Source organism: Lacerta agilis, chromosome 4, assembly GCF_009819535.1.
Source record: "Lacerta agilis isolate rLacAgi1 chromosome 4, rLacAgi1.pri, whole genome shotgun sequence".
In the NCBI taxonomy this organism is placed as follows: domain Eukaryota; kingdom Metazoa; phylum Chordata; class Lepidosauria; order Squamata; family Lacertidae; genus Lacerta; species Lacerta agilis.
The window spans coordinates 87,536,959-87,681,137 of record NC_046315.1 but is presented as its reverse complement, the minus strand read 5'-3'; positions in this window follow the sequence as shown (position 1 = coordinate 87,681,137).

Genomic DNA, 144,179 nt, shown 5'->3' with positions numbered 1-144,179 from the left:
AATTTCTGGGAAACACAGACTTTTGGCTGTGAATATCCAGCTGCCAAGTTGTCATGCCTATATGCTGCCTCATGCAAATGCAAACATTTATATTCTCACATGCATCTATATCACTCAAAGTCTCATCACTTGATCACTTGAAACTGTGCCCCAAATCCATAAGTTACTGGAAGAGACTATGAGATGATTTTTCCATTCTTGTTTCATTCCAGTAGCATCTGGCTGATGGAAGCATGTGTTCAGGGCAAGTGACATGGCTTCTCTCTTGGCAACCATCTTCCAACCTTCAGCCTCGGGCATGAATTGCACAATTATGCACCGATAATTGACAGAACCATTACAGAAATTATCAACCACCTTGCAAATTAGGACAGCATTAAGCAGGATACACAATTAATAGTTATAATGACCTGCTTAAATGGTAATAAATTAATGATGTAGTTAGCTTCAGAATGAATACATTCATTAACTGAGCATTGAGAAATTGTGCAAAGCAACACACATTGGCTTACAAAACATCTGTCAAAATAAAAGTGCTGATCATTAACATCAAGAGATATTGCATTGATGAGGCAAATGTTTTCTCCGTAGACATATATTCAGCTGCATAACCCAGTCCATGTTTAAAATATGGAGGTTATAGAGCTAAGGTTGCCTTATTTAAATTTTGGGCCATCTTGAGGATCAGAACACACCAAGTGACAATGAAATATGGAAGGAAAACAGTTTCTAAGCCCAACTGAATGAACTGCACGACCCATAAAATTCTACAGTAATATACGTTTCAGCTAAATAATAGTTGTTGCTGGTCTGCCTGCAGGAAAGAACCTAAGTGATCTGGGTGTAAATATATTCCAGGAAAAAAATACTTATTTTCCACTATGAATATGAATTATCTATGGCTGTCTCTTGTTGGTACATCTCGTTTTATTCTGCAGTACCAAACCAGAAACCTGTGAAAGATGTACATGGAAAAAGAAAGTCTCACATAGCATGGGGGTTTACTGAGATGTCAAACTGAAGAAAACACACACACACACAGACACACTTGGAGGTACAGTACTAAGAATATTACTTAACATGAAATATCAGTCAAAATAATTCAACAAGAACTAATATCATTAAAACAGTAATAATAACCCATGAAGCTTTTGAGCCTCATATTTGTCCATGGTTGACACTCAAAGATGTACTAGTGAAATAAATTATGGCAGTGACACTATTCCATGTACATTTTGTCCATGGGCTTGTGGAAGGCATTCTGTGATTGTGTGCAAGATCTTATGTGCCTGAATCCTTGTGCAAGAGATGGTGCAACGCCCCATGCATCTTGAAATGCTGTGCAAGAGAACATAAACAAGACCTTCTGGATCAGGTCAATGTCCCTTCCAGTCCAGCATCCTGTTCTCACGATGGTCAGCCAAATGCCCATGGCAAGTTCACAAGCAGGACCTGAGTGCAGTAGCACACTCTCCACTGTAATCTCCAGTAACTGGTAACAGAAGCATATGGTCTCCAACCGTGATGGGAGAACATAATTGCCATGATGAGTATTCATTGAGTTATCTTGGCCACAAAATTAATGCAAGAAACGTGAACCTGACCTGGTAACATGGGCAGCCACAGGGCAAGCTTTTAAGCATCAGAATTATGTGCTGACAGTAGTCAGTTGCCACCAACCGTCTAGCTGAAGCTGATGTAGGCTGCATCAACAGTAGCGTCCAGATAAAGGGAAGTAATAGTAGCATTTTATTCTGCCTTGGTCAGACCACACTTGGAATACTGTGTCCAATTCTGGGCACCACAATTTAAGAAGGATGTTGACAAGCTGGAACGTGTGCAGAGGAGGTCAACCAAAATGATAAATGGTCTGGAAATGAAGCCTTACGAGGAATAGTTGAGAGAGTTGGATAAGTTTAGCCTGGAAAAGAGGAGACTAAGAGGAGTTATGACAGACATCTTCAAATCTCTGAAGGGCTATGCTATCATATGGAAAAGGGAACAAGCTTGCTTTCTCCTGCTCCAGAGGGTAGGACTCAAACCAGTGGCTTCAAGTTACAAGAAAGGAGATTCCGACTAAATATCAGGAAGAACTTTCTGACGGTAAGAGCTGTGTCCAATTCTGGGCACCACAATTTGAGGATGTTGACAAGCGGGAAGGTGTGCAGAGGAGGTCAAACAAAATGATAAAGGGTCTGGAAACCAAGTCTTATGAGGAATGGTTGAAGGAGCTGGGTATATTTAGCCTGGAAAAGAGGAGACTGAGAGAAGATATGATAGCCATCTTCAAATATCGAAAGGACTGTCACATAGAAGAGGGGAAAACATCGTTTCTCCTGCTTTAGAGAGTAAGAGGTGAACCAATGGCTTCAAGTTAGAAGAAAGAAGATTCCAATTAAACATCAGGGAAAACTTTCTGACAATAAGAGCTGTTTGACAGTGAAACAGTCTCCTTTGGGAGTTTGTGGACTCTAGAGGTTGGATGGCCATCTCTCATGGATGCTTTAGTTGAGATTTCTGCATTGAGGGGGTTGGATTAGATGATACTCGGGATCCCATCCAACACTACAATTCTATGATTCTATGATCTACCTCATTTACTTGTACAATCCATCAATCTGTTTCCCTTAGATACCAATGAAGGGACATGAGGATAATAGGTTTCTCCCACTGTTGTTGTTGTTGTTCCACAGCAACTGCTGCTGTTGAGAGAGCTGTTGCCTCTGATCCTAGAGGTAGAATGCAGCCTCCAGGAATTTGTCTAATCCTCTTTTCAAACCATCCAAGTTGGTGGCCATCACTACAATGATTATGAAGTGCCTGGGGAAAGTGAACACCTTTGGATTTCAGTTCTCATTTCAAGACCAAAAAGGGCCTTCTGTAAACGGAAAAAGGCCAACACACAATGTTGTTTGAGCCCCACACAATTTTCAGGGGAAATAGTTTCCCTTCTTTGTCCAGGCATCTGAATGCAGATAGCTGACAACACTATGAACAAAACCGACTCATTTTGGCAGTGCTATCCATACTGATGCACTGGCACATTGAAAAAGAAGGGATCAGCTCTTGGTATATCACAGTCCCCCGCTGGCCAGTGGGTGTCAGGCAGCTGAACTGGATTTTAGATCCAACACATAAAATCCCTCCATCTGGAAGCATCTAACTGGTACCGCAGTTAAAATTTTCCCAGATCATCTAAATCAGTGTTCCCCAAACTTTGGTCTCAAGCTGTTTTAGGACTACAACTCCTATCATTCCTAGCTAGCAGGACCAGTGGTGAGGAATAATGGAAATTGTAGTCCAAAAACAGCTGGAGACCCAAGTTTGGGAAACACTGATCTAAATTATCTTTGATATTTTACTTGGCTGGTTTTGATTTTTATCCTGGCTACTATTTCCACTCTTACTGCATAATTTTATTGTACTGTGGTTTTATTGTTTAGTTTTCGCTTTCTTTTTTTGTATGCCACCTAGAAAATTATTTTTAGGTGGAGTCTCATAAGTGCAAGTGATAAATAACTGAATACCTTTTTTGAGACCCTTTAGCTTTTTCACATGACTGCCATTTTTCTGTACATTTCCTGAATTCCCTGTCTCCTTTGACTGGCCATTGTTCCTATCTGCTTACTCTTTCAGCAGAATCCTGTATTCCAGTCCACTGGTCATTTGCCACATGCTACTCCTCAGCTTCTCCAACAACCAGAACCTGTTCTTGCTTAGCTTGCCTTTCTTGCTACACAACTTATCCTAGTTCTCTAGCCACTGTGACATTTACTTCTAACCCAGTGAATTGTGTGCTTGTTTATTGCATTGCATGTCTCCTAACATTCAGTGTCATTCATTCTTGAGCACCTGAAATGTTTGTGAATATTCTAAGGCATCACATTAGCTCAGCTGGTAGAAGCTTCATTGCCAACAGAGCAATTGAAACAAAATCCTTAATGCAGTACAATATAGCAGTAGGTACAATTTTGTGGAAGCACCAATGTCCATTATACAACATAGGCATGTGTGCAAAACAAAATAAGCAATGCACTCTGTTTCCAAAATACCATAGTAATTTACGTTAATATTTTATTGAAAGTAGGGCAGTCTTGACAGCTATTAATCTGTTCAGTAATTAACACTAGCCTTGCAAATGGAAGATAATGTAAGAGGTTATGCCATACTAATAAATTGTTTCAATGGAATGTAATTCATGAATAACTTTATAGTTCATCTTTCAGTTATTGTTCATCCTTCTTTTGTTTTTATTATTTTAGGAACTGCATCTAATTATTCCAAATAAATATAAATTTATGATACATTGGACTATAGACCAGATCCTTTGAGATTGTCAAATATTTTTTACACTGGTGTATTTTTGAGGCAAGCATTCTTATTTCATGGATGATGGAACAGTTATGATGATGTATTTTTATAACTCTACATGATCTTAAATATTAGATAACTGAATGAGGAATAGGCTACTTTAGGTATTACTTACTGCAAACATTGTGCCTTAGCTTCCACCAGTCTATGCAGTCTTTCTTTAACACTGTACTGTGAAATCCCCCATTATATACTTGTAAAGAAGCTGGTAAAATGTGGACTGGATAGGGTAACAACTAGGTGGATCTGTAGCTGTAGCTGGTTGACTGACCAAACCCAAAGAAAGCTCACTAACAGTTCCTTGTCATCCTAAAAAAATGTGGGAAGTGGGGTGCTGCAGGGTCAGAACCCATGGTTGTTCAACATTTTTATAAACAACTTGGATGAAAGAATTGAGGGGATGCTTATCAAATTTGCAGATGACACCAAAGTGGGAGGGGTGGCTAATGTTGCAGAAGACAGACTCAGGATTCAAGATGACTTTAACAGATTGGAGAAGTGGGCTAAAACTAACAAAATCAATGTGAACAGAGACAAATGTAAGGTCCTACACATAGGCAGGAAGAACCAACTGCACAAATATAGGATGGGGGACACCTGGATTGTCAGTAGTATATGTGAAAAGGATATCGGGGTCTTAGTAGACAACAAGCTTAACATGAGTCAACAGTATAGTGCAGCAACAGAAAAAGCCAATGCTATTCTAGGTTGCATCAACAGAAGTATAGCATCCCAATCAAGGGAGGTCATAGCCTATCAAGGGAGGTCTATTTTGTACTGTGTCCAGTTCTGGGCACCACAATTTAAGTAGGATATTGGCAAGATGGAACATATGCAGAGGTGGGCAACCAAGATGATAAAGGGTCTGGAAACAAAGCCTTATGGGGAATTGAGGGTATTTAGCCTTGATGGCAGAAAGTGAGGAGGAATTAAAGAACCTTTTAATGAGGGTGAAAGAGGAGAGTGCAAAATATGGTCTGAAGCTCAACATTAAAAAAAGGAAGATCATGGCCACTGGTCCCATCACCTCCTGGCAAATAGAAGGGGAAGAAATGGAGGCAGTGAGAGATTTCACTTTCTTGGGTTCCATGATCACTGCGAATGGTGACAGCAGTCACAAAATTAAAATATGCCTGTTTCTTGGGAGAAGAGCAATGACAACCTAGACAGCATCTTAAAAGCAGAGACATCACCTTGCCGACAAAGGTCCGTATAGTTAAAGCTATGGTTTTCCCAGTAGTGATGTATGGAAGTGAGAGCTGGACCATAAAGAAGGCTGATCGCCAAAGAATTGATGCTTTTGAATTATGGTGCTGCAGGAGACTCTTGAGAGTCCCATGGACTGCAGGAAGATCAATCCTATCCATTCTGAAGGAAATCAGCCCTGAGTGCTCACTGGAAGGACAGATCCTGAAGCTGAGGCTCCAATACTTTGGCCACCTCATGAGAAGAGAAGACTCCCTGAAAAAGACCCTGATGTTGGGAAAGATGGAGGGCACAAGGAGAAGGGGACAGCAGAGGACGAGATGGTTGGACAGTGTTCTTGAAGCTACCAACATGAGTCTGACCAAACTGCAGGATGCAGTGGATGACAGGAGTGCCTAGTGTGCTCTGGTCCATGGGGTTATGAAGAGTCGGAAACGACTAAATGACTAAACAATAAGAAGCATGGAAAAGAGGAGTTATGATTGCTATCTTCAAATATCTAAAGGGCTGTCACACGGAGGATGGAAGAAGCTTATTTTCTCCTTCTCTGGAGGCTAGGACCAGAACCAATTGATCCAAGTTACAAGAAAGGAGATTCCAACTAGACAGCATGATGAACGTTCAACAGTGGAACAGACATCCACGACAGGTGGTGGAATCATCTCCTTTGGAGGTTCTGAAGCAGAGGTTGAATGGTCATCTGTCATGTATGATTTAATTGAGATTCTTGCACTGCGGGGAGTGGGACTAGATACCCCTTTTGGGTCCCTTCTACTGCCACTGCTGGGAAGATTAGCGAAGTCCCGCTCTGCTTCCCCTCCCCCTTTGGGGCCTTCACTTCTTCTTTGCCACTCCTGGCTGATGCCAAAGTATGGAAAACACTCCCTCACCCCCTTGCACTATCTCTCTCTGTAGACCAAATTAGGGGTCTTCTCTAATGCCCGTCCCCACTCCTATAAGGAAGACATTGCTGACTTGATTGAAGAAATCACCTCTCACTCCTCTTTTATCCCTTTCTCCTCCATCATCCCTTCTCTCTTCTCATCCCACTGCTGAGGAAGATTCTCAGCCACAGCTGGGATGAGTGGCCTATGGTCATTGCGAGCAAAGCAAGGAAAGGCTTTCATATTGTTGCTTCCAGTTCCCTGCCACTTTGGTACTTAGCAAGGGCTGCTGGAAAAGGCTTTGATGACCGCATGTTGCTTTGATGACCACATGCTGGACCACCCCGCTTTAGATTGTGGCCATTCTCTCTGAAGAAGTCCTCCAGAGGGCTCTACTGATCTCTTTCATGCAAATATTATTTCTGTTAAAAGAATATATCCAAAAATAAGGCTTAGCCCCTGCTGCAACATTAAAAGCTGTCAAGGAAATATACATTGTCAAATGGAAGACTGTAATTTACACAGTAGGGGTGCTGACTACCCTTCTTTATGATGTCTCTCAGCTTTCAGACCAAAGATAGAGAAGCTGGCTATTTTTTACCTTCCTCCATTACCACAATAAAATAAAACCATCTTCATCTCTGAGGGTAAACACTGTTCTTTCCATGGAGTAATGAAACCAGAAGGATATTTTTGGGTGGATTGGGGGGGGGGGATCACACTGGAAGTGTTAGTCTTCTATTCAGAATCAATGTGGCCACTCTCATTGTAGTTCCCCAAACCAAAATCTCTATCAATTTATTATATACTTTGACCCTATTTCTTTTTCTTTAAAAAATTGCAGCAAATCACAGAACCGTAAAATTCCTGTTATGTCAAGTACCACTCCTCCTCAATATTCTCAGTTGTTCAGTTTGCGCATAACTGTAAGCCAAACTATGGCCTAGAATGAAGGATCCAATATGCTCGTGCACATTTATAATTTTCTCCCACTTTGCCCCCCCCCCTACTGTTGTGTTCCTGGGAGCTAAGCCATGGTTTGTCTTAGTGTTCTGTGTGAATGGCTTGCATGTAAAGCTAAATGAAACCATGACTTTGCTCCCTGTCATGTCTTGCCAGCAGGAATGGGGGATTTTGAAATGTGCATTAGCACATTTCTTTGCTCATAATAATAAATAATAAATTATTATTATTATGTATACCCTGCCCATCTGGCTGAGTTTCCCCAGCCACTCTGGCGGCTCCAACAGACTATAAAAACACAATAAACCACCAAACATTAAAAAGCTTCCCTAAATAGAACTGCCTTCAGATGTCCTCTAAAGTCAGATAGTTGTTTATTTCCTTGACATCTGATAGGGCATTCCATAGGCAGGCGCCACTACCGAAAAGGCCCTCTGCCTGGTTCCCTGTAATTTCACTTCTCGCAGTGAGGGAACCACTAGAAGCCCTCGAGCTGGACCTCAGTATCCGGGCTGAACTATGGGGGTGCAGACGCTCCCTTCAGGTATACTGGGCTGAGGCCGTTATGCTATAGTTGGGTTTTGTGTTATGTGTAAACCAAGCCATTAACCCACATGAGCTCTATTCATCTCATGTTGCGCCCATGTAGGGGTACTGTATGGAGAAGCATGAGATAGACCTCACCACTTTCTGCACACTGACTCTCATTGTCCCAGTTGGTGAGGTTAAGCCAGGCATCCCCAAACTGCAGTCCTCCAGATGTTTTTGGCCTACAACTACCATGATCCCTAGCTAACAGGACCAGTGGTCAGGGATGATGGAATTGTAGTCCAAAACATCTGGAGGGCTGAAGATTGGGGATGCCTGGTTAAGCCTTTGTGACCTCTGTGCAGTTGGATGCATCAATTACATGGAATGCCTCTGCATCCAGATGCTAGAGTTCACTGTGTGAGCATACAACACAGAGCTAGCAGAATGTGTGATGTCAGAGACAGGATGTGCAACTTATCGATCTTCCATGTATTAGCCCTGTGCATGGAAGAATGTGCGAAAAGGATTGCGATGTTTAGTTTTCCAGTCTGTTCCTTAAGAAGTTGTGGTGAAACACCCTAGTCTGGATCTTTGGGACTTAGAGGTTCCAGTGCAGAAATCTGGCAAGAGAGGTAGACACATTCTAATCATATACTGGTATTTGTGTTAATTAGCCACCATCATGTTGCCAATAAGCACGGGGGGAACTCATGGCAAATCTACTATTTTAGCCAAAGTTAAGATGCCTGATTGTTGAATAAGAGGCAGTCATTTGCTAAATAATAACCTTACCATGCATGTAAAACCTCTTAACAAATTTTACTTCTGCGACTTCCTCCAATTTCTGAGAAGTGGAAGGAGAAAAACACATGAAAGCTTAGTGGGGTTTGCGTTGAAATGTTTTGGAATAACAAATGTTTTGGAGCTGCCATAAACCTTACTCAGGAAACAGACAGAAGTATAAAACTCCTCCATGTAACACAATTCTAAGCACCATGAAATCAAGCTGAACAAATTGTTGTGTAAGACCCATTTGATTCTTTGTCTTAGCTGTTAATAATTTATGCCAAGCTACATTCTTTATTTATGAATTGTTCATAAGTGATGGGATTTTATCTTTGTTTGCACTTTGTTTTTGTTATAGCCTATGGTTATCCAAATGGATTTGTGTGTGTGGTGTTGTATCTCTGCAAAATTGTGGCACTAATAATTATTGCCAAGATCACTCTTCCAGAATATGAGATTTCTCCTTTTAAACACCAGTGCTACTGATGTCTTGTTACTATCTTCTACTCTCTGTTTTATAGGCTTTTGGCCCTTATTAGTTATAACACTCAGTAACCCATTTGTAAGCAATTTTTCTTAATTGCTTCTTTTCGAAGGGCTAAAGTTAACAGTTATGCAAAAGGTCAGAAATGAAAATTATTTTCAAACTTGAGCAACTGAAATATACAGAGAGGCAATTAAGACAAGACCTTAAGCTTTGTAATGAGTTACTCTGCTGGGAAAGTGTCTAAAACCATAATTGCATCTTGATGATATGTAATCGGTTATATGGAGTCTGATGGAGTGTGAATTCATGCACGTAGATAATCGGGAGAAGCCTATTGCTTAGCCTTTTGTGGTGGGGGGGTGTTATTAAATAAGCACACTAATTGTCTGAGCGCAAATCACACCTTGGTCTTTAACCGGGCAATTCCATGCCATTATGCTTCCATGCTCTGAGTGGGTGTTATAAAAGCAACTGCCGAGTTGCGAATGCCGTGATTGTGTTTGAAAGATGTTTTGTGTCCTGGAATCATACTATCTGCATCCAGATGTAACAGTGACAGTGTGAGAAGGTCAGTCACAGGGCCCCTTTAAATCCAGGGAGTGGACCCCAAAGAAGCCAGCGGTCCCAGCCAAGCCCACCCCTGGGTGTGGCCCACCCCAAGCCTGCCTGCGATTGGCCAATTGTACAAGCAATCTGAATCCACTTCCTGGATGGTAAGCTTGGTCCTGGAACATCCTTTGCTGCCTGGGAAGTGGCCAGAGGCAGGTCTCTGCCACCAGGAACACGATGGCAGGACTGCTGGCCTGCAATGGCACCCAACTAAGAAGTTGAGTGGACTCCTATGGCAATATAGGAAGCTTCCTTTTTTTTTTTTTTGGTAACATCTTTTTTATTCAGTTTCACACTCTACATTTAAATTCAAACATTGATCACAATCATCGATATTTAGGATCCCCCAAATCCCTACACTTCTCACCACCCCTCTGGTTTCCATTATCAAACTTTTTATTTCTACTGCATCACATAATTTCTCTATTTTTCTTAAAGTAATCCATTTTTTCTTAGTTTTTAATATATTACAAACGCTACTCAAATCCTGCCAATGTTTTTACTTGTTTACAGTGTTCTCGTAAGTAAATTGTAAAGTTTTCTCATTCCTTCTTAAAGTTTTTTCTTCCTGGTTTCTGATTTTCCCTTTCAATTTCGCCATTTCCGCGTAGTCCATTATCTTCATCAGCCATTCGTCTCTTGTCGGGACTTTATCTTCTTTCCATCTCTGAGCCAGTAGTATCCGCGCTTCTGTTGTCGCATAAATAAATAATCATTTCTGCTCCTTTGGTATCTCTATGTCTATACCTAGTAAAAAGCTTCTGTTTTCCCCACAAACGTTTTTTAAACATTTTATCAACTCATTATATCATTTCCCAGAATGCTTTTGTTATCTTGCACGTCCACCACATGTGCTAGAATGTGCCTTCCTTCTCCTTACACTTCCAACATACATTTGAAGCCGTTCTATACATCTTTGCTAGTCTTATAAGTGTTAAGTACCAACGATACATCATAGGAAACTTCCTTATACTGACTTAGACCAATTGGATTATTCTAGCTCAATATGTCTACTTTGACTGGCAGCAGCTTTCCAGGGTTTCAGGCAGGAATCTTTCCCAGCTATACCTGGAGTGCTGCTGGGGTTGAACTTGGGACCTTTTGTATTCAGAGTATGTGTTCTGGCACTGAGCTTCCCATTATCTTGTCTTTTGGGAGGGGCCCTTAATTAATATAGGTTTTGCAGATGGACATTTTGAAGACATAGGCATCAAACTGCACTCAAGAAACCACATTGCTTCCTCTAGCAGGGAGATGAGGGAAGACTCCAAAGATGTGTGTATTACTGTTGCAAATACTGTAGGTTATTAAAATAATGTACCTGACTAGTAGGTAGTATCATTCTTGGTTCCAATACCTACCTGCTGTTTATTCCCCATGCTATGGGGAAAAAAAACATTTATGGGAAACCAATGAATTAAGCAGCAACTCAGGTTTTCCACTTAATAAAGTAACATCCTAATTTCCTACCTCCTAAAGCAGCAGGCTTTCAGACAAAATATGCACAACAATCACTGCGGTCATTTCCCATAGGCGTGCTGCATGACACACCATGTTCATTGGACTTTCTCTTCAGACCATTGCCATCACAGCCTCATTGTATTCCATGGGCTTCACATAATGGGGAACATCATTGTGTGACCTTAATGGTCACACCTAATAGGCCATGGAAATTGAGTGATAGGAACACATTGTGAACTCATCTCTTTTCGATTGTTGGTGCATAATGGACTATCCATAATTTGCATTAGGAAGGGTAGGGTAGAAGACACTGAGGTTATTGTCAGGTCTAACAGTCTTTTTGGGGGGTGGGCTGGGAGGAGATTTGCTCTTTGGCAGCACAGCCACTTTTCGAAGTTTGTTTTTCCAGTGTCTCTCACCGTGGCAACCTATTTGTCTTTCTCACTGATACTGATGTGGTTTTGAGTCACTTACCCTGCAGTCCTATGCATGTTTACTGAAAAGTCCCACATAGTACAATGAGCCTTACTACCCGTTGGGTGGAGCAAAACTATAGGTAGATCTGCTGGATCCTAACCTGCTCATCCAGTTGGATCTCTGACTGACCTGGGAGGTTCTGCTTCCATTGTTGGAGGCAGTAATGCTTCTGAAGATCTGCAGCTGGTACCCGAAGGACGGAGAGTGCTGTTATGCTCAGGTGCTGTTTCTGGGCATCTATTGAGAACAGGTTGCTGGAGTAGATGGGCTACTGGCCTGATCCTGCAGGCTATTCTTTTGTTCTGAAGTGTGTATGCAACTGCAGCCCGAGCATTCCAGGAGCTTCTCTCCCGCTCCCTTCCAAAGATTGTGTCAAGCATCAGCTCTCTCAACAGAGAACAATTTTGGAAAAAAGTTATTATATTTACAGGAAGCACATGGCCTCATTTTAACTGCTTTAGTTTGCTTCCAGGCATGTGCAATGACAGTTGTGGATGTTCATTTCATATCGTTCCTCTGTGTAACCATTATGCTGTAACGGATAGGAAAAATTACCAGGGTACAACTTCATCCTTGATTATGTATCCATTCCTTAGGCTTCAAATTTCTCTTCCAGTTATTTTGTGTGTGTGTGTGTGTGTGTGTGTGTGTGTGTGTGAGTGCAATCACCTCAGGTATGGAAACTGCCCTGCTCTCTCAGTGCAGGGATGGAAGTTAATATAGACATATACGATATTTGCTTGCAGCTAAGTACAATATACATTCTCAATGGAGCTGGGAAACTGAAGTTGACGGCATTAATCAAAGCCTTAAACTATCCTTGCTCTTTACATAACGTGTTTTGAAGTTCTCAAGTTTGATAAATGCTGAAGAGGTTGCAGAATGACAAGTAAATACTATTCCGCCTGCCACATTGTGAAATTGTCTTGGTGCCTCCAAACTAATGGTTGTGTTTGGAGCTGCAAGACAGTCACATTTGTTTAAGGAGATGAAGAATCTCCCCTGGCTTTCTTGTTCTAACAAATATAAATTGCCTGAATGACTTTGATGAGACAGAAAAAAAGGGTTATAGAAAAGAAGGGGGGGAACAAGCCTAGCATGTGGCTCTCAATTACCAAACATTAAAAAAATTAAAATAATCAGTAATGAAGCATGGTGTACTATAAAAGTAACTAGTGCCCACCTACAGTGCATTTTGTGTGTGAATCCATTTCATATCAGGTAATCAAGACTGGATTATTGCAATGTGCTCCAAGTTTATTCATTTATTTCATTTAAACGGTGCTTTTTCCTGGGGGGTATGCAGGGGTACGCATACCCCTAAACATTTTGTGAACCTTTGTACTTTTGCCCATTTACCGGTACTGTATTTATTTTCCCCAATTTTAACTATAAAATGGCGATTTTCTTGAGTCAAATGAGAGTACCCCCAAGGGACCTTGATAGATGTGGATAGGCTCCCCACACCAGGTTTTTAGAGATGCAATCTCTTCCTACACCCCTCAGTGGAGACAACAGGCAGCTATAGCAGATAACAAAACTGCTTTGGCTCCTCTGAAATGTTTCTGTAGCCTCATTTCCACTGCTTGCCCTGAACTTATCTTCTGATCTTTGGTGCCCCCGAAACAATCCACTGTTGCAAAATGTTACATCCTATTTTTTGAGTTTTTTTTTTTTTTTTTTTTTTTTTTTTTTTGTGACAGAAACACTGATTTTTGTCGGGATAACCAGTTTCTGGGATAACCAGTCGTCTGAGAGCCTGCTCCGGCTGGTTATGAAGGTCCGCTGGTTATGAGGTTCTTGAAGGTCGTGAGGAGTTTTCGGAAGTTGCAAAGGTCAGAATAGGATAGGCAGCAAAAGCAAAGCAAAGGTGTGGCTGAAGAAGCAGGAAGGAGGCCAAATAAAAAGACTGCAGTCGGTGGTTTCAAGTGCACTCAATGCGAGTGAGCTCTCTGTCTCTCTGCTCGTCTCGTCGCCGAGCCAACAGCAGCAGGGCTATTTATTAGCAAATTATACAGCGTCAGCAAATAAGCATTAACCAATAATAATACAGCAATAGCGAGTGTTTCCGGGCGGGAAACCAGCCTTGTGACCGTTACCAGGAGGCTTCCTGGCGCGCTTTCGGGGAGGTGCGGAGGGATCCAGGCTCCAATCTCCGGCCGGATCTTCTTTCCTTCTGCGCAGTAGCGCGGAAGGATTTGTAAAGCGGCTATCGCGCGGAAAACCTAAAAACGTATTCCCACAGATTTTCTATCTACCATCCTACCAACATGCATTGATCATCTGCTTTTTTAAATATCTGAAGATAGTCAAAGTGGTGATCAATCATCAAAAATAATTCGAAGAAGCTGCTTATTCTGGATATTTCCCAACAAACCTCCAACGAAAGTCATTTCTATTTTTCAGAAACTTTCTAGCTTGTCTACGGTCATGTAGTGAAAGAGGAATCAAGTGTTTCAGTAAAGATTGGCTAAGCGGAGATGAAAATCACTCTTACTATGGCTGTAGCCCTTAAATAAACCCTTGCATGGGCCAGAGAGGTCAAGGTAGGAATTTAGGAATCTCTCTTATATCTGTACACTGTACTGCCATCTACTCTATCTGGCAGAGACTTTCCATGGTCTCAGGAAGAAAATGTTTTTCATCATTTGCTATGTGATCCTTTCCAAAGTGCAGATGCTTCTTGTTGTTCTTGGGACCTTCTACATGCAAACCACGTGCTCTTGCAGTTGAGCTATGATTCCCGCCAGTCACTGATGCTGCTTGCACATATCTCCAATGCAAGTCCCCCGGCTAGACATGATAAGGGGATCACAGAAAATGGAGATCACTATTGATTCCATTTGTCAGCTGGAGCTGCTCTGAATCCATGGGGAATATGGAAGACGAAACTAGACAGACCAGCTCAAGGTCTTCATACAATGCAGCTTTCAGCATTTCCTCCTCTTTCCTATAACATTAATATTACATTAGCTACATTTATTGTTTGAAATAAATGCTTGTAAATGGCTTTATTGCTAAAAACAATTGCTTCCTGTTACCCTAAGGTACACAAAAGACAAATCCTGATCAATATTAAAGATCTCTTCTCTTGTTCTGGCCCATTATCAGCTAAATCATTAGATTTCTGAGTAATCACAAAACAGTGACCATTTATTAAATTTGCCCAGATAGTAGCAATAATAGAGATATTTAAATTCCTAAACAAGCAGAGCAAAATGAACTGAAATGGTAATAGCCAAGGGAAAATAAAGCACATTTTACTAATGTAAAAGAGGAAGACGACTGCTTTAGCATCTTCCATAATGAATAATAAAAAAGCGAGACTATTAAGCCAGCCATTAAGCATCTAAACCAATTAGTCAAATAAACATTTAAGTACTTACAGGCAAAAGTGTTGTTCTCATATAATGTATAAAACCCGAAGTGCACAGCAGTGGCCAACAGCTTTGCCAAGTGTGCCCCAAGTCGAGCTCAAAGAGCAAAGTTTTGCTACTCTAGTGCCACTTAAATACAGCAATTTATTTGAGTCAATTACATGTGGAAGGCCACAAGTTCTCCATCCCAGCCATAAAGTCTCATGTGCGCTAGTTATTTGTGCAAAACTGAACATGTGATGCGAAACTGAACATTAGTTTTATTTCCCCCTCCCTTCTAATGACTCTGGTGTTTATAGAGCTAATACTCCAAAAATGCTCTCAAGAAATCAGTTGACTACAGTGGTACCTCGGGTTAAGAACTTAATTCGTTCTGGAGGTCTGTTCTTAACCTGAAACTTTTCTTAACCTGAAGCACCACTTTAGCTAATGGGGCCTCCCGCTGCCGCTGCGCCGCTACCATGTGATTTCTGTTCTCACCCTGAAGCAAAGTTCTTAACCTGAAGTGTTATTTCTGGGTTAGCTGAGTCTGTAACCTGAAGCATTTGTAAGCTGAAGTGTCTGTAACCTGAGGTACCACTGTATTTGCAAGTCTCAGCTGCAGTGTATATGTAGATTTATCCCACAGACTGGTATGGGTTTGGCTATAGCCTACTAAGCTTGAAAAGAGACATATCCTTCTCCATATACAACAGTGACTCAGCCAGAGGGAGGTCAGTGCATCACCAATGCCTTCTCCTCTTCAGGTGTGCCATTGCTACATCACCTTTCATATCTGTGCCACACACTGACCAGCCATGTTCCAAAAGTAGGTTGTTGTTTAGTCATTTCCGACTCTTTGTGACCCCATGGACCAGAGCATGCCAGGCACTCCTATCTTCCACTGCTCCCGCAGTTTGGTCAAACTCATGTTGGTAGCTTCAAGTAGGTAAAGGTAAAGGTAAAGGACCCCTAACCATTAGGTCCAGTCACGAACAACTCTGGGGTTGTGGCACTCATCTTGCTTTACTGGCCAAGGGAGCCAGTGTACAGCTTCTGGGTCATGTGGCCAGCATGACTAAGGCGCTTCTGGCGAACCAGAGCAGCGCACATAAACGCCATTTACCTTCCCACCGGAGAGGTACCTATTTATCTACTTGCACTTTGTTGTGCTTTCGAACTGCTAGGTTGGCAGGAGCTGGGACCAAGCAACGGGAGCTCACCCCATCGTGGGGATTCGAACCCGTCGACCTTCTGATCGGCAAGCCCTAGGCTCTGTGGTTTAGACCACAGCGCCACCCACCAAATCATGGACTGAAGCCATATGAGGCCACATGGTTCTGGAAAGTAGTTAGATGTGGGTCTAGTCAGAGCCTGGATGAGAAATTGCTTGTATATCACAGAGTGCCAATGTGGTTAGGGTCTTAGATTAGAACTGAGGAAAGCTGTCCTGCTCTGGCCCATGGAAAACCCCAATGGCAAGTTTGCCAAACAGGTTGGTTGCCACAGTGCTAGGAAGGCACTTCTAGTGAGCAACTTTCTCTGACAAGGGTTGGAAGTAAACCAAGGCCTTTTGAGTCTCCTCCTTCAGTGCACCTCTCAGAAGCTCCTCCTACATTTGGAGAACGAGTGTGGTAGTCGTACTCAGAGTAGACCCACTGAAATTGTGACACAAGATTAACCTAGGTCCATTAATTCCGGTGGGTCTATTTTGAGAGGACTTGGGTGAATACAGCCATCTCTGGTCTGACAACAGGCACTTCTCCTGAACTCCATGGCCTGGTGAGCCTTCTGTGCCATTGGAAGCACTTAGGTCCAGGAAAAGGTGCTCACAAGAATCTAACTCTGGTTCTAGAGGCCATGGAGCTGAGGGATCTGATTCCCTGGCCTCCTGAGCACCAGCGTTGGGTTAAATAACCTCCTGATCACCAGCATGTGACACTGTAGCCTCTGACTCATGTTCCGGTCACTGCTGGATCATGATAAAATCCAAGTTCAAATTCCCATTCAGACATGAAACTCACTGGGTGACCTTGGGTCAGTCACTCTCCACTTTCTCTACCTCATAGGATTGATCTGTTTTACTAATCTATTTACTACATTTAAAATGGATCACTGAAGACCTGGGATAGCTCCATTGGCAGAGCATGAAACTCTTAATCTCAGGGTCGTGGGTTCAAGCACCTCATTGGAAAAAAAGATTTTTGCATTGCAGGGGGTTGGACTACATGATGCTTGTGGTCCCTTCCAATTCTATGATTCTATGATCACAGCCAACCTCTCCTCCAAGAAGTTCAAAGCACCCTATATGATGCTTCCTCGCTTCCTCCATTTTGTCTTCACAATATTGTCGGTTAGGTTGAGAGAAAGTGACTGGCCCAAGGTTGCTCAGTGAGTTTCATTGCTGAGTGGAAATTTGAAACCTGGATTGTTGTGAGCAGTGCTATTTTACTAGAAACAGAGGTGGTGGAACGCACCATGAACACCTCCCTTGTTCCCTTAGAATGGCAATAGCGCCCACCTGACAGGTGCCGAATTGAGTTCCGGTGTGTTCCAGCTGAAAAAAGCCCTGGTTGTGAGGATAATGCGGAAAGAAGGTAATCCTTGAAGGAAAGTTTGTTCCAACTTGTTTAAATATGTAATAATAATAATTGTTATTGTTGTTATTGTTACTTTAATTAGTTATACCCCGCCCATCTGGCTGGGTTTCCCCAGCTACTCTGAGTAGCTTACAGCATATCTAAAAACTTAACAAAAACATCAAGCATTAAAAACTTCCCGATACAGGGCAGCCTTCAGATGTTTTCTAAAAGTTGTGTAATTCTTTATCTCCTTGACATCTAAAGGGGAGGGCGTTCCACAGGGAGAGTGCCACTACTGAGAAGGCCCTCTGCCTGGTTCCCTGTAACTTTGCTTCTCACAGTGAGGGAATCAGCAGAAGACCCTTGGAGGAGGGCTGAACGATGGGAGTGGAGAGGCTCCTTCAGGTATACTGGACCGAGGCCATTATAGGGCTTTAAAGGTCACACCAACACTTTGAATTGTGCTTGGAAACATACTGGGAGCCATTGAAGAATTTTGTTTACTATAAGCTTAGTTAGCAATGCCCCTTCGTGGGGACTGAGATAGCCTTTAGATGTTATCCTCATAGGCATTAGGATTCACAGGGAGACATTAAATATAGCTTCCCCCCTCTTCATATTTGTGATAACCCAAAAGTATTCCCATATCAAATCATGTGCTAAGCTATTCCTAGATGCTGAACTTTTCTTAAATGTTAACTGATGCTTTATTGAAGATCTAACCCAGATAACTGGATTGTACAACTTAGGAATTCACAAAATATTTCCCTGGTGATGGAAGCTAAACAAGACTGTTAAATATCAGATGGGTCAATTGAGAATCCCATGGTTCCAAACATAGATGTAAAAAAATTAAATAATCAATCTCTTTTCTTTACTCTAAATTATATTGCATCTATAAAAAAAACATCACATTTCCTTACAAAGGAAATACAGATTTGCTGAGTGCAAAGAGAATTCAAAATACACAGAAGATGGTTTCTGAGGCAGCAAGAGCTAAGAGCTCTGAATACTGTTGACACTGAAATTTTCGAAACACTATTTTGTCAAGTGAAGTAATTGCCAGCTTTTGTTCAGCTTGATTATATCACTAATGAGTGCTATCTGTCGTCCACACTCACTACATTATTGTCAGCTGATGTTTCTGGAGAGCTAGCTTCGGATGTTTGTTCAGTGGCTTTTGATGGAGAGAGATTTCTTCCATGATCACCAGTAGATGGTTCCTACTGAAATAAAGCTTAGATGCTTAGGTAGGGACTGCAACAGCCCTAGCCGACAGCTGTCTGGAAGTAACAGCCTTAGATGAATGCCATTTGGCTTTGTATAATGCTTTGCAAATGCCTTTGTGTGCTTGCTTCCTGTATCATGTCCAATGTCTATTTATAGATCAATAGCTATGAAAGCAATGACAAGTCTCCTATGGAATTAACATGCTTCCTATGGAGATTGCTTAGGGAAGTAGTGAAGCCACACTTAAGGTGGAACCTGGATTTCACCTAAAAGAGGGTGGAGGGATTGAGAGAGAGGGAAGAGATTTGAGAGTAATTTCACAAAAATAATAAGGGATATATCTATGTTTACATGTGTCCTTGACTATTCTAGCCCATATGCTCCCGGATGACTAGTTGTGCTAGGAAGGCACTATAACAACTTTTTATTCTTAAAAATGTTCATTTAACTACTGGAACAATTTCAGACTATGAAAGTTCAGTCTATTTTTGCTGCAAGCCTTTGAACTCAGTGAGACTTACCTTTGACTTTTATTTTTTAGTGATTCAATTGTATGCAATAATTATTTTTGCATAACTTACCTTTATATTACATGATTCAAAATTTAATAATGAAGTTACATTTCTTAAAAACTTGCTGCCAATAGAATAGATTGGTTCAAAGTTGGGAAAGGAGTACGACAAGGCAGTATATTGTCTCCCTGCTTATTTAACTTATATGCAGAATTCATCATGCAAAAGGCTGGACTGGATGAATCCCAAACCGGAATTAAGATTGCCGGAAGAAATATCAGCAACCTCAGATATGCAGATGATGCAACCTTGATGGCAGAGGAGGAATTAAAGAACCTCTTAATGAGGGTGAAAGAGGAGAGTGCAAAATATGGTCTGAAGCTCAACTAAGATCATGGCCACTGGTCCCATCACCTCTTGGCAAATAGAAGGGAAAGAAATGGAGGCAGTGAGAAATTTTACTTTCTTGGGTTCCATGATCACTGCAGATGGTGACAGCAGTGGTCACGAAATTAAAAGACACCTGCTTCTTGGGCGAAAAGCAATGACAAACCTAGACAGCATCTTAAAAAGCAGAGACACCACCTTGCTGACAAAGGTCCGTATAGTTAAAGCTATGGTTTCCCCAGTAGTAATGTATGGAAGTGAGAGCTGGACCATAAAGAAGACTGATCACCGAAGAATTGGTGCTTTTGAATTATGGTGCTGGAGGAGACTCTTGAGAATCCCATGGACTGCAAGAAGATCAAACCTATCCACTCTTAAGGAAATCAGGCCTGAGTGCTCACTGGAAGGACAGATCCTGAAGTTGAGGCTCCAATACTTTGGTTACCTCATGAGAAGAGAAGACTTCCTGGAAAAGACCCTGATGTTGGGAAAGATGGAGGGCACAAGGAGAAGGGGATGACAGAGGACGAGATGGTTGGACAGTGTTCTCGAAGCTACCAACATGAGTCTGACCAAACTGCGGGAGGCAGTGGAAGACAGGAGTGCTGGCGTACTCTGTTCCATAGGGTCACGAAGAGTCGGACACGACTAAATGACTAACAACAGCAACCAATAGAACACGGATGTGTATGTTCTGAAGTGTGTTCTGTGCAAGTAGATAAATAGGTACTGCTGCGGTGGGAAGGTAAATGGCATTTCCGTGTGCTCTGGCAGAAGAAAATTGTTTTCATATTTTGGTTGTAGCCAACTAAAGTTACGCACTTTTAATTCATATTGAATTAAAATGAAAAGTTATTCATGAACTTCAGTCTCCCTCACTTATTTCAACAGTATGTAAACATGCTTAACTTTGGCTGGTTCTTGCGCAGTTAAATCAATGATGAAATTATTCATTGAATGGGCTTTTGAAATATATTGATAGCTAGAATATGCATTAGCATTGTACTCCTTTTTAAATAGCTTGCTACCTCTTCTCAGTGTTCAGTTCTATGTGCATTCAATTACCAAATCTCTTATTATGCCTGCCCCCTAGAACTTTTAACATTTCAGCAAATTTCCATTTAAAAGCATAGAACTTCAGAAATGCAAGACAAGGAAGAATTTGACAATGTTCTAATTTCACCTACAGCGATAAATCAGACTAATCGACATATATCAGCTGATAAAACTTTTCACTTGTATCTAAAATTGGCACACCTATCAGTTCTTTTTCTATGATAGGCAGTCCAGATATGTTGATGGGAAGTTCACATCACACTTCATTGTAAAAGCTGAAGGTCACAGCAAGTAGGAGAAGGAATGAAATGTGCAGGCATCAAGCCCTTGTCTGATAATGTCCTGGAGAGACAAGAAGTCTACATTTCTTCTTTAGAATCCATAAATGTTGCATCTATCAGTTGTTTTGTTTAAGCAGCACTTTAGCACTGATCTCTACTCCTGCACATTTACTAGTTTGTCTTCCTCCCAATTTCTTTATACGTGCTCATTAACCACCCACCCCAATGATTTCCTTGTCTGTAAGAGCAATCTTATACACAAGAAGCTGGTAGAAGTGAAGCCTGGCTAAAGTTACATCTTTGTAAACAACTTGGATGAAGGAATTGAGGGGATGCTCATGAAATTTGCAGAAGACAGAATCTGTATTCAAGATGACTTTAACTGATGGGAGAACTCGGCCAAAGTTAACAAAATAAATCTGAATTTGTATCTTGTACTCAAATAGAAGTGTTTTCTATCCGCTTACTGTAACTCTGTAGAACAAGTTACTCAGATTGGGGAACCAAGCAAATGTATGCAGCTAGCTAGGCTCCAATACTTTGGCCACCTCATGAGAAGAGAAGACTCCCTGGAAAGACCCTGATGCTGGGAAAGATGGAGGGCACAAGGAGAAGGGGACAACAGAAGACAAGATGGTTGGATGGTGTTCTCCAGGCTACCAACATGAGTCTGACCAAACTGCGGGAGGCAGTGAAAGACAGGCGTGCCTGGCGTGCTCTGGTCCATGGGGTCACGAAGAGTCGGACACGACTGCAACAACAAACAACAACAACAAGCAAGGCTTCTATTGGTTCCTTAAGTCACCTGGTCTGGCTAGGGTGATGAGCCATAGTACATACACAAGTGGTGCTTCAGTGTAGAAAATACCATATGAAGGATTCCTTTAGTCTGAGAGGTGTTCCAGTGGTGTAAGGAATAAGGCAACTGAGTCCTGCTCCCAGTATCCTTGGTGCAATCCCCTAGTGTCCTGTAATATTATACATATAACCTACTCTTCCTCTGAATATATGGTCCACAGGCAACAGACAAGATCACATCTGCTAGCTTCAGCACATATACATCCTGGATCTTAACTGCTATTAATCCTATGCAGCAGGTATTCAGAATGAGGTCAAGAAAAATGTGGCTGAGTGTTGTTCCAGATCTCATGATTTAGGGTTGCAATACGTCGAGGATTTGGCCGTCGGAAACTGTTGGGCAGAAATCTCTGGAAAAGCTCAAGAACTTTGCCCCCCCCCCAAGCTGAACAACTCCCCCCCCCCTCCAAAAAGCTAAGCAACTTTTAAAATATGGCAATGCTGCATTATCTTTACATTATTTTTTTATCATTTACCAAAAGCATGGTGCAAGAGTCAGCTGGTGAGACTAGACATGCCTTCCATCAGTGAGCCAGCACGCACAGCATTCTTGAAAGTTGTGTTAAACTGCAGATTGGCCTAGCATACAGAACAACTGGAGCTCTGTGGCCTTCAGCAACATCTTATGGGAGATCTAGTACATTTGTTTCTGTTATGCACCAGACTGTTATATTATTAAGACGGTTGTTTCCTGTGTATTTGTTTGCGATTCAATTCTGGTAAATTCAGTGGATCTTACTTACAAGTAAGCAGTTTAAAGATCTGGATGCAAGGTATATTTAATACGCAAATATAGAATGCCTAGGGACCCAGGTGGCACTGTGGGTTAAACCACAGAGCCTAGGGCTTGCTGATCAGAAGGTCGGCGGTTCGAATCCCTGCGATGGGGTGAGCTCCCGTTGTTCGGTCCCAGCTCCTGCCCACCTAGCAGTTCGAAAGCACGTCAAAGTGCAAGTAGATAAATAGCCGCTCTGGCGGAAAGGTAAACGGCATTTCCGTGCGCTGCTCTGGTTTGCCAGAAGCGGCTTTGTCATGCTGGCCACATGACCCGGAAGCTGTACGCCGGCTCCCTCGCCAGTAACGCGAGATGAGCACCGCAGCCCCAGACTCAGACATGACTGGACCTAATGGTCAGGGTCCCTTTACCTTTAAAGAATGCCTGGAGGGAGATTTTCCTTTTGCTGTGACTTTTGTTGTTGTTCTTCAATAACAGTGGGTAGCCGTGTTGGTCTGCCATAGTCAAAACAAAATCGAAAATTCTTTCTAGTAGCACCTTAGAGACCAACTGAGTTTGTTCCTGGTATGAGCTTTCGTGTGCATGCACACTTCTTCAGATACCAAGAAGTGTGCATGCACACGAAAGCTCATACCAGGAACAACTCAGTTGGTCTCTAAGGTGCTACTAGAAAGAATTTCCGATTTTGTTCTTCAATAAAACTTTGATGATAGAAAAAGGGCCTTTGGATGAATTATGTTTTTTAAAACAACAACAACAAAACAGAATTTTAAGTACTCTGGAATGGCAATTTGGCATGTGGTAAAACCATCTTTCCCTCTTTTTCCAGTTCGTTTCAACATTCTGGGAAAGTATCGTTTCCAATATTTGCTTGTTTTTCTATCTGTGACAAAGAGAAATGGTTTGTTCGTTTGCTTTAAACAGAAGCTGTAATGTTTTGTGTCTGCACAATCAATCTCATTATAAAGAAGCACAGCAGCCTTAAAGCATAGTGTAACAACCTGGGAATAAATGTCTTTCGAATTATATGCCTTTCCCATTGGATTAGATTTTGCACTGTACTGATTGCATTTCCCTCTCCTCCACCCCGTTTCCCCCACCATGAAACAGAATATATACATATTTGAAAAGTAATCATGAAGTTTTATTTTTTTAGGAGGGGGCGGGAAATGGGGGTGCTGAACAGGCAGATAAAGAAGAAAATGTAAATGGATGCCTATATCTCAGTTTCCTCAGAGGCCACACATGCTATGGCATGCACACATTGATTCCACTGTATTATGGATGATGCAGTTCCCATGCTACAGTGTGACTTATTTGAAAGTTTATGCACATACATTTCTAGGGCTGGGTCTTACACTCAAGCAATAAGGAAGGGGAAACTTCCAAACCTGCAGATGTCTTGAACCATGTAAACAACTTTTCCTGGCAAAATAACAGGTCTGCCTAACTTGAAACCTAATGTCCATGGTTACCACTGTATGATATAATGACCTGCTACGTCACTAATGTTGGGTATCCTTCATCATCTTTGAGCATACCTTTTCACAAGGCTTTCCCTGATGGTTAAAGCTGAATCCTCTCTTCTGTATGTAAAGGCTTTAGTGCTGTGATTTTTATTGCCATTTTTAGTCATTTGTGTTGGTGGTTTTATTGTATAATTTTGCAATATCTGTGGCTTTTAAATTTTCTCTTGTATATTAACTGGCAAGAAATTGTCTTAAATAGCCCTGAAAATGGTAGTATGTATGTATGTATGTATGTATGTATGTATGTATGTATGTATGTGTGTATGTATGTATACATACCCCACCCATCTTGCTGGGTTTCCCCAGCCACTCTGGGTGGCTTCCAACCAAATATTAAAATACAATAGTCCTTCAGATATTAAAAGCTTTCCTAAACAGGGCTGTCTTCAGATGTCTCCTAAAAGTCTGGTAGTTGTTTCCCCCCCTTTGACATCTGGTGGGAGGGTGTCCACAGGGTGGTGCCACTACTGAGAAGGCCCTCTCCTGGTTCCCGTAACTTTGCTTCTCACAGTGAGGGAACCACCAGAAGGCCTCGGTGCTGGACCTCAGTGTCCGGGCAGAACAATGGGGGTGGAGACGCTCCTTCAGGTACAAGCCTTTCCCAAATTGTACCTGTTTGGCTAAGCCCTAGATTGAAAACATATTGCATTCTACCGTCTTCCTTTGCAATTTAAGCTTGATAAGTATTTCTCAAGCCTTTCAAACTCTGAAGAAGAGGCTGAAATGTTTCAATACATTATATCTGTGGGGTTTGGCTTGTTTCCTTTGATTTTTTCTAACTAAAGTTCACAAAAATATACAGAATTTCAAAAAGCATGTAGGAGCATCTATTCTACCTGTAGACTCTGGAAGGGCAAATAAGATTCCTTGCCACAATCTAGAGCCTTTAACAATGCAGAGATAAGATCGCAGTTGAAGCTGGGGGGCTTCTTGGAACTTATGAGCCCTCCTTATCCTAGCAATAAGAAAACTTCCTTAGGACAGACCAACAGTGGCGATGAGAGCCTGGTGTCACACGTTGCAGGTCAAATCTTTGAAAAGATCACAAGTATTTCCATGGGCTACTGATGTCATCAGCCAGGACCAGTGTTTGAGGAATCTTGCGTAGGTTTATCATGAGCAGAGACAAAAAAAATTGAAGCAGATACCAGGAAGCGCCCACAAAATGCATCAAGGCAGAACCCCAAATTCACTCCATTTCTGAGTAGGTTGCAACAATGACCGCTCCCCACATCAAATGGGGGGCGCCTTTTGCGTGGTCATGCACAGCCCTCCGGATCCCAGTTTGGCTCCTGGTAGTTTGGCTGGCCTTCATCCTCCCCAGGCTGCATACCTGGAGGTCTCCGTCTACCTTATACAATCCCCAATCCTGCCTGGGGAGGTGTTGCCAGGGGATCGGCCAGGTAAGGGGAGGGACCACTCTGCCCACACAACAGAAGGTGAATCTTACCTATGAAGCAGCAGTTGGCTCCAGAGCTTCTCCCACCATGCCCTCCCTCAGTTAGTCTTCTTTTGCAGGTTAACCTATTCTCCACAGGTACACAGGGTGCTGCTACATCAGGGTCGCTGCTGAAGGGCTGGAAAGGAATTTTCCTGCATTGGCAGGTTTTGCCTTTCCCGTAGCAAAACGTCACAACTTTGGTGGTTTCAGGCCTTGGGCGGAATCCTTTAGTCTATCTTCCTAAATGGGGGGGGGGAGAGACCCACCTCCCTTGAGGTGGGGATCCCAGGGTTCCCCGTTAAAGGGGTCTTGAGGGGAGGCATTGCCATATGCCGAGAGGTTGTCATTGCTCTCCCCTCCAACAGCGGCGAAATGGGGGGAGAGGTCTCTGCTTGAACATATTATCCAGAGCCAGCCCAATCCCTACACATTCTGGATAACCCTGAAGTCTCCCAGATCCCCGGCTGGGGACTGGGAAGGATAAATGCCCAAGGTTTCCCTACATCTGAAACTGAATAAAGTTGTGGCCAATTTTAATCCCATAGCACATTGTCTTGAGTCATTACTCCGCTCGGGGGGTCGCCTGGGGTTGGCACTCTGAATTAAATTCAGCAATTTCAACAAGGCTTCACAGTGTTTAAGCAAAGCACCCCAAGACTTATATTAGGTTCTATTAATAAAACTTAACAATGTTCTCTTCTGCAAGTTCTCTAGGTCTGAATGAGTTCAGCTGGTTTGACTTCCCAGAAGGTTACAAGGAGCCAAACATCACCTTTTCTAAAAATAGTTAAATCCAAATGAGGTGTAGAAAAGAGCAATCTTTTCCTCTCTTTTTTAAAAGCAAATTTGGAGGTTTTTCAAAATAATAAATAAGTGGTGCTTAACAACAAACACCCCCCCATCATTACTTAAAGGTTTCTGGAACCTCCAAATGTAGCAAACTAAACATGAATGTTGCCTGTAGAAGTAAAAGAGTCAATTGTCAGGCCAATTAATATATATCTTACATTCCAAAGCCAATTAAAGCATGCATGTTTTAAAAATGAAGGGCCACAGTTCGACAGTGAACTTGATCATGCTGGTATGTCAACTGAATCCTATCCTGTATCTTATAATTGGCAATAGGAGAAAGAGCTGTACTTTAATTACAGTGAACTAAATGCTTTGTGTTTTTTTTTTTGGTTTTTTTTTTAAGTCATTTAAATCAGTGGGTGAATTTAAATATCCTTTGTTAAAACTGGCTATTAACTTTCCTCCTAGTCCAATCATGACAAGGGCAGTTGCGTGCTATTTTAAATTCCATGGGGAATGCAACTTGGACTTCGGTGTGATCGTTTACCCACCTGAGATTGGAATGCCTGGCTTACTTTAAAAGGCACAAGCTAAATGTCTTCCTTTAATCATATTACTGAGGTGCCCTCTCTTGTTATATTCAATTCAGAGTGATATCACATGACATGAGGGGGGTAGAACCTCAGCTGTCGGATTCTTTTATGGTGCCTGACAGGCTATAAATCCAATATCGTTCTGTCCTTGATGATACCAATGTCATCCCTTGCTAGACATTCTTTCCAACAGAATATTCATGTCTTTAGACATGGTATGCTTCAACTCCACTATAACTGCATAATGAAGGCAGAGCTGAGATATGGTTCTGGAGTTATTATCCTAAGCTGTGGCAGATGACTCCTTGTTCATATTTAATTATATAAATTAAGATCTAGGAATAGAAGACCCCCAACATCAACAATTTATTAGAAGAGCTTTTTTATAAGGCCCATAGACCCTTGTGTGCCATGTACTGAGTTTCAGTAGGAACACAGCTGGGGATGAAAGAGTTAATTACCCATGCCCCACATGCTGTAGGTCCAATGAAAATGTTTGGTATGAAACTCAAAGAATCATAGAATTGTAGAGTTGGAAGGGACTCTGAGGGCCATCTAGCTAAACAGACCAACTCTCTCAACCATTCCTCGTAAGGCTTCGTTTCCAGACCCTTTATCATTTTGTTTGCCCTCCTCTGAACATGTTCCAGCTTGTCAACATCCTTCTTAAATTGTGGTGTCCAGAATTGGACACAGTGCTCCAGTTGTGGTCTGTCCAGAGCAGAATAAAGTGGTACTATTACCCTTGATCTGGACATTATACTGAATCCTGACATAATATCCAGTGATCTGTTTAGCATCACAATTAGGGTGTCTTAGAGACCTTCAGCTACTTGTGGAGCTAGAAGGTCTCTAAGACACTGCAAAACTCAGAAGCATGATGGTAACATAGTCACAAAACCACAGTGGGGCATCCTATAGCATCAGAACTAGCATCCTCTGTTACATTCTCTCCAATCTATACAGAGGAATATTCTGTTCTAATATTAGTCAACTATTCACTTTAATCTTTTTGCCTTAATGCATCCAAGCAAATTGATGAACTTTCAGTGGTTAATCATTTGGAAGCAGTAAACATACAAATGAACCTGAGCGCTGAAAGGTATAGAGATCAGTACAGGGTTTATTTTAAGCTGAACTTGCTTTTACTACAATTTAGATCTGGGTAAGAGATTTAAGGCAATGATTACTTGTTCTGTCTGAGATCTTCCTCATATACTGAAATGTTCTCTCATAAGCTTTGTTCTGGATTCTTTGGGCAGCATATTAGGGTAGAGAGGATTATGTTACCTATATTTATTCCAAGCCTATTAGCATGAGGATCAATATCTATTTTCAAAAAATGTAGGAAAGGCTTTCTGAGTGTGTCCTGTGAGACTTCAGCTAAAATTCCCCCCATTTTTTTATATATATTCCTGATTTTGCAACTGTTTCCCCATTTTAAGTGTTGCTTTTTTTTCAACTTGTGGAGTACATATTATTTTCCCATGTCTCTGAATCTACAAATTTCAACTTTTATCCTAAGTATGAATCATGCACAACCATGCCAAAATATTTCTGTAAATCCATATAAATGATTACTGGTCTTGCTTATAAGCCCTGAAGAAATGTGGGGTGGGGAATAGATAGAAGAATTTCTATGTTTGGAATCCCTTCCAGCTAGAGCAGATTATCATTCAGACATACTTTGTTTTTCCCTATGGAATATCTGGGCCTCCAACAAGGTACTTCATAGTTTTTTAATTAACCCAGAGTCTGCTTCCCTTTCTATTCCTTTGTCAGTTCATGAAGCATTCTGCTTGCTTTCTTATCCACATATTTTATTTAATATACCCTAAATGCAACCTGGACGCGGGTGGCGCTGTGGTCTAAACCACTGAGCCTCTTGGGCTTGCTGATCAGATGGTTGGCGGTTCAAATCCCAATGACGGGGTGAACTCCCGTTGCTCAGTCCCAGCTCCTGCCAACCTAGCAGTTCAAAAGCACGGCAAAAGTGCAAGTAGATAAATAGGTGCCACTCCGGCAGGAAGGTAAATGGCGTTTCCGTGCGCTGCTCTCGTTCCCCAGAAGCGGCTTAGTCATGCTGGCCACATGACCCGGAAAAACTGTGGACAAACACCGGCTCCCTCGGCCTGTAAAGCGAGATGAGCGCCACAACCCCAGAGTCGTCTGCGACTGGACTTAACTGTTGGGGTACCTTTACATTTACTTTTTTAAATGCAGCCTAAGTCTTTAAGGAGAGTATAACCTCATCTAAGACAGTCTGAATCCTAATTTTCTGATCTGCACTTCTACTGACCAGGAGGACCTCTGTCCTGACTTGATTAAGGATAAATCTATTGGCCCTCCTCCAGTTTACTGTTTACATCTGATACTGCTTCAGAACTTGAACAGTTTCTTTGTATTTAGAGGTGAATAAGGCAAATATTTGGGTGTCAGTGTCAGCAGCATATTGGCACCACACCCAAATCTTGGATTAATAATAATAATAATAATAATAATAATAATAATAATACCCAGGTTTATAGCCAGGTTTCTCCAGCCACTCTGGGCACAATACAGCAATTATAAAACACAGTGGGTGATCTCATGCAGTGGTTTATTGTACTGTAGCTGTTAAATGACATAGTGGTCATATTCCTCACCCAGGAACAGCTTTTTAAATATATGTAAACAGCCAACAACTGTATCACAAACGAAGTGCAAAATGCTCTAGATAACTCAATTCCAACCTGCATTAATCTGACAGGCAATTTTACATAGGAATTCACAAAGATCAAATTTCGCAAACATTTCTATATGTACTGGAATAATAATTGTGAAATGTTCTCAACGAGGGCTTAACTCTCAGGATGCATCTGGAGCCACCCAGTCAGATGGGCATCATATAAATAATAAAATTATTACTATTATAGGATACAGTTGCATCAGGAAAAAAAACAGTGCCAGTCTTGCTAAATTTGAGAAGCCACTGTGGTTGTATGAAAGAGCATCTCTAGCTGTTATCATTGCTGGCATGTTATCTCCCTAGCCATCATTCAGTGTCCATTTTCTGTTCTTACTCATAGAAATGGAGCATCAGAAATAGAGCTCACCACAAATTATTGGGTAAATATGAGAGGTTTCTCTGCTAGATTCCACAGTGAGAAATGTGAATCATAGGCTCAGGTAGTAGCTGATAGTGATGCTTTTGAAGTGTGTAATTAGTTAGCCGATTGAGTTATGAATTTGCCCTGCTTGTAGTGTTTGGTTGTGATATGAAAAAAAAACACTGTTTCTTCATCTTTTAGAATGTTGAGTGAGATTTTGTTACAGGTAGGTAGCCGTGTTGGTCTGCCATAGTCAAAACAAATAAAATCAAAAAATCCTTCCAGTAGCACCTTAGAGACCAACTAAGTTTGTTCAGATTGGTATGAGCTTTCGTGTGCATGCACACTTCTTCAGAAGTGAGATTTTGCACATGCTTGATCAGTGTTCAACAGATCAAGTCCCCAAATACACACAGAAGTCCTTTAATTAGAATACCATATGTGCAGTGCTCTGAAAATATTTTTGTAAGCATGCTTGCTTCCAGTCTCATAATGGACAATATGTTTCTGCGGCTTGTCACCTGGCATTGAATTGTCATCCTCTGGGCGCTCATCCCCTTTGGCCACCAATCTTATTATTCACCGCCACAATCAGCCATTCAAAATTTCCTGGCTCTTGTGTACAATATAACATGTGATGCAAAGTTGTGCATGTTGCTTCATACTGTAGCAAACTAGATAACAACCACACTTCAAAAGAATGCTATAGCTTCTAGAAATGAGTCTGGCTATTTTTAATTTTTAATTTAGAAATGAAACCAACCAGGTGTTGTTGCGTCTTCCCCGATAAAGGACAGCTTTGAGATAGCTTATTTTCATAGTTGAGTTGTTTCATGCTTCACCGAATGGAATTAATAGCCCACAGGTTTATAGCACCCTCAATGGTTGTTACCTAACAGAGAGAGAGAGAGAGAGAGAGAGAGAGAGAGAGAGAGAGAGAGAGAGAAACCATGCCATACCAAACAAGGTCAGTTTGAACAAACCCAACATGTCGAGTTGTTTCAAGTTTAATTTCGAAAGTATCTAAATGTGTCACCTGCACAATCAGTTTTCATCTTGAAATACATGTGCCTCCTCCTTCTTACACCCCAACCCTAAATTTTATCATGCTTCATCACCATGAACTGTTCAAAATCCATTTTACTTGCTGTAGCTGTCATTTCCTTAATACTATGATTGCCTATGTTTTTCATATGACTTTGAAAGCCCTTCCCACTGACTTGGTTCCTTGAAAAATCCATTTCGGTTTTAATGCTGGTTTAAACTGTATTGGAAAAACCTGATGAGAGTGTCACCCTGAATTATCTTAAAAGTACTACTTATGGGCACGAGACCAGGCTCGTTTTTCTTGGTACAAATTAAAGCACATATACTGATTTCTAGGTATTAAAGGGGGGGATCAGAAATGCCTTACATCTTCACAGAGGCATAGGAAGGTCAGGTGGTACCTGGTGCGAAAAATTTCTTGTCACCCCCCCCCCAATCGATTCCCCCCCCTGCAAAAAATGGTTTTACGTTATTTCATATTTTCTTACAAAGGATAATAACAAATAATAATACATAATAATAATAATAATAATAATAATAATAATAAATAATAAACTTTATTTAGATCTCGTCCTCCCCGCCGAAGTCGGGCTCAGGTTGGCTAACATCAGATACATAACATTGGTATGAAATCAAACAATAATTAAATTACCTCCAAAAAACATCTCAAAATCAAATTAAAGTCTAATTAGATGGCTTTCCACAGGGTTAGGGTTGGGAACAGTAAGTGCTCCACTGAACTGAAATTTCAGCCTTCACGACATAGGAAAACATCCAAGTATTTCGGTGGAGGAGGGTCAAGATATTAACCGATATGCATGAAATTTCATATATAGCTATATAATCCCTAGTATAGTAAGATAAGACCTTTGGAGCAGGCATTTTTTAAAAAAAGGTTTTTAATGAACCATCCTAGTAGGGCAAGTAATTGTTCCTTGATAATTTGTCACCCCCTCCATTATGGAACGTGGGGGGTTCATAACAGTGAAATCATTTGCATGCCTATTTAGAAGGAAATTCCACTGTCTTTACTAAAGCTTCCTCCCTAGTAAGTATGGAAAACTCAACACATGTTCACAGTGGTTATAATCCAGAGATTTCTTCCTTTTCTTACTGATTTTGGTTTTTTTTTTAACCCTGCTTCTTCAGGCAGTCATTTCCTAGACAAGCTAACAAAAAATTAAAATGTAAACACAATAGCAATAATCCGTCGTTTTGATTCATCATTACAGATGTGTATGAATTTCATGGGACTTAGTTATTTTTATTTTAAAAATCCTCAAATTTCAACATGTCCTCCTGCTTTAGCACAAACTGAAGCCTCCCTTCAGACCAACTCTCTTCCTGGGAATTTTACCAAACCCCCAAGCTTGTATGCTTCTTAACACATTGTGCTGAACACATGCATAAGTTGTGAATGGTGTAAATTTATTGATTTGGACATCTCAACTGTTCTATACATAGGTACACACAGACTGCACTGATTGAATGTAACATTTGAACCCACTTGTACCCATAAATCAGGGGTAGTCAACATGGGGTTTTCCAGATGTTGGACTCCCATCACCCCTGATCATTGGACATGCTGGCTGGGGATGATTGGATCTGGAGATCAACAGCATCTGGAGAGTGTTACTGAACTCAGTTTGGGGGACAAATCTGTCTGCATGGTTACCCCCAAAAACTGTGGAGTAGAATGGAAGAAAATTTTGGTAGTGTACACCTGGATTCTGTCTTGAAATCTGAGAAGCAGAGATGCTAATAAGTCCATAGTCAGTGTGAAGTGTGAAGATGGTACAATATTTGTTACTCCGTGCGACTGGAAGGGCTGTGTGAAATTCCCTATACCCCGATAATGTCAAACCCTAAAACAATGGAAAACTGTTTCTTTGGGTGTCACTCCCATGACCTTCCACTTACTAATACAGAACTGATTTTTTTGTGTGTGTGCAAGAAAAAGTGGGGCAAGGGGGAAAAATGACAAACCAGAATGCAGAAAAAACGGGGGTGTCATTGGAGATAAAAAAATAGACTGTGTTCAGTGTTAAAGCTCACTTCTTTCCTTTTTTTTTGCTTAATTTTTTTTTTTTACTTAGCTCATTTTTTTCTATTTCTGCTTGTTCTGTTTCTCTGGAGCCCAGCTTTCTTTTCTTTCATTGCTTTGAGCATGTCCATTCTTCAGTTTTTGAAGCTGCTCTTCACTATTTTCTTTGAGCCAGCCTTTTGACGCCTGGATATTTGCTTCGTGAACAGTTTCAGACACGTGCAGTTTTTATAGGTTTTTATTTCCCCTAAAACCCTTTCGTTTTCACTTTACTTTCTCTTTATTCCCTTCTGACACTTAGACTGCACCATTTCAACATTTCCCCCTCTGCATGCTTTAGTACTATTTCCCATTTGGATCATTCTGGACCTATACACAGGATTCTGCATTCGTCTCTCTTAACTCCCCACTTTAGCTCACAGAGGTTAGTTCCTTAGAACCCTGTTTGTCTTGGTAGCTATAAACCAGTGGAGGTAGAGCACAGCTATCATGACCAGCTATCAGGGCTTAGCATGGATTGCCAAACACCCGGGGCCACATGGAGTGGGGTGGGTGGGAGGGAAATAGATGGTATGTATGCACATTGGACTGCCTAACAGTGTCTGCATCTCCCAAGAGATTGCAGCTGCAGAGATAATGAACGTGTGATTGGCCAATTCCGGACTGCTCCTGTAGGCCAATCAGGTTGCGGATTCACTTCCTCCAGAAGCCTGATTGGCTGCTCCTGCAGGCCAATCAGGTTGCTGATTCACTTCGTCCAGGAGTCTGATTGATTGGCTGCTCCTGCAGCCAATCAGGTCACTGATTCACTTGGGTGGCTCCTTCGGAACAATCAGACTGCTGCATTCTGGATCCTATTGTTCTAGATTCAGCTCAGTACATAACAGATAAGGAAAGAAGAGTCGTTTCGTTGTCTGGAGAGGTCACTTCCTGGTTCGCATGAAACCCAGCAACAGAAGCACACAGCTGTATTGAGGCAGCACCGAGTGTTGAAATTTGCACCCCCAACCATTTTTAACCTGGGGCAACTGCCCCTCCCCTGTGCCCTCCCTCCACACTATGCCACTGATAATGGCTAGCAGAAACTGATAGACTTGACTGCCACAAATTTGTCTAATCCTCTTTCAAAAGCCATCCAAGGTGGTGGCCATCTCTGGCTCCTGTTGGAGCGAGCTCCATATTTTATCTATGAGTCACATGAAGAGCTGCTTTCTTCTATCTGCCCTGAATCTTCCAACCAACATTCAGCTTCATTAAATGTCCATGAGTTTTAATGTTATGAGAGAGGCACCAGCCTCCTATACCAGAATATATCCTCACATTTTGTCTTCTGGTATTTCATGTGGAAAACAACCAAACGTTGAATGCATTTCCTTTTCTGATATATTTCACATATAATGAGCTCTAATTGTTCCTTCTACCTGTTTTCTGCCTCTGCTTCATTTATAAATGGCATTACCCAATTTTACTGAGGCATATGCCCCTAACATTGTTCTGATAACACAATACATAATAGATAAGAACAAAACAACCATTTGTATTAGCTTTGCTGGAGGGAGGGAAATAGCTTCGAAAACACATAATCATGATATTTATTTTGCTGGTAAGGTGTTATTTGGTCATATTAAATGCATCCTGCCTCTCATGAAAGTTAATTCTACCTCCAGTTTTCTCATAAGCAAGAAGAGCCAAAATGTAATTAGGGAAAAAAGAGAGAGAAGTCATAAAGCAGTTGGAACATCTGCATTTAGTTTCTACTTCTTTAGTATATATCCATTTTATTCTCCTAATTCGTTCTGTATGTGTTTTGAAAATAAAGCCATAATGCATCCTCTCCCATGCTTACATCTTAGAAAGGGGCCATTCAATCTACTTATAGGAGGCACAGAGGGCCATTCTATTGAAAATGATAGCCAGGGACATTATGATGCACTGAGAATGCAGCAGTTAGACTAGTGACTGGGAGCAGCCGCCGAGACCACATAACACCGGTCCTGAGAGATCTACATTGGCTCCCAGTACATTTCCAAGCACAATTCAAAGTGTTGGTGCTGACCTTTGAAGCCCTAAACAGCCTCGGCCCAGTATACCTGAAGGAGCGTCTCCACCCCCATTGTTCAGGCCCAGACACCGAGGTCCAGCTCCGAGGGCCTTCTGGTGGTTCCCTCCCTGCGAGAAGTGAGGTTACAGGGCCTTCTCGATAGTGGCGCCCGCCCTGTGGAACGTCCTCCCATCAGATGTCAAGGAAATAAACAACTACCTGGCTTTTAGAATATATCTGAAGGCAGACCTGTTAAGAAGAAGAAGAAGAAGAAGAAGAAGAAGAAGAAGAAGAAGAAGAGGAGGAGGAGTTTGGATTGATATCCCGCTTTTAGCTAACCGAAGGAGTCTCAAAGCGGCTAACATTCTCCTTTCCCTTTCCCTTCCTCCCCCACAACAAACACTCTGTGAGGTGAGTGGGGCTTGAGAGACTTCAGAGAAGTGTGACTAGCCCAAGGTCACCCAGCAGCTGCATGTGGAGGAGCGGAGACACGAACCCGGTTCCCCAGATTACGAGTCTACCACTCTTAACCACTACATCACACTGGCTCACACTGGTTTAGAGAAGTTTTTAACGTTTGATTTTTTTAAAAAAGATTTTTTATTATTTTCCAATAAAACAAAGAAAAAACACAACATAAACATAAACATAAACACAATAAAACACAATATATAAACACAATAAAAAAATAACAATATCACATAAAGAAAACCATACTAACCTTAACAAACACCTATCTTTGTATTTTTCTTATTTCTAACTTCTCTACTAGGGGACTTCCCCTGTTCCCTCCACTGCCTTCAAAATCATATATACGTTATAGGTAACTTTATATCTTTTTCCCTTAACATTTACCGTATTTCTTAATACTCTTAAGTATACTTAATCCAATATAAATCATAACTTAAACACAATATCTTAAAATATTCTTTAACAATTGAATCATTCACAAAAAGTTTCTTCTAAGCAATTTTATCTAACATTAGCCTACTAAAGCCAATCTTTTGCTTAATTCTGCTCAAATGTTCAATTTTTCAGATTTAACTAAATAGTCCTTAAATTTTTTCCAGTCCTGCGACACCTTCTCCTCCCTCTGGTCTCGGATTCTAGCGGTCAGTTCTGCGAGTTCCATGTAATCCATTAACTTCATCTGCCATTCTTCCACTGTTGGGATCTCTTCACCTTTCCAAGTTCTTGCCAGTAGAATTCTAGCGGCTGTCGTGGCATACATAAAAAATACTCTGTCCTGACTGGGTATCTCTTCATTGGTCATGCTCAAGAGAAATGCCTCTGGTTTCTTATTAAAGGTAATTTTCATTACCTTTTTAAGCTCATTATAAATCTTATCCCAGAAAGCCTTTACCCCTGAACACGACCACCACATATGAAAAAGGTACCTTTCGAAGACTTACATTTCCAACACACATCTGACATTTTCGAATTCATCTTAGCTATCTTAACTGGTGTCAGATACCATCTATACATCATTTTCATTATATTTTCTCTTAAGCTATTACATGCAATAAAATTGATACCTTTCTGCCACAATCTCTCCCAGTCATCCATCATAATATTATGACCCACATCTTTTGCCCAATCTATCATTGTCGATTTAACCAATTCGTCTTTCGTATGCCACTCTAGCAACAAGTTATACATCTTGGAAAGGTTTTTAGAGTTCGATTCGATCAGTTCTGTTTCCAGTTTTGATTTTTCCATTTGAAAACCAATTTTCTTGTCTAATTTAAATGTTTCATGAACCTGGTGATATTGCAGCCAGTCGGGGACTTGGCTTTTTACTTGATCATAGCTTTTCAGCTTAAATGAGTCTCCTTCTCGCTGCAATATGTCCATATATCTTAACCAACTTGCAGACATATTCGGTCTCTTATAGGCCTTGGCCTCGACTGGTGAAATCCATCTAGGAGTCTTTCTCTCCAATAAGTCTTTATATCTTATCCAACCTGATACAAAGCTTTCCTAATTATATGATTCTTAAAAGTTTTGTGGATTTTAACCTTGTCGTACCAAGGTATGCGTGCCAACCAAACATATTATCATATCCTTCCAAGTCCAACACATCCACATTCTCCAGTTTAAACCAATCTTTCAACCAGCAAAAGGCCGCTGCTTCGAAATAAATCTTTAAGTCCGGCAGGGCAAAGCCTCCTCTCTCTTTAGAGTCTGTCAAAATCTTGAACTTAATTCTAGGCTTTTTGCCCTGCCATATAAACTTCGATAGGTCCCTTTGCCATATCTTAAAACAATCCAATTTGTCCAAAATTGGTATGGCTTGGAATAAAAACAGCATCCTTGGTAGGACGTTCATTTTGATTGCTGCTATTCTTCCCATTAACGACAATTTCAATCTCGTCCATATCTCCAGATCTTTCTTTATCTCTATCCACAGTTTTTCATAATTGTCCTTGTACAGGTTCAAATTTTTTGCTGTGAGATTGATACCTAGATATTTTACAGATTTAACAAAATTGAGACCTGTGCCAACTTGTAATCTTTGTATCTGTTCTGCACACATGTTTTACTTAAAACTTTGGTTTTCTGTTTATTTAGTTTGAAGCCAGCTACACGTCCAAATTGTTCAATTAGTTCCAAGGCTTTGGGGACACTGCTTTCCGGTTCCTGTAGGGATAGCATCAAATCATCTGCAAAGGCGCGTAATTTATATTCTTTCTCTCCCACCCTAATTCCTTTATCTGTTTCTCTTTTCGTAACATATTTAAAAGGACCTCCAGGACCGTAATGAATAATAAAGGGGAGATAGGGCACCCTTGTCTTGTTCCTTTCTCAACTTCAATTTCCTCCGATATCACACTGTTTACTATTATTTTGCTCTTTGTTCTGTATAAATGGCCTTGATGCCATTTAGGAATCTTTCTCCAACTCCCATCTTTTCCAAATTCTTTTTCATAAATGTCCAAGATACCTTATCAAAGGCTTTCTCTGCATCAATGAACATTAGTGCTGCATCCGTATTTATGTTTCTTTCCAGCTTTTCTAAAATGTCCACAATAATTCTCGTGTTGTTATTTATTTGTCTTCCTGGTAAGAAACCTGCTTGATCTTTATGTATATAATCTTTCAACACTCTTTTCAATCTTGTAGCCAAAACATTTGCAAAAATTTTATAATCCACATTCAGGAGGGAAATTGGACGATAATTTTTCATTAAAGTTTTATCTGTATCTGGTTTTGGAATCAGTGTGATAAAGGCTTCTTTCCACGTCTCTGGTGCCCTATCTCCTTCTAGTATTTTATTGCAAATTTCTTTCAAAGGCTGCGATAGCCAATCTTTCAAAGTCTTATAATACTTTGCTGTTAGTCCGTCTGGTCCTGGGGCCTTTCCTAATTGCATGTTCTTAATTGCATCCTCTATCTCTTGGATCGATATTGGGTGGTTGAGGGTTACTAATTTTTCCTCTGGGACTTTTTGCAAACCATTTTTTTCCAGAAATCGGTCTATCTCTGCTTCTTCTATCTTCTCCTCCTTGTACAGTTGCTTGTAAAATTTTTGGAAACACCATCTGATTTCCTCCGGGTTCTCCACAATTCTTTCATTTACTACCAAATTACTGATGACATTTGCCTTCTGTCTTTTCTTTAACTGCCAAGCTAATAGTTTTCCACATTTATTCGCAGATTCAAATGTTCTTTGCTTCATCATTTTCACTTTCCATTCAATGTCTTGATTCACAATTTTTGCATACTGGGACTGCAAGTATTTAATTTCCTTTTGTATTTTTAAGCATTTGGGATGTCCTCTTAATTCTTTTTCTTTCATTTTAATTAGTTTCAGCAACCTTTCCATTTCCGCATTTTGTAGTTTTTTCTTTTTTGCTTTTTCACTTGTGAGGAATCCTCTCATTACCGCTTTACTTGCATCCCAAGCAATCCTCTTTTCAACTTCCGAATTCCAGTTAATTTGAAAATACTCCTTCATCTTTTTTACAGCTCTTTCTACCAGCTTAGTGTCTCTCATCAAGGCGTCATCCATTCTCCACCTAAAAGAATCCTTGGAAACCATTTTTAGAGTTAGCTGTACCGGATTATGGTCCGAATAAGTCTTTGGGCCGATTTCTGCTTTTTGAATTTTTGGTGCCAATTCATTCGATATCCAAATGTAATCTATCCTCGACCATGACTTCTGAGATTCACTTAAATAAGTTGCCTCTGTTTCGGTGGGATTTTTTAACCTCCAAGAGTCCACCAAATTCAAATTGTCCACCATTTCAAAAAGAGTAGTTTCCCATCGTTTGTTAATTTAGTTCTTTGGGATCTATCCATTAATGTGGAAACTGCACCATTAAATCTCCAAGGCAAACTAATTTGTAATCCATATAGTCCAACAGCAGATCATGTATCTTCTTATAAAAAATTGACTTTCCATCATTTGGTGCATAAAGTCCCAGAATCAAAAAATTTTCGCCTTGTACTTTAATTTCAATTGCGATGTATCTCCCTTCTTCATCTTTAAATAGCTGTCTTGGGCTATATTTCTCCTTTGCATATATTACTACTCCTCTCTTCTTGACTTTATCCGATGATATGAATTCTTGGCCTAGTTTTTTATTCTGTAATAATCTTCTATGTCGTCGAACTATGTGGGTCTCCTGTAAACATATTATGTCAAAATTTTTCTTTTCCAAACTATAAAACACTCTGCGTCTCTTCGGTCTCTGGTTCAATCCCCGAACATTCCATGTCATTAATTTGAGCGCCATTTTCCTTTGTTTTAGTCTCCTCCTCCAGATGCCTCTGCTTTCTTACCTTCTTCTGGGTCCTTTTCACGTTTGATGTTTTATTGTATTTTTAATACTTTGCTGGAAGCTGCCCAGAGGCTTCTGAAAGACATAATATCGGCCTGTATAGTAGGAAACTGGCATATTATTGAGGTTACATAGCGGAAAGGAGCCTGGTGGTCTGGAAGGTAGGGGAAATGTTGTGGACTGCATTTGAGTTTTCTTCCATAATCAAGGGATGTACAGTACATGCATATGTGACCCACTACTCCTTCCCAAGTTTTTTTTCTAAAAAAAAACATTATTAATTAATTCTTTACATATCTATATCCTGCCCTGTGGAACGCCCTCCCATCAGATGTTAAGGAAATAAACAACTATCTGACTTTTAGAAGACATCTGAAGGCAGATGGGCGGGGAATGAATGAATGAATGAATGAATAAATAAATAATAATTATTATTACACTGCTCCCATTTTGTAAATTTCTTCATCTCCCTGGAAAACGGAGTTCATTTTTGTGCTCCTTACATTGGGGAGGGGGGAGTCAAATAAATAAGCATAGGGAAGGAGGTCGACTTGTGAGGAAGCACTCCATTCTTCCTTAGGGACATTCATTCCTACGTGCAGACTTGCAGATGCAGGAAGGGGTAGATTGGGTCATATATGTTGGGGGGGGGGGAAATAAACAATTTAATAAATAAATTGTTATCATTTCAATGACCATTAAAGTTGGAGATATCGCAGACTTGTAGGAGATTTTGTCCATATCTGGTGACCATAGTTTGTGGTATTTTTTTTTCCCCTTGCAGAAAGCAGGATCTAGAATCAATCTGGGTTGAAAGCAGTGAATTGAGGATGATCGAGAACAATTCTGGATTCAGGAGAATTACATTTTTGTGCTACAGATGGGCTACCATGTTTGCAGCCTCAACCAAAGATGGCAGGAACAGTGTACTTCTGCTCCCTGTCAATTTCACACTGCCCATATTCAAAAACATTGGAGCACAATATGCTATAATGTTGCATCCCAGTTTTCCTGAATATCAATTGAATATACTCCCCCCCCCAAGAAAGGATTTGTTGTTGTTGTGAAAGTAAAGCAAAAGATAATTTGTGGCTTAACTGAAGTCTGTCCCAGAGTCAGGGAGAAATAGGAAGCAAATGAGAGACGAGACAGTTTCAAACCAAAGGATGCTTCAGCATTCAGAGGAGAATGATGGATAGAAATTGAAAAAAAAGACAGCCTTCACTGGCAGGGGCTGATGGGAGTTGTAATCCAAAATGTCAAGAGGGCAACCGGCTGGTGAAGGCTGTAGGTAGAAGATGAAGAATTGTATTGCAAACTTTGGAGAAGTGCAAATTCTGAAGGGTAATTCAGTTCTGATTATGTATTAGCCTTAGTTAAGAATTTGGTTGACTTCCGGTTTGGTGCCGGTTAATGGCGGCCAGGAGCTGAGAGCTCCGTCCTTCTAGGGGTTATAGGGACTACTGTGTCTGCGCCACAGGTCCCTTAAAGCCACGGGAAGAGCGTCCCGTGGACCTTGGTCTTGTGGGTCCCAGACGTGCCGTCCTCGCCTCCGATTGACCTTCGTAAGGGGGAAAATCGGAGCCAGGCTCCGACACGGGACTGAAGAGACAGCTGCCCCTAAGAGGACAAAGAAGCGATACCGCCAGACTTGAGCGCCAAGCATTTCCTGTCAATTTAAAGAAGAAAGAAAAAACCCCGGCTGCTGTAAGTACGGGACTAATTGGATTAGCAATTTAACAATTGGCAACCGGGAGGGATGTTAAAAGGAAGCCCGTCCCTCTCTTTTGTTGTGCAGAGAAGGCAACTCAGTTACAAGCGGCTGCAGCTGCACTGTTAGACGTCGCTTTGAAGTATTTTGACGGAGGAGATGGATTAAATCCCTGTGAGGGGTTGAAGATTTTGGAAATATCTTTTTTGTGGTTTATTGGACTGTTCTTGGCACCCTGCCTCAGGGGAAAATGGCGCTGGGAAACTTGCACTTAAAGATGGAAAATTACTGACACTTGACACCCTTTGTCCTCTCCAACCATGTTTGCTTTCGTTTTTAAACTGATCTTAGACCCGGACATTACCCAGGAAGAAAGGACAACCCTTTTACAATTTGAACTGATAAATCAAAAAATGGACTGGATGAGCCGTAATCTTAAAGAAATTTTTCATGGAACAAGAAAAACCAGTCAGATTTGGGAGAAATTTGACAAATTGGAATTAAACTTTACCAGGGAGCTGCAGGAAATACTGGAGAAATGTAACAAAGAGATTGAGCAATTCCAAGGACATGAAAAACTCTGGAGTGAGAGTCGCAGGGTTGTTGCTTTGGCTGATAGAACAACATCCTGGAGTGGGAGTCCAGTGATGAAGGCGAGAACAATTTTGAAGATACAAGTGCAAGATAATCCAAAATATGGAATGGAAAAGCTGGAAGATGAGAGTTGGTGTTTCCAGAGGCTCCCAGGGGGGAGGTTTATAAACTGTGAGCTGACATCGAATAAGGATGATAGAGGGAGATGCAAAGAGGAATGGTGGGTGAGCCTGGGAGAGGGTAGGAAAATGGTGAGAAGGGGGATAGGGTGAAAAAGATAGTAATTTAACTAGGACGGCTCCAAGGTACCCTGAAGACAGTGTGTTAAGACTATAGGATTCTGAGCTAGTAAAGAGATATGTGATAGATTATTAGCAGCAGTCTAAATAAGAAGAATTATAAAATGGTTTTAAGAATTGTTATGTGGTATTGTAAGAGGTTAAGTATTCATGATTTAGATTCAAAGATATTTGAAGGACTATTAAGGTAAAGAGATATATTGGAATAGTTCAATAAAAGTGGATTTGGATAATGAATTTTAAAGCTAAAATTAGATGTTACCAAAGTATACTAGTATTGAAGACAAAGGAGGGAAAGCGGGGGAAGTCAACCTTTTTTTTGTAAGAAGATCCGGACAAGAATTTCTTTCATATGTTAAAGTAAAGGGATGTAGGTGTTTTGTTATGGATGTATGGATGTTTAGATTGTTTAAAAAAAAAAAAAGATGTATGTTGTATTTGTGTATTGTATTGTTTTTGTGTTTTTGTCTATATGGAAATTAATAAAATCTTATTTAAAAAAAAAAAGAATTTGGTTGGTTGGTTTAAAAATGCAGATAAAACAAATTCTTTGCCAGCAAGGCTGCTGTCTTGAAATCACACAGCTTATGGGATTTCAGGGAGTCTCGGTAAGTTCAGGCATCTAAAACCAGTTACCCAGGAAGGCACATTATGTGACCCTTGAGAGTAGCGAAATAACCAATGGTGATAGCAGCAAGCAGGTTGAGGGTTGGCATGGCATTGAGGCCACAATCAGTTCATCATTCCACAACCCCCATGTTGATGGAATGGGTCCACCAGACTTGGACCACCCCAAACCCGTTCCATGGGAGTTGGCCGGTGTTGAATCTTGTGGTGATAAATATAATTATAATGTGTTATGTTATACAGCAGTACCTTGGTTTAAGAACAGCCCTGTTTATGAACTATTCAGTTTATGAACTCCGCCAAAACCGGGAAGTCATGTCCTGGTTTGCTAACTTTACCTCAGTCTAAGAAGGGAATCCAAATGGTGGAAGGGCACCAGCGGCAGGAGGCCTCATTACGGAAAGCGTGCCTCGGTTTAAGAATGGTTTCGGTTTAGAGCAGAATTCTGGAATGGATTAAGTTCGTAAACCGAGGGTACCACTGTATTCTAGAGTTCTCTGAGAATTTGTAATAGTATTGCTTGCAAGACTTATTGTAAAACCACATAGAGTATTCAATTTAAAATAGAGAAAACCTGCCCAAGTTATGCTAAGGAATCTTAAAGAACATATTTTTCTCTTGTCTACCTTGTTTCACATTCTTGTTCCCCTTGAAAATTCAGTAGTAAGTGCTTAAACATTGCAAGCCTTCCCTCATTTTTAACATCATTTCTGTGCTTGCTTTATGAGATGTCTTAACAACAGCCAGCTTTTATGTAAATTGTAAGATTAGAAGTTAATGTCTTGTGCAAAAGCTAAATGATGAAGAGGACCTTTTTATTAAAAGGGATACAAATTCAGTTGAAATGGAATAAAACAGACTTCCTTGACACCTTCAGAATATTAAACAAATTTTACATCCACCTGCTTCAGCCTTCAACAGTTACTTTTGTAGGAACTAAGGAAAATGAGGACTCGGTGCTAATCTTTGCACGTTTATATTTATGTCATATATGCTTCCATCATTGTCAAGTCTTAAGCTTATGTGCAGAATTAATGAAGCTGATACTTTTACAGTCCTTGCAGTTTACATTTAAAATCCTATTTGACTGTCGCACGAGTTTGGTGAAGAAGGCAGTTTGGCATGTGAAATAGATTCCAGAACCTTGCACGGGATGTTGAGTCAAAAATGGGATTCCATATCTATTCATTATTTTCTTTGGTCACTACATTTTATTGGTTATGGCACTGCAATTCCATGACTCGTGCAAAACTTATTGTGAGGTTATTCTAATACGAACAAAAAGAAAAGAATGGATTATTCTGTAAAATATTGAAATGGTTAACACTGATTTTTCATTACTTTACTAGCAAATGCCCATTCAGATGGGTGGATGTGGATGGAAGCCATGCATACCAAGCCAGTTTTTCCCTGATTGACCACCATCTTGGAGAATGTATCTTAGAACTAGATTTAATTTATAACTAGAAATGGATGGAACCACTGAGTTTTGTTACAGAAATATTTGGGTACAAAGGAACTTTCAGACATGATTATGCTTGAACTTCTGGTAATGTATTCCATAGATGGTTTCATACTCTGCAGGAATAGTTTTACTTCCAAACTTATCATAGTCTGAAACTCTGAAATTTTAGGCCACACCACATTTCCGGAGAAGCTAACTTTCCATCCTAACATAGGTAAAGCTAAAAGGACCCCTGACCATTAGGTCCAGTAGCGGATGACTCTGAGGTTGCGGCACTCATCTCGCTTTATTGGCCGAGGGAGCCGGCGTACAGCTTCTGGGTCATGTGGCTAGCATGACTAAGCCACTTCTGGCGAACCAGAGCAGCCTGCGGAAACACTGTTTACCTTCCCGCCGGAGCGGGTACCTATTTATCTACTTTTACTTTGACGTGCTTTTGAACTGCTAGGTTGGCAGGAGTAGGGAGCGAGCAATGGGAGCTCACCCTGCAGCGGGGATTCAACCGCCGACCTTCTGATCAGCAAGCCCTAGGCTCTGTGGTTTAACCCACAGCGCCACCCGCCACAGCACCACCATGCCGTCCTAACATAGAGACATCAATATACAGGTGAAACTCGAAAAATTAGAATATCGTGGGAAAAGTCCATTTATGTAAGCAATTGTTTTCATTCGCTACTGGAGTTTAATATATGAGATGGACTCATGACATGCAAAGCAAGATATATCAAGCCTTTGCTTGTTATAATGTGATGATTATGGCGTACGGCTGATGAGAACCCCAAAGTTGAAATTGTTAATTTGGGGTTCTCATCAGCTGTACGCCATAATCATCACAAATATAACAAATAAAGGCTTGACATATCTCGCTTTGCGTGTCATGAGTCTATCTCATATATTAGTTTCACCTTTTAAGTTGAATTACTGAAAGAAATGAACCTTTCCACGATATTCTAATTTTTCGAGTTCACCTGTACAATGTCACCAAGAAGGTCCCTACATGCAATAGTTGGATTTATTATATTATCTATGAAAAAGCTGTGTTTGTGGTTTTGTGTAGTTTCATTGTAACAAACGATTATAAATATTATATTTTTAATATTTTTCTAAAAAATATAAATTATTATTATTATTTTTTGAAAAGAAATGGCTTTTTAAAAAGAAAAAGCAGAAACAACACAATACTTTGTTTTAAAGATAAATTCTGGTCCTATGCTAGCAATTTGGATCAATTCTCAGGCAATTCAGATCCACCTCACTTTTTGCCTTGGAGGTCAGGTATATTTAATGGGCAAAAGCTGCACTATTGTATGGTGGCAATCTGCCCCTATTTAATATTTTTTGAAAAAGTTATGGTTTCTTCTCCCACGTATTCTTAAAGACGGCTATACAAAGCTGTTTCCACTTTAGGAATAATATTTTTAAAGCCCCTCGTGTTCTTAATATCCATTGGATAAAGCCTATCAACATGAAGATAATAAAGGATTTGCAGTCCAGTGAATAGTACAAACCACACGCAGATTACATCCATTTTCTCATATCCTCAGCTAGGCCATACAAATAATAAAGGTATTAATGGAGATCAAGGTATATAAACCAGGGCAGCATTTAAATCTTTCAGAATGAGAACAAACGCTCTCTTCAGCGGTCCTGGGGATGGAGCTACTGTCTGGCAGCAATGTACCAAACATTTAAAATACCCTGACCCTGGACGAAACCATTTACATGAATGAAACCATTACCTATATTGTTTATAGTGAAGATGCTATAAGCCGCCTTCCTAACACATACAAGCATACACACAATATACAGTGTGTTTCTCCCCGCAAAAATTCTTTAAAAATATTTTTCATTTTCAACTTTTACAAACATTTTAGCCAGAAAATAGTCTTTACGAATCCACATTTGCCATTTATGGGTGTGAGTTATGACTGCAGAATTTTAAGGGATCGACTTATATTTGGGTATTTTCTCTCTTCCCCCCACCCCAAATCTTAAAGGTGTGGCTTCTTTGCAGGTGCGGCTTATATTTGGACCAGTAACGGTACTTGCCAACCGAACCCCATTTTTGCAGCAGCCCAAACCTTCACATAGCAATACACACACACACGAAACCAAGATCACCAGAAGCCAACCACAAATGAACAATCACACCCTACGCCAATCCCGACCTCTCACCGCCAAGAAACACAAGCAAACAACAGAGAACCAACACAACGACGCTGACACCAAATCCTACATATATTAAGGAAAATAGAAACATCGTCTCCCCACCCCACCCCTCCCCCATCCCACCCACCTCCTTCCCCCTTCTCTCCCTAATGTCTCAACAACCAAATTGATCTGTAAAAATGTTATATGGAAAAAATACGAGAGACATTGCACACGCCTTCGTAAACCAAGAAAATCTTTAATAAAAAAATACAATAGTGCTGAAAAGCTTCTGTATAAACATTGCTTGGTCTTAATGATGTTTAATACAACCATGACATTTTGAAAGGACTTTCCCTTGGCTTCTGTTCAAGTTGTCAAAACCAAAATAAAAATTGATAAGGTGCCATATGGAGCAATTTATTCTGGGAGAAATATATAAATTTAATCATACTGTAGATGACAGCGATGCTAATTAGCATAGATTTGCCTCCGTTCCCATTTTTTAATCAAACAAAACTTCCTGCAATCCACAGGAGTAGCTGATTCTATAATATATAACTTATTTGAATTCCAGGAAATCATGGCTGCTTTCTTTTATACGGACACTCTAGGAACTTGCCGTAATCTCTTAGCATTAACCTGTAAATAATAATCATTAGAGAGTTGCACCAGGAGTGGGGAGACTCAGTTTCCAATCCCTACTCAGTAGTAAAAACTTGCTAGGGGGAAGCTTATCACATCTCTTAGCCTGCCATGTAAGGATAAAGGGGGGGGGGTGAGTGATGCACAATGTCTTTTTTATATGGTCTCCAACTCTGTGGAGAATAATTGTTACTACTACTGTATTTGGCTGTTGTTATGATTTTTTCTCTGGAGACACAATATAATAATGTCAGATGATTGGCAGGTGGACAGCCTGACCCACCTATCAAACGTGGGCCTGTTGGGGATCAGAAAGAAAAGGATTCATGATGCGGAATTCAGATATAAAATTTACAGCATGCTATGTTTAAGAGAAAATTATATGAAAACAATATATCGTTGCTATCTAACACCGAGTTAATTGGCAAAAAAATGTATAATTCTAAATCAAACAAATGTTGGAAATGTAAAGAGAAAGAAGTTTATTTTGATCATACGTGGTGGTCTTGAAAAGGGTGTTCAAAATATCTCTTATTTAAAAAAAACCAGAAGCTTTTCTTTTGGAATTATAGGGACAGAACTACCTAAATTGTATAGAAATTTATGTATATATGCTACTACAGTGGCAAGAATGTTACTTGCCCCAAATTGGAAAGAAGCAGAAGTCCCAGTAAAGGAAGAATGGATACAAAAACATATGGAATATGCAGAAATGGAGAAACTTACCGGAAGAATAAGAAATCAAGATGACATTTTTTTTTATTATAAAGAATGGAAATGGTTTATTGAATACTTACAGATAAATTGTAAACAGATAAAGATTAGCAGGATTATTGCAATAACCTGCAGTTTTATAAGAGTACATATTTATAGTAGGTAACTAAATGAGCAAGTTAATTAATTTGGATATGCAGAAGATATTAAACCGCAGAAAGAGGAGGAAGGAAGTCAAATTTCGAAATGATAAATGGATTGTAAAATAATGAAATGTATAAATTTGAAAAGTATAAATAAAAAACTTCAGAAAGAAAGGAAGAAGGATTCAGCCCACTAGCCAGATAACTTGCCCTTTGCCTCTTTGGATTTGGCGAATTGGGAAACTAGCTTGGCCTTTAAATTGGCCATGGCAAAATAGCTGCAGTTAATTCAGTGAAAATCAAACTCTTTTGAGTCCAGAGTTTTGTGAAACCTGAGAATCCTGTTTCTCTCTCCTCTCCCTGCCCCCACAACATGAGCACCAGCAATATTGCCATCTACAGTCATTATATTTATATTTATAATTTTGACAATATTCTCCTAGCTTTTCATTTGTTTTTCTGTCAGAGTGAGACTTCATGTAACATACCGGTACTTGTAAATACCTGCATGTATGCTGATTTGAACATTTCCTAAAGTGGAGGGGGGAAGAAAAGAAGACATTGACAGTGGCAATATACTTTGGCTACTAGTAAAGCAAACACTATGAGACAGGTGAAAGAGAAATATTAAAATAGGGCTATATAATTTCCACCTGAACTTAGAGGGCTGTTGATACTAACATTGCCCTAATCACTCATTCATCAAGATAAAAAGTTGATGTATCAAGAATTGCTAGAAAGTAGATAACTGATTTATTGATGTTAAATTCATAATTATTTGTTTTCCTCTGACTTTCACATTTTGACCATTGACAACAACTAAAACCAGTTGGTTCCTGAGCTCTTTGCAGTTTAACACATTGTATGAGGTGAAAACTTGCCCCTTATTGTCAGGGCAAGTGATTATGGCATTGGTAGAACCTCTTGAATCCCAAAAGAAAAAAAGAAAAAAAAACTTACCTCATGGAAGGCATTGCAAACCTATCCTTTGTGTATTTTCATCCCCAGATTAAATCTTAAATCTAGCACTGCTTGTCTATGCTTGAAGCACCAGTATAAACTGTAAAGTTAGATTTTTCTTTTCAAAGTGAAGTCTAAAACTTAAGATGATTCTCTTTTTTTCTTTTCCTTTGAAGACCATGTCCCTGGACCTTCTTACCTCTTCCATCAGAGTTGGATGATATAAGAGAAACAAGTTTAACTGAACCAGAATGTACACCTTCTGAAACTTTAGGTTTCTTTCTTCAAATGTTTTAAATTCTCAAGTTTGTTAATTTCTTTTATTTTTATTAACCAGTTTTGTACTCCACCCTTCATAACATGCTGGTCACAAAGCAGCTTGCAACATCATATCTAAAAAGAAAACAAAGATACAATACAATACAAATAAGAAAGTAGCCAATATAAAACCACTAAAAATGGACAACATCATATCAAGGAAAGCTAAGAACATGAACATCTGCTGGAACCAAAATAACAGCATACATTCTTCAAATGTGAGAGAACATGTTGTTAGGTATATAAAGGTAAAGGTAAAAGGGACCCCTGACCATTAGGTCCAGGTCGTGGACGACTCTGGGGTTGCGGCGCTCATCTCGTATTACTGGCCGAGGGAGCCGGCGTACAGCTTCAGGGTCATGTGGCCAGCAGACTAAGCCGCTTCTAGTGAACCAGAGCAAGCACACGCAAACGCTGTTTACCTTCCCACCGGAGCTGGTACCTATTTATCTACTTGCCACTTTGATGTGCTTTCGAACTGCTAGGTGGGCAGGAGCTGGGACTGAGCAACAGGAACTCACCCAGTTGCAGGGATTTGAACCGCCGACCTTCTGATCAGCAAGCCCTAGGCTCTGTGGTTTAACCCACAGCACCACCTGCGCTGTGTATATAAATAAGTTCAAATGAACTATAGAAGAAGAGAAGAATGATGCTGATCAGATCAAAGACATCTCTCATCTTAGCATCCTGTTTCCCACAGCACCCAACTAATGCATATGAGAAACCCACAAGTAGACAGTAGGTCAATAGTCCCTTCACACTGTTGGTTTCCATATGCCTGGTATTCCAAGGCATGCTGCATCTAATCTTGGAAGGCAATACAGTATATAGCAGGGCTGGAAGCTTTTCTTGCTGGTGTCCTCTGGACGTTCCGGGAATACACTTTCCATCATCTTGACCATCAAACATGTTTGCTGGGGTTGATAGGAAGCTATTGTACTACCAACCTTACTGTACACTTGTGAAATATGGACTACTTATAAACAACATCTCCAGCTCCTCAAAGATTCCATCAACAGTCTCCCAAACAATGTACACATCACTTGGGAAGACAGTGCGAACTAATGACAGTGTCCTGGAAGAAGCAACGATCATCAGTGTCAAAGCAATGATTCTTCACATCAACTTCGTTGGACATGGTCATGTTGCTTGGATGCCTGATTATCGTCTCCAAAGCAACTACTCTATTCCAAACTTAAAAATGAAAAGTGTAATGCTGGTGGTCAACAAAAGAGGTTCAAAGACTCTCCCAAGGCAATCTAAAAAAAAAAAAAGCAGTATAAACACCGACAATTGGGAAACACTGGCCTGCGAGCTCTTCCAACTGGAGAACAGCCTTTATCAATGTTGTCAGGACTTTGAAGACACTTGAACCTGCCTAAGAGGAAGGCATGCTTGGCAAACCCTCACCATGATCAACTCCCGCCCGGAAACCTATGTCCCCACTGTGGAAGGACGTGTGGATCCAGAATTGGCTTCCACAGTCACTTACAGATCCACTGTTAAAACTGTGTTTATGGAACACAATCTTACTCTGCTACAAGTGATAGCTGAAGAAGAAGTAGTCTAAAATATCTGAAGGGTGCCTGTTTGGGGAAGTTGTGCTATACAAATCTATGCTGCAACTACACTTGAAATACTATGTTCAGTTCTGGTCAAGTTCAGAACTCTCCCTACTCTTATTCCACCAAGTGGTTTCACAGACTAGGATGGATTTGCCTACCATACTTTGAAACTTGAATGATATACAACCAAGCCAGAGTAGACATATTGAAATTAATGTGCTTTTCCATCAATAGATATACTCTTGAGTATGACTAACATTGGGTTATCACCCTTGAATAACTGACCATCACTACCAAGATCTGGAGAAAGGACCAGAATGTCTCCGCTGAATTCAGTGAACAAAATCAAACTAGATAATTTCATTTTATTTTTAGTTTGAAAAGGCTTCCTCTTCTTACTGCAGCTAGTTGACTTTTCTAACCTGTGAAGCGATGCCTAAGAGGGTAGCACAGAAGAAACAGACGCCTTCAGCTCACTGTTTGTGGCTTCAAAGCATCGCCTGAGGGCTGCATTGGTCTTTCTTCCTCTTGTAATCCCATAAGATCACTATCCTCTTTGGAAAGAATGCATTCCAGTTGGTTAAGTGTGCCTGTGTCCGGACTTCAGATTGCTAAGAAAACACATTTTAGGAAAGCTTATCACATGCTTAATCAAGTCTAAAGGGTTTACTGGGTAATGCATTTATTTTCCACCAACTCAAGGATGGCTGAGGAAGTCTGCAGAACACAGTTTTTACTAAATTATTTAAGGTTCTCACCAGTACAGCATATATCAGTCTGAACACATTGCTCCTGCAGGGTAAAAAGAGAAATAGAGGGCAGAAGTAGAGAGAGAGAAATGATTATTTACCAGAAAAGAAAGGTACTGAGAAGGGATATTTCTCTCCCCACCCCTGGACAAAGGTTGATTATGAGGACAGTTTACATAGGGGAAAATTAAAACAATAAAGGTGTTTCCAATTTTCTTGACAAGGGGTCACCATCACGGCACCCATAGGTGACAGATGTGGTCACCAAGTACTTTATTGAAAGAAGTATGATATTGTAGCCTATACTACAGCTTTTAAAGTATATGTTTGGTGCCCCCAAGGTTTATCCATGAGTCCAAAAAGGTTGGTGGTCCCTGTTCAAGACTGTGAATGTGGCACCCATTTTGTGTTGGAAACATCTTTGTTCATAAAGCTCAGTTGTTTCCCATGAGGCCCTGCTCACCTCTTCCACCTGTCATCCCACCACTAGATGAAAAGGTAGCGGGGAAATGCCTCTTTTGCAGTTGCCAGCTGTTCATAATTTAAATGGGTCTTGTTTGTATTGAATGGATGTAAGCTAAGATGCATTCACTGAACTGAGCAGCTTGAGTCCAGCAGATCTGTACCTCAACTGGCTACTTCCTGGCTCAGCAGTGAGTTTAGCAAAAAACATAAGAAGTGGAGACATGGGCTGTTTAAGCCAACTCTGCTTTCTAACACTTCTTCTTTCAGTCTTTGTGTGAAGGGAAGGGGACCCACAGGATTGCAGCGATTGTTGGCTTTGAGTGACCTGTTTTTCAGGCTCCAAAATTACTAATTGAATGGCATCACAAGGTACCAACAATGCCCAGAGGGCTGGACTCAGCTGCTTCAGTTTGTACTCCACTGATGTTGCAAATAGGTGGACAGTTAGTAAATTCACAGGTTAAAAAGTGACGACTCTCAAGCCTTTCATGCCTCTTAGGGTAGAAACAGAGTTATTTTGCTCAGGCATTTGAAAGTTATATGATGGGACCAGGGGTGTAGCAAGGGGGGGCGAGGGGGCGGGCCGGCCCAGGTTCCATAATGGAGGGGGTGACAAATCATCAAGGAATTATTTTTTTTGGAAAAAAAAATTATTGAAAAAAAATTGTTTTTTTAAATGCCTGCTCCGAAGATCTTATCTTACTTTACTAGGGATTATATAGCTATATATGAAATTTCATGCATATTGGTTAATATCTTGACCCTCCTCCACCAAAATAGCTGTTCACTTGGCTGTTTTCCTATGTCATGAAGGCTGAAATTTCAGTTCAGAGAACACTTACTGTTGTTCCCAACCCTAACCCTGTGGAAAGCCATCTAATTAGACTTTAATTTGATTTTTGGGGGGGAGTCAAGACAGGGTGTATGGGGTGCTCTGAATGCTTGTGATGGGAACTTAGGGCTGCTATTTAATCTCAATAAAACATAGGGGAAGAGGAGGGGTTCCATCTCTGTGGAGCCCTGGGTGCCCAGAATTTTTTAATGAGGGGGTAGGGCCACCTCAGTATTCTGCAGCCAGGTAGGCTCTGGTGGGCCCTCCCACTGCAGCAGCTGGCTCCGTCAGAGTCCGGCACAGCAGCAAGCACTATGCCACATCTTTCAAAGGCCCGGCAGGTGTCAGGGACCATGCTGAGGAAGGCTGCACTGAGGAAGAATGGTGGGAGCCACCCTCCCCCTGATCCTGATCCTGAATCTTCCCAGGAGCAGGAGGACAGTATAGATTTAGAACAGTGGTTTGCAGAGGGACATAGTCCAGAAGGCAGATGCTGGGAAATACTGAATGGGGAACAGCGAGAAGAAATACTGGAAGAGAGAGGGTTAACAGATTCACAGTCTCTGGATAGTATTCACCCGCCTTCTCCAAAGTCAAGGAGAGCTCAGAAAGTGTCAGAACAGAAAGTGCAGAGGCTACAAACTCAGATTACAAAATGCAGGAGTGACGTAGATTAATAGGGATGGAGGGAGGAATGACCCTTAATTGGGAGCATGCCATTCTAGGAGATGTGCTCTTTGTTCTCTCATTGTGATTATTAAAAATTCTAACTGGTAAGATGTTTCTTTTGTTTGATCCTTTGTTTATGGCCACGGGGGAGGAAGCCAATTCCCCAAAGCCTGGCAGCAGGGCCTCCTGTGGCTGTGATGGGCTCTGATTAGAATTGGAAGGTACAGATTCCCAAATGTATGGTGTATGGCAGGCATGGCCAAACTTGGCCCTCCAGCTGTTTTGGGACTACAATTCCCATCATCCCTGGCCACTGGTCCTGTTAGCTAGGGATGATGGGAGTTTTAGCTGGATGGCCAAGTTTGGCCATGCCTGGTGTATGGTGAATGTTGCACTGAAATATTATTCAAGTGCTGGGACATGAGACAATCTCAGGGAATTGGGTTCGAGACCCACATTGGGCAAAAGATTCCTGCATTGCAGGGGATTGGACTAGATGATCTTTGTGGTTGCTTCAGTTTTTACAGTGCTATGATTCTATGGTTCCTAATCTTCTTATATTATTATTTATTATTATTATTATTATTATAATATATAATACCCCGTCCATCTGGCTGGGTTTCCCCAGATGCAGCAATAAAATAGTGGTGCAGCAATAAAATTGCCAGCAAATTTGCAAAAGCTAGCAGGTTCTGGCATGGTTTCAAATTGGATGGCTACTATTCATCACGGTCCTGGAGGTACTCCTAAGTAGGATCAGAGCAGAGAAGCAAATAAAAGGAATTAGGGTAGGAGAGAAGGAATACAAATTGAGGGCCTTTGCGGATGATTTAGTATTATCTTTACAAGATCCTGAAACCAGTGTGCCTAAAGCTTTAGAGACAATTGAACTGTTTGGACAAGTAGCAGGATTCAAACTAAATAAAACAAAAACGAAGGTTCTGAAAAAATATGACATCTATGCAGGTGCAAAAATTACAAGAAAAGACTGGATTAAGTTTTGTTAAAAAGGTAAAATATTTAGGAGTGAATTTGACGCCGAGAAATCTGAACTTGTTTAAGGACAATTATGAGAAATTGTGGAATGAGATTAAAAGAGACTTGGAGAGCTGGACAAGATTAAAATTGTCTTTGATGGGAAGGATAGCAGCCATAAAGATGAATGTCCTACCCAAGATGTTGTTCTTATTTCAAACACTTCCGATTATAGATAAGGTGGATTGCTTTAAAAAGTGGCAGAAAATTTATCAAAATTTATTTGGCAGGGGAAAAAACCCAGAATTAAATACAAGATTCTAACAGACTCTAAAGAAAGAGGGGGATTCTCCCTGCCAGATTTAAGGATTTATTTTGAGGCCGCTGCATTTTGTTGGTTGAAAGACTGGATTAAGTTAGAGGATACAGACGTCTTGGATTTGGAAGGACATGACAATGTATTTGGTTGGCATGCTTACCTTGGTATGATAAAGTTAAAGCACATAAAGCGTTTAAAAACCATATAATAAGAAACTCTCTGTATCAGGTTTGCATGCGGAATAAAGATTTATTGGAGAGAAAGACTCCGAGATGGCTGTCTCCAGTGGAAGCCAAAGCTTACAAAAGACCTAACATGTCTGCAAGGTGGTTGAAATATTCCGATATTTTGGAACAAGAAGGTCAGAACTTTAAGTTGAAAAGCTATGAGCAGTTGAAGGAAGGTGTTACTGATTGGTTACAGTATTATCAGATAAATGAGGTTTTTAAATTGGATAAAAAACAAGGTTTTCAAACTGAGAAATCTAAGTTGGAAACTGAACTAATTGAACCAAATACAAAGAATCTTTCTAGAATGTACAAACTGTTATTGGAGTGGCATACAAAAGATGAAATGGTTAAGTCAGTGATGATTGATTGGGCCAAAGATGTGGGTCATAACATAATGTTGGAAGATTGGGAAAAACTGTGGCGGGAAGGTACCAATTTTACTGCATGTAATGTATTGAGAGAGAATATAATGAAAATGATCTATAGATGGTATTTAACACCAGTCAAATTAGCTAAGAGATCATAATGTGAGTAATCAATGTTGGAAATGTAAACAGATTGAAGGTACCTTCTATCACATGTGGTGGACATGCCCAAAGGTAAGGGACTTCTGGGAGACAATTTATAATGAGATTAAAAGAGTGTTAAAACACACCTTCTCTAAGAAACCAGAGGCCTTTCTGCTGGGCATGACCAATCATGAGATACCCAGTAAGGATAGAACTTTCTTTATGTATGCCACAACAGCAGCTAGAATTTTGATTGCAAAAAATTGGAAAACTGAAGAATTACCAACTGTTGAAGATTGGCAGATCAAGATGATTGAATATATGGATCTCGCAGAACTGACAGCGAAACTCCGTGACCAGAGGGAGGAAAAGGTGCAAGATGAATGGAAGAAATTCAAGGACTATTTAAAGAAACGTGAAAAGATAGAGATTTGATGGAATCAAAGGACAATCGAGGCGATAGCAATAATAGGTTAAGTTAAAATAGGAGTTCTAGGGTAGATGTAAGAATTAAGGTTTTTGTATTGTTAAAATAAGTTTAGAGATATAGAGATTGATAATGAGGTAGATAAGTTTTTAAAGAAGATTTAAAGGGGTTATAAAGTTACTAAAGTATATTTGAAATGAACACTGAAGAGAGGGCTTGGGGAAGTCCATTAAGTAAGATTTGAATAAGTTTAGAGTATTTGGAATTGGTTTTTATTTTTGTGTAATTAGATGTAATTTTTATGTTGTATTTTTTCTGTTTTGTAGTGGTTTGTAGTTATAAGTTGTAGGTTTTTAATGTTTGTGTCTTTTTCTTTCTTTTTTTGTCTTTTATGTTTTTATCTGAAAATTTTAATAAATTCTTAATAATAATAATAATTAAAAAAAAAACAAATTGGATGGTGGGCCACTTTTTAAGACCCGTGCATTGCAGGGGGTTGGATTACAATTCTATGATTATATGATAACAGCTTTCAAGGTGACTAAACAAAGGGAAATGTTCACAGTGATATACTGAACCAAACTTGCATAGGTAATGAATATTGTAAATAAATCATTTTCTTAGCTACTCTGATATGGTAATGCTTGCATTCCTTCATTTGTGTTGGAACATTTCCCTCTGCCAAAGACAATTCCCTCACCTTGTGAAAATAAATGCATAAAACTGGCTTTGAGTTGTTGCTTACATTTTCCTTTCTCTGTAAAGCAGCAACAATGTCTTTGATCACGTATCAAAGCCAACAGACTCTTTCTTGGATGCTGGCTTTCTACAAAACTTTTTGAAGAAGAATGAAACAAACACATCCACCCATGCGCTGACCAAACACATCCACCCATGCGCTGACTTCCATACCAGCTCTTCCCTAATGCTGCCTGCACCATTGGGAGCATGTTAGCAGTGGAGCAGAATGCTGAATGAGCCTAGGGTTCCAACTCATGGGGCAGCTACAAAGCTTGCCTTTTCATTGTTCATATTTTCTTGCTCTGCAAATGAGGATTTTTTTCTGCCTCACTTGAGAAATTCGTTACCATTTTGGCAGGGGTTGGTTGTAGGATAGCCAAGGGTGATATGCGTTATTATATTATTATTATTATTATATTATTATTATTATTATTATTATATATTATTATTATCCAGTGCCCTGCAGCTTACTTACTGTAGCTGCCCATGCTTTCTGATCTGAAAACAATCCACAAGAGAAGTTAGAACAAGCTGCCTGGACTGAAGTATGGGGAGACAGAGGAGCTGGCTACTGAGCGCCTGTGAAAAATGTGATCAATTTTGTTTTTCAGGGAAGTCTTCCCTTTCAATTCTCTTTCTCACTCACACACAGTGATTTTCTTAAAAGTAAAAATACTTCACTGTTTTGAAAAATAACACATAGGTGTAAGAAACATGATGCACAGAGTGTGTTTTTCTATTCCTATTAATTGATGGAACATGGTTTTTTTTAAGGGGGGACTAGGGGGACTAATATGGATAATCTTGGGAAAGGGGTGGTGCAGATGGAGCTGTAGGCATAGGATGTGTTTTGTGTGGACAGGCGGAGTCCCCCAACCCCCAGGCGACCCCCGAGCGGAATAAGGACACAAGACAACGTGCTATGGGATTAAAATTGGCCACAACTTTATTAAGATTCAGATGTAGGGAGACCTTGGCTCAGGCATTGGGCATTTATCCTTCCCAGCCCCCAGCTGGGGATCTGGGAAACTGCAGTGTTATCCAGAATGTGTGGGGATTGGGCTAGCTCTGGAGAACATATGTTCAAGCAGATAGCCCGCCCCTGTTTGCTGCCACTGGTGGGGGGAGCAATGACAACCTCTCAGTGTATGGTCAATGCAATACCCCTTTAAGGGAACCCTGGTATTGCCGCCGCACTGGGGGTGTGGAGTCACACCCCACACCCCATTTAGGAAGATGACTAAAGGATTCCGCCCAAGGCCTGAAACTGCCAAAGTTGTGACAAATTGCTACGGGAAAGGCGAAACCTGCCAATGCAGGGAAATTCCTTTCTGGCCCTTTAACAGTGGCTTTGACATACCTGTGGAGAAGAGGTTAACCTGCAAAATAAGTTAATTGAGGGAGTGGAGGGTGGGATAAGCTCTGGGGCCCGACTGCTGCTTCCTGGTAAGCTACACCTTCTATTGTGTGGGCTAGGTATTCCCTCCCCTTACCTGGCCAATCCCCTGGCAACGCCTCTCCCAGGCAGGATTGGGTGCTTAATTGGGGTAGGCGGAGACCCCAGGTATCCCTCCTGGCGGAAGGCGCAGCCAGTCCGAACTACCAGGTGTTGCATAGGAGCCCAAGGGGCTGCGTGCGACCACGCAAACGTCGCCCCCCATTTAATGTGGGGAGCGATCATTGCACCCAAACCCTCTTGCCTCACAGGGTTATCAATGATGCATTGAATGCCCACATAGGACTTTAGTTTCAGACTTAAATGTGTATGTGTAAAACAGGAGTGAATGCCTTTGGGGGGGGCGCTGGTATTTCTTCGTTCACAACATAAACTGCAGAAGAGCTGTATGCAGAAGGTTCCAGGTTGAAGCTTCTCCAGGTAGGGCAGAGAAAGACCCCTAACTCTGAAATCACTGTATACCACACTGTGCTAATTGGACTAAGGATCTGACTCAGTTTAAGGCATCTTAAAATGTTCCTCAACTCTTCTCCACCCCAGTTTTTCACCTCAAATAGCACACAGTATAGCCTGGGAACTGAATGCAAATTGCCTGTACCTCTTGGCCTCTCTCTTCTTGTGTTTTTTTCTTCTTCTTCAAGCACACTGAATATTCATCCGATCAAGGTTTATTTAGCATTTTATTTCAAAGTATTTTTTATTTCATTTTTTTTTGCATCCAATAAGCTGCTCCGAGAAGAGCAGTGTGGGTGTGGTGCTTCATGGTTTATTTACTTATTTGTTTATTTGTTTATTTATTTATTTTGTTTTAAAGTGTGCTGTTTTTGTTGCTCTAACCCACTCTGGGACCTTCTGGTGGAGAGCAAGTATGAAATCATCAGCATCAGTAACAGACTTAAAAGGTCAGAAGAACTATAAAGCAAAGAACAGGTTTTCCCTCCTCTCAATCTAGGGTAGGGGTGGGGGTAAAGTTGTACTTCTGCCTCAAACATGGTACCTTTGTGCTTCCACACTCATGTTCTGTAATAAAATACAACATCTCTGAACTGCTATTAACCGGGAGGGGGGATTATTCCCATTAAACAAGACAGCAGAAAAGTCACACTGGCTACACCTTTGCACAATCTGAGCCTATTAGTTACCCACTCCTCTCTGAAGGGAGCCTTATTCATTTTTGTATCTGACATTTATCTCAGCTTGCTATCTCATATAGCAGGCAAATCCAACATTGTTTTTTTTCTCTCTCTCTCAGACTCAGAATGATTTTGAATAACCACCAGAAATTGCCCCCAGTAGGTGGAAGAAGAACTTGAATACATGAACTTTGATTAAATTGGGCACAAATTTATTGAGAAACATACCATTAAAAACCACAAAGGCATGAGCCTGCACAGAAACAGACCTTCACCTATGGTGGGATTATTCAGCTGTAGTATTCCTTCACCCCTTTCGGACAGTGGCTGGCTATATACCAGAGCTCAGTCTATGAATAAAAGCCAGACAGATATGGGAGTCATTGCTGCAATATCTTCTTTGCTACTGCCAACAGCAGCAACCCTGAAGCGCTATCCCACTTTCTGCTCTGGAACTCAGCATGGTCCTCCGTACACCAGAAGCGGTTTAGTCATGCTGGCCACATGACCTGGAAGTTGTCTGTGGACAAATGCCGGCTCCCTCAGCCGGAAAAGCGAGATGAGCCCCGCACCCCATAGTCGCCTTTGACTGGACTTAACTGTCCAGGGGTCCTTTACCTTTACCTTTTTACTTATTCCAGCTCTTGAGTGTCCTCTCATCCTCATATCAGAGATGCCAGTTTCTCCTCCTACTTCAGACTGGTTTGTTCCCTGCATTCCCCGTGATGTTTGCCGTGCTTGCGTTAAATCTTTAGGCAATTTCAAAATATGAAATCAAAAGTGGTACAGCAGAAAGTGTGGTGCCAATGAAGTATATGGTATCTCCTCATAGCTAATTGGATTAGTTTATGGGGTGTTAGGGTAAAAAGCTTTAGTTAGTTAGATGATGATAATACACCACGAGATTTATTAAAGAACATAAACCATCACACTCCAATGCATGAGCCAATTTCTAATTAGAAACGTCTCCAATGTGGAGTTCTATAATTTGTTCTCAACAAGGTTTTGTTCCTCTTCCACTGAAGCGGCTGGTGCAGTCTTTATCTATCATGCATATAGCTTTCCTAACCAGATATGTGCAAGTGCCATTTTCAACAAAAACTGAAACATCTTGGTAGTAGATCAATGCTATAAATTAGGTTCATATGGCTAGAGTACAAAGCAGCTGTGGAACTCCTCTACCAGGTACATCACTTGGTTTCTGAGAGCAGCTGAGCTGATTAAACACTACCTGATACTGACAATACTGAAGTCTATAATCCATCCTTAGGAGTAGTGCTAAGGCACGGATGAGAACCTGTGGCCCTCTAGATGGACCCTGAATGGGTCCTGAATTCCACAGGTTCCAAGGATGGAACATAAGATGCTGCCTTAAATACATCCCCAGCAATACTAACTGCCCTTCATCCCTGGACATACTGGCTTCTCCTTCTGCAATGGTGTCCATTATGATTCCAACTAAGTGAACTGATAGGTCCAGAAAACAATCTGTGACCCAACAAGCTGAATGCAACCCAACAGGGTAAGTGTTTGGCACTCCCCTCCCCAGGTTTGTTGCCCTGAAGGGAGTCAAACTCAGGAGATATATTGAGGCCTTAGTGGGTGACCACCATGGTTCAGTTTTGCCTTATTGGATTATACCATTGCAACAGGCCTGATCTGATCCAAATAGACATATGAGATAGGGGTAGCATCCATAATATTCCTTCAAGATGTAGTTTCCAAGTTATTTATCTTGACGTGCACAAATTGGATATGGGCTTACAATCTGTTACAGATTTTATAGCTGAGTGTCTGGGCAATGCTATGCATCATCATCTAATAGATAAAACAGTATTTCTTCCCCTTAAACTCGTAATTGTTCTTCTGGGAAGTTGTCCTTATTAAACAGCTGAGAGTGCCAAAGAAGCAATCCATTTGACAATAACTCACTAGGTGGAAGAGTGTATTGAAATGGTGAATAGTTTCTGGAAGTATAGAGAAGAGAATTGCCCGTTGCATTCATCGCCCAAACAAAAACACAGAACATTATAATGGGACTAAATTAAGTCTGCAGCTTTGTTAAATAGCTTACCTGCAGCCTATGTCTTGGTGATTTGAGGCACCAAGCTCCTAGGCATGGTAAAGAGATGTGAGGCTTTGGAAACGACTGCCTCCAGTTGACTCTTTGATCTGGACAACTTCAACCTGGTTCAAAGCATAAGGACAGTGGCCTCTATCCACTTTCACTTTCACCCCTCCCTCCTTAATGCTGTGCTCATTACCCACCACCCAGTCACCTTGGATCCAGAGAGGTGGGCAGGCTCCATGGGACTTTCACACTGATGAGTCCTAAGGCCCTCAGGCTGAGGGTCCCAAGTCCTCTCAGGCTGATGAACCATGAAAGGTTGATTAAGGCAAGTTTCTATTCACTATTGCAGTATACACAGTTTCTCTCGCAGTAAATCTATATTCTGACACATATTTAGGACCTAACCAGAAAAAAAATAGTCTTACCAGGCTGAAAAGAACCTTCACTTCCATGGCTGATGAAGAAGTTTCTACAAAGTTTTCTCTTCAGACCCAGAAGATCCCAATTGCAACCTCACTTTGTTGGCAGGCGGAAGGGAACCTTGGATGTGGTGGTAGTTTAGCAGGTGGCTAGATGAGAGCATGAATGCCTCAAATAGTCCTCTTTAGTCCTATGAGGTGTTCTTTTTAAGAGGATGGAGACTGAAGTTGGGACAAACTCATAGGTTGTTTATGTTTTTTTAAAAAATATTCTCATACCTGTATATACTGTATTTATAGAACACAGATAATTCTCTGCCTTTAAAAAAATTGAGCTACACACAATCATGAGTCTAATATTCTAGATCATCATCCATCAAACCTTTATTGGCATCACATACAACATTTACAGTGGTACCTCTGGTTACGTACTTAATTCGTTCCGGAGGTCCGTTCTTAACCTGAAATTCTCCACCCCCATCATTCAGCCCAGACACTGAGATCCAGTGCCGAGGGCCTTCTGGCGGTTCCCTCACTGCGAGAAGCAAAACTACAGGGAACCAGGCAGAGGGCCTTCTCGGTAGTGGCGCCCTCCCATCACAGGTCAAGGAGATGAATAACTACCTGACATTCAGAAAATACCTGAAGGCAGCCCTTTTCAGGGAAGTTTTAATGTGTAATATTTTTGTATCTGATTTTTGTTGGAAGCCGCCCAGAGTGGCTGGGGAAATCCAGCCAGATGGGCGGGGTACAAATAAAATGTTGTTGTTGTTGTTGTTGTTGTTCACTCCTTAAGGGGAGTGAAAGGTGGGTTATCAAGTCCAAACTCTTCTTCTTCTTTCTTCTTCTCTTCTTCTTCTTCTTCTTCTTCTTCTTCTTCTTCTTCTTCTTCTTCTTAACCTGAAGCACCACTTTAGCTAATGGGACCTCCCACTGCGCCGCCAGAGCATGATTTCTGTTCTTATGCTGAAGCAAAGTTCTCAACCTGAAGTGTTATTTCTGGGTTAGTGGAGTATGTAACCTGAAGCGTATGTAACCCAAGGTACCACTGTATAACAAATCGATACATAGTTACCACCTCCCCAGTGGCACAATATATTTACTAAAAGATGAGGGCACAGCAGTCTATTGTCACGTCTCTGGGTCTCAAGGAAGAACAGATGTCTGCAATGTATTTCAACGACAGAAAACTAGATAAAGATATTTAGCCACTAGCTTGGTGAGCTCCTGATCATTCCCCAATAATAGAAAATGTATCACCTCCAACTCTGGTTTCCATTTGGGAATGCAGAGTTGATCAAGGAATTGCTGGCTGAGATCTACATATAGTTTGCATTTAAGAACCATATATATGAGAGTTTCCACCTGGTGGTCTTCACATGGGCAAATTCTTCCTCTTTCCACCATGCCCAAGAACCCTTCCCCAAAGGACATTTGATAGATTTGAGTTAAACCTGGCCAGCGAAAATGCCCTTCTTTCTTGGGGGGTTAAGCAAAAATTCAAGATAATTGTGATTATTTTCATGTGCCCAAGAGAGTTGAAAGTAAAGAGGGGAACATGTTTTCTCTGCTGCTGGTGTTAGTTCCTGGCGTTCAATATCCCACAACCTAGTTTTATTATAGCCTTGGCAGCTGGAAAGGACATCGAACGCAAAAGTTCCATTGACAGAGAATGGATAGAACTTTGCTTCATTCCATTTACTTGTTACTTTCTACTCTACAAGAACAATTAAAAACTAGCCCCCAGATTCCTACCTTTGCTGTCTTTTTGTTTGTTTGTTTTTAAAAAAACAGAGCAAGTTGTTTTATATTAATAAGTGTAAACTTAAATGAAAAGAAAAAAACCTGGTCATATAGTACATAGAGTATACATATGAACAAGAATATAATAAAAATCATCTGAGTTTCACAAGTACGTTGCTACCGAATTACATTGGGTTAACTGCGCTGAGTGAGTTTTGAAATATTTTTCAAGTCTGCAAAATATCTTAGGAAGAAGGGCTTTAGTAAAATTGTTACCTGGCTTTGGGCAAATGTGATCATAATACAAATCCACTTCTCATCAAGTTTTCCAAAACTAAAGCTTTTAAACTGGATTTATTAAACTTCCCTTTGCCTCCAGTCATCTCTGGTACATTGCAGCCTTCATACACAAGATTGGCTATAATCTGAATCACATTGGGCTAATCCAGGGTCGTCCAACTCCTATTAGACTGCGATCTACTCACAGTATATATATATATAAAACTGGGAGTGATCTACCCATTATCGTTGGATGACCAAAAGTTGTTGAGCTTTTTTAGGAAACCAAAGTTGTTGAGCATATATTGTAAAGGCAAAGCTGTGTAGAGCATTTTTTTTTTTTGTAAAGGCAAAGTTGTCAGCTATTTTTAGGAAGCCAAAGTTTTTGAGGGGTTTTTTTGCGGGGGGGGGGGGGGGAGAGGAGATTGCTGAGGTGCCAGAGGTCTACCAGCAACGGCCGGTGATCTACCAGTAGATCACAATCTACCTGTTGGACATGCCTGCAGTAATCTAAAGGGGGGGGGTTGATATGCAAGGCAATTTGAGAGATCTACATTCCAGATTTATTCATTTATTTTATTCAGCAAATTTTCATACCATATAATCATCTGCATATATATACTTACGCAGTGTATAATTAAAATAAAATAAAAATCAAGAACAGGAATTATAATAAAATGCAGCATGTTCACATAGTTTCATGGTAGTTAATATGGGTCACCTTCAAGAGGAGGTTTGTTGGGACAATTGAGTTTAAGATGGTGTCCAAAATGCATGATTAGGCATCCCACAGCATGGAAGCCTCATTATTTGTATTTATTTATAGAAGTATTTACGTATGAATTGCTGCCTTGCAAAATATCAGGCCAGTGCACACCAAGAAAAAAAAAGACATTTAAAAGCACTACAAAACAATAAAAGACTGGCTAATCAAGAAATTACAGGTAGTGCCTGAATTTAATGGGCAAAGAGTTCAATAGTCTCCAAGTGCATTCATTAATGAGTGCACTATTTCTAGCTGATGGTATCACGATTTTGCATGAATTATCAGTCGTAGCTCAGTTGCTTTTGGAGGAGAAGCGTGGTTGTGATTCTCTCTGTCCTCCACCACACAGTGCTCCAGTAACAATAGAATGGGGAAGATCTCAAGGGAAGAGATGTTGATGTGCTGGTCTCTCATCTTCTGCATTCCAAGGGTCGACATCCACAACATAACATTTTAAAGCACATTGAGACCACATTAACATTTGCAGCTCCCCCCCAAAAAAAAAAAATCCTGGAAGGTTCAGTAGCCCTCACAGAGCTACAATTGACTGGCCACACTTCACAAACTACAGTTCCAGGGATTCTTAGGGGGGAAAGCCCTGACTCTTAAGCGTGCTTTCAAAGTCTGGTATGATATCCTGAGAGGCATCCTGAGAGATATACGGAGAGGCATTCTGTAATCCAGGGCAGCTGTCTACCAGCTCCATCTGGTATGGAAACTGAGGTCCTATCTGCCTGTGGACTGTCTCACCAGAGTGGTGCATGCTCTGGTCATCTCTCGCTTGAACTACTGCAATTGCGCTCTATGTGAGGCTACCTTTGAAGGTGACCCAGAAACTACAACTAATCCAGAATGCGGCAACTAGACTGGTGAATGGGAGCAGCCGCCGAGACCACATAACACCGGTCCTAAAAGACCTACATTGGCTCCCAGTACGTTTCTGAGCAAAAATCAAAGTGTTGGTGCTGACCTTTAAGCCCTAAATGGCCTCGCCCAGTATACCTGAAGCAGTGTCTCCACCCCCATTGTTCAGTGCGGACACAGAGGTCCCAGCTCCGAGGGTCTTCTGGCAGTTCCTTCACTGCAAGAAGAAAAGCTACAGGGAACCAGGCAGAGGGCCTTCTCGGTAGTGGCGCCCCACCATGTGGAACACCCTCCCATCAGATGTCAAAGAGACAAACAACTACCTGAAATTTAGAAGACATCTGAAGGCAGCCCTGTTTAGGGAAATTTTTAATGTGTGACATTTTAATGTATTTTTAATCTTTGTTGGAAGCCACCAGAGTGGCTGTGGAGACCCAGCCAGATGGGCGAACTACAAACAAACAAACGAACATATTATTATTATTATTATTATTATTATTATTATTATTATTATATTCCCTATCAGAATAGGATTTGTTTATGTTCCCAGGACGTCGATTGTATGAAGCATATCCTACTGTATGTGGGGCAATATGAGCAAGCACGGCGGAATCAACTGATCAAACCTTTGCTGGGAAATTTGCTGGGAAAATCTGAAGCCTCCCATATTAATACCATTTGGAAGACAGGTCAAATGATATTACACTGGCCGTGGAAAAGTTTCTTTCGGAGGTTATAAGAAACAAAGATCATTATGCCCTAGATAAAACAAAATGACCACCATGGTTTCTTCCATCTGTCCTGTCTGGTCGTTTAAACTGCATCGAGTTTTGAAATTGTTTTGTGTGTCTTTGGACCGCAATAAAGTTTATATATATATATATATATATATATATATATATATATATCTATATATATATATATATATATATATATATATATATCCTTTTGTACGGAAGTGAGAGCTGGACCATAAATAAGACTGATCGCTGAAGAATTGATGTTTTGAATTATGGTGCTGGAGGAGACTCTTGAGAGTCCCATGGACTGCAAAAAGATCAAACTTATCAATCCTTAAAGAAATCAGCCCTGAGTCCTCACTGGAAGACAGATCCTGAAGTTGAGGCTCCAGTACCTTGGCCACCTCATGAGAAGTGAAGACTCCCTAGAAAAGACCCTGATGTTGGGAAAGATGGAGTGCACAAGGAGAAGGGGACGACAGAGGACGAGATGGCTGGACAGTGTTCTCAAAGTGACTAGCATGAGTGTGGCCAAACTGTGGGAGGCAGTGAAAGAAAGGCGTGCCTGGCATGCTCTGGTCCATGGGGTCATGAAGAGTCGGACACGACTGAATGACTGAACAACAAACATATATCCTTTCCTGCTCAAGCACTGCCAGAGTAATGCTGGAAGGAACAGTGATGAAGCTCACCAGAGGACCTTTTGTGTAATGTAGGAGCCAGTGCCTACTCCCATCACAACTGTGCTTCTCAAAGGATTGCCTCTTCAGCCATTCTTGGAAGGAAGCTTTTTTTTAAGACCGTAAGTCATAGATGGGGAACCTATGACCCCTCCACATGTTGTCGGACTCCAGCCCCCACCAACCCTAGCCAGCGTGATGAATGATCAGGGATGATGGAAGTTACAGTCCAACATCTGGAAGTTCACAAGTTCCCCATCCCAGGCATAGCTAAGATATACCTTGGGGTTGCCAGCTTCCTTCAATTTCCCTGTACTTTGAACAACATACAAACCTTTCCATTATGCTGTTCATGTCATTGCTGCTTAGTTCTAACCCCAGCATGGGAGCCTAATTTCATGATGCATGCAACAATATTACACCATGTTGGTAGGTTTCACCAAAATGAATACAACGCTGCCTGAAATTGTGCACCCCTATTATACCCCCCTATCTTTGATCTTTCCAATTTCCCAATCTCATTTCCCCCCCTGTGAGATGGGATTAGTTTATCTGATGTGTCAGTAAATAGGCTACATTTGTATTCATGCTGTAGATGCTGACAGACAAGATTTTATTTTATTTTTTTTAAGAATCACTAGCCTTAGCTTCTGAGTACCCATTTATTTTTTTTTCTCTTTTTACCTTGACATAAGAGATAATCTTGCCATGGAGAGACTAAAAAATAAGCGGAGGGAACCAAACATATCTGATTGTGAGATTTCATTTTATTTCATTTCATTGCTCTCATCTGCATAACATGCACAATAGGGTGTAATAAAATGCTTTGGTGGAACTGAGAGCCTTTCCTTGACCTTTTCTGGGCTAGCCAACTTATTTGGAATGCTTTCAAATTTTCAGACATATGCGCTCACAACTTTACAATGTCAGAGGCACAGACTGTTGTAGAGTTCAAAATCTTTCTCGCTGTCATGCAAAAGTTTAATATGCCAACTAAAACAATAAATCAGGGTTGCATCCGACTGAGCCATAGATTAGGCACATTGAAAGCAAGTGACTTAAGATGATTTCAGTGGGTCTCTTCTTGGTATGACTTAGGCAGCAGTTCTAAATCCATACTTCTCAGTAGACATAGCTAGAATATGCTGTTAGTTAGTTAGAACTCCAACACTCTGACCAATTGTGGAGATACCATGCCACAGAAACCTTACAAATGTGGTGGTAAATGATGCCAACAGTGTGCTGTGAAAAGGGATGAATCATAGAATTCAACACAGGGGTCATGTAGTCCAAACCCTTGCAATGTAATAATATTTTTGCCCAACATGGGGCTTGAACCCATGGGCCAGAGATTAAGAGTATCTTGCTCTGCATTACTTTCTATGGGAAAGAACGCTTTGGTTTTGGAACGGACTTCCGGAATGGATTAAGTTTGAGAACAATTGTGGGTTTCATTTTCATTAGGATGACTATTGCTTTCTAGGATGCAATCTGCTCTCGACTTCTAGGAACTATAGAGGGCAAAAATGTCAATGATTACCATAAAGAAAAACATAGTTCAGGACTGTCCATTAAAAAAAGCTACAGGTAGTCTTGGAAATCCTGGTATTTTCTGACAGTATTCAATAGAGGTGCTGATGGTTCTGTAGTTTTCCTGCCATTTTGTCATCCATGCTGCCCTAGGGACAGTTTGCTTTTCTTTTTTAAAGCAATTCCTTTTGGTACAAAATGAATATTTTGTCTCTTTTGTGATGCCTCCACAATTGCTAGTTTAAGGCATACCAGGTGCTGAAATATGTGGTTACCAAGAAGACTGTGTGCTAAAATGACCTGTTTGGAAGAAGAAGTTTGTACTACATCATAACAATTTAGAAGGGAAGAACATTTTGAGAGACTATAACACATACTAATCCATTTGAGTTGTGCTTTTGATCTCTGAGCTGATAGGCATTCAGTTAATCTCCCCTTTTTCTATGTAAATCTCATTGTTTCTGGATGTATTTTTTATCCATTTTGGAATGAATGAATGAATATAATTTTCTAGTATGGAATGATTATTAGCATCTCAGATACAAAGTATTATTCATTTAAACAGATATCCCAGCTCCCGCATCCCAACAATTGTTTTATTTAACATCTGTTAATTGGCACTACGTCCCTCACAGCGCAATCCTATATCATTTGGGTTAAATGGGTCTTAATCCCAGTTAAATGTGTGATGTAGAATCACAGCTGCCGTTTGGAATGAGAGGCTGAAAGCAGCAAGGGAATATAGGACCACAGTAATTATGTGACAATGTGATGCTGCTATGACTGGATGATGGGGTACAGTTGCAGGCCTCCCTGAATGTCCTCACTCCATCAATGGCAGTCAGCTGCAGGGTCTTCCCCTTGGTGTTTTTTTTTGTTTTTTTTGTGTTTTTTTTTGTTTAACAAAGTGGGCACACTGAGGAAGAAACTTGCAGTCACTCTGGCCATCTTTGCTTCCCCAAGTGCTGTGACTCTGTCCCAAACAAGATTCTGAGACATGAAGATGGCTGACAGAAGTATCTCAAGCTCTGCAGTTTACCTATTCTGTCTGAAAATGAAAGGCATAGCAGCCACAACTTCTCTGCCATGCCACCTGCTAATGAGGAACAATAACTGGTATGTGGTGAGGAAGAAGAAGGAGTTCCCTGCTATTCCCCCCCCCAAAAAAAAATATTTATACAGGATTTTGGGTGTGCTGGCGCCTGACAACCTTGAAGAAAGCAACAAGAATTATTCCTTCCTTCCTACAAACCACCTCCCCACCTTGCTGAAACTGAAGAAAAAAGGACCCACTCAGGTTCCTCAATCTGCTGCTGTGGGAAGGAAATGATTGGATTCCCTTTCCTTTCTCTCCCCCCCCCCCCAAAAAAAAAAGAAATGTAAAAGGGGGCTTAGTCTTCTACCATTACTTGTGGCAGGAATGAAGAAGCTGGGGTGGCAGTGGGTGGGGGAATGCAAGTGATCCAGGGGTGGGGCCTCCAGAAGGCATCTGACAGGAGCGAGCCATCAATAAATCACACCAAGCAAGTTGAAGTTAACTCTTACTAAAAATAATAATAATAATATCTGCATAGGAGTGTCAGGCCTAATGAGCACAGCAACTCATCTCCAGCAGGTCTTGCCCCCATGAAGCAGGTGCCAAGACAGAAGGTCCCTGCCTCCCCACAGCTGCCTAAGTCCCCTGCTCTCCAGGGCTTTTCTCAAGCAATATGAGACTGTGCCTGTGTGAAGCTCACTTCTCCTCTGCTCTCTTCATGCCTCTCCTGACACTGATGGAGTCACTTGCCCAGTGGCTTGGTCTGCCATACTCATGAAACAATACTTCTGCCATACTTCAAAATACAGCATGGAGATGGAGGAGAAATTAAATTTTGTTTGTCATGAGATGCTCCTTAACACACACTTCTCAAAGCAATGTGCAAAACACTGCTTTCTTCTGTATGTTAAAAGAAATTTACATTAAAATGTGGGGAAATGCTCATGAGGTTTTTTTTTTTAACTTGTTGCAGAAATGTGGAGAACTGAATTTAAGATTTTTTTAAAAAAATGAGAAACGTAGAGAAATAAAAAATGACAGAGTCATATATCCCTAACACTTGCCACTGCTTCATCATGAAGCTGTGATTAAAGAGAAATCGTTGGTAGCTGGTTGAAAAGTTGGCAATCCCTGTGTGAACTGCAACTGTAAACTTAGAGCAGAAGGACTTGGGTTTTTTAAGTGCCTAATGCTTTTAGAAAAGTAGTCAATGCATAAATAACATCACATCTGTGATCTTCACCCCTGGCTGCCTTATCACATTTTTATGGAATTTGCAAGCACCTGAAAGTGCCTTGTTTGAATGTCTGCTAGCCCCTCCCACAATCCATTGTAAAACATATTGGAGGCAGACATGGAAGACTTGATGAACTCGAGAAGCATTTTTCTCTCCCTCTGCTCTGCTTTTTATCTTTCAAAATTATTTTTATTGAACTTTACATTGCAAATTTAAATTCAAACATCAACATCATCATTTAGGATCCCCTGAATCCTTTGACTTCCCTCCACCCTTCCATGGTTACCACTGTCAATCTTTTTCCCCCCCTCAACTGCTTCCCTTAATTTTCTCTACTTTTTTTAAAAAAGAATCAATTTCTACCATAGTTTTTATACTTTACAAGCATTACTCAAATCCTGCAAAAGTTTTTAGTTGTTTACAGTGTTCTCTTAAGTATGTTGTACATTTTCCCTGTTTCTTCTTAAAGTTCTTCTCTTCCTGGTTTCTGATTTCCCCGGTCCATTTCAGTGTAGTCCATCATCTTCATCAACCGTTCGTCTCTGGTCAGGACTTTGTCTTCTTTCCATCTCTGAGCCAGTAGTATCCGTGCTGCTGTCATTGCACACTCAAAAGTCTCTGGTTTTTTCACAAACGTTATTTTAAACATTTTTTTCAACTCATTATAAATCATTTCCCAGAATGCTTTTGTTATCTTATGTCCACCACATGTGGTAGACTGTGCCTTCCTTCTCCTTATATTTCCAACAAACTTTTGAAGCAGTTCTGTACATCTTGCTAATTTTACAGGAGTTAAATACCACTGATACATCATATTCATATAGTTCTCCTTCAACATACAGGATGCTGTAAATTTAAGTCCTCCCTCCATAACATTTCCCAAGATGAGAATTGGATATTGTGCCCAATATCATGTGCCCATTGTATCATTCTGCTCTGCTTTTTAACATCTAGACTGATGAAGTGTTTTGGGGAACTTGAAAGGTGGCACCTTATATTATGACATTTTGTTTGACCTAATGAGGGTATTAGCTCTTATATGGACTTCTTGTAGCCAATCACCATATCTCTCTTATGTGGATGACCACATGCAAATCAGTGTCTTGTAGCTTCAACTGTGTAGAGAAAGGCATTTTTTATGCAGTATGTCATCTCTGTGTCTAAAAACTTTAGAACTGTAGTCCGAAACGGTGAAAATGGTTGATGTAGAGTTTAGGAAACATTCAATACGTACTATAGATAAACTTTCTCCTTCTTATCCAGCTTCTGTTTGCCCTTTAGGTCTCATGTTGAAGTAAGACTGGTGATGTAAGAAGGCATCATTACCTGTTTCAACCTGTATTCATCACGTGACACTGTTTCTGTTCCGCTGCAGTTCATCTTCCACCAAAAACCATGTTATTCATCTCGCTGTCTGCTGTGGCAAAAATATATGCAACTTAATTACATAATTTGTATTGTCTTTCATTACTTCCACCCCATTCATTTCAATGCAAAGGAAATGCAATACAAATGGGGAGGGTGGGGGGGGAGTAAACAAGGAAGAATCATTTGTGGGCAGAAAATCACAACAACAGTGACTATTGATAATATTCACTGGATTGATTTCCGTTCCGGACATGGGACAGAAAAGGGGACAATGGCAATTTTTATACCTGCTCCAATTTTCTTCAGGCTTCTCTGACATCCCTAAATAGGACTAGAGGCAGCTGTGGTCCTCATCAACATTCCCTCCACAGTTTTCTTATCTACCCTTTCCCTCCCCTAGTGTATGGCTTGCCTCACAGTGGGCCAAGCTAGATGTGAGCTTAAATATACAGTATATAACAGCTATGTATCTTGGAGCACCTCCAGTCACATACTGGCAAATTCAGGTTGCACAATTAAAGATGATTTGGATTCCTTGCACAATAACCCCACTTTCTCCAAAAGATTGGACTTTGGATTGGACAAGGAAATGCATCAAAAAGTGTTCCTTGAAGGAATGGTTAATAGGAAGATGTGCAAATTAGGATAAATATAGGATGAATGCTCACTGTTGTATAACCTCCCTACAAACAAATCAGAATGAATGCTCAATAAAGCCTGGATATAATTTAAGCTCCATGTAAGCTTTGTTCAAACAGTTTTGCCTGGAGGAGCCTTTTGTAACTATATTGGATATATATATGATCTTACATGTCCTATATTTCCTTTCTGTCAATGCCAAAGCTGTGGATTATCGTAAATAAACAAATAACATTAAAACATGTGCATGTAGCAGCCATTAATTATTCCTATAGCACTTCAACTTGTAGCGTCTTTTGCAGTTTTTAGCTTGTCCTTCCCACAAACATGTATAGCAGTGTAATACTATTTTTTACTTGAGGGACTTAGCATTGAGAGATGGCACAGATACAGATGTACCCTGCATGCTGCTAGCTAAACAGGGACCTGAGCCCAGTTCTGCCATGTCCAGGTTCAAGACTACAATCGTTAAACCGCCCAAAATATTATGAGGAGGGGAAAAAGGGCTTCTGAGAACAACCCCAGACTCTCCATAAACTCATAACATATAAAGAAACTCCCCAACACTGCCACTGACTTGTTCTGCTTCATGTTTAAAAAATGGGATTAGACTTCCTTGCTTGAATTCCAAAGCAGTTCAAAAGGTCTTGATGAAGCTCAGCTTTAGGTTGCATAGAATTTGAATTATGGAACTATTTCAAAAGGCATTAAGGACAGAATATACAGAAGAACATTTCATTCTGAACGCGGAGAGAGGCTTCAGATGAGACAGGAAGATATTGCCCAAAAGAACATCTGTACTTTTGTCAGCCTCTACTTTATGAAAAAAGGGGGGGGAGGAGAAAGAACAACTCCACTAACTATCCTTTATTTAGCAGCTCAGCATTTTTTATCTTCCCTGCCGTGAGCCAGTGGTGACCCCTTGCAACTATAAGTAATTAAATCTCACAGATGCAATAAGGGCCTATGACATTCTCAAAAGGAGAATTAAAAATTAGAGCTCTGGCAATCTCACCTCAGAAAAAGAAGCTTGTGAAAGAACCAGTTTCCCCTTGACTTTTTAACTCTTAGCTCAGTTTTTGGTAGAGAGGCCAAAAAAAGAAAAAGAAAAGAAAAAGTTGCATAAAAGTATGAAAGGGGGTTGCTTTTGGGTTTTTTTTTTTCCAAAGCCATCATCATCATGGCTGTCCTTAAATGTAATTCGTATATATTGCATGTAACAGAAGCATGAGTTGGTAAGTAGAGACTTGATTTTAACAGACTGAAGCCACTGTCTCCATCTTTCATAACGCTAGAAATCAGGGACATGCAATAGAGCTGAAAGTGGGAAGATTTAGAATGAGAGACAAAAGTACAGTGGTAGAAGAAGAAGAAGAGTTTGGATTTGATATCCCGCTTTTTACTACCCGAACGAGTCTCAAAGCGGCTAACAATCTCCTTTCCCTTCCTCCCCCACAACAAACACTCTGTGAGGTGAGTGGGGCTGAGAGACTTCAGAGAAGTGTGACTAGCCCAAGGTCACCCAGCAGCTGCATGTGGAGGAGCGGAGACGCGAACCCGGTTCCCCAGATTACGAGTCTACCACTCTTAACCACTACACCACACTGGCTCCACAGTGGTACCTCTGGCTGCGAACGGGATCCATTCCAGGGGCCCGTTTGCAACATGAAAAGAGTGCAACCTGAAGTGCCGAATCCGCGCATGTGCAAAGTGCGATTTAGCGCTTCTCGCATGCGCACGCACCGAAACCCAGAAATAACCCCTTCCAGGTTCGGCGTGTTCGTAACCTGTAGCGAACGCAACCTGCAGCGAACGCAACCAGAGGTATGACTGTACCGTATTTTTCCGTGTATAAGATGTTCCCATCTGTAAGACAACCCCTATTTTTTTTTAACCCAAAATTAAGAAATCAATATTCTTGATTTCTTGAGTTGTTGACCTTTTTTGGGGGGGTCACCACCACCAATCGCTCACCAGCTCACCAATGCCAGTCGCCCACCCCCTTTTGTCTTATTCACTATCCATTTCAAAAGACACCCCCCCCCATTTTTGCTTAACATTATTTAGCAAAAAGAAAAAAAAAATCATCTTATAAATGGAAAAATACAGTAACTTTTTCAAACAGCACATAGTTAAATTATGGAATTTGCTTCCCCAAGGAGCAGTGATGGTCACTATCTTGGAGGGCTTTTCAAAAGAGAATTAGATTCGGGGAGGATCAAATAGTCCATGGCAACTAACCCTGATGGTTATGGTCTGCATCCATTCTTGGTGGCAGTATGTTTCTGAATACCAGTGGCTGGGGACTGCAGGAAGTGAGATGGCTCTGGTGCTGCTTGCAGGCTTCCCATAGGAATCTGGGTGAACTTGCAGTCCCTTAGGTGCAAGTAGCCATGGCTAAGTCATACTGAATTGCTGTGATTCGTGTGTACATAACACACAACACAAAAACACTCCACGTTCAGAAATAGACAATATGATTAAAAGGGGGTTGAAAGCTGCACTTAATTTCAAATAGCTTTGATGATCTAATGACTTAGAATGCCTTGCTGAAAAGCCAAGCTTGTAAATTAATAAGGAAAAACGTGTCGGCAGCAGCGCATCAGAAATAGACCTGGGCAGCACTCCAGCATCACATCAGGACAGGATAGAATTCAGTATCGTGGTCTTTCACTTGTTCCATGTGCACATCATCCATGTGCTGTTCTGGGGGGGGGGGTTCTCAACACACACGCCAAGCCAATTTGGGAGCACGGGGCCAGGGTAGGAGATGGGCGAAAGCCCTATTCCATATAATTTGAACTTAGCTTGATCTTTAATTTCCCTTCTCTTTCCCCGCCCCCCACCCCTTTTTATGAAGATTACCTGTTCTGGGACCCCACAGCTAATTCTCCCCTGGCCTCCTCACTGGCCCAAGTAGGACTAATTTAGCCAGCTAGCCCTGGTGACTATCTAATGTTTATTGGATGGATTTCCCCAATTGATTTTTGAACTTTGAACTTTATTGTTATTCATGCTTTTATTCTGTATTTTATGCTGCTTTTATGTTGTATTACAATTAAGTGTTTTAAATTTGTTGTTAAGCTGCCCTGAGCCCGGGTTTCTGAACCGGGAAGGGTGGGGTATACATATTATTATTATTATTATTATTATTATTATTATTATTATTATTATTATACCAATCATCTCCTATCATCCTCCTTTGTGGGCTACACACCCACACTCTTCATAGAAGTGAGGGAGCTTACGAATGAGGCTGGGTCTTTTCCTGTTTTTCCATGCCAGAAATCTATAGTTGTGTTTGGGTCAGATACAAGCAGTACCAATAATGTTTTGTTTTGTTTTATTGCTTAGCCTAATACATTTTTGCAGTACTTCCACTGTGGGATCCTACGCTTTTCCTCAGCAGGTAACCAGATATATGGGTGGTAAATTCCCTAATCTTCTTGCTGGTAATATCTCGATGTGTTGCAAATAGAGTGTGTGTTTTATCTATTTTCTGTGTGCATCTTCCCAACTCCAGTTCCCACTTACAGGATACAAACTGAAAGCCAGTTTGTGGTGTAGAGAGCCAGTATGGTGTAGTGGTTAAGAGCGGTGGACTCGTAATCTGGTGAACCGGGTTCGTGTCTCCGCTCCTCCACATGCAGCTTCTGGGTGACCTTGGGCTAGTCACACTTCTTTGAAGTCTCTCAGCCCCACTCACCTCACAGAGTGTTTGTTGTGGGGGAGGAAGGGAAAGGAGAATGTTAGCCGCTTTCAGACTCCTTCGGGTAGTGATAAAGCGGGATATCAAATCCAAACTCCTCCTCCTCCTCCTCCTCCTCCTCCTCCTCTTCTTCTTCTTCTTCTTCTTCTTCTTCTTCTTCTTCTTCTTCTTCGCTGTTCTGAGTCTTGAGCCGATCAACTATCTCCATGTTTCTCCCCTGCCATGCACAGTCTTAGAGGAAATAGCTTGCAAAAACATGTATTAAAGGCAAAATTGTGTACAAAACTGTATCTATTAGGAGAAATGTGTGTGAAACTGCATGCCAATTTTCAAGTGTGTTGTTATTAAACTGCAAAATTTTGTTGAAATGAGGCAAGCTGAACTAAAGATTGGAAAAAATGAGAAAAGGGCAGAACCCAAACTTGGTAGATTTTTTTTTTTCATCCCTGCTGCCACGTTCAAAATTAGAAGGATTTCTGATCCTCAGAATTATGATCCAAATTCACTTATCAGGTTTGGGCATCTGAATCTACATTTCTGATTTTGGAATTTAGCAAAGTTTTGCAGAATATAAGTGCTGCTGCTCATCTAATGGAAACCAGAAGTGCCACGTCTTCAAGGAACAGTGATCACATGTATTTAGCAAAAGGGGAGGGATCGATCCTCATATGCAGTTCTGTGCACCTGGTTTAAGTTTTGTATGTGTTTGTGAAGCAACTTCAAGGAAAACCATAGACAATGTTTTCAGCCCTTTTGCCCATAGTTTCTGTGCAACAGGGAAGATATGAAGCTGAACAAAAGCATTTTTGGGGTTATTAAAGTATTCTATTCAGAACATACAAGGGTGATTGGATGGTTAGTGAATCGAGTCACAAAGTACATTATAGTGGAGGTTTAAAATCACCTGCATGGGTCCTTTTCCAAGGGCTTTGTCCTCCAATAATCATTTAAATACGAAGTATAATGAAACAAGGCACTTCTAATTGATATGGAATTTAATAGGAATTTTATGCTAGGATTCAACTGAAGGTTCATCCGTAGTGGACAATGCAATTTGATAGGCATAAAATAGAATTAGAAGAAATTGCATTTGGAGCTGAGAATTAAAAACCCATGTTCAGTAATAGAAAACTAAATTAACTAATATTCACTTTTTCTTGATGGCAGAAACCTCTACCCCTGTGCTGTATTCCATTACATCACCAATCTGAACTTTCTGATTTGTTTTAAATTGGATAGTTTTAATTGGCCCGAACCTGCACACTTTGTGTCAGAAACAATTCAGCTGGAGCAAGAGCAGAAGCTCGCAGAAGAGAGAGAGCGAAAAAAAGATGAACAGACAAGTAAACTCCACAGTAGCAAATGTAATTTTAAATGATGCACTATATTGCAATAAGTAGTACATTTTAGCACATCGGTGATTGTGTGACTGGGTTTTTATGCAGCAGTCTTTCCAATTAGTTTCCAGGCCCAAGTCAAAGTGCTGGTTTTGACCTATAAAGCCTTATATGTCTCGGGACCACAGTACCTCAAGAACTGCCTCTCCCCATAGAAATTGACCCAGATCCTGTGATAATCATCTGAGGCCCTTCTTTGTGTGTGGAGAGCAGCAACATGAGAATAGGCCTTTTCTTCAGTAGCTTCCCAGTTGTGGGATGTTCTCCCCAGGGAGGCTTAACTACCACCTTCATTGCATATCTTTAGGTGGCAGGCAAAAAAGTTTCTCTATATCCGGCCCTTGGGGCAACTGAACATTTGATGGTCTTTTAAATGGCGTTTTTTGGACGGAGTGTTGGTTTGTTTTTGTTCCTGTTTTATTATGTGTTTTGTGTTCTTATTTTGTAATTTTATGTTGTGAATTGCCCTGTGATCTTCAGATGAGGGAAAATATATACTGTAAATTTAATTAATAACAGGCAAATTCTGATTAAATAGGGCTAATGCCCCTAGTCCTAGCCTTTCATCAAACATCTGAGAGCGGAATAGGTTGCACCTTTTTGTCTGCACAATTGTCAGGATTTTGTTGTTGTTCAGTCGTTCAGTCGTGTCTGACTCTTCGTGACCCCATGGACCAGAGCACGCCAGGCATGCCTATCCTCCACTGTCCCCCGCAGTTTGGCCAAACTCATGCCAGTCGCTTCGTGAACACTGTCCAACCATCTCATCCTCTGTTGTCCCCTTCTCCTTGTGTCCTCCATCTTTCCCAACATCAGGGTTTTTTTTCCAGGGAGTCTTCTCTTCTCATGAGGTGGCCAAAGTACTGGAGCCTCAACTTCAGGATTTACTTGTCAGGATTTACTTGGACTTATAACAAAGCAGGCCATTGGATGTTGCAGGGCAAGAAGGCAGACAATATGGTTTCCTGTTCTAGCTGAGCCTTTTTCTGAGCAATGCAGTCTTCCTGAGTTTGGGCATGTCCCCATATCCTTTTAATGTCCTCTGGTTCTTCGTTTTTCTGGCCTGCTCTTTGATCCTGCCCTCCTGCTTCGTTTTGACTATGGTGTTTGTCCTTCAACTTGATGACACAACTCATGGCTCCTGGTTCCTACTTCTGGCTCATCTTTGACCACTGCTTACAGCACAATACTGATTACAGTATAATTGGTCGACCTTCACCAGCAGATGCCTGTGCAAAAGGGAGTGCTTAGACAAAGGTCAGTAAATGTGAGACCTACCACAGAAGGGGAAAACACAGGGCATTCCAAAATTGACTATTCCTTCACTTTCAGCTGCTTGCCTGGGGCCCTGAAACACTTGTCCGCACATAAGAATTGAGGAGTATGTAGGGTTGAGCTTAACCTTATCATTGTGAGTGTGGCTGAGTTTTTCTTTATTTCCAGTGAACCATTCTCCAAAACTCTGCAGTCTCCTCAACTTTCCATGGACCAAGTTACATCACAAAATCTTCTTCGAAGCTTTCTTTGAAGCCTAGGATGCTGGGCTGGCTAAGATTGGTGTTGCTTTAAACTTCAGTTTTTTTAAAATAACAATGAACAGTTTTCAAACACAGATAATATGTAGCCTTCTTGGCTTCCCATGCTAACAGGAAAAACAGGGGCGTAGCAAGGGGGGCGTTGGGGGCGGGCCGCCCCATGTTCCATAATGGAGGGGGTGACAAATTATCAAGGAACAATTACTGCCCTACTAGGGCTGGTTCATAAAAAACTTTTAAAGAAATGCCTGCTCCAAAGGTCATATCTTACTATACTAGGGATTAGCTATATGAAATTTTCATGCATATTGGTTAATATCTTGACCCTCCTCCACCAAAATAGCTGTTTACTTGGCTGTTTTCCTATGTTGTGAAGTCTGAAATTTCAGTTCAGTGGAGCACTTACTGTTCCCAACCCTAACCCTGTGGAAAGCCATCTAATTAGACTTTAATTTGATTTTGAGATGTTTTTAGGAGGTAATTTAATTATTGTTTGATTTTATACCAATAGTTATGTATCTGATGTTAGCCACCCTGAGCCTGACTTCGGCTGGGGAGGGCAGGATATAAATAAAAGTTATTTTTAATTATAATTACTTGTTATTATTCTTTTGTAAGAAAATATGAAATAACTGTAAAACCATTTTTGCATTGGGGGTGGTGTGACAAGAAATTTTCCACACCGGGTACCACCTGACCTTCCTACGCCTCCAGGGGGGGGTGACAAAAATTTTGTCCCCGGGTACCAATTTACCTTGCTATGCCCCTGCAGGAAAGCCCAGCTGAGAATGTGGACCGAGAGAGAGAGAGAAAGAGAGAGAGAGAGAGGAGGATGCTCATAGTAAGGCAAGCACAATGAAAACTCTACACTCCATCCATTATGTTTTCACTGAACTTTTCTCTTCCCTTTGATACTTTTTGAATTTTGATGTTATTTCTTTGTTGTCATTAATTTGATAAGAATGGTTTAGCAGGGAGAGGTACACCGGATAAATATTTGGTACATGTTGTCTAATTGGGATGCAGAAAAGGTCATAAGCAGCTGCACTTAGCCAGTCCATCTAAGTCTTAAATCAGCTACTGCCTGGTGCCAACTTTCAAAGGCCTTCTTCAAAGAATTGCCTTACTGCTTTGAACTTGGACCATCTAACCAAAGATGCTAAGACTGTTTAGGATTTGCAGAAACAGTTGCAGATTGGCTTCAGACAGCAGCTGTAATTGCCCATCTAAATGTCTATGAAAAACTACCACAGGTAGGCAATTTTTCTCAATATGACTTATATTAATGAAAGTTTCCTGCTTTTATATAGCTTGAGGTAAAAGATACAGTTGCTGCTTATTGGATGCCATTCATCTCTCAGATGACAGTGAGTTGATGAATTATATTAACAAATATCGCTCTAGGTACCTTTAAAATACCAGGGACGCAGGTGGCACTGTGGTCTAAACCACAGAGCCTAGGGCTTGGTGATCAGAAGGTTGGTGGTTCAAATCCCCATGATGGGGTGAGCTCCCGTTGATCGGTCCCAGCTCCTGCCAACCTAGCAGTTCGAAAGCACGTCAAAGTGCAAGTAGATAAATAGCTACCACTCCGTCGGGAAGGTAAACGGTGTTTCTGTGCACTGCTCTGGTTCACCAGAAGCAGTGTAGTCATGCTGGCCACATGACCCAAAAGCTGTACTCTAGCTCCTTTGGCCAGTAAAGCAAGATGAGTGCCGCAACCCCAGAGCTGTCCACAACTGGACCTAATGGTCCTTTAAAATAAATAAAGAAAAGAGAAGTCTCAGACAAGTGTTTCTTCAGACATCAGTAGATCTGTTGTTTCATTTGAATTGTTATTGTTAAATTTTGTTAAATGCAGGAAACTTTGCAAAAATATGTCCCTTTTCAATTATATGAAACAGAATTGGTAAGTTACAGGTGGGTAGCCGTGTTGGTCTGCCATAGTCGAAACAAAATAGGAAACAAAATAGGAAATTCTTTCCAGTAGCACCTTAGAGACCAACTGAGTTTGTTCTTGGTATGAGCTTTCGTGTGCATGCACACTTCTTCAGATACACTGAAACAGAAGTCAACAGATCCTTAAATATAGTGAGGGAGTGGGGAGGAAGACCCTACATCGCCTACAGACAGCCACCCAATCTCAAACAGCTCCTCACCCACAATAATACAACAACAGGACTCAACATGGACACTGGTACCAGAGCCTGCAATAAACCCAGATGCCAACTTTGCTGCCACATAAACCCGGACAACACCATTACTGGTCCCAACAACATCAAACATACCATCTCAGGACTATTTAATTGCTCATCTTCCAACATTGTGTATGCAATCAAATGCCAACAGTGCCCTTCAGCTCTCTATATTGGACAAACAGGCCAAACCCTACGCCAAAGGATAAATGGACATAAATCTGATATCAGGAATCACAAGACAGAGAAACCAGTAGGAGAACACTTCAATCTCCCAGGACATTCTATAAAAGATCTCAAAGTAGCTGTCTTAATACAAAGAAATTTCAGAAATAGACTGGAAAGAGAAGTGGCTGAATTGCAACTAATCACCAAACTTAAAACCATGGAGAAACCTGGTTTGAACAAAGACATTGGATTCTTATCTCATTATACATAACAAAGCTATCTTTAGCCATCTCACCCCTTGCCTTTCCCTGCAAGACTAATTGCAGCCGTTAAGAGTCGTCAACAGGTTTTCCACACCTATCAGCTGATCACCCATTCCCACCACCCTTCTGAGTAATACCCCTCCCCACTCCCTCACTATATTTAAGGATCTGGTGACTTCTGTTTCAGTGTATCTGAAGAAGTGTGCATGCACACGAAAGCTCATACCAAGAACAAACTCGGTTGGTCTCTAAGGTGCTACTGGAAAGAATTTCCTATTTTGTTTCATATTTTGTTTCGAGAATTGGTAAGGGAACTAGCAGCAATTTAGCCGGGGAGTACAAAATTCATACACTGGAACAGAACAGACAAGAATAGTTACAAAGTACGATGAAGGGACTGCTAAGTTAGCTTTTAACGCCAGCATGGTTTGCTTTCAAGCAGATGAATGCTTTTGGATATTTCCCAGTATTTAATCTAGCTTATGAACAAAGATCTGAGAGTTTGAAAGTGAAGAAGCATTTCCACCTAAGAAGGACTTCATTTTTCACGTGTGATCTTTGTACCTAGGTAGACATGTTGAGGTTGATGTGAAGACTATAAAGGTAAACAGAAAATGTATTGATCTGCCAGTTTTCTTGTGTTTGAGGTTGTACAGCCCTCTTTCATGTGAATATTTGATGCCAAAGGAAAAACAAGTCCAATAAGCACATTTGCCTTAGGCCGGAGCTCCACATGAAGAAGGTTAGGAAGAAATAAGTTCTGAGATGGTAAAATGGATGGTATTATTTCTTTCATTTCATTTTTGAATTGCTCTTTAACCTAAGAGTTCCCAGGAAGGTATACAAATTATGTGCTGATAAAATACCACATGGCACTATACATCATCATGGTAGAGGCTGGTCTCTTGGGGTATCCTCCCTGCCTTCTTGTTGCATTCACCTCCCTGCCTTCTTATTCCTTCCTGCCTTCTTGTTGGCACAGGGTATCATTAGGGACACAGCTATACAGCTGCAAATAGAACATTTTAAATGTGTTGTAAAGTGCAATGTGGAAATGTGACACTAGATGGCAACAGTGAGCTATGCAAAATTCAATGTATTTCTCAAAACATTTTTTTTTAAAAAAAAACTTTTTTTCACAGTGTTTTTTATATGTGTGTAGATTTCACCTAGCTGTCAGCTTCCTCCTCCTCCACCTCAGTGTTGCTTTTGTAAAACTCAACAAAGAGATGGATGAGGACAAAATTAGAATTGACTCTGCCTACCACTGGCTCTGACTCCACCTACCGTTGACCCTACTTTCCTACAATTCCCAGTGGTCTCCAGACAACACTGCATCACAAAAATGGGCTCTTTTATTTCACTCCGTGGTCCAATTCATCTCAGATCCTGACATTATCACACTGCACATGCCCTCACCAGTGCCATGTTAGCCAATGAATGTCTGATAGCAAGCAGTTCCACCCTCATTGGCACTACAGTTCCTATCTGTGCTCTTTTAACATAGCACATGGGGTGCCTTTCATCTTTGTCCATGGCCTTTGTGCCCTGCTGCTTCCAAGTCATGCTTCAGTTTCACAGAAGTGAACCCCGGGTTTCAAAAATGCATCTGCAGCTAAATATATTGGTTTATTAACCTGACTGAGCAAATCAGGCTAGGGCTTAGTGCTGCTCAAGTATTAATTGTCTTCATTATCTATGAATTGTCAGATATAAAAGAGGGATATTCTGTATGTCCAAGTGGTTCTGCTGCTATTCTTGCCATGACTATCATTACTCGAAATTGGCCATTTACAAGTAGTGTCGAGCAATTGTGATGCATTTGTAACTTCAAATGTGTTCTTCTAAGTATATGATTGGGAATTGCGCCTGGAAAATTATTGGCCCAGAAAATTGGAGGGCACCGTTATAATTTCCAGTGAATGATGATTTGTGGAAATAAACAACAGAAAGGATGAATATGCATGAACGCCACAGAATGTGCCTAATTAGCAAGAGATGACATTTTGTATAATTACCACTGTACTCCAAATATCACCAAAACATCAGGATATCTCAATTAAAACAATTGCCTAATTTTCATTTATTTAGAAAGACGCAAGGGTATGACTGTATTGCAAGCTTGCATTTCGCTCTTGCTTCAAGGAGCTTTGCCCGATGAATGCTTAGCATATCTTCCAACAAGAAGTACAGACAGTAATCAAGCTATTAAAGGGCACATCCAGATATAAATTATCTGAATAGCCTGCAATGAAAATGCACTTACCGTGTATTGTTCAGACAGTGTTGTGCTAGCCCAGGGCATTTTGCAGAATCCATATACCACCCTCCCCCTCTTGGAGCTATTAGTTTTATTCTACCACCCAGGACTCAGTTCCTGCCTTCATTTCCTCCCACCCTCCAGTGGCTAGATGTTTTGTCTTTCTGCATAACATCCATGGCATGGGCATCTAGGAATTGGCAAATCTTCTAACATTGGTGTCCCTCTGTTTCTGTCATTTTCCCAATCCTTGGTTCTGTTCTCCACATTTCAGTTTGTAGTTTAAAAAAAAGGGTACTCATGAGAATTCATCTGTATATTAGTGTGCATTTCTTTAGAAGCTCAAAGTTTTGGTGGCATTTGGAGTATACTGGTAATTAGACATAATTATGTATTTTCTAATTTAGACTTAGAAAATGAGCAGCTTTCCTGGTGGGGCAGAGCTGAAGCATGAACCAGAACACAGCTATCCCATGAAATCTTCTGTGATATTTGGGTGAGGAAACGTATGACAAAATTCAGAGAAATGTGGATAGCTATGTTCTGGTTTGCGCATTTTTTTCAGGAAGAGCAAATGAGGCAGTTTTACATTAAAATGTAAACCAAACCAAATTTATCCCCTATGGGCCAATGGTGCATCTACATAGCATTAATTTCACCCCTTCCCCTCCTGGTCAGCAGTGGCACTATGGTCTAAACCACTGAGCCTTTGGGGCTCTCCAATTGGAAGGTCGGCAGTTCAAATCCCTGTGATGGAGTGAGTTCCCATTGCTCTGTCCCAGCTCCTGCCAACCTAGCAGTTCAAAAGCATGCCTGTGCAAGTAGATAAATAGATACTGTTCCAGCGGGAAGGTAAATGGAATTTCCATGGACTCTGGTTTCCATCACGATGTCCTGTTGCGCCAGAAGCGGTTTAGTCATGGTGGCCACATGACCCGAAAAACCTTCTGTGGACAAATGCCGTCTCCCTTGGCCTGAAAGTGAGATGAGCGCCACAACCCCATAGTCACCTTTGACTGGACTTAACCATCCAGGGGTCCTTTTCCTTTCTCAGCTGTGCCCCACCAGGAAAAAAAATCCTGAGGAAAGAGCAAGGTATACAGCTCCTTTCTTTTCTAGCACTGTTATATTTTAGAATAATGATACGTGCTTTCAGATTTTTTTTTCCCCATCTAGTTGGGCTTCCAACGTATATACCATTTTCTAAACCTAAATCTCCAATGAGACGAATTCATCATGCTAGAAAATAACAGTATGGAAGAAGCATTTGCAACAAGCTGATTTTTGCTGAAAGCCATGCGGTGTAAAAGGTGCTTAATATTTTACTTCATAGTGTTCAGCTTTATAGCCTGTGCTTCCCAAGTCTCCTTTTTAACAATTCACAATGTTTATCATTGGATTCTTCTCCTTTAATATCTGGCATGGAAATTAGGCATGAAAGGGATACCTACGTGCCTATGGCGATGTGGGTTTATCTTGGCACAGATGATGGCATATAAATAAATAACACTCCTTTATAGCAAAGATTGGTGTGACTAAGTGCAGCAATTACTCATTTGTATGCCTTGGACAGAAAAATGGTCTATACACGCTAAATAAGAAGAAAAAAAGATCTGACGCTTAGATAAGAATGACTGCAAGGTTTGTCCCTCAACTATGATCTCCTGGAACAACTCCTGGCTCACCTCTGACCCTTGTTGACAAGCCAGCTTGGTGGAAGCAGCACAGCTTTTTGGTAGAGCAGGGGTGACCAACTCCCAAGAAACTGCGATCTACTCATTTATTTTTGTGGTCTGGAGCCCACTGGGAATTGTAGGAAAGTAGGGTCAACCATAGGTGGAGTCAGAGCCAGTGTTAGGCAGAGTCAACTAATTCTAATTTTGTCTACCCCGTTTTTGGGGGTTCGGATCAAAGCTGTTGAGTTTTTTCAGGGAGGAGGTAAAATGTTGAGCTTTTTTAAAGGAAGCCACAGTTGTTCAGCTTCTTTGGGGGGAGCCAATGATCTACCAGTGATCTACTGCAGACATCCAGTGATTTACCGGTAGATCACGATCTACCTGTTGGACATGCCTGTGGTAGAGCATCCAAAGGTCTCAAATTCAATCCCTGACATTCCTCTTAAAGTAAGAGTAGTGAAAATAAAGCTAAGAAGATCAAATCATATATATGACTGACACTATTCTTTGGAAATTAAACCAATGTCCAGACTTTAACATTCAAAAACTTTACTTGCAGAAACTTATTGAATTAAAACATCATATTTACAGTCACATGCTTCTCCAAGCATGGGCTTAGTCTCTTCTTCTAACTTCCAAACAACTGTATTTTCCTCTCTTTCCAGAGCTCAGCACTCAGCCTTCTGTAATTCAGTTAGACCATGCCTTGAAATTCTTATGAGAAATTTCCACTTTCACCTTCTCCTGCAGCTTTGCTCTCTTCCTTTCAATCAGAGAAGAAACACCCTAACACTCTATTCAACTAAGCAGTGTTCACAGTGGATTCTCGAATACTGTCATCTCGCTTCACATAAAATGGAGTCCCTCCTTCACTAGATGCCTCCCATGACACCAGCATTAGCTAGTCACATGAGAACTACTAGGGCACTCTCTAGAATTCAGTTACCAACCTATCAAATTTAAATACATAGTAATGCATACAAGCATTTACAATTTCAGTGAATTAAATTACTATACTTACGAATTCCCAGGTATTTTCCCCATTGTGTTTTTGCACACTTGTCAGAAAAGTTACCTCAAATGGTTATGTTTGAGTTTCTGAGTGCCTTCATCTATACAAGCAGCAGACATACACAGCCACTGCAATTTTGGATGCAACTGTTCCTTTTCTCAGAAACAGCAGTGGCTTTCTTGAACGTGCGTTGCATCTTACAGCTACTCGAACTGTTCTCATCTTTAACATGATTTCCCCCCTTATCAAGAGCCACAGCGTGTCATGCAACTGGTTCCAAGATATTTTACAGTTTCAGATATACAAATCTTGGAAAGGAGTAAGATTGAAATGTGGTGATAGAGGGCATTACCCCAGCCTCTTTGTTACAAGAGTATTATCATTGAAATTGGACTGGAACTAGTGTTGGCTTAAATAAAAATACCACAATACATCCATTCCACTGGAAAGCCTTTAAAATGCTGCTAAGAGAAGGAAGGAGAGTTTAATGTTTTGTCACACAAGAGATATACCTCTTTCCCTACAGCCCATACCTTCAGAAAGCTCACTGCAGTCTGTTCAGTTTCTGACATCTCATTAGAAGTTGCATTTCTGCTAAATATACCCAGGTCTCAAATTGGCAATGTAATGAAGCTGAAAACTCTGAGCATTTCCATCTTTTATTTCAAGAGATCTGCAGCAATGGCAATCAAGCCACGTTTCAGAGACCTTAGATGTTGATGTTTTCCCTCTACCAAAGTGACTGGCTGGTTTTATCTTGGAAAATAGGTATTTTAACACCGTTTTGTTAATGATTCATGCTTAACAACATGACTGTAGTGGGAATTTTGCAGATATAAATAAATGAGATACAGAGAAAGGAAGACTGAAAGTATGGATTCCTTCGAACTAAATTGTCCTGTAAAATGTGAAAGCAGCTACAGTTACTTTGTTAGGTTAATGGGTGGTTCTTTCCATTCTGGAAGGCTTTGAACTGGAGCTTGGAGCTCTAAGGGAGCTATTGCTTCAGCAGTGAAGCAGGTGAATCTGAGCATTCATAAAAACGCTAGAGGTTCCTCCCCTTCCTGGCTTTCAACCAGGTCTTCCCAAGTAGCCTCATTTGCATCTAACTGGTGGCATTGAAGCTCCTACCTGCTCCTGTAGCCTTGGGAATGAGTAGTGGGTGTCCAGAGCTGGCCAGGAACCCAGGCAACTTGTATGGAAATCTCTAGCCCTGTTCCAGGGATGTGATAGATCCTCAGGGTTGCTGAGTAGCCCAGAGATCATCTGGGCATCCTACTGACACTCCTCTTTCAAGGAGACCCCAGGTTGAAAGTCTGAGCAGGGCTGAAACCTGACAGGTTCACATATCACATGAACTTGTGACACCTGATTTCCCACCATTTAATTACTAATTCATTATTTTGACATATTCTCAGAACTTGCATTTAAACATGTAATCTGACTCCAGCAAAAAATCCAGTGACATTGGGTGATGTAACTGCTGTCATTGGTGTTATATCTGTGGTGGCTCTTGTGAGTTTTTAATTGATGCTGTTGTTATTATTATGTAATAAGTATGTATATAATGTATATATAGTGTTCGGAGTAAACAAATCAATGATCTGTAAAGTTGCATAGTCAGGTCTAAGGCAGGATAATGGAAAGAAAGAAAAATGGGAGGACCTGGGAGCAGAAATGCTTGAGTAGCAGCAAGAACTTAATTGGATTTTTCCTCGCACTCATAGGAACACAGGGAGGTGCCTTATACCAGGGGTGGCCAACTTCCAAGAGACTGTGATCTACTCACAGAATTAAAAACTGGCAGTGATCTACCCCCATTTCTTAGGGGTTCAGGTCAAAGTTGTTGTGCTTTTTTGGAGGAGGGGGATAGCCCCGTTTTAGGGGGTTCGGGAGGCTTTGAGAGGCGCAATGTTTTTACATTATTTTGGGTCAAAGAGAAACAGCAACTCACTGAAGGATCGGTTGGGGGGGAAACAGCCTCAGTTTGTAAACTCTGCCTTCCATTCTCCAACAATGGAGGGCAGGGCGGGATGAGGGGGCGGGGCGGGGCCGGAAGGGAGCCAGCGATTGACTGCAATCAACCAAAACCTTGCAGGGATCGAACAGTAGATCGCGATCCACCTGTTGGACTTCCCTGCCTTATACCAAGTCAGACCAATTGACCATCTATCTCAGTAATGTTGACACTGACTGATATCTGCTCTCCAGAATCTTAGCTCTGTTATGGTAGGTTTCAAACATGAGCGCTCTGTGCATTATAATGCCCTATGTAAGTAGTAGTATGTGAGGGGGAAGTGGTGATGGACGTGCCAAGCTTTATTGCTCTCCTGAATTCATGAAGGCTCCTTGTGGAACTTAGATCCCTGGGAGGTCATGCTTTCCTTTGGCAACGAGGCCTAAATTTAGATAGAGCACAAAGTCAATGAAAGAAAAAATGGAAAATAGAATAAAAATGGGAATTTCATCTTCTCTATGAGCTTGACCCAAGACTAATGCATGTAGTCATATATAACTGGCATTCAAAGTGTGGTCCCATCTCCTTGGCCCCTGAGGTCAGCAAAGGTTCAAGGCAAGATCCAAGGGTCATGTGGAATGCTTTGTTCTTTAGAGATGAATTTGTCCCCCAGGGCTATTGAGGGGGCAAATGTACACAATGGTAACCATTGTGTGGAGAACAGAGATGAGTACATTTACCCCTCAGATCATGTGCCAGATCAAACATTATATAGTTTTGAAGTTCAAGAAGTGTTGGCCTAATAGGAAAATGAATTCTGTAAGAACTCTGAGCTCAAAACCCTCCCGATCATAAACGTTGCTACTTGAGAAGTGCGGCAGGGAGTAGGAAACTGACCAGGTAGCCGGTCAGAAAGGTCAAAGATCAGAAGGTGGAAAAGTTCTTAGAAACAGAAGAGTCTTTTGCTCACAATAACTAAACTTAAATGAAGTCATGAAGGTGCCTTTTCTATAATGTTAAACTTAATGCTCTGGCTGAAATCTCGTTCCCATTGAAACCAGTGACAAATTATCTGTTGAATGTTTTGAGGTATGTGTTCCCTGACTCATCCACCACTAAGTCATAGCAACTACACATGATGACTTCTTTAATAAGGTCCAAAATGAGACCTTGAATTTATTTACTATAGCAGTGTGAATCACTCTTCTTTCCTGTTTCCCAGGAAAGTCATAGTGTCTGAATGCAACTTCTTTTTCACTCAGATCTCTTCTCTGAATTCAGGAAAAGATGGGAAACCAATGCATGTGCAATGTTTCAATGAGAGAAAATAATTGGGTTTTGGCTAGAATAAAGGAAAATGTCTGGGAATTCTTTCTACTCTACACAATTTGCATCAAGATGTCCCTTTAACAATATTCTGTGTGAGCCAAATACAAAGAGTGGTATCTAACATTGGCCTCTCCCAGTTGTTCCCATGTTGTTGTTGTTGTTGTTCAGTCGTTCAGTCGTGTCCGACTCTTCGTGACCCCATGGACCAGAGCACGCCAGGCACCCCTATCCTCCACTGCCTCCCGCAGTTTGGCCAAACTCATGCCAGTCGCTTTGAGAACACTGTCCAACCATCTCATCCTCTGTCGTCCCCTTCTCCTTGTGCCCTCCATCTTTCCCAACATCAGGGTCTTTTCCAGGGAGTCTTCTCTTCTCATGAGGTGGCCAAAGTATTGGAGCCTCAACTTCAGGATCTGCCCTTCCAGTGAGCACTCAGGGCTGAATTCTTTAAGGATGGATAAGTTTGATCTTTTTGCAGTCCATGGACTCTCAAGAGTCTCCTCCAGCACCATAATTCAAAAGCATCAATTCTTCCGCGATCAGCTCTCACTTCCATACTGGGAAAACCATAGCTTTAACTATACGGACCTTTATCGGCAAGGTGATGTCTCTGCTTTTTAAGATGCTGTCTAGGTTTGTCATTGCTTTCCTCCCAAGAAGCAGGCGTCTTTTAATTTCATGACTGCTGTCACCATCTGCAGTGATCATGGAGCCCAAAAAAGTAAAATTTCTCACTGCCTCCATTTCTTCCCCTTCTATTTGCCTGAAGGTGATGGGACCAGTGGCCATGATCTTAGTTTTTTTGATGTTGAGCTTCAGACCATATTTTGTGCTCCCCTCTTTCACCCTCATTAAAAGGTTCTTTAATTCCTCCTCACTTTCTGCCATCAAGGTTGTGTCATCTGCATATTGGAAGCATTTCAGCTTGTCAGACAGAATGATTCACCTTTTCCTTTCCCTGTGTGCTGTTCTGGGGGGGTTTACTGACTCCCCTGAACAAATTTTGAGGGGTAGAGGGGAGAAGGAGGGGAATCACCATTGCAGAAGTGAGTCCTTGTGTTGGGGTGATGGGGCTGGTTAGGTGAATCCTACCCAAATAAATATAAAATTTTGTTCAGCACACTATTACTGCTGCAATACGATGCATCAAATTGACTGCAAAAGTTTGGGGTTGTAAAGGAACTATTTGAAAGATAATTCTGCAATATTATGTAATCTCCTAACACTTGAAGCCCAACAAGAAACTCCTTTCCAGAAGTTACTTTTTGTAATTCACAAGATTTAGAACAGCAACAATGTAGGAGCTCAGCTAGGAAGCTGTATTGGGTGACAACATCTTTCAGACTGGCAAACCCAATGGAGCCAAACAGTAGGGATGCCTTTCAGAGACGTTAAGTAGGTCCAGAGGGAATTAGAAACTCCATGCACTGCAGTAAGATATTAGAGAGTTTCATCCGGTCTACATTTTAAGTGAACTGTCCTGATCTGCATTTCCTGATCAGACACAGTTCAGAATGGAGTTATCCTTCAGCTTTCGTACTTCTCTGAATGACCCCAGCTCAAAAACATGTATACAAAATATTTACTGAAGGGCATAATTCAGGGTGAAGTGTTTTCCGAAGTATGTATTTGGGTGGGTGGGGGATGTACGAAAAGTAATCTGAATTTTTATACATTTTTTTTTTTAAAAAAAGTATAGGTTTCTGCAGAAATGTAACGGAACAGACTTGGAATGCAGTTTTGAGGGGGGAAGTGGTACAAAATTTGAAGGATAGCTGTGTTTTGGAATGTGTATCAGTTCACGAAGTGCAAGTTAGGTCATTTCTCATTAAAATACAAATAAACTCAACTTTCACATCCGCCCTTACTTCCTCTGCACATTTCTTTTTGCCAGATAACTGGGGACTCAGCTGGCATTTCTCAGGGAGTTAGATTTGGCTTTGGGGACTCATGCTTTCTGATCCTCTTATTGAGGTGTCATAACAACATAGTGCATGCAGTGAGCAGGATATATGAAAAGTGTAAGGCATTTGCATTTTGATCTATTTCATAGGGTGCCATAGTACACATACACTTGCTCTCATAAGCTCATTATTTTAGCATTCAAGTCTAATACATATGCCAATGCCTTATCAGAGCCTCTGAATGTCAATTGGCTATTTACTCCCTCCTCCCTTTTATATTTCCAGCACATGTACAGAAAATTACAGTGGGTTCATTTCCATCAAATGAAAGTTACTTTTTTTAAAATTTAAATATCATTTAACACATTACAGTTTAAAGCAAGGGAAGTAAAAGGAACCCAGAAGGGCATTTGATATGCTATGTGGTGTTGAGCATAAGATGATTAGAGCTTATTTGATATTAGTACATAAATTACACGCAGGAGGAGACCTCAGTCGCTGGAATTTTCCATAAAATAAAATAAGGATGGTTCTTTTTAAAAGCAAATGTGATTGAACTTTCTGTCATGCGAAATTCAGCTGGCTGAGATTATTTTAACAGTTCCAGTGATCATGACATTATTTTTTTTAAAAAGCAAAAGGGATCACAACACAAAAATCCATTGATATACCCAGCGACTATTTTCCCCCCAGCAGTACTGAGAAGTGTCACAGCCCACTCCTGCATGAGGGCAGTGTCTCATTTAGCTGTGATTGCAAACCTCTGGATCCTCAAAGGTACACACCGAGAAGCCCTATGACTGTAGTAATCTCTGCAACATTTTGCAGAGCAATCCAGCCCCCCCAGTCTGTCACGTGTGAGGGGTTTGGATGGAGCAGGTGAGTCCCTCAGTTCAGCCCTGCTGACTCTGTGTCAGGCTTCAGGATTCTTATCCCTCTCACAGTGGGATGCCAAGAAGCAGATAAACAAGAAGAGTTCTTACCAAGTAGTTTATTCAATATTCACAGAGAGACACGAAGGAATGTGGTCTCTCTTAGATAATGGCTTTGCTTCAAGTAAAGTCCCACCTTCTCCATCCTTCCGGTTCTACGTCACCCCTGCATCAGCTGATCTGTGCTTTCTGCATCTGAGCTCTCTGTTGTACTACTCTCAAGGCACGCCTGATCCCAGGAGAGGGTGGGGGGAGGTCAGTATGGGATGTAATCCATTGGTACAGTCAAATGCAACATTCCTTATTTCCCTAGAGTGGGCACATGCAGGGGGACATCCAGTGTAACTTCCTGTTCCACTGGTCTGGAGCTTCCTCCCCCTGCATGTTATGGGCGTGGCTCTGGCTGACTATAAAAGAGCCGAGTCATGCAGCCATTTCCTCAGTCTGTTTTGTCTTTCTATTGTCTTGCTGTTCTTTTGCTGCCATGCTGCTCTCCTGCAGCCATTTTGTTACCTTAATGTAATTTTGCTGTCTGCTGGCTGTCAGCCAGCAGCACATGAGTTCAGTCTCCTTATGAGATGATCTCACAGTTTCTTTATGTAACTACCAAGTAAAGCCTGCCTTTCAGGAATCAAATCGTGAACTGAAATATGAGTAAACCTTTTGTTACTTTACTCAGAAAGACTCTTTGTGTTTTTATTCTTTTAAGAGGGATTAAAGGGGACACCAGGAAATAATCTTAACTAAGAGATTCAAAGGAATCTGCAAACTAGCTTCCAGCTATATTGAGCTCTGCTACATCACTTTCTAGCATGAGTGAAGGAAGGATCATATTTATTCAATCTATCATTTCCTACAATCCTAAACATTCCCACAGTCAGGAATGCTTTCTAAAGACAATGAGTCTGTCAGCTGTGTCCCCCCCCCAGTGCTTCTTCTTCCTGCTCCTCTCCCAATATTTCCCAGCTTCTCCCCTCTGCAGCATCTGAACTATGACCTTTTGCAAACCATTGTTCTTAATCTATACTGTCCTCCTCTTCTTGGGAAGGTGCAGGAAGAGGGGGAGCAGTCTCCATCAGTCCTCCTCAGTCCAGTCCCTGACAGTCTTCCAGCCTCCCCCAGTGTGGAAAGGTAGATCTACAAACCCCCTCCCGACACTGGCATCACTGTGCTTACCTGGGCGGGGATGGGACAGCATGCTGGTGAAGTTGTCACTGCACAAATGCACTGAAAGAGCCAATCTGGATGTCTTGCTGCCCCAACCTCAGCCCCATCCTTCCCCTATCTCATCCAGGTAAGCTGAGTTAATAATAATAATAATAATAATAATAATAATAATAATAATAATAATAATAATAATAATAATCTTTATTGCCGTCCAACGACCCATAACACGGATTCAGAATAAAATACAGTTACATACAGACAACCCCCCAGGGACTGGAGACCGAAGCGTTGTTTAGTCATGGGTATGTTGGTCTTTGATTCGTATGACTACTGAAAGAAACTTTGCCACAGCCACTGTGCTATCATTGGACTTGTCATCCAGAAGATATTTGATATAGTAGGCTTCAGATTGACCCGGCCGATTTGCCAATAGTGGTTTAATCAATAGTTCCCTAGCTTGATCATATTGTCTGCAATGCAATAAAATATGCCTCATGCAGTTGACGTCCTGAGAGCACACACAGATCCTATTTTGATAAGGGATAGCTCTCAGTCTGCCGTCTAACACTTCTGATGGGAATACATTTAATCTAGCTTTGGTGAAAAGACGCCGATATGTTGGCACAGACAATTTTCTAAGATATGCAGGTGTCTGAAACTTGAACCCACAGTGAATTCCTACTGCTAATGGGCCACAGATGACATGAGATTGAGATCGGAGATCCCTATGTGATATGTCCCAGAGCCTTTGCCTCAGAGATTCAAGTGCCTTATCATAGCCCAGAGAAGGTGGCATACCAATCGAAGTGGCTTTTCTAACCATAATTTTCATCCATGAGTGGTAAGCTAAATTGATGCTGGTGTTGGGAGGGTGGCTCCGCCCACCACAGTGGATGCTACAGGTGGTAGGTCTGCTGCCTCCTGGGAGTCCTGTGCTGTTTGTCTCCTCCTATGCTCTACTCGTATGTTTGCAAATCAAGGGGTGGGATTCCTTCTGGCAGTTGCATTCCCTCCTTGACAACATTGTGGAGGACCACATGCCTAGGGTGGGTGTGGCCAGAGGTAAAAGTGGGTGGAGTAATGGCTGTAACTTTCACTTTACAATCCAGCCATGAAAAAATCAGAGTTCTATGCAGCTACATAAATATGCATGGAGGGTTCTTTTGCACAGCTGTTGAATATTTGGCTGATGGAAAGCACATAACATAAACTTGTGATTATGACACTTATTTTTCAGTGTGTGAGCGGGCTTGATCAAAATTCCGACCTTTCTAGGCTGCAACTCATTTTTTCTGTTTCGGTGAATTAATTTGATTAAGGGTTGGGCTTTTGTTCTGGTTCTAAATTTCTGTTTTTTCATGTTTTATTATGTTAGAATTTTTTACCAAAAAGAATTAAAAAAAAAGAGTTGGGCTTTTGTTTTTTGTTTTATAATATTAATGATTTTATTCCACACTGCCGTATATGAGTTGTGGTTTATAAATACCTATCACAGTGGTACCTCAGTTCTCGAACGGAATCCATTCCGGAAGCCCATCCGGCTTCCAAAATATTTGAAAACCAAGGTGTGGCTTCCCATTGGTTGCAAGAACTTCTTGCAGTCAGCGGAAGACGCATTGCACGTTCAGATTCTGAAAAAAAAATGTTCGGAAACATTTACTTCCAGGTCTTTGGTGTTTGAGAACTGAAACATATGACAATGGAGGCATTTGGGAACCGAGGTACCAGTGTATTCTAAAGGGCTAAAATTAAGTAAGTTGCATTCAAATGCGTTTTAAATTGTACTTAAAAAAAAAAAAAAGTGGGTGGCACTGCGGTCTAAACCCCAGAGCCTAGGGCTTGCTGATCAGAATGTTGGTGGTTGGAATCCCCGTGATGGGGTAAGCTCCCATTGCTCGGTCCCTGCTCCTGCCAACCTAGCAGTTCGAAAGCACGTCAAAGTGCAAGTAGATAAATAGGTACGGCTCTGGCGGGAAGGTAAACCGCATTTCCGTGTGCTGCTCTGGTTTGCCAGAAGCGGCTTAGTCATGCTGGCCACATGACCTGGAAGCTGTACGCTGGCTCCCTCGGCCAGTAAAGCAAGATGAGTGCCGCAACCCCAGAGTCATTCGCGACTGGACCTAATGGTCCGGGGTCCCTTTACCTTTATCTTGGTTATATTTATATTTTATATTTGTATTTAATTACAATAATATCTATTGCACCCCAATGACCTGATTCACCTTTCAGAATAAGTATATTCTCACCACATGTTTAGTCTAATGTCTAGTTTGGCCCTGTAAATAGGACAGAAGCATACTGGCACCTCACAGTTAGTGATGCTATGCTGGAAAGAGACAATAGAGTGGAGGTATTAATTAAGCTTAGGACTCTATAACTACAGCCAGTGCTATTTTTCTGAAAAAGAGTGTTGGAACTCACCATGAACACCTCCCTTGTTCTCTTAGAATGTCAATGGAACCGACCTCAGAGGTGCTGGAACTGAGTTCCGGCTGGGGAAAAAAAAATCCTGACTACAGCTCTGACTTCCAAAAGCAATATTTGGAAACTGAGGCCTTGAGGGCTCAATGCTACCTTTTGCATCCTTCCTCTGTTTATGGGAATTGGAAACAAGTTGGCTTGAGCAACCTACATTTCCTACTCATGTCAGAAAGATGCCAAAGGAGACAAATATATGCTGTCTTCTTTTCTGCCTGAAACAGCTGCCTCCATAGTGCCCTTTGGGTATTCTGTACCAGCTGTTTTTCACACATGGCACATTTCAGATTCTACCTCAAACATCTGGTGTAGACCGCATCTCCCTAATGCTTACACATCCCCATGATTGACATTTTACTTCAAGTTTTCTTTGAGGGAAGCAAATAGTTCTCCGTTAATATGTTTGAAGAAAATAAACGAAAAACACTGTGACACCCTCCAACATTTCTCTGATGAAAATACAGACATCCTATGCAACTGCAACAACAAAAACATTAACATTTATACCCCACTCATCTGACTGGGTTGCCCCAGGCACTCTGCTCATCTTCCAACACATATAAAACCATAAAAAACATTAAACATTTAAAAACTTCCCTATACAGGGTTGCTTTCAGATGTCTTCTGAAGGTTGTACAGTTACTTACATCCTTGGCTTGGGGGTCGCATAACTCCATACCCTCCAACACATCTCCGATTAAAATAGGGACGTCCTAAGGAAAAGCAGGACATTCTGGGATCAAATCAGTAACTGGAATGGCTTCTGTAAATCTGGGACTGTCCCTGAAAAAGAGGGACACTTGGAGGGTCTGCTGTAATAGACGAGCTCTCCAGTATTTCAATTTACATTAAAAATATAATTCTTGAGCTGTTTGCCTGGACACAGGATCAGAAAATGTGAGTGGGCTGTGGGTCTATGTACTACTGATTTTTTTGTGGTAGGAATGCATTGTTACAACAGTGAGGTGTACATCTCTTGCTCTGCTCACTTTTGCAAATGTCCCTTGGAAAGATGCGCATGGAAGTATGGAAACTTCAGTCTGTAAAGGTTCCCCAATACTGATGCACACATATTTGATCTCAGGATTTACTTATTTTTTTGAGGTGGGTATCTTAAAAAAGAAAAGAAACAAAGCTTTGTGCATGCAATAAAGACCAAGAAACTATATATAGATTACTAGTGCACATGGAGAGTCTTGGCTTGGTTTGTTTATTCATTCTCCCTGCTCCAGCTGCTATTAATTCTTCTTCCATCTTCGTCTCCTCTTGTGTTCACAATATTATAAAAAGTCTGGGTGTATTTCTGTGCTGGGTCACTGATCAACTTGACATTTCACATCCACCTACACACACCCTCCGGAGAGTGGTGCCAACTCTACGATTCTAACACACAGCCCAACCTCTCACCCTTGGCTTACAAATTCTTGCTTTCCCTACATGGGCATGCTTTCACAGCTAATCTGGAAAGTGTGCAAGTACTTCTGTGCCAGTTACATCCTTCCTCCCACCACCATGTGCATTGCTGACATCATCTTATAGTCAGACGATGTATTAATGAGAGCTATGGGCAACAGCTTCTTTCCAGGTGGCTGGCAAAGTACAAAATATCAGAAAACTGTAAGAGTCCTTCCTTCCACCCTCCCTCCCTCCCTCCCTCTCCTAAATGTACAAAAATCAGGAGATGGGTTGACCACCTCTGAATCTTGAGGAAAATCCTTTTTATGGCATGAGGAAAACATAAACAAAAGCAAAAATAATCATTTTAGTGGTACCCTGTTTCTCCTAAAATAAGACATGGCCATAAAATAAGCCATAGCAGGATTTCTATGCATTTGTGAAATATAAGCCGTTCCCCAAAAATAAGCCATACCCCGAAAATAAGCCATAGTGACGTGGTACCTCCCATTAAAACAGCCTGGAGAGGCGTGGCTATGCAGCGTACCGATACGACGTGGTTAAAATAAGACATCCCCTGAAAATAAGCCATACTGTGTTTTGTTGAGTGAAAAAAAATATAAGACGGTGTCTTATTTTAGGAGAAACACGGTATGTAGCTAACAATGGGCGGGGGGAGAACAATCCATGTCAACTGTGAAGTTATTATTTATACGATATAGAAAGAAAATAGAGGAATATAGAATTTTTTGAACCTTTAAAATATTCAAAGTACAAACATGTTACGGAACAAATTGACTTTGTACAAGCAAGCAGACGAATAATGACAATTATATCTTGTTGTTTCTTGGAAAAAGCAAAGAAAGCAGGTTGCTTGGGATTCTTCTCAGTGGTCTTCCATACCAGATAGGTTAGATTAAGCTAAGCAATTACATCCTATCTGGTGCTGCCCAACTGTTCTCTGGAATATCCATGCATCGGAAATAAGCAGTGATAGAAAATGTAGGAGGCATCCATGTCCTGTTACTGTTTCTAATCCCCAGCAACACACATCTTTGCCTCCCCAGCCTCTGGGGTTGTTGGATTCTTTCCTTCTGGGTGGCTGCTAAAGGCTGTCTCCACCCCATGCCCAGCCATCTCAATCTTCTGTTCTCCATGAAATATACTGAGCATGCTTACTTGACCATTTATGCTTCCATCCACTTCTGACCCAACTCACTCCTTTCTGTTCTAGCTTCAGCTGTTAGTTCTCCATGGAGTGAGAGTGTTGGGGCAGTTGTTTCTGTCTTGAGGAGCTTGAGGCAAGCTGAAGGCCAAGGGGGCAGCTAGTGTTGGGCACAAGTCTGGCAGTACCCAGCTACACTGGTGCTTACCTTCAAAGCCACATAAGGCTGGGGATACCTGAAGGAGTACCTGATCCAATCCCAACCTGTCTGTGCAATGAAGTCCTTCTCCAGGTCCTTCAGCTATGAGAGGTAAGCTGGGTGGTCATCAGAAAGAGAACCTTCTCATTGTTTGTGGTATTCACCCCCAAGTGAGGTCCATCTGATGCCAACACTATTATTCCTTTTGCACAAGGCAAAGGGATATTTATTCTCCCAGGTGTTTAAATGACTCAGCATGGTTTTTCTTCTCTTGTAAACCAGCATGAAAACTCAGCTGAAAGGTGGCATCTACATATTTCAAGCGGGTGGCGCTGAGGGTTAAACCACAGAGCCTAGGGCTTGCCGATCAGAAGGTCGGCGGTTTGAATCCCCGTGACGGGGTGAGCTCCCATTGCTCGGTCCCAGCTCCTGCCCACCTAGCAGTTTGAAAGCACATCAAAGTGCAAGTAGATAAATAGGTACCGCTCCAGCGGAAAGGTAAATGGTGTTTCCATGAGCTGCTCTGGTTCGCCAGAAGCGGCTTAGTCATGCTGGCCACATGACCCGGAAGCTGTACGTCGGCTCCCTCGGCCAGTAACGCAAGATGAGCACCACAACCCCAGAGTCGGACACGACTGGACCTAATGGTCAGGGGTCCCTTTACCTTTACATATTTCAAATGAATAAATACAGAGTGCCATGCTACTTCTGTGTCCAAGGTGGGACATGTAGGAGGAGGAACATGGTGAGGGCTTTGACTCTGCTGAAGGAACTCCCCTGAGAATTTATGTTAATTTTATTTACCTAGGCAAAGTATCAAAGGAATTTTGAGGAACACCATAAGACACGAGGCTTGAAAATCACAAGTGTGTCCACACCCCAAAATTAAGCATTGCCATCGTAATCTTGTAAAGGGGTAGGGGTCTCTTCATAGAAAAAACTGAATTCCTTCAAGAAACCTACAAAAAGCTTTATTGTAAGCCAAGACTACGTACACACCATACGTTTAAGGTGCATCCCTCAGAAGAATCCTGAGAACTGTAATTTATCCCCTCACAGAGCTAGAATTCCTGGCACTATCGATGAACTACAATTCCCAGGATTCTTTTTGTCATGTGTGCCTTGAATGTCTTTAAAGGAGTATATCCAAGTGATATTGAAGTTCCTTCCTGCTCAGGCAGACCATTTTAGGTAAGTCTGAAACAGTATTTTTATGGGGGGAAGAAAGTTCTGTGGCCCTCCAGATGTTGTTGGCCTTCAATTCCCATCGGTCCCAGCCAGCATGCCCAATGGTCAGAGATGATAAAGTCCCCAATCTATGCTTTAGGGAAATATATATGTGCATGTATATCCATCATGCTTCTTCTATTCACACTTCACGATGCCTTTGAATGCTTTATAGCTGCAGAGGCTACTTTTAGGGGGGTTGCAAATGTCCTGCAATTTTTCATCAAAGGTCAGAATGTGTTTTGCTTTTGTGGGTTTTTGCAACCTATGCAGAACTCGCCATCGGAGGGACAAACAGTTTGCTCACTGGAGGGTTGTTTATTTCAATTGCTGATTGCATTTGGCTTCCTTTCTCTATAGATATAAATCATCAGAAGGGAGCTTGCAAATCAAGTACTCAAGCTGTGAGGCAACATGCCTAGACTAAAATGAAAAGATGCCTCAAAGACGCTGGAAGAAAATAGGAGAAGACATTGAAATAATCTGACCTCAGAACACAGGATACTGCTAAAAATTCCCAATACTCATGATGTCTTTTGGTTGTAATATTGAATTATTATTTGCAGTCAGAACACACCTGGCTCTTATCGAAAGCTTTGGGATAGCAAAACACCATATATTGCAATGATGAGAGAACATCTCTTGGATTGATTTGAAATTGAGTCAGCTGTTATGAGCATCTTTGAAGACTAAATAAAGAGTGGGTCCATCCCATGACTCACAGAGTTCCTGGTTGCATGACACCAAATCTTCTTCCTCTTCTTCTTCTTCTTCTTCTTCTTCTTCTTCTTCTTCTTCATCCTGAATACTAATATCTGCTCACAGAGACTGCATAAAAGCCTTTAAAAAGCCTTCCCAAGGGGATGCAGGTGGCACTGTGGTCTACAAAGCCTTCCCAATGCATTCAAAATAAAGGATGATCAGGTGAGTGGCAGGGGAGACACACAGAGAAAGTCATTGCCAGCACTTCGGGAGACAAACTCAGTTATTAAATAGCTGTCCAATCCACAAGTCTCTGGACCAGGGCCAGACCAAAATAGTTTGCTGCCTGAGGGAAAGGGAAAGCAAAAGGTGAGGGGGGAAATGATGATTACAAAATTTATCACCCATCCTTCAACAGCAGGTTCCAGGGCACGTTAAAGTTGAAAATTCTGTATCCGAAACAGTTATAACAGATTACATTTACTTGACAGGGTGTGTCCTGAAGTAACCACTCACCTGGGGCTCCAGGTGAGTGACATTTACTGCATGGTGTGACCACGGTGGGTCCATTGAGGCAGCCATCTTCTGGTGCAGCCGGGGGAGGGGATGGTCACCTGATACCATCCACCTCCGGCTGCAATGGCCTCTCAGTTATGGGAGGGCTGGACCCTCAAAGTCAAAATAGGCAGGGGCTTGGGGGCTGCACCCACCTCACCCCCGGCCTATTTAAGGGGGTGGCCAGATACATGCCACTCTCTTGGCTGTATGGTCACAGGAATAGGGCGTGCCCAGAAAACGCACATCCCAGGTGTTGAAGGTAAAGAGGTGTACCTTCAGCATTTGCTAAAAGCGGCTTATATTGTAAGCCACTTACAGGTATTTTCTCCTAGGAAGTGGTACGTGAATATTCCCAGGTGAGGGAAAAGTTGGTAGCTCTTTAAAAAAAAAGTTATTTTCTTTCCATAAGTTTACTTTGACTTGTGTTTCAATTATGGAGAGAAGGGAGACATTTGGCTGGCGTTTTGTTTTTGTTTTTTATAAAAAAATTCAAGTACCATTCTTATCCAGTTAGTTACCGGTAAGTTCCGTAATAGATCTGTGATGCCCTTTGAAACATTATACAACTTAGAAAGACAGATTCCCACCTTCGTCAACGTGAACACGGGTAGTGCAATGTCTTCCCTACTCCCCGTGCTGCTATGGGATCATCACTTAATTACAGATTTAACCTTGGCAGCTGATGTGCATTGGAAATGATGTTGAAATCCAAAAGCTGCTACTGTTCATGGCTTTCTGCCAACCCCTGTTGCTTGAAGTGGTCCAGCATTTAAAAGGAACCCAAATCTCAACCTTGTGGGGAATCTAAACTCTGCACAAAATATACTGCATAATCGGTCCGTTGGCAGTTTAGAAACTTTCACTTTCATGAAAGGCAGCTCAGTCACCATGCAGCACCACCAGCAAAGTGAGGACTAGATTGTATCTCTGTACGTGTTATTCTAATGGTTTCATGTATGTGTTATTCTATCATCATAATCACTGTGGTTTTAGTTGTTATTTTATGGGATTTCTTAGCCGTCCTTCACCACAAGGTTCCAGGATAGGTAACAACCAATCTATGCAAGAAATACATTTTCTGGACACTACTATAAAAATACAGGATGGACACATAGACACCACCTTATACCGTAAACCAACTGACCGACAAACATATCTACATGCTTCTAGCTACCATCCCAAACATACCAAACAATCCATTGTATATAGCCAGGTCCTACGTTATAGCCGCATCTGTTCCAACTCTACAGACAGAGACTCTCACCTAAGAGATCTGCAGCAAACCATTTTTGAACTAAAATATCCGCTTGATGAAGTCAAACAACAGATCAACGGAGCCAGACTGATACCCAGAGAGAATTTGCTGCAAGATAGACCCAAAAAAGAAAACAACAGAACACCACTAGTAATCACATACAGCTCCCAGGTTAAAACAGTTCAACTCATCGTCAGAGATCTACAACCTCTCCTATACAATGACAGTTCTCTTTCTCAAGCTCTGGGAGGAAGACCTTTCACCACCTATAGACAGCCACCCAATCTTGAACAACTCCTCACCCACAATAATACAACAACAGGACTCAACATGGACACTGGTACCAGAGCCTGCAATAAACCCAGATGCCAACTTTGCTGCCACATAAACCCGGACAACACCATTACTGGCCCCAACAACATCAAGCATACCATCTCAGGACCATTTAATTGCTCTTCTTCTAACAATATAAAAAGCACTTAAAACAATTTACAATCAGAAGAATGGAATGGTGCGCTCTCTCTCTCTCTCTGTGTGTGTGTGTAAATAAATATATATCTGGTCTCAAAGCCAGGACAAAGAGGTGTGTCTTCTGCATATGATGAAAGTTATACAATATTGTTAGAACCACCTTTCTCATTCTGTTTCCAGGTGGTAGCAATAAAATATAAAATGCCCCAGCACTACTGAAGCCCTCTAGTATGAAAGCTGTTCAGTGAACATGAATTTATCCCAATTTTATCTTCACAACAATCCCGTGAAATGTCTTATATTGAGAACCAATGACCTGCCCAGGTCACCATAGCTGAGCAGGCTGGAAGGAGCCGGTTGCATTGCTCCTTCTGGATTCCCCATCTATCAGTTTGCTAGAGAGTGGTGCTGATAACACCAAGTTTGCAGGTTCGATCCCCGTATGGGGCAGCTGCATATTCCTGCATTGCAGGGAGTTGGACTAGATGATCCTCAGGATCCCTTCCAACTCTACAATTCTATTATTCTAATGCAAGGGGGAGCCTTTTCTACTCATATAGACTCAGCATGCAATTAAGAATCTGGAAAATCAGAGTTCTTACTCTTCAGGGAAGAGAAAGCAGAGGGCCTTATCTCAGTAGCAGAGCATCTGTTTTGCATGCAGAGAGTTTCCCAGCATCTCCAGGTAGGACTGGGAATATCCCATGTCTGGAAACCTACTACCAACTAGTGTTACCAATTCTGTGCTAGATGGAACAATGATCTAACTCAGTATAAGGCACTTCCTATTTTTCTAGGTTGGCATAAGATGTGCAAGGATTGGGCAGAGCTTAATGTGTGCCCCTGCAGTCCTTGCCCATTAAAACATGTACACTTGAAGAAGACATCAGTTAAATACTCTAGCTCTCGTTACACATTGACAGTTCTCAGTTTATGCCTGCAAAACTTTAAAACAGACATCACAGCTTGCTTTTGCCATTTAGTATTTGTATTTTCAATTTACGCAAGAGTAGTACATATCAGTAACTCAACTATTGGTGGAGCCTCAAGGTCACAGACTCAGGATCACAGACTTAATGAATCTATATGATCCTTCTGGATCCTGATTGAATGTGACCTTTGCAGCCCCATTCTTCATAATTAGAGATGCTTGAGGAATTCAGTCATTGCTAATGCCAGTACGTACTGACCTGATGTGCTCTCTCCGAGTAACACACAGGCTGAAACTTGGTTCTCCATCAACTTCATGACTGTGGCTCAAGAATCTCTTTGTAGAGAGGTGGGGCTCCAGCTAACCAACTGTCCACAACCAATTTCTCATGTGGGCTTCTTCAGAGGGATCTCACTACATTTATCTCAGATGTACCTCTGGAAACCCCTGAAGAAGCCAACAGCAGAAATTGGCTGTGGACAGTTGATTAGCTGGAGCTAGTTACAAATCCTACCCAGTCATCAGAGCAGTACTGCCTTATCCAATGTGTCTGTGTATGTTAAGATTATTATTATTTTTTAAAAAAATAGCATCTAAAAATTTGTAAATAAATTAAAAATGTGTACTTATGAATTGCATTGTAGTTCTTAAAAAATGCAGATTAATACAGAAACAGAATGGAACAGAGTTATAGGTGAGAAAAGAAATGGAGTAATTCACCCATCCCTAGTCACAATGCTTCTTTTCAACACATGGCCATATTCAGTTGGCCTTGGTTGCATTTTGTTTGTACTATTGTGCTTAATTCCTGCTGAGCAGACCAAAGCTCCATCATTCTGAAATAAATTCAATCAAGGGTCTATCTTTGCCTTCTGACAACAAAGGGTCTGCCTCTCTTTTGCAATTTCCTTATGCCCCTTTTTATCTTTACCTTCCAATGTAGTTGTAGAATATCAAACATCCTTCTCCCTGCCGTTACTCATTGCTCATGGAAGGCTGACGCAAGTTAATCCACATTCATGAGAAATAAGGGTTAGGCTGAAAGTCTGTAGCCACACTAAGTGTATGGAAACTGACTGTATATGAGAACTGCTTCACTTATTTTCTTCGTGTTAGGGAGGCAAAGAGTCAATTGGGTGATCTGGTGATACTGGACCAAATATATTCCCTCTTGTGCTATGAACTATTCATATACTGAAGCCAATTGAACTGTTGATAGGATTGCATCCTTTATCACACCTGTCCAGGTATTGTGAACTGCACCCAACTAGTTGTAGGAATGGATTTAGATACTAGGAGATGATATGTTGTTTAGTTATTTCCTTGCTCACATTAGTGAGATCAGCAGAGTACCATCATTTGTAGCTTAAACTTGGAAGCCAAGACAAGTTTGATTTAACCGTCTAGAAACAATAGTCCAAGTATTGCCACTTTTCTCCCTCTTAAAAATAATCACAGACAGACACTGTTTGGTGAAGAAAGAAAAGTAGTATTTACTTACACAATCTAGGTATTGAAACAGCTATCACAGTAGCAAAATGAAGGCAGGTTTAGAACTACTATCTAAGTCACAAAAGTACAAAATGTAAGTTCAAAATGGTGCCTGAGCTACAGAACTATGTATATATTCTTGTAAAGAAGCTGGTGGGCTAGACAATGCTACCATTCAGTGGATTTGTAACTGGCTGACTGACCGAACTGGCTGACTGACCGAACCCAAAGGGTGCTCATCAATGGCTCCTCTTCATCCTGGAGAGAAGTGACTAGTGGGGTGCCACAGGGTTCTGTCTTGGGCCCAGTCTTATTCAACATCTTCATCAATGACTTGGATGATGGGCTTGAGGGCATCCTGATCAAGTTTGCAGATGACACCAAATTGGGAGGGGTGGCTAATACCCCAGAGGACAGGATCACACCTCAAAATGACCTTAACAGATTAGACAACTGGGCCAAAGCAAACAAGATGAATTTTAACAAGGAGAAATGTAAAGTACTACACTTGGGCAAAAAAAAATAAAAAAAATGAAAGGCACAAATACAGGATGGGTGACACCTGGCTTGAGAGCAGTACATGTGAAAAGGATCTAGGAGTCTTGGTAGACCACAAACTTGACATGAGTAAACAGTGTGATGCAGCAGCTAAAAAAGCCAATACAATTCTGGGCTGCATCAATAGGAGTATAGCATCTAGATCAAGGGAGGTAATAGTACCACTATATTCTGCTCTGGTCAGACCTTACCTGGAATACTGTGTCCAGTTCTGGGCACCACAGTTCAAGAAGGATACTGACAAGCTGGAACGTGTCCAGAAGAGGGCAACCAAAATGGTCAAAGGCCTGGAAACAATGCCTTATGAGGAACAGCTTAGGGAGCTGGGTATGTTTAGCCTGGAGAAGAGAAGGTTAAGGGGTGATATGATAGCCATGTTCAAATATATAAAAGGATGTCATATAGAGGAGGGTGAAAGGTTGTTTTCTGCTGCTCCAGAGAAGCGGACACGGAGCAATGGATTCAAACTACAAGAAAGAAGATTCCACCTAAACATTAGGAAGAACTTCCTGACAGTGAGAGCTGTTCGGCAGTGGAATTTGCTACCAAGGAGTGTGGTGGAGTCTCCTTCTTTGGAGGTCTTTAAGCAGAGGCTTGACAGCCATCTGTCAGGAATGCTTTGATGGTGTTTCCTGCTCGGCAGGGGGTTGGACTGGATGGCCCTTGTGGTCTCTTCCAACTCTATGATTCTATGATTCTAACTCAAACATACATGTGTGGTCAGCTTGGAAGCATGATGAAGAAAGATGTCCAGATAGGAAAGAAGTATATAGTGTTGCAGCTTCCTGCCAAGGCAGACAAAGGACAGAGCAAATTTTACAGGAAAGCTCTGTGAGCCTCAGGTCCTTCCTCTGCCCATCTGACAAAGCATTAATTGTTGGGTTGACTACAATAATGCCCCACACTAGTGAATGTTACTCAGACACTCCCTACCCTGAATAAATATTTGTCATTGCTTAAAATTCATTGAGATGATTTCATCCCATTGCCATATGAATAATTACTGATATCTTTTTGTGGGTTTCTGCCCCATGTAGCAACCTTCATGAAGTTACCACCAAATGAAATGGCTAGACTGATTGCCTAGGAAGACCTCCATTCTGTCTCTATTACTCCTAGAATGGGATGAGAGTCCTTCATAGTATATTAATCCTGAGCAGTTATTGCTTAGTGGCTAGACAATAATCCATATTCCTTTTGCCACCATGTTCACTGAACACAAGCACCAAAGCAGCTGGAGATGCAGACAGGAAACTTGCAAATTCATGATCCTTCAGATTATTGTTCATCATGAGAATCATAATTCTGGAAGCATCCATTTCCCACATCTCTCTCCCTCTCTCTCTCTCTCTCTCTCTCTCTCTCTCTCTCTCTCTCTCTCTCTCTCTCCTACAGCTATCAAACCCTGTTTGGTCTTGACAAACATGAAACATTCTATGCATTACAATAGGGAAATAATTGTTTCATTTTTAAAAAAATCTCGTACAATGCCTTGTGTATCCCAATCCTCTTTTAATCTCAATTTCCAATATTTTGACCTTGTTGAATCTCTCTCTCTCTGAGTGTGTGTCACTATAAAGTCCATGATCTAATACAGTGGGTTGTTGTTGTTGTTTTTTTAAAAAAAAGAAAATAAAGGAAAGCAGATCAATGGGAGTTCCTAAAGGCAAACTGAGAATTATACAATGACAACAACAATGATAATCTATAACTCTCTGTCCTGAGGCACATACCCTTGTAGCTGGAAAAAAAATCATTCATCTCAGCTGTGGCTTAGATTGTCAGAAACTCCCAAATTTGGCTCTGATTATTTGACTGAAGAACCAGTCATGGAATACCTCATACAAGCCACCTCCTTCACCCCTTTTTCCAGAAATGAATAATGTGATTTGTCTTAAAGCTAATGCTTTAACAATCTTCCCCCTAATAGTAGGGAGCAATGGCCTTCCTATATGGAAGGGCAGCTATACAGAGAACTGCACACAGGTAAGAAGGGGAAAGGGAGTGTTCTGGGACTGTTTCCCCACTAACCCCTTTGTCATATATAAAATCTGTATTTCCCCTTACCTGTATGCCTGGGGCAAAGTCTACCAGACACCAAGTTTCATGGTCCAATATCAGTCCCCCTACACAAGTTTAATTTAGTTCTTCTGTTGCATCAGCTTCTTATTAACAAGCACCACATTCCAAAAAAAGTTTAGTATGAAAGTTCAATCACTACTTCCATTTCTATTAATGTCATCACAAAATCAATCTGCCCATTTATATTTGTTCTGTTGAACAGAGAAAATAAGTAGAACCAGAAAGAAAGTCTCTGGCATCTGATTTAACATTTTTTTATTATCCTTGGCAAAAGTACATTCATAAATGAAGACAGAAAGGTATCACCTTCATGGTAGCTGAATTAATACCCTTGCTTTAGAATTCAGATCTGTTAGGTCAGGTTGGCCTGCTCCAACACATGTGATGTCACTGTCGATTGGTTTTTAAAAAAAGAAAGAAAGATGAAAATAAGATAGAAGGGGGGAAAGGAAGCAAGGAATGTTCAAAGTCAATGTAACTGACCCTGTGGCCACTGACTTTGAAGTACTGTACTTCTATTGAAACCAATATGACTTGCATCTGAGTAACTATGCTTCAGTTTGAGTTTACACTTGAAAAAGCAACCATGTTTCTCTCTCCATGAAACGGCATGTTCTTTCCAGATTCACTTACCTCTAGCCTAGAAGTGAATCTGGCTTATTGTCTCATTCTTCAGTGTAATGGTTATGCCTCTGTATATCCAAATAAATGCTTTTGCTATGAAAGAGCCAAATACACAGTGGTCCCAGTCCAGCTAAAATTAGCCTTGAACAAGTCCCTTTGAGGACACTGGAATAAGTTATTGACAGCACTGGTACAAGTTATTCAGCATTAAATTCAGTCTGGTTTCATTCAGGATGAGACTATTGGTGATACCACCAGCCCGTCTGCTGCCCATTTCAATTCAGGTCTCAGTTCCCCCAGACAATAGCTCTCTTCCAGCACATGTTCTAAATTATTTGTATAGAAACACACAGTCTAAGCTTTCAGCATCCAGCTTAAACCTTCTTGCTGTTAAGGTTCACATGGTGTTCTTCACATGGGAAGAACAAAGGCTTGATAACTCTCCCAAAGTAAGAGGGTTTGACCTAACTAACCCTGGCAGGACAGCCCATTCCATGGTCTTAGCCCCTTTCATACATTAATTAGAGTTAAGCATGTTGGTTACATAAGGTTGATTATCCCACAAATCTCAGGTGGGAGAATAGCACAGCGGCATCTGTTCCACATTGAATCTACCAACTAAGCTATTGTACTGTTAGATCAGTTGGTGAAATATACTCGGAGTCAAGTGTGAATTTCATGCTCTTTATTCAGCTCATAGTAGTGAGGAATGCAGTTCCCCCAAAAGGTCTGCTTTATATACACTATTTACACAATGGGCCCCACGTGATTGGCTAATTCCGGGATACTCCTGTATGCCAATCGGGTTGCGGATTCACTTCCACCTGGAGCTGGATTGGGTGGCTCCTGCGGACCAATCAGACTGCTGCATTCTGGATCCTATTGTTCTAGGACCAATCAGACTGCTGCATTCTGAATCCTATTGTTCTAGGACCAATCAGACTGCTGCATTTTGGATCCTATTCAACTCAGTACATAACAGTTGGGCTTTTAGACCTAGTTATGTGCCTGATAACATCACTAGCCTGGAAAGCATCCATCCTGGTGCCATTTTGTGTTATTAATGGGTGCAAAGAGGATACCACCCAAAGTCAGAAAATGCAGGGTGTGGTAAGGCTTTAAGCTGTATCATATACATACACTGAATGTTAATTTCCTAGGCACTGGGAAAACTGTAGTCTTACTGAAGCCTGAGATCCTCATCTGCATTGCTTCCCCTGCCTCTGGTCAATAACATGAGGTAGATATGTTGCAGGTGCTGAAGGAAGTTAGCTCAGATTTATTTCCAGGTACCTCCAGCTAGTGGGTTAAACCACAGAGCCTAGGGCTTGCTGATCAGAAGGTCGGCAGTTCGAATCCCCACGATGAGGTGAGCTCCCATTGCTCGGTCCCAGCTCCTTCCCACCTAGCAGTTCGAAAGCACGTCAAAAGTGCAAGTAGATAAATAGGTACTGCAGTGCCGGGAAGGTAAACGGCATTTCCGTGTGCTGCTCTGGTTCGCCAGAAGTGGCTTAGTCATGCTGGCCACATGACCCGGAAGCTGTACACCGGCTCCCTCGGCCAGTAACGCGACATGAGCGCCGCAACCCCAGAATTGGACACGACTGGACCTAATGGTCAGGGGTCCCTTTTACCTTTACCTCCATCTAGGGTTGGGAATGTCCCCTGTGTGAAATCCTGGACAGCTGATGCTGGTCAATATAGGTAATATTGAGCTAGGGTTTAACTTACACCAAGACAGCTTCTTATGTTCCTATGAAATGTCTACCCTGGTTGAGAAAAGTGTTGATTATCGGAAGCCTTCTAGATCATGATTCTTGTCCAGTGACGTTTGAAATGTGATGGGACCTAGAAGCAATTTTAGATTCCCCCCCCCCAGCTTATTGTTGGAACCTTACACAGACTCCAAAATGGGTCTCAAAAAAGAGCAGAAAGTCCACATCTGGATGGTAGATGTAGACATAGCCTGTATCTATCCCAGTACTAGATTTAACAGTAGAAGTAGTAGAAGAATGAAGTATGGTGCAATTTTTTAAATAATAATAATAATAATGAAGGGAACCAGAGGTCCTTCTCTTTAGTGGCGCCCTCCCATCAGATGTCAAAGAAATAAACAACTATCTAACTTTTAGAAGACATCTGAAGGAAGCCCTGTTTAGTGAAGCTTTTAATTTTTGAAGTTTTGTCGGCTTTTAATATTCTGTTGGGAGCCACCCAGAGTGGCTGGGGAAACCCAGCCAAATGGGTGGGGTACAAATAATAAATTTATTATTATTATTATTATTATTATTATTATTATTATTATTATTATTATTGGTTGGTACTCATATAATGGTAAAAGTAACATGGGTGCCAGCACAAAATGGCTGCCACGAGTGACAAAAATGACACTACTCCACGCTGGGAAGTACCATCACACACAAAAAGAGCATTGACAACGTTTGTTCCATTCTAGCAGCAGAACAGGTCCTTCAGTCAGGAGAGGGACAGACATCACGACAAAAGATGCCATGAATATTAAAGTTTATTAGTAAAGCAAGTGGGAACCAAGCCTTGAATACGTCTCAAGTTATGAAGATGCACCCGCAACATTCGTCTGAAAAGGTTGTGGTGTGTTTACAAGAAATACAAAGATATGCCTTATATTGTCTACCCTTTCCTGGTTTCCCAGCCAAACAACTGTGGTTGTAGACAGGAAAATCTACATTGTGTCACATCGTATTGTGTCACTCCCTAGGCATAACCAGGATGTGTGGCCAGAGGGAAGATGTGGAGAGTCTTGCACTGTTTCCTGTTGGCCTTGGGAACAATGTGACATTGGAAGGCCTTGGGAATGATGCAACTTGACACGGCATTAAGGACATTCCCAAGGCATACCAGGAAATACAGCTGACAGAAGCTGTGGAAAGAGTCTCATGCCAATGTAAGCAGCACAGGTCTTCTATTAAAATGTAAGGGGGGAAAACTTAGAAAACTCTCAGCCACCTCATAGCTTTAAGAAACACAAGCAGGGCACAGCCACACCCCCCATTTTTGGATAAATTTATTTTGCCCAATGATCCTTTTTTTTTTTTTTTTTTTTTGAGGGGGCGGATATTTTATCCCCACTCATCCAACGAATGGTTGAAAAAGACCTTTCCCAAATACATCGGTCTGACAATTTTGGTGGCAGCCCTTATTGAGTATAACATTATGTTCCACCCGAAACCTCCCTTATTTTGACATGTTGATTTAGCAATCTGACTCGATCCATAAGAAGGCACACAAAGCATTCACATCAAAGACATCTAAGCTGGTAAACAATGTAGGATTTTTAAAAGCTGCACAACAAACCTCTTTATATCCACTGAATATAATACAACAATCGGCCGTTGCCGGCATTATGCATTCAGTAAAGAGACTGTGCGATGTTGCTTTTCACGGCCCATAAATACAAGAAATAATAATGGTGTTAAATCAAGCTGCATGCTTTGCGAATGAAAGGCCTTTATAACTTTAGCACGCGTGGTAGATATAGGAGGATTTCTGCAAATAATGGTAGATGGTACAACTAGCGCAGGAGCCTCTTTTCACATCAGATTCAAGGCCATCAATTTCCTAACAGGAGAAAGAGTCACAAGCTAAAAAACCATACACCATAGTCAAGCAACAACTCTTTTTACCTTACCAGACACTAGAGCTGGTCTCCTTTTGTTTGATTCCAGTGGCTTGGCAGAACTGGAACATGGGAATTTGGGATAAGCAGGTTCTACCTCATAGAGAGCACGTGTTGCGGTGGGGGCCAGCAAGCCACCTCCATTGCTGTGGGCGGAATAGTATAGATGGCCACAGCTCCAATTAGGCTTGGGGGTGTTGTTAGGGAGATTCACATGTATCGATTGGTGATGGACAGCCAGCAGCATATATAGGGGTCAGCCTCGTGACTGACCGCCCTCTTGGCTGCATGCTGCGGATCACCTGCCCTCCCCCTTTCTGTTTAGGCCTCTGTGTTGACCTTGCTATGCCTGTCATGGGGTCGTCTGCTTTTGGGGCAGGGGCCTGGTAGGAATTTTGCCAGTTGGTTGTTGCCTACTGCTTAGCAACTAGTCACAACTTGTAAGGTTGGCGGTTAGGCATTGGTCATTATGGTAGTCCCTCCAAATGGTGGGAGGGTAGTCCCTCCAAATGCGGTTAGGCATTGGTAGTCCCTCCAAATGGTGATGGTGCGCTGGGAATTCTGTTAAAGGAATCCAGGGGCTCATAGGCTAGTCCGAAACCAGATCTCTCCCCAGATGGGATTTCCCAGTGCTGACACGTGGTCAGCTCTTTCCCGTCGGGCAGCTAGTCTGGACCAATGCCTACGCAACCACTCACATTGATTTGTAATTTAATAAAGTTGTGGCCTAAATTCTGCCAAAAACCCAAATAAAAATTGATGTCTCATGTCTGAATTATTTGGGGGTGGCGTTGAGGACCTCCACATGCAAACAATGAGAAGGACAAAATGATTTTTGGTGCGCATGATTCAGGGATTAGGAGGTTTATGACTGCAGTGAGAATCCCTGCAACATTCCAACACAGACTAGGCTCAGGCCAAGAGCAAACGTGCTTTAAACACAACTTTGTCACTCCCACTTGCTTGCATACTCTCCAACATTCCTATGATGAAAATAGGGATGTCCCATTCCATAATGATAATTTTACTATTTATCATCTGACTGGGTTGGCCCAGCCACTCTGGGCAGCTTCCAACATATATATATGTATAAACACAATAAAACATTAAACATTATTTAAAAAAAAAAAAAACCTGCCCCTATACAGGATTGCCTTCAGACAGCTCGGGAGTCAAATAACTCCATACCCTCCAACATTTCTCCAATGAAAATAGGGGCATCCTAAGGAAAAGTGGGGCATTCAGGGATCAAATTAGAAACTGGGATGGCTTCTCTAAATCAGGGGTGTCCCTGGAAAATAGGGACGCTTGGGCAGTCTGTGATTGCTGACTCTCTCTCACATGCTTCTGCTTCTTCTTCTTCTTCTTCAAATTTATATACAGTCCTATACCCACACAGTCTCAGGGCAGTTCACAGGTGTTTAACAAGTTGCAGGTGCAAGACAAACAGACCCAAAATTAACCAGTGCCCCTAACTTAACCCTTTCTTGTCCTTCTTTTCTCTGAATGCACAAACCAGGGTGAGGAAGGCTGGTGTATGGAAAAATAACCTTGGCGGGGGATGTGCTGAGTGCTTGAGAAACCCAGTCATACCACTTCTCCCTTACAAAGCGTCATTTTGCTCTCTGACTTACGTAGGAAGTGGTACTAACTACTGAATTTTGATGATTCGGTTTTGAATAGCATGGCCTTGAAAATTGTCAACTCTGAACCATTGTGAATTGAGATTCATTCTGAGTTTTAAGAAATCAGTAAAAAAAATATTCTCTCCAGGGTTTCAGAAAGGTGATGTTCACTGATCTACTTGGAAATGCCAGAGACTGAACCTGGAACTTTGTGCATTCAAAGCTGATGTTCTACCACTGAGCTATACTCCTTCTTCATCAACCATTATAAGACTGCTCTCCTTGCATGAAAATGGCAACCTTAGAAGCAATCGTCCTTAACACCACATGGTGTCTTTAGGTAGCAGCATGTGATTTACTTACTCATCCATTCAGTGGGGGCAAGGAAGGGTAGTGAAATTGCAGCTAAGACACTCAAATCATTTATATCTATCTGACACATTCTTTGGAAATTAAACCAATGTCGACCTTAACATTCAAAAACTTTACTTGAAGAAACTTATTAATGAATTAAAACATCATATTTACAGTCACATGCTCATCCAAACATTGGCTTAGTCTCTTCTTCTAACTTCCAAACAACTGTATGTTCCTCCCTTTCCAGAACTCACAACTCAGCCTTCTGTATCTCAGTTAGGCCATGCCTTGCAGCTCCTATAAGAAATGTCCACTTTCACCTTCTCCTGCAGCTTTGCTCTCTTTCTTTCAAGCAGAGAAGCACCCTAACACTCTATTCAACTTAGCAGTATTCACAGTGGATTCTAAAACACAGTCATCTTGCTTCGCATAAAATGGAGTCCCTCCTTCACTAGCCAATCACAGGAGAACTACTACGGTAGAGGATTCAGTTACTAACCAATCAAATTTAAACACATTGTAATGCATACAAGCATTTACAATTTCAGTGAATTAAATTACTATACTTAACCCAAGTCCAGTAGGGAAAGTGGGGCAATGCCACACCAACATCAGTCAGTAAGCCCTCAGGCATCCCTCACTTACCTGCCAACTTACTTATAACGGCCCCATTACTCCTCCCCAAAGAAGCCAAGGGGAGCAGTAGGGGCAGCTATATTGCCCAGAGGGCAGAAAGCTTCTCTGGCCAGCTGTAGCAAATGAGAGCTTGTAGCTACTATATCTAGATAGATTTTAGTGGATCTCAAGCTCATGTGGTAACCGGCCCTTCTTCTGCCCAGGTCATCTGAGTTGGTTAGACACAGATGCTCCTGAGAGCATATAATTATGGGGTAAGAAACAGGAAGGTTGGTTGCTATCTCACCATTATATGCTTTATCATAGATGAAGTATGAATAAAACTAGACACCATTAATTCTATCCCAAGATAATATGCTACATAATTCTCAGTACAATAGAGCAACTGTGGGAGTTGTAAAAAAAAACAACACCACAAAAAACAAGACCCCTGTTTAATTGTTTGCGGCTCAAGGTTAAGCACATCAAAGCCATTTGTTCTACCTAGTTTTCTTAATCAGTATGAACAATGGATGGTGTTAGGGCCTCTTCATTCGTTTCAGCAATTTTATTTGGGGTCATGCCATTTGCTTCCCTCTTGACAAGTTTACCGCTACCTTTAGTCGTTAGTCATGAAATATTGGTATTTTTAATAGCTTTTCTGCATGCACGACCTCTTTTATATGCCTCAACTTCCCCCCCTCATCTCAGAGTATACACTTCTTTAGTTTCATAGCAAAGGCAAGCAAATAAAGGAAAAGAAGAAGAAGAAAACAGTCTTCATGAGATTTTGCTGACAGCTTTACAAAATATATGGGTATGCAACGGTAAATTATTATCAGCTTTGATACACCCTCTATGCAAAATGGTTTCTAGGTAACTAACTTTTTAATCCAATGAAGTATTTTACAGGTATAGGCAATTTCCAGGAGAAGACTATATGTAATAGTATTGTATAATCAATCTTTGACTTTTAAATTGACTTTTTAGTACATTTTAGCACCAAGTACTAAGCATGATTTTTTTTTTTTGCTAGTGTGTAGGAATGTATTGTTCTTAATATTCCCAATAAACTTCCTGTTTAGATTACTGTTGCACATGAGGCTGTCTTTAAAAATAGTCAAGGAACTGTAATTGGTCCATAACAGGGTCTCAAAAATATTAGCTGAGTCTGGGGTTGACCATATTACACCTGCGTTTTCTCAGCTGTACTGGCTTCCCATCCTTTTACACACCCAGTTTAAAGTGCTACTGTCCCAAATGGTTTGAGTCCGTCTTCTTCCACATGTACCTGTCAGAGCTTTAAGATACTCTTCAGAGGCCATTCTCCAGGTGTCCTCACCCAATGAGGTGAGGCCAGTGACCAACAGTGTGAGGGCATTTTCAGTAGTGGCACCCTAGTTATAGAATAGTCTTCCTAGAGAGGCTCACCAAACACTATCCTTGTATTCTTCTGGACGCCAGGCAAATACTTTTCTGTTGACGGAGTCCTTTTATGACAATTAGCTGGTATAGAAGATCAAACTTATCCATTCTGAAGGAAATCAGCCCTGAGAGCTCACTGGAAGGACAGATCCTGAAGCTGAGGCTCCAATACTTTGGCCACCTCATGAGAAGAGAAGTCTCCCTGGAAAAGACCCTGATGCTGGGAAAGATTGAGGGCACAAGGAGAAGGAGACGATAGAGGACGAGATGGTTGGACAGTGTTCTCGAAGCTACCAACATGAGTCTGACCAAACTGTGGGAGGCAGTGGAAGACAGGAGTGCCTGGCGTGCTCTGGTCCATGGGGTCACGAAGAGTCAGACACAACTAAACAACACAACAAAGCTCTTTGTTTGTTTGTTTTTAAATCTGATTTTGGGGTGCAATGTATTCATGTAGTCACCGCTTTGGTTCATGTGTATCCTTTCTATTTCAATTGCCTTTGTTTCCTTTTTATTATTAATTGTAAGCTTGTCAGAGAACTTTATGTTCTGGGGCAACAAACTATCTCCACAAACCACCACCACCCCTCTCTCACACACACTCTTACCATTTCATACAGGGTTAAGAGAGATGAATACAGGCTAAACACAGTTTACATTCGGGTGCATGTAACTGTTTGGTAAACCATTCGTCTAATTTTTCTGCCAAAATGGTGAGGTTTATTTTTACTATATTGCAGCAGCTGATGGCTGTAAAATTCTCTTTACTGCTTCACTATCTAGTATAATGTGACATACCCAGGAAACACCATGACAGGCAATAAATGAGCCGCCATCAGGGGTAGCAACAGAACTGACGATTCACTGTGCTAGAGAAGAAAATAAAAAAGCACTGGGTGTACCACTTACTCTGGCCAGTGTGGTGTATGGTTAGACTGCTGGACTAGGACTTGGGAGACCCGGGTTCAAATCTCCACTTGACCACGAAGCTCACTGGGTAACCTTGGGCCAGGCACCACCTCTCAGCCTAGTCTACCTCACAGAATCATGTATATGCCACTTTGAGATCCTTGGAGAAGAAGTGGGATACAAGTGCAAAATATAATATAAAATACAGAGACCTGTGACCCTCCAGATGTTGTTGAATGACAACAGCCATCACCACGCTGGCTGGTTAAGATCCAGGAAACTCCAAAGGCCCATAGGTTCCCCAACCCTGACCTAAGAGAAGACCAAGTGCATGGCTGCTGTGGTAGGTTGCTGCTAGTAAGCAAACACCTCATGACATGGGGATGAAACAGGGAAAAGTAAAATAGAAGAGAATGTCTGCTGTTTGCTCCTCAAGAGTTATAATTCAGCAACAGTTTAGAAGGATATGCATGTTCGCCAAGAGCATCTCTGACCACCACAGACAGTACAATGCCTGACATTCTGTTCAGACTCTGGAGATCACATCAGCTTCATTCCGTGAATATGAGATGGATATATTTTGTGCCTCACAAAAGAAAAAGATTTTAGGTGTGAGTTAGGGAAAATATTGGGAAAACTTTCCCTACCTTTCCCTGTTTTACTGCACGATTTTTCAAAATGTTTTTTTTTAGTATTGCAGTGTTGAACTGAGAATATGAAAAACTTATGTGTAGATGCAAGAAGGAATTGTGATGCGCAAAAATACAATTAAACTGGGTCGTGTGAAACTCAAGTAAAATTGAACAAGAAAAAAAAAGAAAGAAGCTGACTAGGTATTTCTTGACAACCCGACAATATGTTCAGATTATATACTAAAACATCTCTCTTTAACACCATGGAAATTGCCTCACAAAACAAAGGCCATATGCCCTTCTAATTTTAAACACACTTTCTGTCTTCTTTTTATTACTCCTTTGGATTATGCATCTGCTTTTATAGATTCAAGACTAATTTTGTCTTGGGCCATTATGATGTTAGTATTAATTTATAATGTGATGGTGACTTCCACGGAGATGCATATACTCATTATTTATTGCTTTTCACCTGAAGGCAGCTCATTTCCAAAGTTTATAGCTTTCAGGTCATAAATTCTAATTTGCTTTTTTGTTCTTCATTGCCTTTGTTTATGGTTTCATTGGACTACTGTTCCCTTCTGCAATTGTTATTATATTGCTTATAGTAGGCCATTTTATCCATCAGAAAGCAGTTTGGGGTTAATTCCTTTAAAGAGAGAGAGAAAGAGTATTGCTAGGGCTCAACACTATCAGGAAGCCACTCCCATTGACTTTGGAAGTCCTTCCTACTAATCTAAATCAGTATCGCCCCAACAAGATCTAATTAACTGGTGGCGGTGGTCTGATCAAGATTGGGCAATTGGGTTCAGCTCTGATTCCTTCTATTTACACAGCAAAACGATAAGCCAAACAGTGGTTGCTCTCCTCCCCATCCACTAGGGGCTTATCCACACTTTCTCTTTTCCTGCTGCTTTCCCCTGGGGAAGACCTCTCTTTGGGGCGCAGTTGGAGCAAACAGCACTCCAAATGGATGTTTGCTCAAATTTAGCACTAAAGAGTGGGTTTTCCCAGGGAGAGGAGCAGGGCCTAGAAAGCGTAGGTCAAGTGGAAAACCGCTCAAACACATTCTTTGTAGATGAGCCTTAGGAGGAAAAGCCCACTAACCAACTGAGAGCCAGTGTGGTGTAGTGGTTAAGAGCGGTAGACTCGTTATCTGGGGAACCGGGTTCGCGTCTCCACTCCTCCACATGCAGCTGCTGGGTGACCTTGGGCTAGTCACACTTCTCTGAAGTCTCTCAGCCCCATTCACCTCACAGAGTGTTTGTTGTGGGGGAGGAAGGGAAAGGAGAATGTTAGCTGCTTTGAGACTCCTTCGGGTAGTGAAAAGCGGGATATCAAATCCAAACTCTTCTTCTTCTTCTTCTTCTTTATGGCACAGGAAGGAGGCAGTTGGGGACAGTGATGGATGCATGCCCTACAACATTTCTCTGATGAATATGGGGGCCCCTAAACAACAACAACAACAACAACAACAACAACAACAACAACAACAACAACAACAACAGCCTGACCATCTGATTGGGTTGCCCCAGCCACTCTGGGCAGATTCCAACGTATATGAAAACATAATAAAACATTAAACATTAAGAAATTTTCCTGTACAAGGTTGCTTTCAGATGGCTCGGGGTTGGATAACCCCATAACCACCACCACCACCACTAATAATAATAATAATAATAATAATAATAATAATACAGTGGTGCCCCGCTAGACGAATGCCTCGCTAGATGAAAAACTCACTAGACGAACGGCATTCGTCTAGCGGAAGCTGCCCCGCAAGACGTAAATGTCAATGGGGCTGCTTCGCAAGTTGAAAAATTTTCGTCTTTTTTTTTCTTTTTCATTTAGCGGAGCGCGGCTGTCACTACCGAGATGCCTGGTTCCCTGTAACTTGGCTTCTCGCAGTGAGGGAACTGCCAGAAGGCCTTGAGCGCTGGACCTCAGTGTCCGGGCAGAACGAGGAGGGTGGAGACACTCCTTCAGGTATACTGGACCCTATTTCGCCAATGAAAATAGGGACATCCTACCATACCCTCCAGTAGTTCTCTGATGAAAATAGGTACATCCTAAGGAAAAGCAGGACATTATGCGATCAAATCAGAAATCAAGACAGGTTCGGTAAATCCGGGACTGTCCCTGGAAAATAGGGATACTTGGGGGGTCTGTGGGTGTTCACAGGGCCATGTAGAGAATATTTGACCCCCCCCCCCAAAAAAGAATAGATTCCCTTTTAAAAGTTTGATGAAAATTAATCAGGAAAGATGCTCAGTTGAATTTTGGAATTATGTTGTCCTGCTTTATCATATTGCCTATCACTGCTTATTCCAACCACAAAAACATGTTCTCCAAATGTTTATCTTGATTCTGATACCTTAAATCTTGCATTTGACCTTAAAATATCACAATGCTAAATACAGTCTCAATGGCATTATTCCTTAGGTACCCAGAACCATTACCTTGGATCTTGTGTGTACATAACAAAGATGCAGCAGGAAATGTCTTCTGAATAGAACATAATCCCACTTTGCAATTCATTTGTGCTCAGTGTTTGTTTGAGTTCAAAACAAGTCTTTGAATGACACCAATCCCTTTCAGGTCTGAATGTATGCACTATTTGGATTTGGATGCTACCATTGCAGATTTCAAGATTTTGGATACAGTTTATTTATAGGCATTTCATAAATCTGTGATAATGTTACTTTATTTAGTTAAGGGACCTTCTATGTCACTTTTCACTGTATATCTCAAAGTGCTTAAAGAAGAATATAAACATAATACAGTCAAACCTCGGCTCGTGAATGGCTCCGTTTTGGAACGTTTCAGCTCCCGAACACTGAAAACCTGGAAGTAAATACTCCGTTTTTCACATGTTTTTCGGAAGCCGAACTTCCGATGTGGCTTCCGCTTGAATGCGAGAAGCTCTTGCAACCAGTCGGAAGCTGCGCCTTGGATTTTGAATGTTTCAGAAGCCAAACAGGCTTCCGGAACGGATTCGCGTTCGAGAACCGAGGCTTGACTGTATACAAAATTTAGAACCTTTATTAAAATATTGGAATATAGAAACATTAGAACAACATTCATAGTGAAAACACCTCCTGAAATAAACCTCACATCTTAAACTTAGCAGGGGCAGTGCCTCTCATATTTCTAATGGAAGGTTAGTTCCATAGATTTCAGCCCAGTACACTGAAGGAATGATTCCTAATTAAATTGTAGAGTTGGAAGAGACCACAAGGGTCATCTAGTCCAACCCCCTGCAATGCATTGACACGTTTTGCATGCCATGCTTCTGGTCCATGGGGGGCCACTAATAATGTTCCCTCATGAAATGTCATGAAATTCTACTCAATATTGATCCAGAGTAGATTTCAATGTATAATTAGCAGAGGCAATAAGAAATCCAGTTGCAGCAGACTTAACTTAAACCTTAAATAACCTATAAGTCTAAACCTTAGCACTAAGCATACACTGTACTACGTACTGAATACTGAATACCACACCAGAAGGAAAAAGAGATAGATAGAGGAAGTGAAACCCAGGCTCCTTCTGGCCTTACTTTTAAAGTCAGCATGACCTTGATTGAAAGAGATAACAGAACCAGTTTAAACCAGCTGTACTCAGCTTCTCTGGAGGAATAACCCAAACATCATTAACCTTGTTTCTTTCACACAGAGAAGCTTCCAGAACCCTCTTGAATTAATTAGAATAGGAAAGATCTCTATACATCAGATCAATAGAAGGTAGAATTAGTTTGGCCCACTTTTCGCAGCAGGTCCTTGTTATCTGAGACTCCCAAACCTGCCTGTGGATCAGAAGACAACTTTCAGTTTCTCCAGATTTTGCAATGCACTTCCAAGGTGCAATACGTTTGCACAAAAAGGGTTGGTCAGAACTTCACCAAACTAATGGAAGTACAGGCTGTACAAACAAGCCTGAATAGGGAACACGGGCAATTTTCGACAGAACTGGAAATTGACAATTTTCTCGGTTTTTTCACTTGCTGTAACTGTGGCAGTTTTTATTGGATCAGTTTGAAATTTGGCCTTTCCATCAGTCAGACCACACTTCCCAAATCCAAATTAGCCATTTATATAAGCTATAGATGTTGAGGCAGATAAGATAAGATAAGATAAGAGAATACGACATGCAGTGGAATTGAGAAGATGATGAGCCTTCCAAAACTTGAAGCGTGGGGAGTACCAAAAAATAAATTATAATTTGGCAGAATATTTGGATAATATGATTTGCATATGTATAATTTGGTATATTTAATATGATTTGATTGAATTGTTAATTTGGAAATTTTAATAAAAATGATTTATTAAGATAATATAAGATTTCTTTCTTGTCATTGTACAAGTACAATGAAATTAGATGCCAACCCATACAAACAACTTTTTTTTTGGGGGGGGCAGTTTCAGCTGCACATACATATACATACATACCCATCAAAACTCTCCAAGGTCATATTATCTAGTTACTGCATTTAAGATGGTTATGGCTTTTGATAATGTCAGTTTTAAAAATTATTATTATTCAATTATTATTTGCTACTCTTCTTAACTATAGGAACACTCCTGTGCTCCTATCAGAGAGTGTGAAGTTTTTAATGATACTTATTCTGGCTTGCTCTTTTATTTATGGCTTGCTCTTTTATTTATGCCCCTTGTTTCCTTTTGAAGAGCACCAAATTAATTTGATGCAGTCTGTTCTAAGGCTGCCTGAATAACCCTAGAAAGTCAAGTGACGTAACCCCCTAGTCTAAGCTCTGTGTCTCACGGCTATCTCTGCTGAGTGTAAATCATTGTCTTGAACTCTCCAAAGCTGACTGCATTTATAGGACTTCTCCAGCAGGGCTCTCCCTTGCTTTATAAGTGAACAGGGACGGCTGTGCCTTTAATCTGTATGTGGCACATATTTCTTTCTGCTCTTCTCCCCCACAATTACAGCTCTGAATTGATAATCACCAATAGAAAATATGGGATATGGCAGTCAGAAGCAGTCGGCACTTCCTCATGAGTCACCCTAAGCACGTCTGCTTCCTTAGCACAAAGTCTATTAACTACCAAATAAACATATGAAGTGTACAGTACTGCAAGCCAATCTGTGTAGACCTCTGCACTGTGTTTCCCCCTCCCCATCCCGTTAATACCGAGATGTCAATGATGCCAGTGGATTGCATTTCTTTTCCTAAGGGTCATCGTGGCACCAAAGAATCATGTGAGCTCTAACTCTCTTACCTTGGGGCAAGATCATTCTCCTTATAGACAACCACGTTGCAAAAGCCCAATCCAATATGAACATAAAAGGGCAACGAAATCAGTTAATTGGCTGAACAAAATGAGGATATGGTTTAATTGGCCCGTTTGGCATTCCATTTGTTTACACTTTGTCTGCTGCTACTTTTCTGCCTTTTCTAAAACTGTATTGTGTTTTAGATGGCATACGTTTACACTTTTTATTTTTTGCATTACATCAAATTTAATAGACTCCACAAAAAATAAAAATAAATTTAGCATTAAGATCATTAAGGTCATTATTAAATAGTGGGTGGACATAGCAGATGACACAGTGATTCTCCAAGCAGCTCTGTTTATTCTCAGGCTGGAACTGAACTGAACTGAAGGGCTCAGTAGCCTGCTTATATAGAACTCAGCTACAAGCAACAGTAACAACTTTCTGTAGTTACTCAATCCCTGAACGTCACTTTCAATCCCTCATTTGCATGTGTGGACCTGAGTGAGAACTGCAGAAGAATGAACTATATACACACACCCCTAGTAGCCTAGGGTGAGAACTTAAATACATAACAGTCATCTTACACAGTGCTTTTTTTTTTTTTTTTTGCTGGGGGTATGCAGGGGTACACATGCTAAACATTTTGTGCCCTAAACATTTTTTGCATCTAAGTTTGGGGCTTGTCGATCAGAAGGTTGGCGGTTCGAATCCCCGTGATGGGGTGAGCTCCCGTTGCTCGGTCCCTGCTCCACACACACACACAGCTAAAAGACCAGATGAGGAGTAAAGAGAATACTGTTATTTTGATAGTTAAATTGCCGCTATGATAGTAGACCTCGTAATATATCTATTTGTCTTGAGTCTAATCTATGTGAGAATAGAGTCCGTCCCAAACCCTGACAGCTTTCTCTGATTTCATAGGCTTATATGGTGGGGCAGAGGTGCAAGACGAGTCAAACCGAAACCATCCAGTTCTGACCATATCACTTCTGGAAAAGCAGCTCTGTGAATAGGAATGTTAGATGTGTTTGATAGTCTTAGAGCAGCAAACAGTCATTTTAATTCCACTTCAACTGTTTGAGGTCAGTGTTTGATACCAGCAAAAACACTTAGAAAGCAAGACCTCTTTTTGCATTGGCTTCCTACAGAGGAAGCAAGGCAGTCTTGGAAGATCCTTGGAAATTTGTTCTACTGATTTTGTAACTTAGGGCTGATTCATGTATGTCTAGGCCTCATTTGAGGAGTGCAACATCAAGAGACAACTTCTTTCTGTGAATGAGAATTTCATTTCACCCAGTGTCATTTCAAATGCTGTCGAATTTTGACTGTAACTTACTGAGTCATGGGAAGGGAAATTATATATATATATATATATATATATATATATATATATATATATATATATATATATTCTCCCAGTGAAAGGGTCATGGCCAGGCAGAAACCCTTCAACATTCCTCAGATGAAAATTGGAACATTTCAGGAACCGCAAGGAGTTTCTGGATGGAGGAAGAGCAGGGAGGGCGGAAATATGCATAAGGGCACTCTACATCCGCAGATGTGCTACTGCCACCTCTTCATTACTTTACATATTAGCGGATGGGAACATAGCACTGGGCATCAACCCTTCTTCCTAAGCCTTCCCACCCACCCACACCCTCTCCCCCATCCTGCAAGCCACTCAAGTCTCACCCGCCACTGCTGCCGCCAGCTCCAATCTGCACTGTGGCCCTTTTAAGCCCATGGAAGTGGTAGGGGATATGGGATAATGACCTTTTTTGGAAAAGGAGGAAAGAAGAAAGAGATTCAGATTTGATGACAGGGTGGGGAGATGTGGAAGATGGGTTGGGGAAAGAGGGGAAAGGAGAAGCTGGTCCAGTCATCACTTTGGGATGCTATTTTAGCCAAAGAATGGTGCCCCCCTCATTTTAATCAACTGCAAAACGATGGAAGAATGAATGAAATGAATTGTGTTGAAAGGGACAGGATGAAAGAGGGCAGGAACAAGGGGTGCTTAAGGGTGGCAGGGATTTATTTATTTATTTATTTATTTACTTTTGTCTTCCTTATTGGTTTTCCCAGAAGTGGAAGACTAAATATGTAGGAAAAGGTCTGCCTGCCCCTTGTCCACTTTCCTTTCCATCACCTCTTCCCCTTGTTTTTGCTCTCGGCTGATCACACATTCCTTGGCTCTGTTTACTTAGGAGGTGATGCATCTAGTGGTTAGGCTGGTGACAATATTCAATAGCTTCACAAGCCCACTGAATGCTTGGCTTTTCAATCGGGCTTCTGAAAGATACAATATTGGCCGGTATAGTACGAAACTGGCATATTATTGAGGTTACATGGCGGAAAGGAGCCTGGTGGCCTGGAAGGTAGGGGAAATGTTGTGGACTGCATTTGAGTTTTCTTCCATAACCAAGGGATGTACAGTACATGCATATGTGACCCACTCCTCCTTCCCAAGTTTTTTTTTTAAATAAAAAATATTATTAATTAATTATTTACATATTTATATCCTGCCCTGTGGAACGCCCTCCCATCAGATTTCAAGGGAATAAACAACTATCTGATTTTTAGAAGACACCTGAAGGCAGTCCTGTTTGGGGAAGTTTTTAATGTTTGATGTTTTATTGTATTTTTAATATTTTGTTGGACGCCACCCAGAGTGACTGGGGAAACTCAGCCAGATGGGCAGGGTATAAATTATTATTATTATTATTATTATTATTATTATTATTATTATTATTATTAATTAATTAATTAATAACAAAGCGGCTTACAAGAGCTATCAGCGACTGATAGCTTTGTTTCCTTAACAAAGCGGCTTACAAGAGCTATCAGCGACTAAGAATTGCAGGCTGCAATTCACACTGGATTCCTGCTGTTGCAGGTTTGTGCCAATTAGGTTTCCCTGTGCAATTTTCTCATTACCATGATTAAGCATTTCTCTTTGCATCTGACATTTGCTTGGTTACCGCGCCACTTTGCCTAGGAAGAAGCAATTTGTATCACCGCAAACCAGTCTGCACTGATCACCGCAAACCAGTCTGCACCTTTCCGGTTGCCATAGAGTCCATCTCAAAAGGATCATCATCAGAATCAAAAAGACCCAATACTGTTTAGGAAATTTTGTGTTATGAGGATACTTTATCGATGCTTATCTAATGTTTCTGTGTCGTGAACGCATTCCCACGGCACTGAATGTTTACGCTATGGTTGCATTCGAAGGTGTTTTGCATGGACTGTTTTCCAGTGTCCGTTTTCCTCCATGGTAGCATTTCTGCAATGAAATTCACCAAAAGAATCTGCTAGTAGCACGTTTGTCGGTTTGCAAAATAAAGCAGATTTTCAGGGAAAGTGAATCTGTGCATAGATTGTTCCTGGGAGGGTGGATTTTCAATTCTAAATAGTGTGCAAAATACCCGTGCTCTTCTATGCAGAATTATTCATGCTCTACAGCAAAACAATTATATCAGAAATGCTTCAGAGCTGTAAAAACAAGCCGTTTCCATTATAGCTCCTAGATAGAAAAATACTTTTACAACTCAAACACACAGCCCATACATTCCTATATTTATTTATGCAGTCCTTTCTGGTAATTGCACTTGATACATTAACCAGGCTATTTCAGCATCTACAGAAATAACAGCAGCAGCTCAAACTTTTGATAAGACATAATATAACATAGCTCTATATTTGTGAGCTTCGGAGCATGGTATCCAACTAAGCTTTGCTGATAGTAGACCCATTGAAATTAATGAACATGATGAAGTTAGGTCCATGAATTTCAGTGGCTCTACTCTGAGTTAGTTAAACACCACCATAATATTTTTCTTTATGTTTTGTATTTCACAATTTAACTCTTTATCAGTGGGTGATTTTTTTTTTTTTTAAGACTATAATTTCACTACTTGTGAGGGTCAAATCAGAGACCCAGATCCTTGGTGTGCTTGGTAAAAAAATCAGAAAGATAAGGTCCTTTTTTAGCAGTTCTCTTTTGTACCATTTGTTCCTGGTAGTTAAGCTAGTTCTAATAACTCAGCTAAGCAAAAGCAATACTTATCCCAATTTACCTCCTTCTTTCTTTTCATATTGACCCTCAAATCCTCCCCCAATTCTTTCTCCATCTTAAGGACTTACAGATTTTTTAAAGGATTTCTTTAAAAAGAAAAAGAGAGGTTTCTAACAAGACCGATGGCTTAAAACATGAAAAAAGGCTGTTTTCACACAGCAGTTTAATCCATTTTCACAACCTTGGTTGCCGAACGTCTTGGAACTCATACGTTTCAGCTCTCGAACGATCAAAAACCAGATGTGAGTGTTCTGGTTTTTGAACTATTTTTGGAAGCCAAACAGGAGCTTCCTGCAGCCAATCAGAAGCCACGCTTTGGCTTCCAAACGTTTTGGAAGTCGAACAGACTTCCGGAACGCATTCTGTTCGACTTCCAAGGTACGACTATATAAATCTATTTGCAAATAAAGTGGAAATGGGTGCTAAACCTGTGCTACATTCCAAGTCCCAGAAGTGGCTTTTGCATTGTACGAAAGCTCCACTATATGGTGGAATTAACTGGGAAATGTCATGAAAATTGAATAAACTGTTGTGTGAATGCAACCAAGGTCAACAAGAAAGAATAGAAATAAGGAAAGATGGGTTGGATGGGGGGAAAGGGAAAGGATGGAAGCAAAGAAAAAGGTATAGGTCATGGGGATGCTGTGGAGGCTGGGAGGAACTGAAAAAATGTTTCTCTGGTAAGCAAGTAAGTTTACTAATATCCATAACTTATACTGTCTTGTATATAAATGTGGAAAACCAACAGAGGCAGATATTATTAGTAATATTAGTATTATTATCATAATATGACCTTGCTATGGACAATTGTCGGCCGCCATATTGTTGGGGCCAGGTAGGAATTTTTCCACTTGGCAGATTGGCACCAGCCATTTGGTTTTCACCTACCTGGTAGCAATCTTCAAAACTTTGTGAGGTTAGGCATTGGGTAAGCCTTTGATTGTAGGTTGGGGAGGTTGTACCCTTCGCCTCCCTTTCTCAGTAAGGGTATCCGGTTAAAGGGATCTGGTGTGTGGGTGTGGGTGGATTCTGTCTGAAGCCTGGATGTGAGCTAGGGCCATATCACAACCCCTATGGGGACTCCTTGGGTGCCCCTATTTGATGTAAGTCATAGAGCTCCCCCTCATGGTGATTTACCCTTAGTTGGACTCCCAGCAGATGGGCTGGAGTCGTGACATAGCCTGCCCTCACCCAATGCCTATGCCAAATGGCTCACATCTATAACCAATAAAGTTGTGGCCTATTTGAACCCACAAACCAAAATAATTGTGTCTGTGTCTTTATTAGTGAACTGTGAGTCACGGGAGCCTTGGCATACAATTCCCTATTAGATGCTCTCTTTATATCTTCCTGTGATTCAGCACCCCTTTTTTTATTTAGCTTTAGCTTATTCTTCATAAATTCTTTGGACACCCACCAGTTTGTCTACACTAAGCAGTTATATTTCCAGGGCATGCATTTGGGTGGAATTCTTGGCTAGAACTGTGGATGGGGGGGGGTTGCAGCCACCCCTGACACCTCTATTCAGTTCCTTGTGTTGAGGAAGGACGTTCTGCAGGGGAATTCCATTACTGTTTGCATTCATGCAGTGTCAAACACTTGTTTGTGGCAAAGAGGAAGGTTTGTGTTCCTTTCTGTGTCCTATCAGTTGACGGGGTTACAGCACTAACTGAGCATCTGATCAGCAAATGTGAATGCCAAGCTCGGTGCTATATCTCTTTTTTATATAATAATTTTTATTATTTTATACTATACTACAACAAGAAAATCAAACAAACATTCACATACATTTTCCAGTTTTGGCTAACATAGCCGTGACTTCCCTCAGACCTTCCACATGGCTTTCAAAGTTATATCTTAGTATTATACTTCTTTAATCAACCATTGCTTACATTATCATAAATCTCATGCATACTCTAACTACCATACTTACAATAATATTTCTACACATTACTTCTTGAAGTCCTATTAGCGTATTCAATTGCAAATTGTCTTTCAAATAGTTCGTAAACTTTAACCAGTCTTTGATGAATTTCTGGTCCCGCTGTTCCCGGATTCTTCCCATCATTTTATCCAGTTCTGCATATTCCATCAGTTTTACTGTCCATTATTCTTTCGTCGGTAATTCTTCTTGTTTCCACCTTTGTGCTAGCAAAATCCTAGCTGCAGTCGTTGCGTATTGGAAAAGCTTAATGTCCCTTTTTTCAATGTCTGTACCTACAATACCTAGTAAAAAGGCTTCAGGTTTCTTAACAAATCGGTGCTATATCTCTAAGCTGGAAGCAATATGTATTCTAAAATGGATACCCCAAGTTACTCTTTTTTCTCTCTTTGCAATAAGTGCTCACCATTTTTCCCTTTGACTCTGTTGTACATGAGTCTTTAAAGATACAACACGAATATTTCTTGTATCACTGGGCTGTTAATGAAGCAATAATCGGAAGCGATTGAACATTACCAGCACAATAAGAAGATAATAACTGAACGTGGCAGACAGTCACAGTTGTTCACATGTTATCATGCCTATGCAGTTCAAATAACAATCTTTAGAAAGGACGTGATATCACAACAAATAGAGGAGTGCCTTTTTAGAAAACTTGTGACATGATTACAACAATCAGTTAGCTGATTTGCACTTGCTTTGAGCTGTGTTTGCTATCTTGCTTCGGGAAACAAGTTCAGCTTAAATTATCATCTCAGGATGAGAACATTCCCATCTGAATGTTGTAAATTATTGAAAAATATGGATTTGTAGCAGCATTAAGGTTACATGCAGATAACTGCCTGATAATTTAGTCAGTTTCTAAAAAAAAAAATTCTCCCCTTGTCATTGGTAGAGCTACTGTGATGTCATGGAATGTTTTCAAACATTCTAACAGCTCAGAGTAAACTGTGAGCATGAAGAAACTTTCAGACGGAAGGGACAGTGACATGGTAGGCTAAACATGCACTGAGAAAATCAGCAGAGAAAGATTATCTTGGGGGAGCTTGATAACAGATAGAATGCTCTTTCCCCCACTTGGTCCTTTTCTGCTGCAAATAATGCCTTCTGCCTGCCACTTTACAGCTGCTCAGTGGAATGATAGGGAACACATCCACATTGTAGCATTTTTGGACTTCGAAATACAGTAAGGAAACTCATGAACTAGGATCAATAAATTTTATCTCCATTTTAAATTGATACTCATAAAGGCTTGCTTGGCTCGTGATAATTAATTCAGCCAGAACCAAAAGAAGAGATTTGTTCAGCTCCAAAACTGATGTCAGGAGTACAGAACAGTTTGAAAATGGCAGCAGTTTCCATCATTCAAGGCATAACACATTACAGAATCATGTGGGCTGGCTTAGCCAATCCATTTTCCTGGTGCAAAACATATAGCCATGAACAGTGATGTGATTCAGCACATCACTGCTACTTTTGTAATTGATTTAGAAATATCACCAACCCTGTAAGAAAGGATTGAGGCACCTCGTGTCAGTTCAGTGTTGAGAACTTATGCTGACAACTCATCATTTTTTATTTTTTTTTACAATACTTAACTGAATCCCGAACAGCATTGCATATAGAGTTCCTATTGCCTCTAAGGCCCCCTTAATTTTCTCAGGCTCTTATAATAATGCATTAACAATTTTTATCTTCATCACTACCTAAAATGAACTGAACCTTTTTTTGATGCCAGACATACACTTCCTATTAAACAAGCATTACACATGAACATATTAACTGCCTGGTAACTAGATCATTAATAATTCCAAGGCTTTCAAATATTATGACAGAGAGCAGATTACTGCTTTATATATTTAAATTCTGCCACATACTGTAAATAGCACCTTTTTTTTAAAGGACCCTAATGGATACTGAACAATATGGGGAACTGCAATAACACAATGCATAGTAAAGTAGCTGGGAGAAGCATCATTTCAGTTCCATGCTGAAATTGTCTTTCGTGGGACTTAGTGTAAATCCAGCAAAGCAGAAACCAGCTACAACTATATGTGTGTGTGTGTGTGTGTGTGTGTGTGTGTACACATACACATACAAACACAGGTGAAACTCAAAAAATTAGAATATCGTGGAAAAGTCCATTTATGTAAGCAATTGTTTTCATTAGCTACTGGAGTTTGATATATGAGATAGACTCATGACATGCAAAGCGAGATATGGCAAGCCTTTGCTTGTTATAATTGTGATGATTATGGCGTACAGCTGATGAAAACCCCAAAGTTGAAATTGTTAATTTGGGATTCTCATCAGCTGTACGCCATAATAATCACAATTATAACAAATAAAGGCTTGACATATCTCGCTTTGCATGTCACGAGTCTATCTCATCTATTAGTTTCACCTTTTAAGTTGAATTACTGAAAGAAATGAACCTTTCCACAATATTCTAATTTTTTGAGTTTCACCTGTACACACACACACACACACACACACACACACACCACACACACACTAGAAATGCAAGGTGTCCTCACATTCTTCAGTATTGGCAGTCCCACCAACTGTAGGGTGAAGAATGGCTGGAAGTCCGGTGCAAGCCGTTTAATGGAGTGGAGGGTAGGTGCTTTGAAGAGCCTTCCCCATTCTGCCAAATATGCCTGAAGCATGCTTTAATGCAGTGTGGAGGCCCTTTAGCAGGGGTCGGCAAAGTAAGGCCCACGGGCCAGATCAGGCCCAGCTGGGTCGTAAATCTGCCCTGCGCCCTGCACAGCCGGAACCGCCACGCAGCCAAGACTCCCAGCGATGGTGACGGGAGGAAGAGGCCGAGCGGCGGTGGCTCTGCCACACAATCGCCATGCCTGGTTTACCTCAGCGCAGCGTGGGGACGTCTCTGCCAATCAAATGCCACGCCTGGTTGGCAGAGCCGCCACTGCTCGACCTCTTCCTCCGGTCGCAAGGAAGCAAGGCAGCACCCACCACTGGCTCCTGCTCCTCCCGCCTGGCCACCTCCGGAAGTCCACTTCCCCTTCCCTGCCAGCTTCCACCTGCACCGCCAGGAGACCGCCAGGAGACATTGCGTCTTGGCGCATAGCCACACCCTGCCCTGCTGCTTGATGCACAGGCACTAAGAGCCCTAGGAAGCTGCAATCGTTTCAAGGCTGCTTGTTCAGCGCCTGAAGAACTGCTCACGTGCACTGAGATGAAATGCGCTACAGATTGCGCCCCTGGGAAAATAAATGCAGTGGCTGGCCCCCTTGCCTCTTCTTCCAGCTCCTCCCCCTCGTGCCATTTCTCCGGCCACCACAAGGTCTGAGGGACTTTGGACCGACCCACAGCTAAAAAGATTTGCCGACCCCTGTCCTTTAACAAACAGCTCCCCCATCTGTTTAACATGTCTGATGCAATGTGGGAGCTGCTTCACGCAACGGTTGAGCAAGCCACTTTGCAAGCACCTCCCCTACCTTTCAAAGGGGGTGGAGCTAAAGGGTGGGGTTTGGAGAGCAATGGGGTAGGCAGGGTTTGGTGAGCAAAGCAAGCAGGGGGTGGCAGCCCATAGGAGATATTATCTACTGAATCTCTGCACTGTTTCATTTTTGGGCTCTCGGAAACTAACTTTTCCCTTAATGAAAGTTATGAAGGTTTTCTTAAGGAAATGAAAGCTACCCCCTTTCATTCACAACACATCTTAACAGAAATGAAGGAATGGGGAGAAATTTGGGGACATTTTGAGGGGGGAGAGTGCTGTTCTCTGAAATTTGGCTGGGGAGCAGGTATTGCTAACTATCTACGTGTTTTGAAAAAGCTTCAGTTTGACAGCAGATTGCCTAGCAATGCAGCTGCCACAGGCTTGGTAACTGGGAATGGCATTGCATGATGCCACAACATTGCAACCAGGCACTGTATAGGGCAGAATGGGAATGAGGAAGCTTTCTCAATGAGCAGTCAATGGAGGCAGCCATTTCCTCTTACAAAAACCACAGACTCAGTCCTATGGGGCCCCATGAACAATGTAAGAAACTGTGAGTGCTATTTCTGGAAATTGCAATACAAAATGTAGTTTCTTAGAATGTCTTCCTGCAGCATGACTTGAGTTAAAACTGGATTGCAAATGGAAATGGATCACCTGATGTCATGGTGATTGACAGCTGGATCCTGTAGGCACAGGATGGTGACTGTATATTGAGGAGGAGGGGGCACACCAATCTTAACTAAAACAGCAAAGTTTTTAACAAGTCCCACTGAATTTAGGGAATACCACCAAATTACAATTTATTATCCATATAAATATGAAATAGCAAAAGTAAACAAGGTAAAGGATCCCTGGGCGGTTAAGTCCAATCAAAGGTGACTATGGGATTGCAGTGCTCATATTGCTTTCAGGCCGAGGGAGCCGCCGTTTGTCGGCAGTCAACTTTCCGGTTCATGTGGCCAGCATGACTAAACCGCTTCTGGCACAACGGGACACTGTGACGGAAACCAGAGTGCACGGAAATGCTGTTTACCTTCCCGCCGCAGCGGTACCTATTTATCTACTTGCACTGGTGTGCTTTTGAACTGTTAGGTTGGCGGGAGCTGGGGCAGAGCAACGGGAGCTCACAGGGATTCGAACTGCCGACCTGATGGCAAGCCCAAGAGGCTCAGTGGTTTAGAACACAGTGCCACCTACGCCCATAGTCAAAATAAAAATAAAAATAAAAATAGCATCACAGACCAAACATGCATGGATCACATGAAATGGTATCACATTTAGATAAGGCATCTAACCACCACCCCTGCCCCTGCCCCTGCCCCTGCCCCTGCCCCTGCCCCTGCCCCTGAGGTTTGCTCAGCTTCTTAGCCCCATTGCTAATGTCCATCTATTGAACATGAATGTTTGTAGAAGAAAGACTATGCATGTAGTCTTTCATGCAAGTCTGAACCCTGACACTGCAAACTTCCAGCCTGCATAGAAACTCTAACCATGCATGTAGGTTTTTCCCTATGGGCGTCCACAATTAACATGTGGGTGTTGGGGCTGGGGTCAAGGAGCTGCACAGCCACAAGGATGGAGTCAGTGCTGCAGACTTGCAGCCCCATTTTTAATGGGTGATGCCTCTTTATTTGATTCTCACAAGAAGGAAGCTAAGGAGACCATGTGAATCTCCCAGGGTATGACGTTCTACTAAGTGGATGCGACAACTGAAAAAGCCCTATCAGATATTCTTGGGGTGAGATGTAAAAAGATCATCTGCCATGACTACAATTTCTGTGCTGTGTCATATGGAAGGAGGCATTCCTTTATGACCCAGGTGTTAGACGAATGCAAAATTAGCAAGCATGAAAAATATTTAGAATACCACCCTTCTGTAACAAAGCTGCCATGCCAACACAGCAATCAACATTTACTAATAATTTTGAATGTGTTGGGGAAATAAAGGTGCTGGGAAGTAGGTTAATGTTGACATATAAAAAATATTTATGTAGGCTTCTTGATGCAACACCAATGAGAAAACTAGGACTAACTAGATAAAAATAGGATATCTCTAATTAAGTAGGCCAAGATGAATTCTTAATCTAGGAATAGCTGCTGCTGCAAAAAGAAACTATCAATAAGCCAAAAAAGAAGAAGAAGGAAGAAATCTCAATGGATTCATCAAAAATTCAATATCTATACTTTTGAAACTTTTTTGCCATATTTACTGGATCTTTGAGCAGGAAAATATATATAATTTATGTCAGGCAAAACAAATGGGAAAGCTTTGAATCTGAAATTCTTTCCCTATAGTACGTCAAAAGAACAGACTTATTTTATTTATTTTCAAGTGCAATCTTTAATGCATACTAAGAGAGTCTGAAATGATAAACATGCTAATCTTTTTTCTTCTCTCGATGACTGTATGACTATTTCTCCTGTATGTTTATTTAGGCAAAATGAATAAAGGTATGCACTAGCCCTTTAAGGGCAACCCATAATCCAGCTTCCCTTCTCCCTTTTATTCTGTTGATCTAGGAGTACCTTGTCCACTTTGCAAAAATGCAACCAGTCATGTATTCCTTGAACCCTTGTTCCTCTTGACTGATTCAAGCTTGCAGAAAGGGTATGACTACGTGGATCCAGGACAGTTCTATTTCTAGAAAAAGAGGTGTCGTAACTCATCATGAACACCTCCCCTGTTCTCTTAGAATGGCAATAGTGCCCACTTGAGAGGTGCTGGAACCCAGCTGAGAGGTGCCAGAATTGAGCTGGGGGGAAAGCTCTGATCCAGGGTGTGATCAATGCATCCTTGCAGGAAGGCATGACCCCAAATGTCTCGAAAGAAGCAGTGATTCAACCATTGCTGAAAAATGCTCAGTATGGGCCCATTGTTGTTTGGAAACTTTGAAGAAAGGCGATTGAGAGGGTTGTAGTGCAGTAATTGAACTTCCAAGTGAAGTCTAGAGCTACCCTCAAAAACTTGGGATGCTGTATTGTATAGTGAAACCTGGAGCTACCTATGCTGCGTTTCTTGCAAGTTCTGCCTTCTGTGATGCTAGAGGAGCAGTCACTCAACTCTGAATACTCTCTTGTGTTGTGATACCCTGCACCGTATACATGGTCTCCGCTTTAATCTGCTTTGCTTTTAAATGTCATCCCACCAATGAACACACAATTGTTGCTCTGTGAAGGGACAGTTCCTCAAACAAACTCTCCTATGGCAAGGTGCCTCCCTAGCGAGACTGTTTCTATATATAAAAATATGCCTTGCCTTGCTACCACTTCCCCATGCTATAAAACAGATCTCCTGCAGAAGCAGTAAATGGATATGTGTGGATTGCAGAAGAGCATTCACATTCCCATCCACATTTATTGAATGATCAGCAAATTATCAGCAACGACATCCAAGGAGGGCTAGCTACAATCACATCTCACCATGTGTTTTTAGATGCTATCAATGGGGTGAGGGGGACAGCGAGCTGTGATTTTGGTGGTAGCTACCTGCCTCCTGTACTTAAGAATGGGTGAATCTGTCAATTTTGCTTCCTCTCAGTTTATCATTTCCCCTCACATTTCTACATCAGTTTGTAATGGGTTGGGGAAATCCTCATGAAAATACGCCTGTGAATTTATCATAATTTTGTTCACAATTTTGCCTAACATTCAAATTGCAAAGTGATTGTTCTTTAATAGAATGCATTTTGTGTGTTATTTTAACAAATATGTGAATTATTAGGCACAGTTTACCTCAGCATGTGCATTTTTCTGTGCATTACTTAGCTGTGAACCACATTGCAAAATTCAGAGTAGTGTGAATTTTGAAGGAATGCTGTGTTTCATTTATCATATTGTTTTGGAAAGTGAGGATTAGATAGATTCATCTCTAGATGTGAACTGGATCATATTTCTCTACTGTCCCTGTCTAGTTCTGTCCTCAGATCAGATTAGATAAAGGTGGTCCAGCTTTCAGAGGAAAACCTGTACACCCCGCCTGCGGTTTACAAGAAACATTGGTACGAATGCTGAGCTTGATTGAAATAAGTTATTTAGATCTATATATTGGGGAGCAGCTGGCAATCCGAACCCTGGAGAGGAGGATGGAGACATTTATTACAGACACACACACACACACACACACACACAACGTGGTGTAGCGGTTAAGAGTGGTGGACTCGTAATCTGGTGAACCGGGTTTGCTTCCCTGCCCCTCCACATGCAGCTGCTGGGTGACCTTGGGCTAGTCACACTTCTCTGAAGTCTCTCAGCCTCACTCACCTCACAGAGTGTTTGTTGTGGGGGAGGAAGGAAAAGGAGATTGTGAGCCGCTTTGAGACCCCTTAAGGGGAGTGAAAGGTGGGTTATCAAGTCCAAACTCTTCTTCTTCTTCTTCTTCTTCTTCTTCTTCTTCTTCTTCTTCTTCTTCTTCTTCTTCTTTTCCTTAAAGTTAAGACATTGGGGAATCTAAAACTGTTACACCATTTGAAAATAATAATGAAAGAATAACTTCTTAAAATGTAGGGCTGTTTTTATCCAGGGATTCTAGCTATGTTGGCAAGTGAATTGAACATTGTGTGCTGGGAAATGCCTGGGTTGGAGATGGAGCAGAGAGTCAGGATGTCAGTCCTCAAGCACCGTGGTGAGACAGATACTAGAAATGGGGGCAACAATTGGAGCATCTCGGGCTCCCACCAGATTTGAGACATACTTTAAGTAAAGCATCGGAGAGCTGAATAAATTACGACAGGAAAACCATAATTCACTGTGGCAGTAACCTGCAATGTACACAAGGAAGGTACGAGGGAACAGGCAGGAGAGAAAAGTGGGTCAAGAGTGTAATTAGGGGGGGTTGGTAGCAAATAGATAACACTGGAGAGAAACTGAGCAGAGAAGAAGGGAAATAATGGAAAGCAAAGGAGGTAAAAATGAAGGTACAGGGAGAGGAAGTAGTAGGAGGTGTTAGGGTTGAAGAGTTGGTGCCATAAGTTAAAGTAACGTGCTTTGGGAGGAAAGTTAAAAGCATTATCTCTCCTCCCCCAATGTCTGGGAAAGGTTGGGGAGTAGAAAGCAATCATTCCAGTGCTCCAGGGGAGGCAGCTCCATTAATATCTGTTAAACTTGCAGTGCAAAACAATGTCTAATCAACTCTCCACCAGCGCGAGTGATCCATGTTGCGGATAAAAGGGTCAATTAAAGCTTCTGGCCTTTGTGTCTGCTTGAGTTTGCCTGGTTCCTTAATATCCCATTTCTAGTCTTATCCAAACTGGTTTTAAATTTACCAAACAACAGCTGTAAAATTTTCTCAAGCCCATTATGGAACATTTTATATATAGCAGATGTATGCAAGATAAGGCAGCAATATTATATTATATTATATTATATTATATTATATTATATTATATTATATTTATTTTTTACACACAGGGGGAAAAAACCTTGCCTTTTAGGACAAGAGTGTCACAAAGCAACTTGCATAATTGGCATTAAAAGCAACATACTACAAGTCCGTACATAATAATTTCTGATCCACAGAAATTACTCCCCCCCCCGCTAAAATTGTTAAGAACCCCCTATTCCCGTCACAGAGTTACGATTCTGAGTGTGGTTTAACTCTGGGAATTGTTGCTCTGTGAGGGGAATAGGGATCTCCAGCAACCTTTGCATACCTTAATTCCCAAGATTATTTGGGGGCAAGCCATGATTGCCCCAAAGTGGTATCATAGCACTTTATGTCCATTGTGCAGATGTGGATTTAGCTTTGCCCAGGGGAACCCAGATCTTTGGACGAGATCCAAGGGAGGAATACTGGGAGAGGCAAATCCATCAATAGCATTGTTTTAAGTTATAACAATTTTATTTTGTAACAGCCACCTCCTAGACCCCCTGGACCTATTCTATCTGAGCAGAGAGTGTTCCTGGCTCACACAGAATGTACTATTCTGCTCAGCCCCTTTAAAGTAAGAGGGCCTTCTTGGTAGCCACGCTTGCCCTGTGCCAGCAGATGTCCAGGAGATAATCTGACTTTTAGAAGACATCTGAAGGCAGCCCTGTTCAGGGAAGTTTTTAATGTTTGAAGTTTTATTGTGGTTTTAATTTTCTGTTGTGAGCCGCCCAGAGTGGCTGGGGCAACCCAGTCAGATGGGCAGCATATAAAGATGATGATGCCAACAGACAAGGGTTGAACTTCCAAAAAGGCTTCCCCTTATCAATCAGCCTCCAAATTTCTTCCTAAGGCCATGCAGATTACTGCCTTCCGGGTGTGTGAGGGTGTTAAAATGAGAAGAGACCACACCAGGCTTATGAAACAAATAAAGAGTTTGCTAACATGTGTGTGGGGGGGGTGAGGTTCTTTTTTTTAAAAAAAAATGCAATGCATAAATTACAAAAAAAGACCCACAACCCACCCAGAATACAGTCGTACCTTGGTTTTCAAACAGCTTTGTTCTTGAACATTTTGGCTCCCAAACGCCTCAAACCCAGAAGTGACCGTTCTGGTTTGTGAACTATTTTTGGAAGTGAAACGTCCAATGGGGCTTTGGCGGCTTCCAATTGGCTGTAGGAGCTTCCCGCAGCCAATCAGAAGCCGCACTTTGGTTTTTGAACGTTTTTGAAGTCAAATGGACTCCCGGAACGGATTCCATTCGACTTCCAAGGTATAACTGTATTCCTTTTGGACCAAAATGGTGCAGTTCAAAGCCCACTAAACAGTCTCTAAATGCAGCAGGCACCCAGAATAATCTTCTCTTGAGTAGCAGCCCTTTCCTTTACAGTACTTCTCCCTTATCAGGTTGAGTTCCGCCTTGAACAAAAAAGCCTCCAGGATGGCTACAAGTTATCATAGGCTGCCCTTGTCAACCATATGCAATTCCCAGTGGGCCATAGGAAGAAATTAATTTATTCCACGAGGGCAATTGCACTGCTTTGATATTCACTGCTTTGATATGCGAGGGTTTCCAGCTACCTCTGTAATCTGCAGTGAACAAATCAGAACACAGCAGACAGGAAAGCTCTGCATTCTCATGTAATTGTTGTTGTTTTAAAAATGTGTACCTTGGGCTTGTCCACATTGCCACCTGTCTCGTGCCTAGATAGCACAGGTCTGAGTGATTTTGTCTTTGCCCTGCAACTTTCCCCCAGAAAAAAAAAAACCCACTCTTTGGTGATAAATTGAAGCAAATGGCAGTCCGTGGAAAACCCGAAGGTTGTCTGCTCTGGTTCAGCACTAAACCACAGTCTTTTCTGGGAGAAAGCGGTGGGACAAACAGAAGTGTGGTTGAGCCCTTATTTTCTGTGGTAAAACAACAACAAAACATTTGCATTATTCCACTTGTTTTTCAGGCATTTTCTAAGGCTTGTTTCTGGGTCATTTGCCATTTCTCTCTCTTCCAGATCAGATGTTGCTTCCTGTGGGTTGACATTTCTCTCTCTCTCTCTCTCTCAAATGCAAAGATAGACTATATTTGATGGATGAAATTCTGTAATACACACCAGCCTAGACTATCTTACACACTTGAGAAATATGACAGAGTGCTGTGACATTGGAATTATTGGACATTTAAACTCCGTTATTAAGATGCAAAAAAAAAGAGAAGTTCCTTTCAGTAATTACTTTGATCCCCCCCCCCTTTCCTCTCTGCCTCTGAGGGATATTAAAGATTGGAAGACTGATTCATTAACCGGATCTTCAAAAGGCTACGTGCTTGCCACTCAGAGAAGAAAGCTTAGTGCATCATAGCTGCATAGTGACAAAATTAATGTTAGTCCTCCACATCCATAGTAACTTCTTTTAAGGAGAAATAGCCTGAGTTCGCTTTAAGCTCCCTTTTCATTCCCTTGTCCCATGGATGGGGAGCATATGCCCCTCAACATGTTTCTAAGCCGATACAGCTCCCATCTCCCATGCTGGTTTGGGCTGATGGAAGTTGGAGTCCAACAACATCTGGAAGAAGAAGAAGAAGAAGAAGAAGAGTTTGGATTTGATATCCCGCTTTTCACTACCCGAAGGAGTCTCAAAGCGGCTAACATTCTCCTTTCCCTTCCTCCCCCACAACAAACACTCTGTGAGGTGAGTGGGGCTGAGAGACTTCAGAGAAGTGTGACAAGCCCAAGGTCACCCAGCAGCTGCATGTGGAGGAGTGGAGACGTGAACCCGGTTCCCCAGATAACGAGTCTACCGCTCTTAACCACTACACCACACTGGCAGGATCCCCATTCTTGCCTTACCTAATTTGGAAAAATTGAGCAGGTCGAACTTTTGGAGAAATGGGTTATACGTCAGATAGCATTCATCTGGAACCCAGATGGTAGTATAGTGGTACCTCGGGTTACAGACGCTTCAGGTTACAGACGCTTCAGGTTACAGACTCCGCTAACCCAGAAATAGTACCTCAAGTTAAGAACTTTCCTTCAGGATGAGAATAGAAATTGTTTGGCGGCGGCGGCGCAGCAGCGGGAGGCCCCATTAGCTAAAGTGGTGCCTCAGGTTAAGAACAGTTTCAGGTTAAGAACGGGCCTCCACAACGAATTAAGTTCTTAACCCGAGGTACCACTGTACTGAACTGTTTTAGTTCCAGAAAAAGTGGATCCAGCTCGTTGAATCTGGAAAAATATGGAAACAAGGAGCGGATCTTCTCAGTATAAAAATCCACACAAGCAGCAGCTCTAGAAATTTGAAGGTATGGGGGACCAGGGAGATGAAGCACAGGTGTTCACAGTTCCTCTTCCCTCCGTTTTACATAAGTGCCAAATAGAACTTGTACCTTCTTTCTAGTACTGATAGGTGTATGTGGAGACTGGTTGTACAGATAAAACCACAAGGGCTATTTTGGATCAGATGAGGCACCTGATTGGCATTCTGCTTCTGGCTGCAGATACCCAGATTGATAGCCAGTTTTGTGTTTTCTTGTGTGGTTTTTTGGTTGTTTTTTTTTTTTTTGTAGGAAGCCCACAAACAAGGCATAAAGGCAAAAAGTTCAGGGATTGAGCTACTGCTCCTGGATCTGATATAAACAAAGTTGTACTCTCACCCACCCGAAAGCTCTGCTAGTGTTTGTTGATGTTAGAAAACCAAGGAACAAGAGGCAACCCTGAACTGTGTCACAGAAGAAGTCACCCACAATAGCAAATTATTCAGACAAAACAAAGACTTTGTTGTGGCACCTTAAAAATGCATTATGACATAGGTTTTCATGAGCTGCAGTGCATTTCATCGGATGCACTATAGCCACAAATAGCTTATGCCATAGCAAGATTGTCAGTTTTTAAGTTGCTGCAAGACTCTGAATTCTTGTTTTTCTTTTTCTTTTGCTGCAAAACAGCTGCTGCTCTGGAAACTACTCCGATTGTTTCATAGAAATCCTATAAATATAACATGAATTTACACTGGAACTTGATGAATATAAAACTGTTCCCATCAGTCATGTTTATTTCATAGTTATCATTCCCGCCAAAATTAATACGGCAAGACTATCCTGTAGTAAACTTATTTGTCTTTTGCCTTCCTTCTGAAACATAGCCTGTGGCACAAAGCTCAGCGTTATAATATTAATATACCACCATTCTGAGAAGTTCAGCAAATTTGACTTTGTTTAATGGAAATCTATTTAAAGGGCAGGTTTCTCTATAGCTTGTGTGTGAATCAAACTTGTGAATCTGTTGAGGTTCTTTGAAATTGGTGCTTTTCCATTTACCTGCAGAATTCTCCTTGATAATTCTGTCTCAGGCTAGCTCTTTTTGATTTCCCCAGTTTAATAGGAACATCCCCTGCAATGCCTGTGGTAAGGAAGATGCCAATCTATATAGTCTCTTGAGTCTCAGCACAGATATCTTCCTATTATCTGTCTGAGATGAGTAGGAGCTGATAGACTTCATTTATCTCTAGACCGGGATCGTAGGTATTCACCTACAAAGACAGCAGATACATTGGTAGTAGACTGCTGCACAAAATGTTGCACTTCAATTTTCGATTGATACCCATTAGTCAGTTTCAATAACCCCCCCCCCTATTTTTTTTATCCCATCGTTACCATGATCTACGGTTAATTTATATTTTCATATATGACTTGTGGTTGGACTGGACCATTGTCAGGACTGTAACTCAAAGGAGATTGCTTCTCTTCCTCCATTGCATTATCGGTGAGTCTCCACATTTCAGAACAGTTGCAGTATAGCAGGAAGAAATTCCCTATTACTCCTGCAAAACTATATTTCTAGAAGACCACCGGTGTATATGCATGTTTTGTCCTAAAAGTTAAGCCAGGGATAGCCAGTTTGGGGCCTTGCAGATTTTGGGGCACAGGGGCTGATGGGAGTTGAAGTCCAAAAACACTGAGGAAGAATGTGCCACATCATTGTTAGGTAAAGGTAAAGGGACCCCTGACCATTAGGTCCAGTCGTGTCCAACTCTGGGAT